We start from the raw sequence: 144,179 nt of genomic DNA, 5'->3' as shown, positions 1-144,179 counted from the left end.
ATTTCCAAAATATAGCCATAAAAGAAATAATTTAACAACAAATATTTTGTTCTAAATAAAATCATATTAACCAATGTAATCATACTTTGACTAACTGAAGAAAAAAATTCAATTTCATAAATACTAACGTTTCAAATAATTATAGAACATATCTGATAGAGAATATACAGTTAATTTATTGTTACTTTAGAAAAGAGTGTAAAGAAGAAAAAATAATGGTTATATTCTCAAACTTAAAAATTAGAACTACTTCTCCAGAAGGCATATAGTAGTAATTAATCTCAAAATTAAAAGGAATTGTTCTAACGTAAGTTGTTATAAAGAATTTTGAAATTATATTTTAAAATATGTATTTGATTATTGAAAAGGTAAAATTTGCAATTGGAGAAAAAGTCAGTGTTATAAGTGGCATACAATGAAAAAATCAGCTTTTGCTCCTTTCCTTCCTAGATGCAACCATGATAAAAACCATATGTATACCAAAATCTTTACATAAATAGAGTGTTCTTTGACATATTTTCCCACATATTATGATGTAAAGTAATTTTAAAAAACTAATATAGTCCTGGCTTCCTATTTTTTAAGATTGCAAAGCACTCCATTGATGGGCATATTACAGTTTATTTTTGGTTTTATAGTTTCTAACATTAGTTCTTACACCAATGTTGACACTAGTCGTATTTGTGTGTATCTGGATAAATATATGTATAGATTTTTTATCACATTTTGCCAAATCGTTCCTTTGATTGTAAGATACGGCATTATTTTGGTGTCATTAAGAAAGAGAAAACAACGTGAGATAAATAGTATGTATCATCAATTATTTAATATATCCAATTTTGGCCGAGCGCGTTGGCTCACGCCTGTAATCCTAGCACTTTGGGAGGCCAAGGCAGGTGGATCACAAGCTCAGGAGGTTGAAACGATCCTGGCTAACACAGTGAAACCCCGTCTCTACTAAAAATACAAAAAATTAGCCAGGCATGGTGGCGGGCGCCTGTAGTCCCAGGTACTTAGGAGGCTAAGGCAGGAGAATGGTGTGAACCCAAGAGGTGGAACTTACAGTGAGCTGAGATCCTGCCACTGCACTCCAGCCTGAGCAACAGAGTGAGACTCCATCTCAAAAAGAAAATCCAATTTTATAGATGTTAAAATATGTCTCATAATCAATATAATATAGTACGGTTATGAGTATCTTATAATCAATGAAATTTGGAGCTAAAAAATAATATAGCTGTGTCAGATTGCCATATTATTGCCACCTACAGCACCTCAATAATTTACCACACCATTGACAATGCAAGACAATGCCTGTTTCCCCTTTCCAAAAAAAGCATGTAAATTTCGGATCTTGGCCAATCTCATATATTAAAAAATAGTATATTTTAAGATGTAAAAATGACATTGCTATTTCCTGATCCATAAACTGCTCCAGATTTCCTAAATAAAAGTTGCAAACAAAAATATGAACACTTTGACAAACAATAAAGCTTATTGCACATCTTTTCTGAAGTTGGACAACAAGAGTTTAATATGCTGCGCGATCTGGGCCCATTCATTTAACTATTCTAAGTCTCAGTTTTTCTTTCTGTAAACTGAAGATAGTAATAGATTTTCATGAATTGTCATAACATTGAGTAAAACTAATGTATGTAGGATATTTCTGGAACATAGTGGTACTCTTTGTATATTAGACATTACTATTATTATGACTGTGTCCAGAATTGGTTCCTTCCGGTGGGTTCTTGGTCTCACTGACCTCAAGAATGAAGCTGCAGACCCTCATGGTGAGTGTTACAGTTCTTAAAGATGGTGTGTCCAGAGTTTGTTCCTTCAGATGTTCAGATGTGTCCAGAGTTTCTTCCTTCTGGTGGGTTTGTCATCTTGCTGACTTCAGGAGTGAAGCTGTGGACCCTTCCAGTGAGTGGTGCAGCTCTTAAAAGGTGGCCCCTCCAGAGTTGTTTGTTCCTCCCAGTGGGTTCGTGGTGTTGCTGACTTCAGGAGTGAAGCTGCAGACCCTTGCAGTGAGTGTTATAGCTAATAAAGGTAGTGCAGACCCAAATAGTGAGCAGCAGCAAGCTTTATTGTGAAGAGCAAAAGAATAAAGCTTCCACAGCATGGAAATGGGACCCGAGTGGGTTGCCACTGCTGGCTCGGGTGGCCAGCTTTATTCCCTTATTTGGCCCTGCCCACATCCTGCTGATTGGTCCATTTTACATAGAGCTGATTGGTCTATTTTACAGAGTGCTGATTGGTCCGTTTTACAGAGTGCTGATTGGTGCATTTACAATCCTTGAGCTAGACACAGAACGCTGATTGGTTTGTTTTTATAGAGTGCTGATTGGTGCATTTACAATCCTCTAGCTAGACAGAAAAATTCTCTGAGTCCCCACTCAACCCAGGAAGTCCAGCTGGCTTCACCTCTCACTACTGCTACTACTGCTACTGCTATGATACTGTACTTAAGGATGGAGAAAAATGTTAATTCACTTATAACACTTTTTATTCAGAGTGAGCTTTTAAGTAAGTGAGTGCATATACAGTCAACCCTTGAACTGTGGAAGAGTTAGGGGTTACATAAACAGTTGATTAACACATATTTTATACCTTATATGTATTAAATACTGTATCCTTATAATAAAATAAGCAACAGAAAATGTTACTGAGAAAATCATTAGGAAGAGAAAAGAAAATATATTTCCTATTAGGTGGGGGTGGATCATCATAAAAATCTTCATTCTTGTCTTCACTTTCAGTAGGCTGAGGAGGAGGAGATAAAGGAGTTCATCTTGATGTCTCAGGGGTGGCAAAGGCTGAATAAACTCTGTATGTAAGCCTACCGACCCAGTTCAAACCTGTTTTGTTCAAGGGTCTACTGTATAATGGGTAAGGAAAAAAGATAAAATCTTTTTGGGATGCCATTTTCACAACAATAAGTATTGTGTTCAATTTACAGGGTGATGTCAGAAGAGGTTATCTTAAAAAAAACATAATCACAATGAAGTTTTAAAACTGAGAAATATTTATTTCATTAAATTCTAAACTAACATAGTTTTGCAGATGTGTTGAAATTTTCAGGAAATAATGTGTATTTCATTGGATAAAACAAAAGGTCGTATTTATGCTGACGTGTATTACATAAACCAGAATAGAAATTATATGCTTATCTGATTAGAATATTTTTTTAATTAATTTTATTTTTGACAAATAATAATTGTATATGTTCATGGGGCATTATGTGATGTTTTGATGTTTCCTTAGAGTGTGTAATGATTAAATCAGACTAATTAATAAGTCCTTCACCTCACATACTTATTTTTTATGATGCCAATTTTTAAAAATCTATTCTTCTAACAATTTTAAAATAGATAATACACTTATTTATTACAGTCACCATTCTGTACAATAGATCACTAAAACGTATTTCTTCTATCTAATTGAAACTTTGTACCCTTTGATCAACATGTCCCTTTTCCCCACTGACCACCCTCCCCTATCCCCTGGCAATCCCCATTCTACTCTCTGCTTCTATGAGTACAACTTTTAAAGATTCCACATATAAGTGAGATCATGTGGTATTTGTCTTTCTGTGCCTGGCTTATCTCATTTTGCACAACATCCTCCAGGTTCATCCATATTGTTGCAAATGACGATATTTTCTCCTTTTTTACGGATGAAAAATGTTTCATTATTTACACAAACATATCTTAGATATATTGTGGTTTGGTTATAAACAGCCGTAATAAAGTAATATTGCAATAAGGCAAGCCACGTAAATTTTTTCTGGTTTCCCAGCGCATACAAAAGTTATGTTTACCCTATACTGTAGTTAAGTGCAATAGCATTATGTCTAAAAAGTATATACTTTACTTAGAAAGTACTTTATTGCTAAAATGTTAACACTCATCTGAGCCCTCAGTCATAAGTTTTTTCTTGTAGAATATCTTGCCTCAAGGTTGATGGCTGCTGATTGATGAGAGTGGTGGTTACTGAATGTTGGGGTAGCTGTGGCAATTTCTTAAAATAAGAATGCAATAAAATTTGCCACACTGATTGACTCTTCCTTTCATGAAAGATTTATCTGTAGCAGATAATGATATTTGATACTATTTTACTCACAGTAGAACTTCTTTCAAAATAGAAATCAATGCTCTCAAACCCTGCTGCTGCTTTATCAACTAAGATTACATAATATTCCAAATGCTTTGTTGTCATTTTAACAGTGTTCACAGCATCTTCACCAGGAGTAGATTCTGTCTCAGGAAACCACCTTCTTCGCTCATTCATAAAAAGCAACTCCTCATTCATTAGTTTTATCATGAGATTGCAGCAATTCAGTCACATTTTCAGGCTCCGTTTCAATTCTAGTTCTCTTGCTATTTCCACAACATCTTCAGTTACTTCCTCCACTGAAATCTTAAACCTTTCCTTTCCCTTGGACACTTAGAAGCCATTTTGGGGTTATTAATTGGCCCAATTTCAATATTGTTGTGTCTCAGGGAATAGAGAGGCCAGAAGAGAGGGAGAGAGGTGGAGAACAGCCAGTCAAAGGAACAGTCAGAATACAAGCAGCATTTATTGATAAGTTTGCCATCTTATATGGGTGCAGTTCATGGCATCCCCCAAACAATTACAATGTAACATCAATGATCACTGATCACCATAACAGATATAATAATAATGATAAAGTTTGAAATGTTATGAGAATTATTAGCATATGACATAGAGACACAAAATGAGCACATGCTGTTGAAAAATGGCACTTAGACTTGCTCACTGTAGGCTTGACACAAACATTCCATTTATAAAATAAAAATCTGTGAAGCAAAATAAAGCAAAATTCAATAAATGAGGAATGCTTGTAAATACAACATGCTTTTTATTCATTATTTTGATGGTGGGTACCTAGTTTTCCATATTTTAGCAATTGTGAATAATGCTGCAATGAATGTGGGAGTGCAGGTGTCTCTTTGGCATGCTGAATTCAATTATTTGTATGTATACCCACATATGGGATTGCTGGATTATATCATAACTCTATTATTATTTTTATGAGAAACCTTTATACTATTCAAAAATGGCTGTATTAAATTTATTTTTCCACCAACTGTGCGCTAGGATTCTTTTTTTCTCCACACCCTAGGCAATACTTGCTGTCTTTTGTCTTTTTGTTAGTATCCACTCAAACATGTGTGAGGTGGCAACTCATTGTGGTTTTCATTTGCATTTCCCTAATACTTAGTGGACATTTATATGTCTCCTTTTGAGAAGTGCCTGTTTAAGTCCTTTGCACATTTTCTGATTGATTGTTTTCTTGCTATTCAGTTGTTCAAGTTGCTTATATGTTTTGGTTATAAAATCTTTATCAGAATTATGGCTTGCAAATTTTCTACCAATATGTGGGTTGGTCCATTGCTTTATTGATTGTTTTGTGTGCTGTACAGAAACTTTTTAGTTTGATGTAATTCCATTTGCTTATATTTGCTTTTGTTGCCTGTGTTTTTGGGGTCATATTCAATAAATCTTTATCAATGTTGTGGAGCATTTTTTCTATGTGTTTTTCTAATAGCTTTATAGTTTCAGGTCTTATGTTTAAGACTTTATTACATTTTGAATTAATTTTTTGTGTATGGTGTTAAATAAGGTTCTAATTTCATTCTTTTGCATGTGGTTATCCAAAATTTTTAGCACAATTTATTAAATAGACTATTTTTCCCTATTATGTATTCTTGGCTTCTTTGTTGAATATCAACTGACCATAATTGTGTATATTAATTTCTAGACTCTCTATTTTATCCCTTTGTTCTATGTGTCTGTTTTTATGTCAGTTTCAAAACAAAGCCATGCTATTTTGATTGGCTTTGGAACAGATTTTGAAGTCAGGTAGTGTTATGCTTCCACTTTTCTCATTTTTGCACAAAGTTGCTTTGGCTATTTTTGTGGTTTCATATAAATTTTAGTATTTTTCTATTTGCTTGAAAAAATTATCTAAGAGTTTTGATAGGATTGCATTGGATCTGTAAATCACTTTGGGTAGTATGGAGTTTTTAACGATATTAATTCTTTCAATCCATGAACATGAGGTACCTTTCCATTCATTTGTGTCTTATATAATTTTTAAATCAATGTTTTATAGTTTTCAATATACAGATATTTCATCTAGTGGGTTAAATTTACTGCTACATATTTTACTGTCTTACACCATTGTTAATGGGATTGATTGCTTAATTTCCTTTACTAAGAGTTTATAGTCAGTGCGAACACATACTAGCAATTTTTGCTTGTTGATTTTGTAACCTGCAATTAAGCTGAATTCCTATATCTGTTCTAATAGTTTTTTGGTGAAGTCTAGGATTTTCTATATTTAAGATCATGTCATAAACAAACAGAGAAATTTCATTTATCTCTTTTTATTTATTTGGATGTATTTTGTTTTTCTTGTCTAATTGCTCTGGCTAGAACTTTCATTACTATGCTGACTAGAAGTGGTCTTTCTACTTCTAGTCAAGTTGCCCTTGTCTCTGATTTTGGAGGAAAAGCTTTTGACTTTTGCTTATTGAGTATAAAATTAGCTGTGGCCTTTTCATAAATGAACTTTAAGGACTTTATTGTGTTAGAGTACGTTTCTTTTATACTTAATTTGTTGAGAGTATTTTTTTTTTGTTATGAAAGGGTGTTTAATTATGTCAAATGCTTTTTTTGCACTTATTGAAATAATGATATGGCTTTGATCTTTTATGTTAGTGCAGTATAACACATTTATTAATTTGTGTATGTTGAAACAGTCTTACATCCCAGGAATAAATCCCACTTAATCATGGTGAATCATTGTTTTATTGTGCTGTTAAATTTGGTTTGCTAATATTTTGTTAAGGATTTTTACATCCAAGTTCACTGAGGATATTGACATAATTTTTTTTTCTTGTAGTGTCCTTAAGTAGCTTTTTATCAGGATAATGCTTGTCTTGTAAAATGCATTTAAAAGAATTCCTTCTTCAACTTCTGGGAAGAGTATGAGAAGATTAATATTAGCTCTTTTTAAATGTTTAATAAAATTTTGTTACAAAGCCATCTGGTCCTCGGCTTTACTTTGATGGGCGATCTTTTTTTATTATTGCTTCAGTCTCTTGCCGTGTTATTTGTCTGTTCAGACCTGCTGTTTCTTGATTCAGTCTATTTAGGTTTTATGTTTCTAGGCATTTATCCATTTCTTCTAGGTTATCAAATTTGTTGGCATAATATTATTCATATTAGTCTCTTATTATCCTTTATTTTTCTGTGATATTAGGTATCACATCTCCTCTTTTGTTTCTGATTTTATTCTGGTTAGAATTTTGAAATACAAATTTAGAAAGGTTATGTTCATGGCATACTATATATTGCTACAGAATTACAATGGTAAATTTAAAAATGGCTTAAGAATTAAACTACATTGATAAAATGAAGTCATCTTTATTCATGAGAAATGAGTATAATGTGAATTATTAAACTAATTTTTATTACAGTCTTACAATAGTTTATAAATATTTTAAGTTTTGTCTTAAATGTATCATTTGTATAAAAAGTGACATTATATATGTTCGTGTGATTTGTAATCTTTTAAATTTGATTGGACATTTTAATATAAAAATAGCAACAGCAGTTACAATAGTAACAGAAGTCATAATTTCTATAATTTGTATATTTAGTTAATATAACCTTGTTCTGTGCTTCTGTAACCTGTTAACACCCACCAAAAATTCTAATATCTTGAAGGCTGCAGATCATAGTAATATGTGACATTTATATTGTGCTATATATGACAGACATGCTGATGAATAATTTAAAGACATTATTTTATTTAATTCTTACAGTAAACCTGTGAGGTAAATATCATTACACCTACTTTATAAATAAATAAAACTGAGAAAGATTAAGCAATTTCCTCTCAGTCATAGAACTTATTTATCTAAAATTACATTGTCTTTAGCTGCTTTGTATAGTATGACTAGTCACTTATTCATTTGTCATTTATCCATTTACTCACTCGTTTATTTGTGCCACTAAATGAGAAATTTGTACCAAAATTGTGCAAAGAATTAGAGGCACACTTGTGAGTAAGGGAGAGTATATAGTTTATTGAAGGAGTAATTGAAGATAATTACATTTTAAGAATTATGAATTATAATGTATAAAGTAGAAAGAAAATAGATTTTTAGGAACCTATCTTTATAGGTCAGGATTTTAGTAACTAATCATAAAGGACACTTTAAAGGAGATCTATCAGATATTTACATTTGTACAGTATTGCGGGAAAAAAAACAATCTTGGATCCTATACAGAGACAAAACTCCACTGTTGTTAATACACATTGCCTCAAACCTATTAATCTAATATCTAGGAAATCAACTAGTGGAATTTAACACAGCTATTTTAGAGGAATCGAATACTTCCACCACATGATCTATTCTCCCTAACTCTATTTTCCTTTGCTTCATCATTTTTCATATGTGGTCACACGGGAACTCCAGACAAAAGGGGAATCTAGGAAACTTAGTTTTGACCTTCTGGTTTCTATGGAACACATACTAGAAGATTGAAGTGAACTCTGAGTCAGAATATCCACCTTATCTGACACATCTTGGCTTTTAATAATTCTAACTTTTACTGGAGTAAAATGCATTAAATAAAGATAAAATAAATAAAGACCCCACCTAGGCTTTTTAATGTTTATAAATATGTGCCATAAGAATAGACTACAAATACCTACATTATGCAGTAGTATTAACTTACATTTACATATTCTATGCTCTTGTTATGTGCATATAGTATAACATATATAAGGTAATTAGTACAAAGAAAACATAATGAGTATGTGTGGGATATCCAGAATACATCAAGAACTCTCACAACTCAACACCAAAGAAAAAACAACCCAATTAAAAAATGGGCAAAGGACTAGAATAGACATTTCTTCAAAGAAGATATACAAATAATCAAAAAGTACACTTAAAAAATGCTTACCAAGGCTAATCACTAGGGAAATGCAAATTAAAACTGTAGTGAGATACCACTTCACAAACATTAGGGTAGCTATTATAAAAAACAACAAGAAAAACAAACACAAAACCTCATAAAACAGAAACAGTGTTGGTGAGGATGTGGAGAAATTTGAACCCTTGTGTATTGCTGGTAGTAATATAAAATGGTGCAGCCACTATAGAAATAGTATGGATGTTTCTCAAATTATTCAACATAGAATTTACATGTGATTCAACAATTCCACTTCTGGGTACATAGTTAAAAGACCTGAAAGCAGGGACTTGAAGAGATATCTCTACACCAATGTTCATTACTCACAGCAGCCAAAAGTTGGAAACAGCTCAAATGTCCACTGACTGAATGTGGTGTATACAATGGAATATTATTTATCCTTATAAAGGAATACAATTCGGATACATGCTACAACAGGAATAAATGTTAAAGACATTTTGCTAAGTGAAATAAGCCAGACACAAAGGACCAAATATTGTATAATTCCACTTGTATGAGGTACCTAGAGTGCTCAAACTCATGCAAGCAGAAAGCAGAATGGTAGTTACCAGGGTCTAGGATGGATGGCAAGTTGTTTGCTAATGAGTTCAGAGTTACAACTTGGAATGAAGAAGAAGTTCTGAAGGTTAATAGGGGTGACAGTTGCACAACAATGTGAATGTGAATTATACACTTACATATAGTTAAAATGGTATATTTTATGTTAGCTATATTTTATTATAACAAAAAGTTTGTGGCATTTAGTACCGTGGTTGAGAGATTATTTTCCATTTTAAAAATTTAGAATAGTCTTTTAACTGTACATAAAATTTGCAAATATATACTTCTTTAACTTACAGGTAGTTTACTGTATTGATAATATCTTCTATTGATATGATACATTTGTAAAAATAATGAAGCAATGATGATATATACTAAAGTTCAAACTTTGTTAGAATTTCCTTGTTTTTGCCTAATGTCCTTTTTCTGTTCTAGGTCACCAACTAGGATACCATGTTACATTTAGTTATTATATCTCTTAACCTCCTCTAAATTGTGACTGTTTTTCAGGTTTTCCTCTTTTTTAATGACCTTGATAGTGGTGATCAGTACTGTAGAATATCCCTCAATTTGGGTTTGCCTTGTGTTTTACTCAAAAACTAAGGATATGGGTTTTTGAGACGATCACAAATGTAAAATGCCATTGTCATCACATCACATCAAGGCTATATTCTATCAACATGCCTTATGAAAGTTGACTGTATTCTAACAACATGTTGATGAAAGTCTTTTACCTGGCTGAAGTACTCTTTGTCAGGTTTTTCCTTTGTAAACAATGTTCTTCTCTCTTCCCATACTGTGCTCTTTGGAAGAAAGTCATTATATGCAGCTCATACTCAAGCACTTGTACTCTACCTCCTTAAGGAAGCAGTATCTACATCAACTATTTCGAATTCTCCTTCACAGAAGATCTGTTTAGTCCCCTTCACTTAAAAAGTATATTCAATCATCCATTTATATCAGGATGGAGTCATGGATATTTATTTTATACTTTGGATTATAATCCAATACTCATTTTCTTATACAAACCACTCCAGATTTGACCACTGGGAAATCATTTGCTTTTCTCCTGTGTCTCTTTGATATGTCCTCATCATTTTTAAAAATCACTTCCTTACTTTCTGGCATTATAAGATGCTCCAGGCTCATCTTGTATATTCCGTGTCCCAGCTCTTGAATCAGTCGGTTCTCTAAGGATCCCTGATACCTTTTATTGGGGAAGGTAAAGATAATGCAAACCAAGATCTGAGTACTGGGTGAGTTTGCTGCTACTGCAGTGTCACAGTGTCTAGACTCTTCCAGCCGAGAGAGTTTGGAAATCTATGTGTGTATACTAACCTAATACATGTGTGTATGTACAGGTTACTACACACATATATCTATAACTTTCACTACATATGTCCACCTGTATGTATATTATGATAAACATATGTTTATATTTAATTTGATGACTCCAATTCTAATCCAGTGTTGTGTGAGTCATTCTAGATTTCTTCCCTTGCTTATCTATAATCTCTTTCTTCATCGGTGAGAAGCATGGTTCCCACCATCTGCTATTCATTTACTTGTTTGTTCCGTTCAAGTATACATGTATAGTAGTTTCAAAATTGTTAACATGTACTCCTTTGGAAAATGAACTTTACCAAATAATGTACAGTGTTTATGTATAGTTCCTTTTGCTTTTAGTCATACAGATTCTACTCTATTCCAAATTTAATTAGGTCAGCACTTTTTCCCTCCACGCTTGAGGAGTTATTTTGTAAATTGGTCTAGGAAGTTCTCTGCTGAGGTGACTTTTGATGAGCAGATCTGAACTGAGGGAGGTAATAAGCCACATGGAAATTTGGTGATATAGCATTGCAGTCAGAGAGAACAAGTTCAAATGAGGAAGAAAGGGAATTGTAACAGCATCACAAAGGAATTTAGTTTGGATGTAACTATGAAACTTATGGAAATTAATAGGTAATATTTATTATCCTAAACCATTAGTGGGATATTGGAATAACACACTGGTTTTCAAAAATCATGAGCTTAAGAATTATCTAGGTGCTTGTTAAGAACTTAGAACATTCTGAAACAAAATGCTTTGCTTAAAAAGCTAGTGTCTTTAGACTAGCAAGTTCTAGTGTCTCTAGAGCCTTATTCTCATTGTTTAGCTCCACGAAGAGGAATAACAACTATTACAGTTTCTTATGTATGCATTCAGAAATATGAGTATAACATGTGCTGTTTGTGTAAATAAACTCACACACGTTAAAGATTTTGTGACAAAACAGAGATTAATGGATGCCACACCTCAAAGTATCTGATAGAATACATTTAGTCTGGGGATAAGAATCTGCATTTTAAACAAGCACCCTAGGTAATAGTGTCTCAGGCTGTCTAGGAATCAGACTTGGAGAAACACCAGCTAAAGCAGTAGGAAGCCATCAGCTGTGTGAAGTAGAAATAAGCATAGAGCCTAGGGTTGACTTTAATGGTGAACAATGAGCAATTGTGCTGAGAAACAAAGGAGAGTGGATTAAGAACACAGCAGCCTGCCTCCACAGCTTTGGGTAAGCAGAGATCAGGAAAACTCATCAGTGGAGAGCATCTTTTCGAACTCAAATTTTGTAAAGAAATTATGTGTCTGAAGATAGGATAAAGTTATGATTATAATTTACATTGTGACTATTAGAGACAGTATAGCATAGTGCTTTTGGAGCAAGACCACTTCGTGGGAATCCTGGCTCTGACAATTACTAATGATATAATCTGGGAAATTGCCTTAACATGTCTATGCCTTTTCCTGTCCATAAAATGGGTATAAAAATAGTACTGACCTCACAGGAGCATTAATTCAGTAGCACTGGGTTCATAATAAGGTATCAAAGAATAGCAACTCTTATGTATTTGGTTGCTTGTAAACATGACAGTGTTTATATGTATAGAGTATTTTACTTGAAAATGGGTATATGTCTAGGCCTATATCGTTGAAGAACTCAACATTAAGTATTCTATTTAGCCTTGTCAGGCAATACTAAAATATATCATGAAAATATATTTTGCTTTAATGGAAATACTAGCTTATTCTTATTCTATGAGATTGTGCATGAATAGAGATGCTAGATATAATATGAAATAATCTACTCATTGTTATCCAATAAAATACACATTTCTATTGCACAATCTTGATTTTGTATGTATATAGCTAGTAAAATTATAGATTAACTCATTCGTCAAAATTGCCCACTGAAATTATATTATTGGTTATTCATTTAACCTAATTGCTTAGTATGAAAATAATTCAGAATCTCAAAGAAGTCTAATAGCAAATATTTTTTATGAAAAGTATCCGTATGATCTGGCATTTTTATAAAGAGACTAACCATAATTTTACTTTTTGCTTATTTTTCTAGGTTTCTCAATTTTAAAAATAATATTATTTTCCATAATCAAGCACCACACTGTTCATATAATTCTTCTGTTTATGTTTTTTCTTCTTGTTTCAAGGACTCTTTCCATTTTTCCCATTTATCTATCGAAATCCTAACTATTCTCCCAGATACTTACAAAACACCATACGTTTTCCACTTTTATAACCAGTCAATATATCTCCTTGCTTTAAAACACCAAGACAAGTTTTCAGTTCATCGACTCTATTAAAATCTCACTGACAATACCCTAGTCCATGTCTGCATTGTCTATTTCTTGAACTATGGTAGGATATTTATGTATGTGTGTGTGTTTATTTATTTATTTTTTTGCCACTGATCTTTCCCTTTTAAGGCATTCCCTGTTCTTCTATAAGAACTATTCTCCACATAACTTTTAAAAATCATTTCCTTTCCAAACAATGTCTTTTGTTTTGCTCACAATTACAGAATAATAGCAAGCACTACAACATGGATACTCTTCCAGTTTTGCCCTTCTGGCTTCTTCCACTCCTCCGTGTCTTCATTCCTAGATCATGAGAATATCTTTGACTCTAGGAAATGCTTGTATTTCATGTACAAATAGGTAAAAATTTACTAATAGAAAATTAATATTTCTTCTGACAATACTAAATGAATATTGCACTAATGTTTAAATTAAAAGATCACCAGAATATTCTACTGATAGACTAAGTAGGATTAGTTTATCATTTATTAAATGATGACAAGGAGAAGAAAAAGTCAAAGGTGACTGATGCTTGAGGCTGGGCAATTGGTAACACAGTGTTGCCAGTCGCAGAATTCAGGGACTATGCGAGGAGGGAGGTTTAAGCAGAGGTAATATGTTCAGTTTGGAAATAGGTTGCTTATGAGGACACAGTAATAGAGACAACATAGCAGAGTTGGAAATGTTACCGTAAAGATTTAAGGAGGGTCAGGCTGATATATGTGCATTGAAAGTAACTTACATTAGGGTAAATGACTTGAAACAATTTAAATTACTGAATATTATACTAATTAAAATATTTAATTTAAGCTGTCTTTTATACAAGGCAAATATATTTTACTGTGACATCTTTATGTAAATAATAAATATTAGAAAAATCATGGAATTTCTTATAAATGATTCACTTGTTACACATTTATTTTTTTCTTAAATCAACCTCCCTTGCTAAAATTATAACAAATGCACCTACTTAAAAACAAAATACAAGATTATTATCATTTAAATCGAGAAAAATAATAATACAAAATGAAGTAGATTCTTTCTGATATTCAAATACCATTTCAACAGTGGTATGCAGTATTGTGCCTCATGGTTGTCATGGCAACTGCATCTCAATTCTAGAGTATCAAATCCTCATTTTCTATGAATTTCCAAAAGAAAAAAAGATATAAATTAACAAATTATATAATGGTCCTCTTTATCTTTTATTTTGATGCACCACATTTCATATGATATAAAATACACTTTAAATAAAGGGATAACTAATATCGATGTTGAAAATTTGAAAATTTAAATTAGACTAGTAGGTTATTTATCGTTCACTCGTTTTAAAATTTAAGTTGCACTAATAGGTTATTTTATTGTTCATTTTATTTATTGTTCACTCACTTTCTGAAAACTAATACCCTAATTTTCTTCAAAAAAAGTATTATTTTCCAGAAAATTATTTCCATCTTCTACTTAATATTAGTTATCTAGTCAATAACTGGTTGAGGTTTTTTGAAGGAGTAGTAATGATTATGACTGGTTCTATTTTAGCTATACCTAGTTCACACAGGAAATAACAATTTAATATTCCCTTATTTTCTAGCTTTCTCTTTGACACCCAGATGTCTAATGTACTGAATAACTATCCTTTATATGTTAAAATATTACTCTGTATAACAGTCTCCATATAGGATCAATAAAAATGTCTCATGTCAGTATTTTGTTTATTATGTAAAAATAATTTCCCAGGCCCAACAAGTACTTTTATTTTAACTCGTAGCAAACCAAGTGTATATTTGCATGTAAATGAGGTTATAGAACTTTTAAATAATAACTATAGGCCCAAAAAATTAAAGTATTAGAAGAAGAATTGAAAGATTTTAATGGTCAATCACAGGCTGTGTTTGCTATGAAGGTAGAAATACACCTTACTTAGAATAGCCAAAGTTGAATGAATATATAAAAGAAATACTTCCAAGAGAATTTATTGTTTAATACATTAATGTAGACTATTGACCCTATTAAAATATAATGCTCCCCCATACTTGAATGTTTTGATAATTTTATGTAGTAATTTGCCTTATTACAGACTAATAAAAAGAAAACCATAGGATAGGAGTTGGTATACTTTTAAAATCAATAGTTTTAATATAATAAACTTATATTTTTATTACTAAGGATTATTTTATCTAGAAATACTGTAATTTTTATATAAGCAATTAGAATATAAAAATTTATACATCAAATTAGGCTTCCTCTAGAATACATTTCTATGAATATTTCAAGCAATTCTGGGCAAAAAGTGGCAGCATTGATTTCTTCCTCAGCGAGGAAATAGGTAATGCACATAGCCGGTGACAACGCGCAGCCTTATGTTGATGGAGATAGCCTTCTCATCTATTTGTGACTGCGTGCAGCCAGGAAATAAACGATTTTGGCTGAAATGATTGGTTTTTGTCGCCCTTCTGATTTTGCTGAACTCACTATTAAAAAAAATTTGAATCAATAAGCTATTCAGGCAACCGTGCAGATATGACTTTTAATTCTTAAGTCGATTTAACATGCGGTGAATTTTAGCATGAATCTAATCAGAGGAGAGGCCATTTCCAAGCAGTGAGCTCCAGGCTAAGATTTCCTTGCAAATAGCTCTAGAAGTCCTTGTATTAAAATATGACTCTGCCTTAACAAGAGAAAAACATCATGTTGTTGAAAGGTACCCCCCAAAATTAAGACTTTTGGAATAACATTTACTTATATCATCCAAGTACTGGCCAGCCTGTTTTTATCTGGGACTGAGAACTTTTAAATTTCTGGTTTTATAAAACATTTTATTTTAAAGCCATCTTTGCTTTAATGATGACTTCAAATGTTTAGATTGCTTTCTTATATATTCAAAAGAACAGGAGGTTTGGGTGAAAGAGGCCACTCAAATGTAATTCCAATACTATATAGTTGGGTAACATTAAACAATAAATCATGATATTATGGTAATTTTGTCTGAAAGCAAGAATAATTATTATAATTCAGAAAGCTATTGTGAGAAGTAGAAGAAAATAAAATGGTAAAACACCCGGTACAGTGCCTAGGACAAAATAGGCATCTGGTAATTAGCAGTTTCCTTCTTTCTTATCACTCTCCACTCTGGTCTCAAGTGGGCAATTACCTTGAACTTTGCTTGTCATTTAATGTATAGATTCTTCTGGACAACAAGAAAGGAATCAGGCTTAAGGATATGTTGAATAGAGAAGTAAAAGTTCTTAAAGCAAGCATATCAAGTAGGTTATAAATATCACAAATAAATGCATGTAATGATAGTTTTTGGAACATCTGCACAAACAAAATAACCATCTAAGTAAACAGAAGAGTAAGGACTGTTATTTTTTTTCTGCAGATATTTGGCTTCAGCAGCTACTCTTTGATTTATGTAATTTTATCATTATGCTGCAACTGCTTTCATTCTGAATTATTCATTCAACATAAGCTGGCAATAAAGGCAATGCCTTTCTTCAGCTAAAAATTCTCTGACATTAAGAAGGTGGTTTAAATGAACCATGGAGTTTTTTCTCTCCATTTTATGGTCTGAATAGATGTTGCTCTTGGACAAACCACGTTTTGAAAAAATTATCACAGCTTTAAGAAAAGCTACACACACACACACCAATAGAATAGTCTTTGAGCCATGTCCTTGAATAGCCACTAGTTTCTTTTCTTGACTGCCTGCTTGTATGGAGAGAGTTTCATTGAAAGGCCTATAATGAAAATAACAGCACAAGTATTGGCTTCTGCTGCTAAAGTTACTCCAGATGGTTACATTTTTTTTTCTAGAAAATGCATGTGTGCACATGCAATTAGTTTTCATAGCCTATGCTTTTACACATGAAACCAGGGAATAATGAATCATTAGTGTAATATTTTGGTCTTTATCAATAAAGTCCATATTAATATAAATAGCACATGGAAACTCAAGCAAGCTTTTTTGTTTGGGTTTAATATTTTAAACCTACATATTTACAGGTTATGTGATGCTTTTTGTTCTTGTTTTTGTGTATAAGGCAGGCACTGGCTATACCACATTGAAATTATGTAAATTCTATTATTTAGTAATAATTACCCTTGAATGTTACAAAAGAAACTAAAAATTACTCTTCAAACTAGAATTCCTCGCCTGTTTAAAAAGATAAACACAGCAATTAGAGATTTCCTATTAGTATTCTATATTTTGATCTTTCACTTGTATTTAAGGAGTATTCTCACAATTTTTATTTTTATTAACAATAGCTGACACATTATTTGGAAGAAAGACATGTCTTTATATTAAATTGATTGATTGTATGAGTCTTTTGCACACTGAAACCTAAAAGAAATTGATGAAAGGTATTAAAGAAGATACAAATAAATGGAAAGTCATCCAGTGTTCATGGCTTGGAAGACTTAATGTTAAAATGTCCTTACTAATCAAAGTCATTTGTAGATTCAATGCTATTCACATGAAAATCTCAGTGGCATTTTTACAGAAATAGAAATAAGCAATCCTGAAATTCACACGGAACCACAAAAGATCCTAGATAAACAAAGCGATATTGAGAAAAAAGTACAAAGCTGGAGGCCTCACTCTGATTTCAAAACATATTACAAAACTATAGTAGTTAAAACAGTATATTACTGGCAAAATAAAGAACACCAGACACATAGACAAATGGAAACAATAAAATGCCCAAAAACAAACTTACACTTGTAGTGTCGATTGATCTTCAGTGAGTTCCAGGAATAAACAATGAGAAAAGCATAGACTCTTTCTTCAACAAGTGACATTGAGAAATTTAAATATCCACATGCAAAATAACTATATTGGTGCTTTGTGTTTTGCCATACACAAAAAATAAGCTCAAAATAGATTAAAGACTTAAATATGAGACATGAAACTATAAAGGTTTTGGAGAGAAATAGAAAAAAATTGTGATACTGGTTTAGAACATGTTTTTTTTTGATATGACACCAAAAGCATGGGCAATAAAAGCAAAATTAGACAAATGAGACTACACCAAAATAAAAAGCTTCTGCATAGCAAAGAAAACAATCAACAGAGTGAAAGGAAACCTATTGAGTGGGAGAAAATATTTATAAATAGTACCTGATAATGAGTTAATATCCAAAATATAAAAGAACTCCTACAACCCAGTAGTAAGTAAAAACAAATAACCTTTTTAAAAAATGAGCAAAGTATGTGAATATTTCTATAGAGAATACATACAAATGACCAACAGGTATAATAAAAGATGTGTAACATCACTAATCAGGGAAATGCAAATCAAAACTGTAATGTAATATTACCTCGCACCTCTTAGGATTACTATTATAAAAAATGGCAAAATATAAAAAGTGTTGATAAACGTGGAGAAATTGGAATACTTTTATAGTGTTGATGGGAGTATAAAATGGTGCATCCCCTATGGACAAAAAGTATGGAGGTTCCTCAGAAAATTAAAAATATAACACCACATGACCCAGCAATCCCCACCACTGGGTATATAGCCAAAATAATTGAAATCAGGTTTTTAAAGAGACGTCTGCACTCCCGTGTCCACTGTGGTATTATGCACAATAGCTAAGATATAAAAACAACGTAAATATCTATTAACAGGTGAATGGATTAAAAATGTGATATATAAATAAAATGAGATATTATTCAGCCTTAAAAAAAGGGAATTCTGTCATATGCAACAATATGGATGAACCTGGAGGGCATCAGTCAAATTAGCCAGGCACACAAGGACAAATACTGCCTGATCTCACTTATATAACAGGTGTGAAATGGTTAAACTCAGAGAAGCAGAGACAATAGTGGTTTGTTCAATGGGTATAAAGTTTCAGTTATGCAAGATGAATAAGTTCTAGAGACCTCCTGTGAAACATAGTTCTTATAGTTATCAATCTTGTATTCCACACTTTATAAAGAATGTGTTAAGAGGGTAAATCTTAAGTCAAGTGTTCTTACCACAAAAAGGAGGGAGAGAGATAGGAGGAAATTTTAGAGGTGAAAGACAGGATTATGGTGAGGGTTTCAAAGGTGTATATGTTCCAACCAAAAAATTACATATATTAAATATGTACAGTTTTGGTAATAAAAAAGATGAGTTTCTGCAACGTGATTTAAGTGTGTATAAAATGATTTAATGAATTAAATAAATTAGTTACTACTTGAGACAACACATACATCAAACTTAGTACATGATACATAAGCACTCAAGTAAATGTTCATAATTACTATTATTCCTATAATTTTTCTGGTCATCCAAAACATTATAGTAACAAACACACCAATTATTAATTATTGACTATGTGCCAGGTACTAGGTTAGATGTTTTATATTTAACAGTAATCTCATCACAACTTTGAAAGAGAAATATTTATCTTTTTTTATTTGGCCAGGAATCACAGAATCCAGAATTCAAATCTGATTTTGTCTGACTTTAAGCCCAGCTTTTCTCTATTGACCAGCCAATTTACTATTATCCAAATGTTAGATAAACACAAGCATAGAATACAATTTCATTTTAAGGTTTAAGTACATTTAATTAATTTATGGAATCACAAAATGTAGTGGAATAAAACATCTATCCACCAGAGGACATGAATGCTGAGGACTGGAATCAGCTGACGTCTCACTCACTTTTCTGGCTGGCTGTTGACTGAAACCTACATGTGGCCACTGCACGTATGCTGTGCTTCTTACAGTAAGTGGCTGGTTTCCAGGGCAAACATACCAAAAAGGAGAGGGTCAAACCGAAGGCATGTCCTCCTCATGACCTGGCCTCCTGTATCACAGAGCATCACTTCTTTTGTAGTCTATTGATTTGAATAGTCACAAGCACACTGAGGTTCCAAGGATCCTAGACAACAAACTGTATCTCTTGAAGAGAAGTGGCAAAGTTCTAAAACAGCATTTGTGGCCAGAAATAATCCTGTGGCAAATTTTGGAAATTACCATCTGCCACACTTTTATAATAGTAAGTATTTAAAACAAAGAAATCATTTGTATGTAAACACTGAAGTAAAAATGTGACAGCCTAGTGTGCTAAACATTTATTAAGCTTTCTCCAATAAAAGTACTGCCTTAAAGGCCTTGTACAATATGTTAGATCAATACAGTTCACATGAATTTCTGTGACTGAAATTATTTTATATCTGTTGTGTCCAAAGGTAGCTGCTATCCATCTGTGGCTATTGAACTCTTGAATGTGGCTAATGCAACTAAGGAACTATGTTTTAAACTTTATTTTAGTTAATTTAAATTTAAATGTCCACAGAATTATATGCTTGATAGGATCTGGCTGTGTGTCCTCACCCGAATCTCATCTTGAATTATAATTCTCATGTTTTATGGGAGAGACACCATGGGAGGTGATTAGATCATGGGGACAGTGCCCCTGTGCTGTTGTGATGGTGGGTGAGTTCTCATGAGAGCTGATGGTTTGATAAGGGATATTTCTCCACTTTACTCTGCACTTCTCTCTCCTGCCACCGTGTGAAGAAGGATGTGTTTGCTTTCCCTTCCACCATGATTATAAGTTTCCTGAGGCCTCCCTAGCCATGCAGAACTGTGAGTCAATTAAACCTCTTTCCTTTACAAATTACCCAGTCTCAGGTATGTCCTTATAGCAGTATGAGAATGGACAAATACAATGGTATTTATCTATTTTTATTTCTTTATTTTATTTTATTTTATTATTATACTTTAGGTTTTAGAGTACATGTGCACAATGTGCAGGTTTGTTACATATGTATCCATGTGCCATGCTGGTTTGCTGCACCCATTAACTCGTCATTTAGCATTAGGTATATCTCCTAATGCTGTCCCTCCCCCCTCCCCCCATCCCACAACAGTCCCTGGAGTGTGATGTTCCCCTTCCTGTGTCCATGAGTTCTCATTGTTCAATTCCCACCTATGAGTGAGAACATGCGGCATTTGGTTTTTTGTCCTTGCGATAGTTTACTGAGAATGATGGTTTCCAGTTTCGTCCATGTCCCTACAAAGGACATGAACTCATCATTTTTTATGGCTGCATAGTATTCCATGGTGTATATGTGCCACATTTTCTTAATCCAGTCTATCGTTGTTGGACATTTGGGTTGGTTCCAACTCTTTGCTATTGTGAATAGTGCCACAATAAACATATGTGTGCATGTGTCTTTATAGCAGCATAATCTATAGTCCTTTGGGTATATACCCAGTAATGGGATGGCTGGGTCAAATGATATTTCTAGTTCTAGATCCCTGAAGAATCGCCACACTGACTTCAACAATGGTTGAACTAGTTTACAGTCCCACCAACAGTGTAAAAGTGTTCCTATTTCTCCACATCCTCTCCAGCACCTGTTGTTTCCTGACTTTTTAATGATGGCCATTCTAACTGGTGTGAGATGGTATCTCGTTGTGGTTTTGATTTACATTTCTCTGATGGCCAGTGATAATGAGCATTTTTTCGTGTGTCTGTTGGCTGCATAAATGTCTTCTTTTGAGAAGTGTGTGTTCATGTCCTTTGCCCACTTTTTGATGGGGTTGTTTGTTTTTTTCTTGTAAATTTGTTGGAGTTCATTGTAGATTCTGGATATTAGCCCTTTGTCAGATGAGTAGGTTGCAAAAATTTTCTCCCATTCTGTAGGTTGCCTGTTCACTCTGATGGTAGTTTCTTTTGCTGTGCAGAAGCTCTTTAGTTTAATTAGATCCCATTTGTCAATTTTGGCTTTTGTTGCCATTGCTTTTGGTGTTTTAGACATGAAGTCCTTGCCCATGCCTATGTCCTGAATGTGAGATGTTAGCATTAATATGATGGTCAATTATAGAGGCAATTCAAGTAGCATAGACTCCCAAATAAAATTTGAGATGTTTATAAAAATTAAGTATCAATATACTGTAACTGAATTTTTTACTAAATTGAATTTGTTCACAATAATACAGTAAACATTAATAATGTGGAGTCAGTTTCTAATTTAATTTGAAATCACTAGTTTTAAATCAAAATTTAATAACTTTTATTTTAAAAACATGCATTTTATGGTAATAGGACACTAATAATTGAGAGATCAATAACTTGTTTTAATCTCTAATGTTAATGATCTTAATGCTACTTTATATAATCTTTAAAATGCATTACAAAAATATATTTTTATGAATAAAAACAGTCTCAGATTGTGTCTATAAAAAATCAAGCCACTGATATGCTGGGTGCAGGGAAAAGCAAATAACTGGCTAATAATGAACTAAGTCAGTCAGATCTATTTTATTGCATCCTTTAGATCTGTTATCCTAAAATATATTTTAGAATGCTTCTAAAATGGTTGCCCATTTAAATGGAACAGAGACTTTTGGAAAATACCAATGCCCAGGTCCATTCCCCAGAGATTCTAATTTAATTGGCTTGGGAAGAACATTAGTACTTTGTAAAATAACCTAAGTAATTCGAATATGTAACCTGGATAGAGAATCATTGCTATAGACAAGATTGTAAGCTAAAATAATTTTAGGAGAAATATGTGTTTAATATATACATACATATATGGCTATTATAACATCAATTCATAATAAATATATTACTGAAAACACATCTAACACACTGGGGCCAGAAAGAATCCTGTGGCAAACTCTGGAAAAATACCATCTGTCATACTTTTTTATTTTTTTATATTGGAGACGGAGTTTCACTCTTGTTGCCCAGGCTAGAGTGCAATGGTGCCATCTTAGCTCACCGCAACCTCTGCCTTCTGGGTTCAAATGATTTTCCTGCCTCAGCCTCCTGAGTAGCTGGGATTACAGGCATGTACCACCACCCCTGGGTAATTTTTGTATTTTTAGTTGAGACAGGGTTTCTCCGTGTTGGTCAGGCTGGTCTCGAACTATCGACCTCAGGTGATCCGCCAACCTCAGCTTCCCAAAGTGCTGGCATTACAGGTGTGAGCCACCGTGCCCAGACCATACTTTTATAAATAATAATTATTTTAACCAAACAATTAAGATGCACATATAAACTCTAATGTGAAAATGCAATGACCTTAGTAAGCTAAAAATTCATGAATATTTTCCAAATAATTTATCTCCTAAATGCCTTGTACAATATATTAGATCAATACTGTCCAGTAAAATTTAAATTCTATATATCTAACGATCATACAGCTAATGAAAACGTATATGTAATTAAAATATATATCAATGAAAACACATATCTAATGAAAAAGCTTATTTAGCAATGCACAGTATAAGTAGAATGTAAGCATTAATTTTGCTCTTAAATTGAGCTCCCCAGAATGATTTTTATAAGTCAAATGCAACAATTATTGTTATAAGCTATTTAAGGAAGTCACTAAAACCTGTAAACATGTATTCAATTAAAACTAATATCCAAATTTGGTTACTGTTTTATTGTTTCTTCCAAACTGACATAATAGAATATAGAAAACCAATACATTTAATCTTTAAATAGCATGAAAATCCACATAGGGAAATTTGAGTATACCTTTATTTCAATCATAGTCCAACAATTAAATTTGCTGTACAGGCTGCCATTCTTTTGAGAATATCTCATCATCCATCTGTAGCTCACTAACACAAATCTATACAAATTATCCCATCTGTGGATTAAGAAGGTGGTGATTTAAAGGCAAATAAAGTGGCTAGTCTAGCTATTTGATCCCAGTGATAATTATAAATTGATATCTGTGTTAGGATAAGTAACAGAGAGGCAACTGAAAGAGATCAACAAGAAAGGGCTCATTATATCGTTAACAAGAACGCTTGCAGCAGAGGGACTCGTGGAACAAATAAAAGAACTCTAGCTCAACCTTAAAGACTCTAGATTAGCTTCTCTGCTTTCCGCTTGCCTTCTCTTCATAGTTCAAAGAAGGCTGTGCCATGTTAGATATCACTTGCAAAAGAAAAATATCCAGAGCAAAAGAGGATCCATGCTCTTGTTTGTTTGGTGTACCTTTTTCAGAGTAACAACATGTTATTCTGTCCTCAAAATATTCCCTATGGTGTTTTATTTAGGGTTGCGACACATGCCCCTGCTTAAACAGTCACAGGAAAGGGAAATTAAATTATCATGCTTGGGTTAGTCTTATCAACCTTTGTCCCCTGGGGCTGGGAAGGGATCATAATTAACATGACCACCCAAAATGTGAACAAAGTACGGGTTTGCTAGCAAGGAAAAAGCAGAAAAAAAGTTGTTGCATACACCAGACGGGGGCTTCTCAAATGTTAATGGTCATACAATCACCTGGGGATCTTGTTAAATGCACCTTCTGATTTAATATGCTCCCAGGTGATACTGATGCTGCCAATTTGTGGGCCACACCTTAAATAGAAAGGGAACAAACTACCAACTAAATTGCCACAGGTATTCCTTTCATAAGATTTTCTTTTTTTTTTAATAGTAATGTTTTCAAGTAATAAAGAATGCTGATGTTGATGGGGAAAATAGAAACTAAAATGTAAATTTTGAAGTTCTTTTTAAAATGGACCAAGAAATCAAACAAATGGGCATTTTTCAATATCTATGAATATCATTATATAACCTAATTTGTGTTTATTGTCCACATAGGCGCATAAACTTATAGTTTACCAGTAAGCAATACAATGTATAAGCAATAGCATAATATATGAATAAAAAGATTTATAAGCTTTTAACTCATAAAACATTTCAATTACATTTATTAATTATAAGCCAATACCCAGTTAGAATTTTTATACTTAATTCTCAAATTTTTAGAAATTATATTTCATAAATTATTTTATTTAGAAAGAAAATATATTTTTACTGAAAAATTTGTATTTCTCAATCAACCAGTCTTCCAATTACTAAAAATATACTGAGGCCCTTATTTTAGCAACTTTAAAAACGGACTTTCTCAAATTTGCTTTTGTTAAAAAAATTATTTTCAAATTTCCTAATAATTGTGAATTATGACCAAGATATATGTGACTCAGACAGTCAAATTTACTTTGTAGAAATGTAAACACATGTCTTCAAATTCTCCATCAGAAACCTGGCACCAAACTCTATTAACTTCTCAATACCTTACTTGCAATATATCAGAAGGTAGTATCTTCAAAGACAAATTATTTTAAAATTCTATATTCTGCAACTGGTAAATCCTCATAGCCAAAAGTCTTATGATATTCTGCAGTTTTTTAAAAGTCCCCAATAAGTATTTCTCCAAGTCATAATTTAGAGTATGTAGTTAGGCAGACATGAGCCAGGCAGGAGAGCCTCTCCCAACCCCAGAGAACTTCAGGGGACCATCAGGTGATGGTCAGGTGGTTGTTAAACTGTGTTTCTGAAATTATAATTGGTCACAGCTGGTGCTACGGACCGACAGTCTCCCAATAAATAGGAAACTCCTGGAGCTGTGGAGGAGCAGCAGCTTCCCGATAAGTTCTCAGGGATCGGACTAGTGGGCTCAAGCATGCATTAAGAGGCAAAATGGCAAAGTTTAACCGGTATATGACCTTCCTCTGGGAATTTTTGTCTAACGAGAGGAAAAGACATCTCAAGTGAGCATGCGCACAGCTTCAGTAAACACACTGTGTATGCAACCCTTCCCAAGTGCTGGCAGGCCACTGTGCATGTGGACAGCCTGCTGCAAGGGAGAAATCAAGGGAGGAGAAACTCAAATCCCAGAACCAAGCCAATGTATTAAAATCCGAAGCCAAAGGTTGGACAGGGCACTTGGATCTCTCAAGGAACCCACTTGACCCTCTTCCAAGTGTGCTTTGCTTCCTTTCACTACGGCTCTAAAACTTTTTAATAAACTCTCACTTTTGCTCTAAAACTTGCCTCAGTCTCTCCCTCTGCCTTAAACATACTTCTGCCCCTCAGCCAAATTCTTTCCTCCAAGGAGGCAAGGATCACTTTTGCTGCAGATTCGCGTTGGTAACAATAGTACTTGGAAGCCTGGTTCTGCATGTCCAAGCAAATTTTCTGAGAGCCTGTCTTGTAAATCTGCTTCATCACCCTTTTCTGGCTCCGTCTCTGTTCTGGCAGGGTGAGTCTTTAAATCTCTTTTGGAATCCTCTGGTGGAATTGCTGGTTATTTTAATTAATGTTGTACATCTGTATTTTTGCTTCATACCTCATCAAACTATGAAGCTCAAAGCAGGCAATCCAAGCAAATTCACTCTTCAAAGATAGCTGCCTAATTTTGTGTGGTGTTTTCAGTTTATTGTTTAAAGAGTTCCAGGTTTGTAAAGTAAGGGAAAAATAAGCAAGTGGGAAACTCATGTGTTTTATTCCCTGCTGGATCCCTATTGTCCAGAACAGTGTCTGGCACGTAATAGGTGTTCAGTGGGTGGGTGAATGAACACATATTTCTGTTAACACAATACAATTTTCCTTCTTCACTTATTCAACCAGTATTTGAAAACAATTTCAACTTAGTTAAGAACACCATATAGTGATGAGATACTAATAATTGATACATCTGCATGAAGTGTTTTTCTATATTATAGTATCTTCTTTAAATATCTTTGTAGTGTCTTCTTTGAATAGCTTAGAAGTATTTTATACAAAGTAGAGCATAATTTTCCTACTACTTCAATAATTGAGTTTAGGTGCAAAGGCCTTCCAGTGTATACTTAGAAAAATATTTGTGCTGATTAATGAGGAAGTTTGGAACAAGTTTTGCAAATACTGCTTTCAAAATTTTTATCATCCTCCACTTAGATCATATTCTGCACATTTATACTGTGGCTCATACTGCACAGACAGTTCCTCTTTTTCTTCTTTTTTTTTTTTCTGCAGGCAGCATAAAACAGAATAATGCTTTTTGATTATCATGATGTATGTAACCAGGGTGCTAAACTCCTAAATAAGGACCAGGCACCAAAATCATAGATCTTCTTAATAATGCCATATTTTATGTTAATTCTTTGATACTACATACTTATTTTAAACAGGAAAATGAAAGTCTATGTCCTATAATTGTGCAAATATATTGGCAACATTATTTGCCTAGTATAATAATAATCTAACATTTCCTCCTTTCGAATGGTCCACATTTTAGTCTTACCCATTGTGTTTCAAAATACCATTAGATCAAGAAAACATAATAAAAAACAGTATCTGTTAGATCAGCAATTGCCGAGTCTTAAGTTTCCTCATTTGTGAAGGTGAGTACTGGACTAATATGGCTAAAACTGCCAGCTATTGACCAAAATTTGTCTACCTCCAGAGTGCAGAGTTGTCATCAGAAGGCAACTACGTTGCCAGGGCTATGTTTTCTTGCTCTTCTCACATCTATTTGTAGCCCTATAAAATATGAACAGAAATGATGAGTATCCCTTTCTGACTAGGGCATTTAAGACGCAGAGGCTGAATCTTCTCCACACTTCTGTTTCACTGCCCAGATGCAGAGGACTTCAAAGTCCTGGAGGACTGGGGAGTCAAAAGATGTTAGAAAACTAAGTTTCAGAGTCACTGCATGGGAGAGATCTACCCAATAACTGAGAACACCTGCATTAGGCAATGTAATAAGTGACAAACTATTATGTGATGCCACTGTTATTTTGGGGTTTCCTTGTTTCAGCAGCTAGATTATCCTAAAGAAACTACTGATCACTGTAATTCTACTTCATAGAACTCAAACATTAAATTAGTAAGTATGCAAAACAATAATAAAATCTAAATACAGTTATAGTGCATATATAATTAAGAGACAGTAACATTGATGACTGTAGGCTTTTGTTATTAAGTTGTGAATAATTACTAAATAATTATAAAATGCCATAAAAATAAGTATTATGGGCCAGGAACTAAAGGTTCATTTAAACGTTACAAGGATCCTGTGAATTAGTTATTTTCCTTCGTTATACAAATATAGTAACTGAAGAGAATTTTCCCAAAGTTGGGAAAGAGAACTTTCCCAAAAATTTATTTTGTTCCACTATAGTTTGCTATCTTCTAAAATAGCTCGTTATGCAAATATTTCATTTTGCCTTTTCCTTTCACTGCCAGTATTTGACAGTAGTCTATACATCATGCTTCCAGTTTCTGGCCAACAATGCATTCTACTGATTCTTGTAATCAGACTGTAATCTATAATTTTGCTGAAACTGGTCAATTCAACTTTCATTTTCACAGATTTAAGAAGAATACAAATAATGAGGACAATCTCAGAGAGGTATTGTGTTAAAATAAAAATAGAGAATAATATGTCTTTTGCTACTATTTGTGTAAACATTAAAAGAGGCCGGGCGTGATGGCTCATGCCTGTAATCCCAGCACTTTGGGAGGCCGAGATGGATGGATCATGAGGTCAGGAGTTCGAGACCATCCTGGCTAACAAGGTGAAACCTCGTCTCTACTAAAAAAATACAAAAAAAAAAAAAAAAAAAAAAAAAAAAACTAGCAAGGATGGTGGCGGGCGCCTGTAGTCCCAGCTACTCGGGAGGCTGAGGCAGGAGAATGGCATGAACCCAGGAGGCAGAGCTTGCAGTGAGCTGGGATTGCACCACTGCACTCCAGCCTGGGCTACAGAGTGAGACTCTGTCTCAAAAAAAAAAAAAAAAAGAAGAATGTATATACCGTATATACTTGTGTATACATAGAACAATGTGAAAAGCAATATAAAAGCCTTGTGATTTGTTCTCTGACTGGGAGTACAAGAGAAAGAAGTTTGCATTTCATGGCAAGCTTTTTGTAACTTTTGAATTTTTGTGTTTAATTCAGAAAAAACATAAACCACACATTTGATTTTATAATGAATGAATAGCCACATTCATTATTCAGGGTACTACTATATTAACACTTATGACCAAATTTTTTTCTAGATAATTTCTTTTGTTCATGCTCATGATTCTTCTACCTGAAGTGTCTCCTTTGTTCCAAAAACCTATTCATTATTCAAGATCATTTAAAGTTTATCTGAAGTGTGTGATTTCCTCTACATCACAGAAAAATAAAATCATACTCAAGTGTGTAATTCTCTGCATCTCTTATAATACTGGACTACTTATTCTTTTGTAAGACTTGGATATATGAGTTTCAGATCATAAATCTCTGAAATTAGGAATTATCTTTTTTTCATCTTTGTTCCACAAAGTCTAGTCCTATTTGGGATAGAGTAACCCAATAAATTACTGAGCTCTGGTTGAGTCATTCCTCACGTGACATATGAAGTGGTGTTTTCCAGTTTACCATCAGTGATTCAGATCTAGAAAACCTTATACTTATCTTTCCCTCTCTAATCATGCATCAAAAAAAGTGACAAAAGAGTTTTTTGCAATGATACTTAGCACATTTTTCTTGAAGCATTTATAGAAAGTGAAATCATAAGGCATGGTAAAGTACCATTTTATCAGGAGCATCAATTTTTACAATTTATTTGTCAATTCTGACACCACTAAAACACTAAGAATAATATTTAAACAAGCTAATTGAGTAGACTATTGAAAGACTGTAAGTGAAATACTTAGGGCTTAAAGTCATTGTATAGATTTTTATTACCATAGATTTCAAAGTAATAAAAAACTGTCCACAATGAGTGAATAATGTAATAAATGGCTAATTTAGATGGCTTAAGTCATAGCTTAGACATTTGTTAATGATAAAGTATGAGAAACTATGGCTAAGACAACATTCCAGACAAATCTACTGAGATGTGAAAAAGACAGAGAACTACATACAACAACAGCACTTGGGCAATAAATCTTTGTATCCTCCCAGATGGTTGTGTTGTCCAGTATAAAATATGTATGATAGATTTATATGCCTCCCTTCTATGCAATGTTTACATAACTTGTTTAGCTGGGTACCTAGGTCACATCATTAATCTTCAGAATAGTCCTTTTTGTTAATTATTCTTCACAACACTTAAAGAGAAAAGTCTTTATTGTTAATCAACTCACATTAAAGGTATACAAAATAGCATATATATATATATATATACACATATATATGAATTCAGTACATTCACAAAGAACTGTAATACTGAAGTTTTGTAAAGTCTCACTTTTTCATCATATTAATAAAATAATTGTCTCTTTTTAAACTTTTTTTACTCTAAAAGTTTATAACGATAAAGTATAGATCTAGAAATATTCTCTGGACTATTTTATTTGAATGACCTTTAAGATTTTGTTCTCTTCTATAATTCTTGAATTTAAAACAGGAAAAACAGAAATATAACCAACATGGTAGGATCCTGATACTTTGCATTGTTTATGAAGTAGAGAATCATAAAAAATGGTTTGCTTTCATTTAAACTATATTTTCTGAAATCAATTACATATTGCAGTTCTCTACTAGAGATGTTAAGAATAGTTATTTAATTCTTTTTTAAAATTATAATTTGATAGTTTTTCTCTGTCGTTGTTTAATTACAGAACTTGGTATCATATCTTTGCAAAAAATTTGTTTTAGCAAAGGTGGTGTAAATTTGATAGGCAGAATATGTTACCTGTTTCACTCAGAGTTTCATTGCGCACAGCAGAAATCATAATTGCGGTTTTTAGCTTGAAGGTATTTATTGTCATCCATGGAGTTTCTTATAAAATTGTTGGAAGGCCAAAATAGTAGGCAGCCCATGTCTCCAAGAGTAGCTTTCAAACTCCAGTATCAGTCTGCCCCTGTAACATGGTTAAAGCTTTCATAACCGCTGCAGAAAAGTCTAAAATCTTCTGACATGCTGACAGCAGAATGACACCAGTTATATTTCTATGCATGCCAGCAAATAAATGTTTTATATCCTGCTTTTCTTCACACTTAATTCTTTTCTACAGCCAAATGGCACTATGAGAGTATCTGTGGAATCTAAATCCTATCCAGGACCCAGGCTATGTGGGAATCATGGAGAGACAAAGATTAGCATTCTAGAATCCACAACACTGAAGGCATACTTAAAGGGAACTGGGATGTTTTCAGGAGGAACCTTTTGATGATATCTTTCCTAATTCTCCCGCTAGGAAACTCCACAAACAAACCTAATAAAGCAGCAGGAATTGCAACAGTAATATGTTCCTGATATAATGCAACCCTCTTACCCATAAACAGGGATGGGTTCTCTTTCTCCCCTACGAAAGAGTTCTTTCATCTTTTGGTGATGATCACTATTCCTGTGGCTCAGGGACAAATCTAAATTGACATCCTGTTGGGATGCTGATAAATTTGATTTTCATGACCGCCATCATGGCATATACAGACTATAGAACAAAGAAAATTTGTATCATTTTCACAGTCCTTGTTAGTTATGAAATCATGGCTCAGGAGACTGCACTGAACAACTTTTGTGGTTACATTTCATATTTGTTCTAGCACTAGTTTTGTGCTGTGAGTGTGTGCCTTTACATAGAATCCAATATGAATGACTCTTGAATAGTGCCTCAGATTTGGACATTTCAGTAGTTCTTCTAATCTTATCATTGTTGTTACTTATGACTTCCCGCAACCACCAGCTGTAATATTTTCCATTGTTCTCAGTCAAAACACCTACTGAAGGATCTGTGCTTGCCAGGGTGACTCGAAACCCTTATTTTGACCCATGATGAGCTTTAGTACTCCTGTTTGTATTGAGTTGACATAGTCTTCCACTAACTTTATCACTGGACATAAAGTACCAAATGGTAATCTAAACAATTTTCTGGACTCCATCCACTCTCCTCCTTTGCCCGTTATATGTAACAGGAACCCCCTCATTCTTTTTCTTTTCTTTTCTTTTTTCCTTTTATTTTCTTTCTTTTCTTTTCTCTCTTCTCTTCTCCTCTTTTCTCTTTTCTTTTCCTTTTCTTTTCTTTTCTTTCTGCCTTGCTCTGTCACCCAAGCTGGAGTGTAGGGGAGCAATCATAGTTCACTACAGCCTTGACATCTAGGACTCAAGTGATTCTTCCACCTCAGCCTTCCAAGTGTGCATCATCATGCCTAATTAATTTTTTTTTTTTTTTTTTTTTTTTTTTTTTTTTTTGGAGAAATGAGGTCTCACTATGTCATCCAGGATAGTCTCGAACTCCTGGCCGGTCTCGAGCTCCTGGCCTCCAGTGATCTTTTGCTGGGATTTTAGGCTTGAGCTACTGCTCCTGCCCCCTCCCCACCTCACATTCTTCTTGATAATAAAAGCTGATCACTCAAGCCAGAACAGTAACTTCTCTATTGGCTCAGAGACTCAGAAAGTACAAAAAACTAGGATGAAAATCCTGACTTACAACTAAATGCAACCACTGTGTACCTGGGTGGAACCATTATTCTGTTGGGAAGTAGATCTCTAAACTAACAGAGCTGACATTATTAAACAGGAGAAAAATGAATCTGAAGGGCCATTTGAAGTATAGTTGAGAGGAAGTACTTTTAAATCCATCTCTTGGTTTCCAGGCATCTATATCCTAAATATAAGATAAATTATATATACATATATGGTTTTCAGATTCACAGCAAAAATATATCACATCAGATAGAATAGGTCTCAGCCACCTCCAGACCTCCAGGTGTTAGTATTTAATTGGTGCTGTTATTAAATGATATGATTGAGTCTTTACTAATTAATAATGTTTGAAGCAATAATTCATCATATAGAAAAGAGAAAATTGTGTATAATCCTTACCAGATCTGTCAAGATAAATTCCAAGTGGGTCAGAGTTTTGAAATTAAATATATAAGTATTAAAATAATAATTAAATTGAAATTTTTCACAACCTAGGGGTAGAGAGTATTTCCTAACCATAACTTTTAATTTATTTGAAGCAATTAAAGATGGTGATATGGTTTGGCTCTGTGTCCCCATTCAAATCTCATCTCCAGTTTTAACCCCCATGTGTTGAGGAAGGGTATAGGTGGGAGGTGATTGGATCATGGGGATGGTTTCCCCCATGTTGTACTTATGATAGTGAGTGCGTTCTCATGGATCTGATGGTTGTATAAGGCAGTTTTACTTGCTCTTGCTCTCTCTTGCCTGCCACCATGTAGTACATGACTTCTTCCCCTCTCCTCATGATTTTAAGTTTCCTTTGGCCTCCCCTGTGAGTGGACAGGGAGTAGGTAAATAGGTTGTTGTTGGTTTGGCTAAAGAATAATAGCGGGATGGGGCTAATAATTAGACTGTGGGTGGTTGTATTAATTCAAATTATGTGTTTTTTAGATAGTCATGTTAGGGGTAGTAGTATGATGGTAGGAATAATTAGCTTTAGCATTGGAGTAGGAAGTGTGAGTTAATTAAACCTCTTTTCTTTATAAATTACCCAGTCTCAAGTATGTCTTCATAGCAGTGTGAAAATGGACTAATACAGATGGATACATTTGACAATATCGAATATAAAGAGACATTTGCATAGAAAATGAAAATAAAAATATTTGGCAAACCAGAATATACATTTTTATATTATCTATAGATAAAACTGTAATATTTCTTATTGGTAGTCTATAAGTTAAGAAGTAAAATATAAATACCGTATGTAAAAATGTGCAAAGAAAAGTCAAGTTACAAAGAAAAGAAATGCTACATTTTACTTTATGCCTGCTAGCCTAAAATGAAATAACTATGACAATATAAAGATTAATAATTACTATAATAAATTTTAACCCACCATATATACATAAAAAAATCATTTCTTTTATTGACACAAAAATGATGAACTACTGGTTATTAATGAGTGTTTCTAGGTAATGTTATTATTTTGAAAGTGATTAAAAGGATAAAAGAAAACATTTATTCTGCCTTTTCCATAGATTTTGGATTGCTTTGTATTTCTCTAAGGTTTATGTTGAATTTTTAACCCTCAGTAACTCAGAATGTAACTGTTATATTGATATAGGGCCTTTAAAGAGATAATTAAGAAAAAAGAGGTCATAAAGATGGGATCTTATCCAATATAACTGATGTCCTGATAAGAAAAGAGAGACATCAGAGGAACAGCCATGTAAAGACACAGTGAGAAGATGTCCATCTACAGCCAAGGCAAGAGGCCTTTGAATAACCCAATCCTTCTGACATCTTGTCTTGGACTTGAGCCTCCAGAACTTAAAAAAAAAAAAAAAAATGTTGTTAAAGTCACTAAGTGTGTGGTAATTTGTTATGGCAGCCATAGCAAACTAACTCATTGTACATGTTATATTTTAGTCTCACAGAATACTTGATGTAGAATAATGCTTCCTTATTAAAAATAATATGGCTAATAAATGTAAAAGAATGACAGGAATGATATTCTATTTTGCAATTCTTAGTTACATAATAAATTATCATCAATGGATACTAAAACCATTAATTGAAAGAATGTGGGGAAGACTTGTAAAGGATAGATCAGTCTGACAGCCCCTGAACTCACTGGTTATAACTGGCATCTCTAAAAGTGGGATAAGTAGACATTAAATGCTCCATAATGTAATAAAATAAAAAGTATCCATAAAATGTCCTTGCTTACACAGATTGAACATAAATCTGAACTAATACCACTTTACAAGAAACATAGGGGTACAAGTACACAAACCCACGAGGAATCAGTCATTCAAATATCAGAATATGGAACATTTTATGGAACAGATAACATAAATTTTGAAAAACCAAACCAAACAAAAAAACAATGGCATGGAAGGGAATAAAAGCAAAGAGAAGGAAGGAAGGTTATAGAATAAAAAAGACTTAAACCTAATTACACATGCAATGTGTGGATATTTGCTGAATGTTATTTTGAAAAAAAAAAAAAAAAACAAAGTATATTTTTGTCACAACTGGTGAAATTTCAATATTGATGAGAAATTTAGTTAGCTATATGAAGTGCAATAATATTGTGGTGGTTATGTTAAACGTTCTTATGGGGTTTAAATGCTCAGTAATGTTTGTGGGTAATATAGCATAATTTTTATTATTTGCTTTAAAACAGCATACACACACAAAGGAAACCTGGAATGGTTATTAAACAATGACACAAGTCTGGCAAAATGTCAGTAATTGTTGAGACTGGGTGATGAGTACATGGAATGTTTTACAACCATCTCTCTGCTTTTGGTTATCTTTGAAAGTTTTTATTTAATATGTACTAAAAGTATTTCCACAAGGTAGAAATGTGCCATTTATGGTGTTGTTTCATGTTTTTAACTGTTTCAGTGTTACTATTTTGAAGAGGAAGAAGAGAATAAAAAATAACTTCCTCTCATATTTCCAAGTTTATCTTATAAGGCTAGCAGTACCCTGATTAAAAAAAAAAAAAAAAAAAAAGCCAGGGAGCCACTGTGAGAAAATTGCCATTATCCCTAATAACCATACATGCGAAAATACTCAATAAAATAATAGCAAACAGAATTCAAGACTACATTAAGAGATTCATTCACCATGATCAAGTGGGGTTTATCCCTGAAATGCAAGAATATTTTAACATACACAAATTAATGAGTGTGAATACATCACATTAACAAAATGAAGCACAAAATTATTTGATCATTTCAATACATGCGGAAAAAGTATTTGACAAAATTTAACGCCCCCTGCTTTTACCATTTCTTTTCAACATACCACTTGAATTACTAGCCAGAGAATTTGGCAACAGTAAGAAACAAAAAGCATCCTAATAAGAAGAAGGAAGAAGTGAAAAAGTCTCTGTTTGTGAACAACATAATCTTGTCTATAAAAAAAACCCTAAAGACTCCACCAAAAAATAGTAGGAGTTGGTAAGTGAATCCTATAAAGTTGCATGAAACAAAATCAACATATAGAAATCAATAGTGTTTTTTAAACTTTTTTTTAGCTTATCATTTCTGTTTTATTCCTAGAGACCTTTTTGTGGAGCCTTTTCTCCAACACAGAACTGGTTGTCTGTCCTCCTGGAGCATTCAGAACCATTGTACAAATTTCCTTTGCCTTTTGTTTTGTTTTGAATCCCCTATTTCTTGGATGCTATTTATTACTTTTTACTTTTTTAAGGTGACCCTTGAATAACATGGGTTTGAATTGTGAGGGGACACTTACATGTGAATTTTTTTCAATGAAAGTATGGATTACCTACTTGGATTGTTGACTGCATGGAGGGTTGGCACTCCTAATCCCTGAGTAGCTTAAAGGTCAGTTGAATTGTACTAATAGCAAACTGTCTAAACAGGAAATTAAGAAAACAATCCCATTTATGATAATAACCAAAAAATTTAAATACTTAGGCACAAATTTAAGCCAAAAGGTAGAAGACCTGTATATTGAAGACATTAAAATACTGATAAACTAAATGGAAAACACAAACAAATGGAAAGATACCCTGTGTTCATGGATTGAAATAATTAACATTGTGAAAATGTCTGTCCTACCTAAAGCAATCTACAGATTCAGTGCAATCAATCCCAATCAAAATTTCAATGTCATTTATCACAGAAATAGAAAACAAATACTTAAATTTGTATGGAATCACAAAGATTCCAAGTAGCAAAATCAATCTTGAGCAAGTAAAACAAAGCTGGGCCAGGAGTGGTGGTTCACATCTGTAATGTTCGTGCTTTGAAAGAACAAGATCTGAGAATTGCTTGAGGCCAAGAGTTTGAGACCAGCCTGGACAAACATAGTAAGGCTGCATCTCTAAAAAATACAAAATAAAACTAGTCAGGTGTGGTGGTGTACACCTGTAGTCCCAGCTATTTGGGAGGCTGGGGTAGAAGGATCACTTGGACCCAGGAGTTTGAGGCTGCAGTGAGTGAGTGTCATGCCACTGCACTCCAGCCTGTGCAATAGAGACAGATCCTGTCTCTAAAATAATAAAAAATGAAAAAGAAAAAAAGAAAAAACAAACCTGAAGGCATTGCACTCCAGGTTTTCAAAGCATATTGTGAAATGATTGTAATCAAAATAACATGGTACTGGATAAAGAATAGACATATTGACTAATGGAACAGGCTAGAAAACCCCAAAATAAATCCATACATTTGTACTCAATGGATTTTTGAAGAAGAGATCAAGAATACACAATAAAGAAAGGACAGCTTTTCACTAAATGGTGTTGGTAATACTGTAGATTCATATGCAGAATAATTAAAGTAGGCCTATATTTTACACCATACACAAAAGTCAATTTAAAGTAGATTAAACACAGGTTCAGTGTATACTGCTCAGGTGACAGGTGCACCAAATTTCACAAATCACCACTAAAGAACTTACTCATGTAACCAAATACCACCAGTTCTCCAAAAACCTATTGAAATAAAAAAATTAAAAACATTTAAAAAATAAAAAAATCAGCAAAAAACCCCTAAGTATATTAAACATTAAAATATGAAACTTGAAACAGTAAAAATACTAGAAAAAATTATAGGGGAAAATCTCCATGACACTGATTTGGAAAATCGCTTTTTGGATATGACCCCAAAAGCACAGGCAACTACAGCAAAAATAAACAAATGACATTGCACTAAACTGAAAAACTTTTTCATAGTAAAGAAAATAATTAACAAAGTGAAAAGACAACCCACAGAATGAGAGCAAATATTTGTAAACCATACATCTGATAAGATGTTAATATCCAAAATATATAGGGAACTTAACCCAATAGCAAGAAAATAAACCCAATGAAAAAATGGGCAAAGGACCTGAACACATGTTTCTCAAAAGAAGAGTAAAAATAGCAAATAGGTTGATTAAAAAATGCTCAGTATCACTAATCATCAAGGAAATGCAAAAAAAAAAAAAAACCCACAATGAGATATCACCTCGTATCTGCTAGCTAGAATGGCTTTTATCAAAAAGAAAAAAAAAATAACAAGTTTTGGACAGGGTTCAGATAAAAGAACTTTTACACATTGGTGGTAGGAAAATAATATAGCAATTATGGAAAACAGTATAGTTTCCTCAAAAAGCTAAAAATAGAACTATCATGTGATCAAATAATCCCATTTCTAGGTATACATACAATGGAACTGAAATCATTATTTTGAAGGAATATCTGGACTTCTGTATTTATTGCAGCATTAGTCACAATAGCCAAGATATGGAATCCATGTAAAGGTTTATCAGTGGATAAACGGAAAAAGAAAATGTGTTATACACATTCAGCCTTAAAAAGTGGGAAATCCCATCATTTTCACAACGTGGATGAATATGGGAGACATTATACTAAGTGAATTAATCCAGACACAGAAAGACAAATACATTAACTCACTTATATCTAAAAAGGTTGATCTCATAGAAGTAGAGAGTAGAATGATGGTTACCAAAGGCTGAGGGGGTGGGAATGGGAGGAAGGGAATGGCGAGTTGTTGATTAAAGGGTACAAAGTTCAGACTGGGAGGAGAAATATTAATACGTTTTGAGACTAATTCACAATAAGGTACTATAATTAATAATAATGTATTATAACTAAGAGAGTAAATTTCGAATGTCTCACTGTAAAAAATGATAGATAAGTAAGGTGATGGATAGGTTCACTTGATTTAATTATTCTACATTGCATACATATATCAAAATAGCATATTGTAACCCATAAATGTATATAATTATGATTTGTCAATCAAAATAATATTACAAATAAATTTTTAAAAAGATAATTTTCTTCTTTGCCAGAGTACAGCTAATGCCAAGAAGCAAAGCTCAAGAAGAGCATCAGAAACAGAAAAAATGCTTTTTAAGAGATATATTGCTAATATCCTCCCAAATGAAACAGAGTTTTAAGTCAGTTTTATGACATAAGTAAGTGCTGCTATGTTACACTATACACATAACAAAAAAAATTATTTATAAAATCATTGTGAAATGATTCATCTTAAACTCCAAAATGACAAATCTTCCCCATCATTTTATCTGTAGTCTCTTGTCTTCTAGTCTTGGCTTTTCTAGTCTTTATTGTCTTTTATCACAACAAAAAAAATAAACGGTTTTATCCCTAATTAAATATTAATTTTGTGTACTGGGAATTTTGAACAAACAAGAGTGGCAAGTACATATCACCAATGTTCCCACTTCTGATCTAAAAAAGTATATAGTAATAGTTGGTAATAGTTGGTACATTATGTTCCTCATAAAGAATGCCAGGTGAAGGAAGAAGTTAACATATTTCCATGGTCGAAATAGTGATATGTTAACTTCCTTCTTCATTAGGCATTCTTCCTAACTCCTAAAATGACCTGAGGAGGAAAAGCCAAAATGACCAACTGAGGACTTAGTTTTTTATCTGAACAGATAAGTAAGCTACATTCAACAGGCTTATGTTTTGCTTAGCCACACACCTGCAGTGTGCATCAAATATGCCACATTCTCCCTCAGCCATGTCCCATAAAACGAGGATATCTAAGGTGGATATGTAGATATCTCACTTTGGTTCATCTGCACCGAAGACAAAACCCAAGAAGTTTGGTGCAACTATCATTAAGTATCTTCCCAAAAGAAGTAAAAGCATACACTGACAGGTCTCACTGAATAGTACAGCCTTGTATATAATGTTTTGTGTTTTCTAAATAAAGTATATCCAATTTCTAGTATATAGTTAGGATGGATAGCTTTTTTCTTTAAAAAAAAATGAGACTGATGATGTGTTTTCCTTTTCTTTAATTGTTGGAATAATCTCCAAGATTCCTTTAAGAAATTCCCTAAGGAAAAAACAACTCAAGGGCCAACCTTGGTTTGAGAAAAACAATTAGGTATAAGGTACTCTTTGGAAATTTCAGGTAGATATTCCAAAAGACAATGGAAAATATAAGACTGAATTTCTCATAAGTGGAACTTCCATAAACAAAGCAACCACGGAGGAATTTTTTTTTAATTTACTATTGAGAAAAGCTTTATTTTATCTAAGGAACTGGTGTGTTTCTAATTTTCAGATAATAGAATAATATAAAGAAGTATGGTAATACCTTATAAAGTTTACATTGTAGTAGGCAGGAACAGTTCATACGCATTTAATATTCACAAGTTTGTTAACAATATACTCTTCATCCTCATGTTAAAGAGAAGAAGAATGAGATTCAGAGTGCTAAGTAAAGTATCTAAAACCACACAGCTGTTAAGTGTTGAAGCCATCATTTCAGCTCACTAACTCTGGAGTCTACACTTAGCCACTATGCTATACAGACACTAACTAATATTCATTTTTATATTGGCTTCTATGAATTCAGAAACAAACCTGCAACTTAACTTTAGCAACCCGTCCTTCCTTTCATCCAACTTACTACTCACATTTATGTATTTTTGTGCTTTGTGAGATGTGTGTCTTTCTGTAAGCCATTTCCATTCCTTTGTGGAAGAAAATGACACCCTATAATGAATATTTCCTCAATATATATGAGCTATGCATTCACTAATATAAGGAGAATAATGGAATAATGAAATGTCAAATAGATAGAGATTTTGAAGAGAAATGGGGATAAGATTTTTCCTATAAGTAGGGTATGGTTATTTGTGGTGCAGAATAATGGAGAGGGGTGAAGGCTGAGGAAAGACAAATGGCTGAAGAGGTTTGGGAATTGAAGACCTGTTTCATGTTAGCAACCAATAAAAATTTGGGTTAGTGAGAGTGGCTGCTATAAGCCACTCTTCCAAGAAGGATAAAGTTGGAGAAGGAATGAAATGGTATCATGAGAGATTATAATTTTGCCTGAATGTTATTAGATATAAGCAAAGTAGACCATAGGGAATATATTAATTACTATCACAGTAGAGAGATAACTTATAGCTTCATTATCTGTATAGGACCAAATTGATTAATTAGATTTATTTATCAATTTCTCTTTCTCCCTCTCTCTCTGTGACACACACACACACACACACACACACACACACACACCCCTTACATACAAACTTTTAGTACTATGACAGATTATCTACAATTTCCAAAATTATTTGTAATGTCATATAAATCAGAAAAGGGTGATTAAAACCAGTCGTTAACTTCAGAAAAGTACTATATAAGCCATTGAGTATTGAAGAAGTTAATGTCCATAGAAGCTGATATAAATAATTTAATCAGGACATAAAACCTATGAAAATTGTAGGGAGTAAAAGATAGATGAATAAAAAAGAGTTATCTATAGCTTTCATAAAGGACATTGAAACTCCCTTTCAATTCAGGGAAAGGAGGTGTAATTTGAATACAGAAGTTTGAAGGAGGCAGTTAATATGTACCCTGGAACTTTAGAATAAACAAAAAATATAAGGATATTAATCCAAGGGGCTCAACTGATGATTTCATAAAATTATTGTAGATCTGGAGTTGTAAAGGGAGTTCTAAGAAAGATTGAAGAGATGTGAATAAGCAAGATCAATAGGAGAAGAGAAAGTAAATGTATTCTATCATGGGACTTAATCAACTGTTTAATCTCAATCCCATATGCCCCATTTGATTATGTTGACAAGTCAAAAGCACATTCATCTAAATTTGTAAAGTATTTAGACATTAACCAATATAATATGAATTATCTAAATTTCACATTGCAAATAAAAAGATCAACCATTTACATTGCGGCAATAAGAGATGACATTAAATTATTCAATGACAAATAACTCTATCCAGTTAAATGTCATACACATTTGAAAGGAATTTACTTGTCAGAAAGATAGCTAACTGCTGAAATGACAAATAGTATGGTAAATGCAGAAAAAAGGTCAATTAGTAAGCTGATGTTTTTGAAAGCAATGTCTTTTGGCATTTATTATATCATCGCTGTATTATTCCCTTTTATTTATAGAATAAAGATGGGTAACATTCATACCATATGCATCTCTCATTCAGACTAAGTAGTAATTATATTTAAAATGTACATTGAAAGAAATGGTAATGTGCTAATCATATTCTTTTCTTTGAAATGGTTGTATAGAAAAAAAGCAACCTCAAACACTTGGATAAAAAGAAAAATAACAACTGCAACATTTGTGACCCAGGATTTAAACTGGCAAATAAAAGTGTTCATTGAAAGAATATACAGACAAGTCTGTTTTGACCATTTTAGAAAATGTCAAACTAGTTTTGGATTCACTTAAATGAGTTCAGGTGATAATTAGAACAACTAATTCAAAAGGATAGTCAAGATATTATCATAGTTGTGATATTACACAGAGAGAGTTGGAGTAATTCCTAGTGATGGTAATTTTTTTTTCAGTGTGAGAAAAATCTCATGCTTCCCATTTTGTGGTTTTTAAGTTGTCAATAGAATTGTTTGTAGTAGACTACTATATCTCCTGCAAAAATGTTCACACATTAATCTCTACAACCTGTTAATATATGTCAAAAGGGACTTTATAGATGTGATTAAGATTGTGGAAATTGAGATGGATTGATTATTTTGGATTATCTGGATGTCTCCAATCTGATTATGGGACCACTTAAAAGAGAACCTGTCTCTTCTGAAGTTATGGAAAGATGTGGCAGAAGAGACACAGCACTGTGAGAAGTATTCCTGGTGCTGCTGGTTCTGAAAGGCAGCGTCCTACAAAGAAGCACCAGAAGAGAGGCTGCTGGGAGCAAAGAGTGGAATCCAGCAAGAAAATATGACCCCTACTACCTGGTACTGAATTTCGCCAACAACCTGAATGAGTCTGAAAACAGATTCCCCTCTAGGGCATTCAGAGAGGAACACAGCTCTGCCGAAACCTTGGTTTTGGCCTTGTGAGATATGAGCAGGGAAACTAGCCAAGTACACTGGATTCTGACTTACAGAACTGTGAGAAAGAAGTTTGTGTTGTTTTAACCAATGAAATGTGGGATTAAGAAAAGAAATACTGGGTTAACTTTCTATATGTACTTTGTCACTGTATGTATAGAAAGCTAACCCAGTATTTTTTCAGCTTTTCTGACATAAATTCATGTTTTTCTACTGGCTAAAGTTTTTGGAGGGTGTTAGTGCATATGATGTTCTAGAGTTGTTTGCTGTAAAATGCCCTCCATTTAACTGCCAGTATAACATGGTTTCATAAGGGCTGAAAAATAGCATGCTGGAATACAAATAAAAGTTTAAAAATCACAGAAGCCCAGATTTGAATACCTGTTCTACAGTTTCATCCCGTTGCGCAAATCCTAATCTTCAATTTACCACTTTGCCACTTAATGACAATACTGTCTACACAAACTTGAGATAATCTATTGTAAAAGTAGCTTTACACACTACTTGAAACTTATGTTTAATAAAGCAAATTTCTTTATCATCTGTCTTTCTTGGACAAAATTATCTACCCAACTATCCTATACATGACTCCTAGGGCCTGCTTTAGGTTAAAATAGCCTATTTTTAAAATTTATTTTATGTTTATGACATTTTCTTCTGATAATAGAGATGGTCATTGTTTAACACATAAACAACTCATCATGAATCATATTTCTATTGAGTTGCATTCTTGTTGATTTATGTGATAAGCTTGGAATTGACATTTTTCTAGGCAAGTTTTCATGTGGAAATAAAAGATGTTTACAGTGGATCACTGCAGGGAGGCAATGCCTAACATGACTCCACGATAACTTCCTGGGACAACCAGCTATGATTCTGGAGAATCTAGGTTGAAGAAGTAGAAAACAAGAAAAGTCTTCAGTTGGGGAAAATGAAAAAAGAGTGTCAAAATCAATAAAATATGGATCCATCTCTAAATTTAAAACATTTTTGTTTGGGAGGCAAGAACTGCAATTTGGGGCATAAACACAGACCAGGTGGTCTTTGGTATGTCCAAAGAACAAAGAGAAGGCTGGAAGTTTTAGTAAAACATGGAAATATTACCTATTGTTTTGCAAGAAAGTTCATTGGCACTAGTAAGTTTTGGGGGAACTGGCAAGTGGGCAGTTTTAGAGTCTCAGTAGGTTCTTTCAGGAGCCATTAGATAAAACTGGTTTCAGGGTACAGCAGCCAGTTTCAGCAGCCAGGTTTGCAAAGAATTACATTTTTGGAGCAATGTTATGTGTGCTTAGTGCTTTTTTCCCCCTGGCTTTTCTACTCTGTTTTAGTTGGGTATGGCTAGAATGGCCTAATTTGTATGACAAACTTCCACAAGATGATGTCAGAATAAACTTTATTCACGTAATCATTTTTTTTCCCCACTAAGGTTAACGTTTCCTGAAATCACGGATTAGATGTATACTTTCTATACTTACTCTATTTTCTAAATAAACAAAAAAGAACTATATAATGTTATAAGATGTTTTAAATTTTCAGAATATTATATATATGTTATATTTATTCTCTTATAAAGTGAATACTTCTGTTTCTATTTCCTTCACGTATTTATAGTGCCTATAATACATGAAACATTATGAATGCTGCATACATGGTCCTATTATTTATTCATAATAAATGCAAAAAAATATTTAGGTTGAATAGAGCAGAGAAATCTAACTGGATTTGGGAAAATGTAGAAAATTATTTTCAGCTAACACTATAATAGCAACTCAAGAGTATAGATTTCTTATTTGTGGAAATTTAATTTTTTGTTTTGTTTTGATTTTTATTTTCTTATTTCTCAATCAAGAAGTAATTATATACGATATTTACTCTGCAAAACGAAGCAGAAGAGAAACGCAGAATGTAATTTGTCTGCAATAGAATAAACTATACACTTCAAAAACTACACTGAATTGCCCTACTATTCCAAATGTTTCAGCAGCTACAGGATGGCAGAGCCTCCATCATCCTTAGAGTGTCTAAAGCAGAGACCGTTACTTCACCATTACTTGACATTAGCATGTACAAGAAATAAACATTTTTTTTTAGACATGGTTTAGCTTTCATGCCCATACTGGAGTGCAGTGGCATGATCAGAGTTCACTCAGCGTTGACTTCCTGGGATTAAGTGATCCTCCCACTTTAGCCTCCCAAGTAGCTGGGAGCACAGATATCACCACTATACCCTGCTAATTTCTTTTTCTTTTGTAGAGATGGGAGTCTTCCTGTATTGCCCAGGCTGGCGTTGAACTGCTGGGCTCGAGAAATCCTCTCACCTCATCTTCCCAAAATGCTGGGATTACAAGGATTACAAAGGTAAGCCACCATGCCCAGCAGAAATGAACATTTTTATTGTTATTGCTAAGCACTGAGTTTTGGGAGTTGTTTATTATCATAACGTAATTTAGCCTATCCTAGCTGAGATGGACATTATTGTATAGAATTATGGTCCTGACCTAACAAATACCTTAAATATATGACATCATCTTAGTGGCTGAGTAGTGGCGACTAGAAAAATGGTATGTTATACAGTAGCAAAACATTGGGTAAAACTGTTCAGCGATAACTTGTCAAGTAGATCATGAACATTAGTGATGATGTTGGGTGCTTTTGTCAAAGTTTTATATAAAAAAAAGTTGAGCTCAGGGAAGAACTGCCTGGAATAAAGAATAGAGAGAGTGAGAAAGAAGTCTTTGCCAATTGGAAAAGGGCAACTGCTTCAGGACTTCAAATATAAGAGTATAAAATACATTTAAAGAGGTAGTTGAGGATGAAAGTCATTTAATCCTAGCCTGGGAGCAAGGATCAAATCAAGTTTATAACTGTCATACATTATTAATTATTAATATCTCTTCGGCGATTAATGTGGTGCCCAGTAAATCCCTTCAGTTTATAAATGATCACTTAGTCTCCCAACATTTCATAAACTCTCATTACACTCATTTGTGCCTGTTGGACCTACTATGAACTTAGTGTGTCCCACCAAATTTATATATTATAGCCCTAACTTGCAGTGTTGATGGGATTTGGAGAACCATCAAGAGATAATTAGGTTTAGATAAGGTCATGGTGAATGTGGGGCCCTCAGGAGGGTATTAATGCACTTACAAGAAGAGATGCCAGAAAGCCTGCCCTCTCTCTCTCTCTGTTTGCCCTGTGAGGACTCAGTGTGAGGGCCTTTTGTCAGCCAGGAAGAGACCCCATGCCAGAACCCCACCATACTGGTACCCTGACCCTGGACTCCAACTTTAGAACTGTTGAGTAAATAAATGACTGTAGTTTAGGCCACACAGTTGATGGTATTTTGTTATGGTAGCACCAGCAAACTAATAAAGGCCATTACACAGATTTTCTGAGTAAGTATCATGGAAAAATGAACCTCTGGTATTGTGCTGCGTGAACAGTATATACTCTGGAAATCTAACTGCCTGTTAAAGAGTCTATATTAGTTTGCTAGGGCTGCCTAGCACAAACTGAGGAGGTTAAAGAGACAAATTTATTGTCTCGCAGTTCTAGAAGCTAGAAGTCCAATATCAATGTGTCAGCTGGGTTGATTCCTTCTTAGGGCTGCGAGAGATAATGTGTTACATGTCTCTCCCCTCATTTTTGGTGGTTTGCTAGGACTCTGACTTTCTTTGGCTTTACGCATTCTATGCCATCATCTTCAAAGAGTGTCCTCTTTGTGTGTGAGTCTCTGTGCCCAGACATATAGTGGTGTGTGTGTGTGTGTGTGTGTGTTTTGAAACCTTTTTATATTAAAAAGTGACAAAAAAATTCCAGAGAGCTCCCATGTGATTTTCATTCAACTTCCCCCAATGATAAAATCTTATATTACCATAGGATAATTATCAAAACCAGGATTGACATTGGATCAATGCTGTTAACTAAATTGAGGACTTTATTCAGATTTCAATGACTTTTATATGCACATTTTCAGAAGAGTTTTATGAAATTTTATCACATATTTAGATTTGTATAACTACACAGTTAGGAAGCAGAACTGTTTCAACGTGCCAAAGGCACTCTCAAACATCTCCTTTATAATCAAACCCTAACCCTAGCAATCCCTGATCTGTTTGCCATAATTATGATTTTGTGATTTCAGGAATGATGTATAAAAAGATCTTACATAGGCCACATATTGTTACTGGCTTTTTCATTCCAATGAGAGGTCCTTGAGATTTATTCTTATTGCTCCATTTATTAATAGTTGTGTATAATTCATTACATGGATGAACCAAAATTTGTCTTTCACCAAGTTTACATTTAGATCTATGATCCATTTCAGTTGATTAAATTTCACTATTGTTTTTCTGTTTTCAATTTTATCAACTGCTTCTACTATCTTGATTATTTCCTTTCTTCTCCTTTGTTTGGTTTTACTTTGCCCTTCTTTTTTTAGTTTCTAGGAGTAAGAGCTTAGATTCTTGATTTTTATGTCATTCTTACTTTCTAATGTGAACATTTAGTACTATAAATTTCTCAGTGCTGCATAAGCTGCAGCCCACAAATTTTGATATGTGTGTTTTCATTTTCATTTATTTCGATATTTATGTTTCATTTTCTTTGAGACTTCCCCTTTGACACATAAATTATTTAGAAGCCCATGGTTTAATTTCCAGGTGTTTGAAGATTTTCACATGACTTTACTTGTATTGATTGTTCATTTTATTCCATTATATTCAGATAAAATAATCCGTATACTTTTCTTTCTTTATTTTTGTAGCTTATTTTGAGACCCACGGTGTAGGCTATATTGCTGACTGTTGCAATGGCTCTTATAAAGAATGTATATTCTGCTTTTGTTAGGTGTTGTGTTGTGTTCTATAAATGTCAGTTGGATTCTGTTGGTTGGTGGCATTTTCGAATTCTTCTATGTCCTTGCTGATATTCTGATAAGTAATTCTTGAATAGGGTTTATGTTTTCAACTATGATTGTGTTTATTTTTTTCCTTTCAGTTCTATTAATTTTTGTCCCAAGTATTTTGAAGCCTTCTTGTTGCCTACATATGTAGAATTGTTTATGTTTTCTTGCTGTGTGGACTTATTTTTATCAGTATGTAATGTGCCTTTCTGCTCCTGGTACGGTTTCTTTGTTGTGAAGCCTATTTTATCTGTTAATAATATTGCCATTAATGCTTTCTATTGACTAGCGCCTGTGTTGTATCTCTCTTTCCATCTATATATTTTCAACTTGCCTGCATTGTTGTATTTAATTTTTTTTTTTGACAGCATAGAGGTGGTTATTAGTTGTTCTGGTAGCTTTAAAAAAACCTACTCTGCCAATTCCTTTTTGTAATTGATGTATTTAGGCTGTTTGATTTTTATGTAATTAGTAATATATTAGAACTGAGGTGTACCATTTTATTTTTTGTTTTCTGTTTTTTGTTTCTCTCTCTTTTTTTCTCTCTATTGCTGTCTACTTTGCCCTGGACTCTTATAGGTTACTCAAACATTTTTTAGAATTCCATTTTGGCTTATCTGTAGTGTTTTTAAGCATATTGTGTTCTATGGGTCCGTCAGCAGTTGTTCTAGATACTCGATTATATATACATAATTTACAATATTTTAGGAAGGGTATAGGCTTTTTCATGGCTGAAAAGGGGAGCATAAGAGACCCTTAGAGAGATGGAACAATTCTGCGTCTTGATTTAAGTAATGGTCACGAGTGATTTTGTGTTGTGAGGAGATAATGAGTCTTATAAAAACTTCAAGTAATATAAACTGCACTAATTCTAGCCAAAAAATGCTATCAACCAAGTAGTGGTCTTAGTTGGACTTATTAGTAAACACAATTTTATCTTGCGATTTTACATTATGTTTTCAAATTACATAAACATCCTACATATAATTGGCATTACACCTTTGCTGTTTACTCATGAATGTAACAAGCCATTCTTATTCATAAGACGTTATTAATATCTTTGAATTATTCAGTTTAACATGATTTTCATGGATAATCAATCATGCATTTTAGACCAATGAACATGGGCTGTATGACAACAAAACAAACTTTTAGAAACTAAGTGACTTTCAACTCTCATGTAAGCAATTACATTTCTGTTGAAATATATAAAAGAAAAAAAACAGTTTTTTAATGGGATTTTTTTTCCTTTTCAGCATCATGGTGCCAAAAATAACCATCTTACATTGCTTAAACATTATTATATTCTTGTGTATTCATGGTATTCTTTCAAAATATTTTTCCTAATTCCTAGAACCTGTGACTGTTATGTTATTTGGAAAAGTTTTTGTTGGTGTAATTAAATAAAAAATCTGTTTTTTTAATTGTTTTTTATTTTACCTTAAGTTCTGGGATACAAGTGCAGAACATGTAGGTTTGTTATATAGCTATACGTGTGTCATGGTGGTTTGCTGCACCTATCAATCCATTATATAGGTTTTAAGCCCTGGATGAATTAGCTATTTTTCCTAATGTTCTCCCCTTCTTTGCACCCCACCCCCACCCCTGATTGGCCCCAGTGTGTGTTGTTCCCCTCCCTGTGTCCCTGTATTCTCATTATTCAACTGGCACTTATGAGTGAGAACATGTGGTGTTTGGTTTTCTATTCCTGTGTTAGTTTGCTGAGGATGATGTCTTCCAGCTTCATCCATGTCCCTGCAAAGGACATGATCTCATTCCTTTATATGGCTGCATAGTATTCCATGCTGTAGGTGTACCACATTTTCTTTATCGAGTCTATCATTGATGGGCATTTGGGTTGATTCCATGTCTTTGCTATTATAAATAGAGCTGCAATAAATATATGTGTGCATGTGTCTTTATAGTAGAATGATTTATATTCCTTTGGGTACATACCCAGTAATTTGACTGCTAGGTCAAATCGTATTTCTGGTTCTACAGCTTTGAGGAATCACCACACTGTCTTCCACAATGGTTGAACTAATTTACATTCTCACCAACAGTGTAAAAGCATTCCTGTTTCTCCATAGCCTCACTAGCACATATTGTTTCTTGACTTTTTAATAATCGCCATTCTGACAGACGTGAGATGGTATTTCATTGTGGTTTTGATGTGCATTTCTCTAATGATCAGTGATATTGAGCTTTTTTTCATGTTTGTTGACCACATAAGTGTCTGTTTTTTTTCTTTTTCTTTTTTTTGAGACAGAGACTCGCTCTGCCACCCAGGTGGGAATGCAGTGGCATGATCTCTGCTCACTGCAACCTCCCCCTCCCAGATTCAAGCAATTCTCCTGCCTCAGCCTCCTGAGTAGCTGGGATTACAGGTGTGTGCCACCATGCCCAGCTTGTTTTTGAATTTTTAGTAGAGATGAGGTTTTACCATGTTGGCCAGGCTGGTCTTGAACTCCTGACCTCGTGATCTTCCTGCCTCCACCTCCCAAAGTGCTGAGATTACAGGCATGAGCCACAATGTCCAGCCAAATGTCTTCTTTTGAGAAGTGTCTGTTCATATCCTTTGACCACTTTTTGATGGAGTTGTTTTTTTCTCATGAATTTGATTAAGTTCCTTATAGACGCTGGATATTAGACCTTTGTCAGATGGGTAGATTACAAAAATTTTCTCCCACTCTGTAGATGGCCTGCTCACAACAATGATAGTTTATTTTGCTGTGTAGAAGCTCTTTAGTTTAATTATATCCCATTTGTCAATTTTGACTTTTGTTCCAATTGCTTTTGGTGTTTTTGTCATGAAGTGAAGTATTTGCCCATGCCTATTATTCTAAATGGTATTGCCTAGGTTTTCTTCTAGGGTTTTTATGGTTTTGAGTCTTACAGTTAAGTCTTTAATCCATCTTCAGTTAATTTTTATATAAGGTGTAAGAAAGAGGTCTGTTTCAGTTTTCTGCATAAGGCTAGCCAATTTTCCCAGCATCATTTATTAAATAGAGAATCCTTTCCTCCATGGCTTGTTTTTGTCAGGTTTGCCGAAGATCAGGTGGTTGTAGGTGTTTGGCGTTTTTTCTGAGGCCTCTGTTCTGTTCCATTGGTCATATATCTGTTTTGGTACCAGTAGCATGCTGCTTGGGTTACTGTAGCCTTGTACTATGGTTTGAAGTCAAGTAGTGTGATGTCTCCAGCTTTGTTCTTTTTGTTTAGGATTGTCTTGGCTCTATGAGCTCTTTTTTGGTTCCATATGAAATTTAAAGTTGTTTTTTATAATTCTATGAAGAATATCAATAGTAGTTTGATGGGAATAGCATTTAATCTATAAATTACTTTGGGCAGTATGGCCATTTTCATGATATTGATTCTTCCTATCCATGAGGATGGAATGTTTTTCCACTTGTTTGTTTCCTCTATTACTTTCTTGAGCAGTGGTCTGTAGTTCTCCTTGAAGAGGTCCTTCACTTCCTTTATTAGCTGTATTCCTAGGTATTTTATTCTCTTTGTAGCAATTGTGAATGAGAGTTCATTCATGATTAAATAAAAAAATCTTAGGGATTATTCAGGTGAATTTGTTGGCTTGTTTTATAAGTTTATTAAATAAATGTGTTAAAATATGCCACCATGATATGAAATCATTTATTACTTATGTTTTTGTCCAAATTTGTTTTCTATATTTTGTGGCTATTTCATTATGTAGGGTCCAGGTTGTTATTGCATCTGGACACTCTTACACTGTGAGAGCACTTAAAACTCAGTATTAAATGTCATTCTTTTTTGTCAACTCATGTTATGTGATTTTAACCCATGTATCCCAACAGTTTGTTGTTACAGCCTCTAAGGAGTATTTATTTATGTTTTATTTTCAAACCATGTGGGTCAGGTCAAGCAATTTTAGGTGTAACACAATGTTTTGTGGGTTGGAGATTTATTTCTAGCTTACATTATTCAAATAATATAGTTTTTAAAGGATCCAAATGTAAGGGAAAGAGAGTGTTTCTGATTGACTCTTCATGTTAGCTAGCAGTGCATTTTCACACTTCACATAGTCTGCAAACAATTTGAAAATTTAAGCACAGTTTTACTCCCTTTATTTAAGTCATTGATACAAAAACTGATTGCAATGCTTTACTTCCCAACTGTCTTCTTTTTTGTCATATGTTTACTTTGAGTTATATATTACTTTAATGATTACATGTTGATTATTTCAAGACATTTGGTTCTGATGTCTCACCTGCCATACTGCCAAAAGTAAAATATTCATGCCTTATTTCATTTGTCATTTCAACTATCATGAATTGATTATAAAACATATTATAGTCTCATTATTTACAGTGGTTATGTTCTAGAAAGTCAAGGAAAAAACAGAATTATTGAATAATAAACCATTTATTTGGCCAAGTGCAGTGGCTCATGCCTGTAACCCCAGCACTTTGGGAAATCAAGCCAGGATGATCACTTGAGCCCAGGAGTTTAAGACCATCCTACGCAATATAGTGAGACCCTCATCTCTACATAAAATAAGAAAGTTAGCCGGGCATGGTGGTGCATGCCTGCAGTCCCAGCTACTTGGAAGGCTGAGGCAGGAAGATTGATTGAGCCAGAGAAGTTGTGGCAGCAGTGAGTGGTGACCATGCCACTGTACTCCAGCCTGAGTGACAGAGTGAGACACTTTATCAAAAAAAAAAAAAAAAAATTCCAGGAGATATAAAGAATCAGGTTTCTATGAGCTTTTAGTCACAGCATTTTCACTGACCAATCAATATGTAAAATTGTGTTTGTTTTGTTTTGTTTTGAGACGGAGTCTCGCTCTCCTTGAGGCTATAGTAAGTGCTTAGAAAAGTCGTGCAACGATGTTTATGGCATCTTCATGGCATTTGCACAGCTCTCAGTTTGGATTTGCCCACCATCCTAAACAGAATTAACAGGAGCCACTGAGATTATGTGTTTAAATCTCTAGTACCATGAGATAATATAATTTATGGGAAACACTCTACCTAATCCTCAATTTTGGTATTCCACTGACCCGCAGCCCAGTAATTCATGAGGAATTACAGCCTATTTGTCAAATAGATTATTGAAATGAAAGTTAATCAATATTAATATTCATTTTAAAAAGAAAAGCAATAAATCAAACAGTTCCATGCCAGTCATGTACATTTATAATATCACTTAATCTCACAACTGCTCTGTGACAAATTATATTTTTATGTCATCAATCATAAACTCAAGGCTCAAAATGGTTAGTCACCTTGCCCATGATTTTATACCTAAATACAACTGAAAATGGGGAGTGAAGCCATATGTGTCAAACTGTAAAGTTCATGATTTTTCCTTGACTCACTTTCTGTCCTTTGCCACTGACTTGTGTCCATTTCTTTACTTCGAAAACAAAATTATTTTTGCTGTCTATAATTCCAAGGCATTGAACTACTTCCTGATATTCCTGGTTTCAAACCAGCTTTGAAAAATATTAGACAAGGCAGCCATTTATCCTCTAAAGCTCTGTTTTCTGAACACACTTCTATTGGGAGATACTATAAGAGAATGTCTTTTTCTGCTAGTGTGAGTTATTAAATCTCATGTGCATCATAAGACAATAAAACAGTTTTGAAATAATTAAGTATAGCTATTTCTTCTTTATCTCTGCACTGAGATCCACCAGGCACCATTTTTCAATTAGTTAAAATATAAAGAATTACTTTGAACATGTCTTTCGCTTTCTTCTCTTTTTCTTCACTTTATAAATAAAAAAGAGAATATATATTGTATATATATAATCTTGAAGAAGAAAGAGAAAGAACAAAGTTAATGGTCATGCTTCATGCTTCTGTGTTTTCTAGTGTTAAATCAGTAATTGTTTCAAATATAAATGATTTCTTTCTATAAACATTAACTTTATGTACTTTAAATCTAGAAATTATTACTCTTCACTTGCAGTAAGTATACTGTTTTAAAATTATTTGAAATAGTTCCAAACTTACAGAAAATTTGCAAGTAGAACACAGAGAATTTGTTTTCTGTACCATTTGAGAATAAGTTGCCAAACCAGAATATTATTGTATATAACCACAAATCAACTATCAAAATCAGAAGTTATCATTGATGCATTACTTTTATTTTATTGTCAAACCTTCTTCAAATTTTACCAATTGTACCAATAGTGTCCTTTATGGCAAATAATGCAATTTAAAATCATCTGTTGAATTGAGTTTCTGTATCTATTGTTTTATGCGTGAAGTAGTTTCTCAGGGTTTCTTGGCTTTCATGATGTGAACACTTTTGAGGATTATACACTGGTAATTTTATAAGAAGTTCTTTTACTTAGTTTCGTCAATGTTTTATCTTGATTATATTTCAAAAGAATATCACAGAATTGCTACAGCCTGTTAGGTAATATTCAAAATCAGTTTGGACCATTATTGTGACCTTAATTTTGATCCTACTTTCACAGTTGTATCAACAACTTTTCTCCAATGTAATCTTTCCCTTGTATTCAGTAAGTATTTTGTGGAAGTGGAACCTAAATATCTTGCCAATATGCTGTTTCCTCTTGAAATTTAGATAGTAAATTTCGAAATTGATATTCACTATGGATTAGAACTTCTTTATTTTGTTCAATGGGTTATAATCTATTACTACCATTATTTATTTAGGTGCTCAAATTGTCCTGTATTTAATCAGTGATGCCCTTTCAATCTGGCTTCTGTGTCTTATGTGTATCATATCTCATTTATTCTTCGAACACTTCCTTCTTCTCTGAACAAGTCATTCAGGTTTCAAATGGAAAATATTCTCACTGTAGCCTGGGAATCAGCTCTTTCTCCCAAGAATCCTAGCCCCTTTCTAATGGAAGATGGTGTTTAGAAATTAAAATATGGGCAGTAGATATTATCATATTATCATTGCCTTTAGGGTGCTACTGTTTCTATGCTTTTTCAGTGGCAAGAGCTAGGAAATGTTCCTTATACAGCTATAGTAAAGACTAATATAATAGTGTCTACCTTAGAATCTGGCACATTTTCTTTATCTTAGTATTTCTCTTCTCCCTGAATATGCTAGCTTATACCTTTTACTTGGCTCATTTTTTCCAAGTATTTTATTCAAAGTTTTTTGTTTCTTCGTTATCGGCACAGCTGTCAGGTTCTTTCTACCCCTGCTCAGCTGGCTGCCATAGCTGGTAGACTTGTATGTTGAAACCCTGATTCCCAATGCAAGTCCTGGAATCTTATTTTACACAAGTACAAAGATCAAGTATATAAAAGAAGAGGTCACACTGACCAAGACCTTCCGCCACAAAAGAGCTAAATAAGTTGAATAAGCTATTTGAAATTCAGGCAAACTAGAACACAGTAGCCTTGGCTAAACTGGTTAGTTGATACTTACTGCCAGCAAATTTTGGCTCTAGGAGAATATTTTCCCAATATTGCCAAATCTGCTTCTAACTTTTGAAAAGACTGTTGAAATTAAGTGAAGTCTGCCAGTTGTAAATGTTGGCAACTAATTAGATTTTTTTTTTGCCTTGTTTAATATTTTACTGTCCAAGGAATACATGTCTGTATGTTACCACTTTAAAACCTTTTACTTAAACAAAGCCCAGGGAATATTTTTAGTTGAGGGGGTAAACATCAGAAAAATAGCTGCTGTTTTATTCCTTTGTGCTTATGAACTACTATATATCAAACCTAGGGCCAAGCATCCTCATTTATCTACTTGAGAGACATTCATTCAGTCCTTACTGTGTACAAGGCATAAGCTAGACAGTGCAGTGGGCAGACAGATAAAACTGCTGAATAGATCCCTCTCCTCAAGACATCATAACATTGCAAGGAGAAGGGTAAATATATATAAATATCCATATATAATCTCCTACAGCAGAAAGAGAAACATTATATATATATGTATATATATATGTGTATATATATATATATAGAGAGAGAGAGAGAGAGAGAGAGAAATAAACAGCCCTTAAACTATAAAACATATTGCAGTAATGATACAACAGAGAAATATGACATTTCAAATTAGAGAACATATTTTATTTTGAAGACATTGGGCTGAAAAGCAAAAACAATGTTGTATGAGCATAGTAATGAAACAGATTTCTTAACCACTTAGTAAAATGGAGATTGGGAGAAAGTGGTCAGTTAGCATATGCAAAAACATTGAGGAAGAGAGGTAGGAAATACAGGCAGGATCTGTGAGGTAAAACTATTTGTAATGGATCTGAAAGTATATAAATTAGCATGAAGACCATTGATAGTCCAATCTACCTTAACCTGAGAAGTAGGGATCAAGCAAGACAGTTCTAAAAAAAGTGGCAATAAGTGTATGAAAAATAGGATAATGAGAGAGATTATTTGGAAGTAAAATAAATTGTCATTTAGATTAAACAGGGGTTGGAAGAAGTAGAGGAGATAGAGATCAATTGAACATAAATTCCAAATGTTGGTTTGAGATGATAAAGAAAATATCCTTAACGTATCCAGAGTGATGAAAAGAAGACACTATTCTGTGAGGGGCAAGATGGTTCATTCATATTTTAACCTCACTTAAAATGTAGGTGTAAATAATTAATTTATTCATCTGTTTTTCAGAAAGTAATTGAGTAACTAGTATGTGCAAAGTGCTGGATCTTGGCCATGGGTGATACAAAAGCCAAATAAGAATAGGTCTTGTCTAAGGAAATTACTGTGTCTACATGCTATTAATGGAGCTATGCTTAGGGCACAGTTGAAGCCCTGGAAATTGGCAAGGATATCATAGGAAAAGGGGAGATCTGACTTAAAGGTATTATGTGCTAATCCCAAGGTTTTGCCTTTATTCTGAAGATTTTTTGAAATCACTGAAGTAATTCGTTCCGACAGTGTAATAATCAGATTCATGTTTTCATAAAACATATCTAGCTATGCTACACATTACCTGCTTATGAATATATTTGTTAATCCAAGATGGAATGGTGAATGTAATAAAATATTTACCTCTTACTATATACATATTATTATCATGCATTCATTCAATAAACAATAAATGTATATTTTCAATAAAATATTCAATAAACAGGTACATAAATGGTTATCAGTTGTGCAACTACTATACATTGAACATACATGTGGTAGAAAATAAAAAAGGAGTTCAAGTAATGGGTTAGGGCCCCACTTGGTCTATAAGAGGCCAAAATCATATCTTAGAAGGTAAGATATATCAGATTTGAAAGATAAAAAGAGTCGTGTAAAAAGAAGAGTGTATTCTAGGAAGTAGAAATAGCTTATGCACAAATTGTAAGGTTTATGGTACTTATGCTGCATTTTGAAAACATTGTTATTCTGCAGATAAGGTCACTTTCCAGAAATAAGCCTTATCTATGAGGGTTTTGAAAGCTGACATACCTCACCTGTAGATCCTGAAGGGTTGCCGGTTTTAGAGCAGCAATCATCCTCTCTTTCCCTTTTTCTTTTCCCTATGTAACCCCAAATTTAACTGCAAAAAGATATTTTTCAAATGTTCAAGCTTCCTTTCAATCTCAAAATGAAAGAAAACAAGTCATTTTCAAGACGAAAACCTTAAATGTAGGAACCTTTAATCTTATTTATCACGAATCTTAAAGCTAATAAAATAAATTTTAGAGACTTATCAAAAAAATTAAAATCTGCATATATATGACAACGAATTTTGGGAATAGTTCCTAGAGATTGACTAAGACCTATACATGGGAACCTCAAGTGACATGCAAAACCGTAACATTAAAAGTTCTACTACTAATTACTATAAGGAAAAAATAGCAAAATAACATGTTTGCATTATTCCGAAACCTGAGATATTTCAACATATCATATATTTAATTTTAATGAGATTATAATTTTAAGTCAAAGGCTTAAATGTAAAAGAGAAAGTGTATATTATTACATACACATGTTGCACAGAACAAGTATTCCATCAAAATTCTTCTGGTTAACTTTATGGTGATGGCAAAACCAATTCAGAGAATTCTAGACATATGAAGTTACATTAGATTTCTAATAGGGTATATTTGTTAAATAAAGTACTGTTCACATTCTTAATATTTAGTTTCTTATATAAAAATTAATTTATATCAAAAGTATAACACATATAAAACACTTTTGAAATGCCGTTAATTTTTTTTAGGTATGTTCAAATAACATGGCATAAAGTGAAAAACAGTGTAATACAATCAGATAGGTTCACATAAGAATATATACAAGATCTGGCCGGGTGCGGTGGCTCACGCCTGTAATCCCAGCACTTTGGGAGGCCGAGGCGGGCGGATCACGAGGTCAGGAGATCGAGACCATCCTGGCTAACACAGTGAAACCCCGTCTCTACTAAAAATACAAAAAATTGGCTGGGCGAGGTGGCGGGCGCCTGTAGTCCCAGCTATTTGGGAGGCTGAGGCAGGAGAATGGCGTGAATCCCAGGGGGGCGGAGGCTGCAGTGAGCCAAGATCACACCACTGCACTCCAGCCTGGGCGACAGCGAGACTCTGTCTCAAAAAAAAAAAAAAAAGAATATATAAAGATCTGTCACTCTACAATTAATATCAAGTTATTCCCGATTTAAAATAGATATTAAAAATTATGTAATTAAGCATTAAGTGTTATGGACTGAATTTTATCCCCCTGAAATTCATATGTTCAAGTCCTAACCTCCAGTGCCTTTAAAGACCCTATCTCAGTATTTGGGGATAGGGTCTTTAAAGAGGTAATTAATTTAAAATGAGTCCACTATTGTAGGCCCTAATCCATTCCAACTGGTGTCTTTATCCACAAAAGAGAACGGGACACAGAGATGCACACACACAGGTGTGTACAGAGAAAAGACTATGAAGACATGGAGAAAATGGGGCTACCTGCAAACCAAAAAGAGAGGCTTCAGAAGAAATCAAACGTGCTGACACCTTCATCTTGGGCTTGTACCCTTCAGAACTATGAAAAAATTAATTTATGTTGTTTAAGCCACCCAGTCTGTGGTATTTACTTAAAGCAGTCCTAGAAAAATGGATACTCTATGTTTCCAAAATGATTTTTTTCCTACAAATAACACATAGCAAATAAAAGATATACATTTTCTACAAAACGCATACTCTTACTACATAATTCAAAATAATTTGAGATACCATATACTGTCATTATAGTTTCATGTTTTAGCTTATTTCTGGAAAAACAGCTTCTCTTTATCTTGACACTGTTACACTTAAATAGTTTTTAAAAAGTCATCTTTCAAGCAAAATAATATTAACATACTGTGAAATATAAAATAAAGCATGAAAAATATTCATTGACATGAATCATGTCAATGAACTTTATGAATAACATGTATTTGTAAAATATATTATTTTGCAAATGTCAGACTTTGATTATATAGGTCATTAAGCAAATTATACAAATGAGCAAAGTCTAATAGATAAATTGACCCTCATAACTAGTAATGTGTGTATCAATAATCTAGACTATGCATGGGATAAGTCTGTGAAATATGTAATGTGAGCAATAAAATATGCAAAATCAAGAGCTACAGTATATAGCTTACTCAGTAAAACTTGGCAAGCATAATAATTAAACAATTTACTGAAAGAGCAAAATATGCAAAAAAGGGAAAGCAATTTTATTTATTAAACTGTAGTAATGGATCATCAATAGATAGTTTCAGATGATTTGATTTAAAAAATAAGCTGTTTGAATGATCTATGCTGCTCCATCAGCAAATTATGTACCTCAATCATTGAGCTACATGAAAAATTAATTGGCTACCTATGGGATTTTATTATTGCAACAAAGGAAATTCATTGAGACACTAAAATGTTTATGTGTATAATTTTAAAATCTTTTATGGCATCTTAGAGGTTTTTGCAGCTTGCTTCTATTGAATTCCCTTCCTCCCTTTTTCTTGTTTTACCTTTTTTTGGTAAAAGTTGACTGACAGATTATGATGGGATGTAAAAATAAAAGCTTAAAGATAAATAATAATAAAGAGCTGTTTTAAGATTTCACATATGATTATGACTTACTAATTAGTACCAAACTATCCCTTCTACCCCATACACTAGACAGAACATATGAATCAACTGTTTTCAGAAACTAGGTAATAGAGAATACAAGACTGCTATTCCTAAAACCATGGACATTCATCTGGTGTGCCCCATCATATCGCTAGGTCTAAGAATAGGAAAACTTCCCAAGCACAGAAGAGCAGACAAGGTACTAAAAAGACCGCTGAGCTGAGGAGGCAGAGATCAAAGTTCAAGTCAGCTGGAGCAGAGCACGAGAGAAAAGGTGGTCCTGCAAGAGGAGATCCCAAATTCTGTACATTATTCCCCAAAAGAAACTGGGTGAGGGCTGTGCTTCATCTATTCAGCATGAGACTATAGGAAACTGACAACAGCGTCAATGTCATGAGGCAAAAAAGTGAGCAGAGATGCTAATACTCAAGTTGTCCTTGCGATATTGCATCCTGACAAGAGTGAAGAGTCCGTATTAATGCCCTATTAACATCCCTTCAGATATCTGATATATTAGAAAAGTAGGTCCTAGAAGTAAAAACTATGCTCTGGAATAAGACCTACTCTACACCCCTCCACACACACACAAAGCCTCAAACTAATCCCAACAAGACATGTAGATATTTGAAGTTGAGTACTGACAACTTGTAGGACTTTGGGAAACAACTTGGACTTTCCATACGTCTATCCAATAAAGCATAAACCAAGTTTACCTAAGTTTGTTCAACAAAACTCAGCACTTTTCCAGAAGAGACAATATAATATAGATTTCTTATAGATATTAACAATGAACATTAGTAGACATGGAAAGAAACTAGAATATGGGAACCTTATTTTTTGTTTTTATTTTTTGCATAGTTAATGGAAAAGAACTATCAAATGGTCTAGGTTTGAGACTTATCATAAACATATAATAAATCAGATATTATAAATATATACATAAAATTAAAGGAAGATAATTTTGTAAAATTAAAACAATGGCAAAAGAATATCAACAGAAATGAAAATCATAAGGAAATAGGGAAATAGAAGAATTAAAATTTTTAAAATTCCTAATTGGGCTTAATAGTAGTTTGGATATGGCAGAAGAAAAAGTTCAGTCAACTTGAAGATAGGATGGATAGTCAATTCCCTATGAGAAAGTGGATATGTAATTCATACTCTGTATGGGGTAAGGTAGCTGATAATAAGACTTGAATGGAAAATTGTAGCCATTTTGAGATCAGGTTAGAAGTTTTATCCTGGTATAACGGTGAGTATACTGTTGCAAGTAAAGGCTAAAGAAACATGTTTACAAAAAATATTTAGTAGACTTAAAAAATAAAGTAGAGATGATGAAATCAGCGTGAAGGAGAAAATCAGTTGCTTGAAGAAGCAGCAACAAAATTTCCCAATTTATTAAACATGGGATAGAAGAGAGTTTGAGAGGGAGGAATGTAGGAAGTGGTGACCCAAATTTCTCAGCTTGATTAAATGGGTGTATGAACAAATTACTATGCTCAAAAATATGTTTTGAATATCTACTACATAACAGCAACTGCTTATGGTGTTGAAGGTACAACACCATAAGCAACGACACAGTCTACAACACAGTCTACAACACAGTCAGGAATTTCTGCCTTTATGAAGATTTTACAAGGTGGTAAGACAGACAATAAATAAAAAATTATATAAATCTTCTTGAAATACTCACTTTTTGTGTGTGTGAACTGAAAGGATGATCAGATTGAGAAAAATGTAAAAATATGATGTTATGGCATTCATACAAATTCTCTTGAAATATCATTCAGGAGTAGTTAACATACATTTACCTACTTATTTTGGTGACTGGGAGTGTGTTTGGTGGAAATTACATAATAGGAAAAAAGAAGCAGCATTCCTTACCAACACCTAATAATCATTGTAATAGTTCTATATGGAGAAATTAACTCTGTAACACAGCCAATAAATTGTAAAAACGATTACATTATACAGTTTTGAATGTGCATAGAGCCTAAATGTCTGAAAATAAATGACTGATTTAAAATATATCAGTATGCAAAACAGGATCTACAAAACTCTGATGAAAGAAATCAATGAACTGAATAGGTGAAGAAATATTCCATGTTCTTGGGTAGTAAGAGTCAATAATGTCAAGATTTAGTTCTTCCCAAATTGACCTATAGAGTCAATGAAATCCAATTAAAAATCCCAGCAGGTTATTTTGTGAATATTGACAAATTGATTCTAAAATTTATATAGAGAAGGCAAAGACTCAGAATAAGCAGCACAATACAGTCAGTCCTCTGTATATACATGTTCCACATTTGCAAATTCAATCAATGGCAGCTCAAAATTTTTTGAAAGATAAACAATAAAAAATAACAAACAGAATGGGTGTAGTGGCTCAACATCCATTATCCTAACATTTTTGGGAGGCTGAACCAGGTAGATTGTTTGAGTCTAGGAGTTTCAGACCAGCCTGGGCAACATACTATACTATATGTCTAAATATATTCATATTATATTATGTGTGTGTGTTGATTATATAATTTTGTGAGTGTGTGTATATATACACACACACACACATATATATACACACACACACACACACAACCCAGCCAGGTGTGGTTGTGTGTGTCTGTAGTCCCAGCTACTTAGGAGGCTGAGGCGGGTGCAACTGCAGTCTAGATGGTGCAACTGCAGTCTAGCCTGGGTGACAGAACGAGACCTTGTCTCAAAAAAAAAAAAAAATACAAATAAGAAACTATACAGTATAAAAACTTTTACTTTTCATTGTATTGGTTACTATAAGTAATCCAGGAATGATTTAAAGTAACTGGAGAATATGCATAAATTATATGCAAATACTGTGCCGTTTTATGTAAGAGACCTGACCATTCACAAATTCTGATATCCAACAAGAGCCCTGGAACAAATCCTCCACGGATACTGAGAGAGGAGTGTATTGAAGGGAAAAGGGAAAGAACAGAGCTGTTCGACTAGACCTCAAGACTTAATATAGTTCACTATACGCTATAGCTCAAGAATTAATAGAAACATGGCAGTGTGATATTAGCAGAACAGACAAATCAATGGAGAGCCAGAGAGCCCAGAAATAGAGATCAACAGAGAGCCCAGAAATAGAGCCAGATAAATATAGTCAACTATCTTTGACAAAGGAGAAAAGGCAATATAATTGAACACATATAGTCTTTTCAACCAATGGTGCTAGGGTATGCAAAAAATGAATCTAAACACAGCCTTACACCATTCACAAAAGTTAACTCAAAATGAATCATAGACCTAAATGTAAAATGCAAAACTATAAAACAAATAAAAGATAACATAGGAGAAAACCTGCATGTCTTTGTGTATGGTAATGGATTTTTAGATACACACCAAGGCAGGATCCATGAAAGAAATAATTGACAAGCTGCATTTTATTAAAATAAAAAACGTCTTGTCTGTGAAAAGCAATGTTGAGGGAGTAAGAATATAAGCCACAGACAGGGAAAAAATATTTGTTTAAGACGCATCTGAAAAAGGACAGTCATCCAAAATATACAAGAACTCTTAGAACTTAATAATGAAAAACTAAAAAGCAAATTAAAAAATTAGCAAAAGACGTAAACAAATTTGTCATCGAAGAAGATATACAGATGTCAGATAAGAAGTCCATGAAAAGATGCTCCACATCATATGTCATCAGGAAATGCAAAATAAAGCAACAATGAGATATTACTGTACCTATTACAATGGCCCAAATCCAAGCCACTGACAATATCAAATGGTGGAAAAAATGTCGGACAACAGGAACTCTCATTCATTACTAGTGGGAATGGAAAATGGTGCAGCCACTTGGGAGGACAGTTTGGCAGTTTCTTACAAAACTAGAGAGTCTTAACAATACAACCCAGCAATCATCTCCTTGATATTTATCTAAATCAAGTGAAAACTTATGTTCACAAAAAAACTTGCACATGGATATTTATAGCAGCTTCATTCGTAACTGCCAAACTTGGAAACAACCAAGATGTTCCCCAGAAGGTGAATTGATAAAGTGTGGTATATCCAGACAATGGGATATTTTTCAGTGCTAAAGAGAAATGAGCCATTAAGCAATAAAAAAGGAGGAATGTTAAATGCATATTATTAAGTGAAAGAAGCCAGTCTGAAAAGGCTACATACTGTACGATCTCAACTGTATGACATTCTGGAAAAGGAAAACTATGAGGTTAACAAATACACCAGTAGTTGCCAGGGTTTGAGGGGGGAAGGGAGGGATGTCTAGGTGGAGCTCAGAGGATTTTTAGAGTAGGGAATCTACATCGTATACTGTTACGATGATCATTATACATTTGTCCAAACCCATAAAATGTACAACAACAAGCATGAACCCTAATGCAAACTACAGATTTCAGGGTAATTGTGAGGTGTCAATGTAGATTCCCCAATTTTAACAAATATACCACTCTCCTGGGGGATGTTGATAATGAGAGGGGCTGTGTGTTTGTGAGGGTAGGGGACATTTGGGAAATCTCTGCACCTTTCTCTCAACTTTACTGTGCATCCAAAACTGCTCTTTAAAAAAGTTTAAAAAGCACGTATTGGTACACTTAAACTAGTATTTCCCAAGACTCTGTTCATCAAAATCACCTCAGGAGCTTGAGAAAGCTACAAATTTTCCTACTTTGCTCAAATGAGTCAACATTTCTGGTGGTGGATACGGAGAAACTATATTTTGAAAGCAACCTTTCAAATGATTTTCATGTAGGAGCAGTCACTTACGCATACAATGGAATGCTATCAAATAGTTTGTGGCAGAATTATTGATGACACATAAAATGCCTAAAATATACTCCACTGGTAAGCAAAAGAGTACTGAGAAGTGTGTTCATCATGATATGATGTTGTTACACATAAGGAAAACACACACACACAAACACACACTCAGTTTCACATAGTAGTTTTTGCAACACTAAATAGAGGGACACATTTAAACAATAATTATGATTGCTAATTAAGATATAACAAATAACATTTAACAATTTATATTTAGATGCCTGTGTCATGATATGCAGATGCTTCCCCTCCCTTGTCTTAACAGTAAAAACTTAATTGAGAGGTTCTTTGTAATTGTTTCCCAAAGAAGTCTATATTTTTGGAATTGTGGACAGCTGTAGGAACACACATTCTAAAAACAGAAGTCAGAACCATAATTTTGTTGACTTGAAAGATCAGACTTAGAGTGCAATGTTGGTAATGCTTGCTGTTTAGTGCATTTTAGTAGCAACGCTAAAGGACTGACACTAGAGATGAAAACTCAAATCCCACTCTTAGTAAATTATCAGAATGATTACACATTTCTTAAACTCCATTGTTTCTCTCACCCTTAGGCCTATCTACCTTTGCAGAAAGTCCTCAGATATACAAACTCATTCAGACTCAAAATAAAGGCAACTTAATAGGAGCTAGAAGACAGAATTCAGACGAAAGATGTCAGAGATGTAGAAAATAATCCTCCTAACTCCTGATCAGCAATTTGCTAACTGAAAATCATTAACATTTATGTTTTGAAATGTGGCTATGACAGTATGGAGGCAATTTATTATAAACTATATAAATTGATTTATAAAAATGGTAAATACTGTCTTTCTGCTTAATATTTTGAATAACATAGTTTGGTCTAGAGAAAATGTATGGAATATAATTTCAAAAATTAGCATTTAACAAAATAATTATATTTGGGGTGAGGAAAACTTACTTTCAGATCTAAGGTGCCTCTAGATGACTCTTATGAGCCTCCTCTGTTCTTGTAGAAGTCCTGCAACCAGAGAGGATAATAAGAACAATTAAGAACCAATTCATTTTCTCTGCAACCTTGCCAGTATATGTTTTTATTTTTTAGTAATAGGCATTCTGACTGGTGTGAGATGGTATCTCATTGTGGTTTTGAATTGTATTTCTGTAATGATCAGTGATGTCGAGCTTTTTTTCATATGATTGTTGACTGCATGTATATCTTCTTTTGAGAGGTGTCTGTTCATGTCCTTTGCACACTGTTTAATTTTTTTTATTGAAAATTTAAGTTCCTTATAGGTGCTGGATATTAGATATTTGCCCAATGCATAATTTACAAAAATGTTCCCTTATTCTGTAGGTGGTCTCTTTACTCTGTTGATAGCTGTTCAGAAGCTCTTTAATTAGATTCCATTTGTCAATTTTTGCTTTTGTTACAATTGCATACATTGTTGGTGGAAGTGTAAATTAGTTGAATCATTGTGGAAGACAGTGTGGTGATTACTCAAAGACCTAAAGACAGAAATACCATTTAACCCAGCACTGCCATTACTGAGTATATACTCAAAGGAATACAAATCATTCTATTATAAAGACACATGCAGACATATGATCTCTGCAGCACTATTCACAATAGCAAAGACATTGAATCAACCTAAATGCCCATCAATGATTGACTGCAGAAAGAAAATATGGTACATATACACCAGGGAATAATATGCTACCATGAAAGAGAACAAGATCATGGCCTTTGCAGGAACATGGATGGAACTGGATGCCATTGTCCTTGGCAAATTAATGCAGGGACAGAAAACCAAATATGGCATGTTCTCACTTCTAAGTGGGAGCTAAATGATGAGAACACATGGACACAAAGAGGGAAACAACACACATTAGGGCCTGTTGGAGGTTGGAAGGTGGGAGGAGAAGAGGATCAGGGAAAATAACCAATGGATACTCAGCTTAATACTTGGGTGATGAAATAGTCTGTGCAACAATCCCCCATGACATATGTTTACCTATGTAACAAACCTGAACATCCTGCACAGGTACCCCTGAACTTAAAATAAAATTTAAAATAAATAAGTAAATAAAACAGTGACCAGCATTCAAAAAAGAGCGAATTCTATTATTTATTCATTGAAGCAATTACATAATAGGTTTAACTGTTTTGTTTTCTTTATTTTGTTTATATATTTATATTTATTGGGTTCCTCTCTAAATGTAGTTTTCTTACATAGAGAAAAGCGTGTTATTGTCTACCCAAGGATTAATTAATGATGGTCTCACATAAGTAGAAAAAATATTTAAAAATTTAGATTATGGAGTAAGAAAGTAACACAAAACATTTAGTGGACGCTTTTGCTCTGAAACATCACTAGGGCTGTGATGAGAACATTTACCAACCCACTTCCATATGCACTTCTGTATAGAATCAACAAGGATGGATCACTGATATGTGTTTTGTGAGTCTTTAAAATTTTTTTTTTTTTTTTTTTTTTTGAGATGGAGTCTTGCTCTGTCGCCCAGGCTGGAGTGCAGTGGCACAGTCTCGGTTCACTGCAAGCTCCGCCTCCCGGGTTCACGCCATTCTCCTGCCTCAGCCTCTCCGAGTAGCTGGGACTACAGGCGCCCGCCACCACACCTGGCTTATTTTTTTTTTTTGTATTTTTAGTAGAGACGGGGTTTCACCGTGGTCTCGATCTCCTGACCTCGTGATCCGCCCGCCTCGGCCTCCCAAAGTGCTGGGATTACAAGCGTGAGCCACTGCGCCCGGCCGAGTCTTTAAAATTTTAAGACAGAAATTTTTGTTACAGGATATTTGGGAATAATACTAATGCCTATTCAACAGTGATTGCTAAATAAATGAGGCTGGCACTAATGCTGACGAAGGCTTCAAGTGAGTTTAGAAGCGGGTAGAACCAGAGATTGAATCTAAATCTGAAATTTTAACTGTTTGACCTTAGGTAAAGTTATTATAAGTTTTCTACATCTTTGAAAAGATCAAAAACAGTGAAAGAAAAAACAGGGTAAAGCACTGTGTTGCAGAACTCTTTGTGATTATGAGTGGTAATGTAAGAGTTCCCCCAAATTGTTTTACTCAGAATTGGCTTTCAATAAATAAAAGTTATATCTTCTTGGAAGCAGAATGCTGTGGTAGAATGAGGGTTTCTAATTTCAGTTCTAACATTTATGTGACCTTGTATCAAAGTCACTTACTTCTCTGAGCCTTCATTCTCTTGCGTTAAAAGAGAGAAATAATACTTACACAGGCGTTGTGACCTTAGCTGCATATCTTTGCCATTCTCAATGGCAATTTCTCTAAGCCTAAAATGAAAATGATTTTACTAAGTTCAGTATATAATTGTGGCAATCAAATTCGTAATTATTGGTCTATAATTGTAATTTAAGTCATGTTTCTATACATTTATGATGTATTCGAACATACAATAATGTATATATGCAATATTTAACTCAACATTAAAAATGTATAAGTTCTTAGATTTCTGTCTCTTTACCTTTTCTTGTTAGTTGTAATTTTCACAAATGGCACTAATACCTTCTAGCATGAAAAACTAGAGAGTGTGATGACATATACATTTTTTTGAGTCAAATTTTAGGAAAGAAAGTTATGTTGAATTCCAAGAAATCTCCCAAAGTTGTTTCAATTTCCTAGAATTTCAATAATAACGTGTCATGAAAAATACATAAACTTGTCTGCAATTGTTTGTATGCCTGCACACAGATCTCTAGATAATATTTAGATAGATGGATTTTGATGTGGAGAGTGATAGGAGAGGAGAATTTGAGGAATAAAGCTTGTATAAAGTAATATTTCTACACTTTCAGATTGGAGGTCTGTCTGCCAATGGCTGGGATGCTTGTTTCTTTTTAGAACTTTGCTTTATATAGGACTGTAAAATTCAAAGTGAGATTTTCTTCTTCAAACCCTTCTTAGTAATTAAATGAGAAATAATCTTATAAAACAATTAGAACCACCAAACTTGATATCCTACCCAACCCAAAAGAAATAATTTCACATTGGCTTTCAAAGTAAGCATAGCTAAAGATCACTCTGTTTAAAGTATCTTCATTACTGTTAATTTTCTTAATCCAAACTCAGGGCAATACAGTTGCAATGATGTCATATTTTTACATTACAGTAAATTGATCAGTTGCTGAATCTTATGAGGGGAATAAAACTGAGTTATTTGTTCTATATTATACCATAACATGAGGTTTGTTATAGAATTTTATAATACAACACCAATAAAGTGCCCTAGGTCTTACTTTTAAGTGTTCAGTGAAGAGAATAATTTGTTCTGCATATGCTATTTTAATTCATAATTGTCCATTATTATTTATGACTGCTTAATACATCCTCCTAACATCTTCAACAAAGAAGCAAAATGAAACAGTGAAAATGTTTTTAAAAGTAGTCTGTTTCAGAAGTTAAATGAGGTTGGTGGACTCAAGTCACAAAGGTCTAATAGTGGTGCTTAATGATGGTGATAAAGCCGTCATAAATACTGTAGAAAGGCCTATATAAATGCAAAGTAGTAGTTGGAGTGGGGACAGAAAAACTGAATATACCTTTTACTTTAACATTTTATGTTTGACTTCTTTGTTCTTGCCTGACTTGGCAATGTTACAACATCACAATATCTGGTTCTCTTTAGTCCTATTGACATCAACACCCCTGTGTATTTATGCTTATATGGCACATGGTTAATAGAAGGTCTGCCACAACTACTCTGCTATTAACATTGAGATTTTCGGAGACTGTATGGCCACCTTTTAACCCTGAGTTGTTTTTTGTTTCTTCAAAATAATGAAAGTTTTTGGAAGAAAAAATAGGATTGATGTCACTGCTGTTCCAGCCTCTAGTCCACTGTTATGACTTGAATGTTGCAAAATGCTGAGGATTCAGTTGAGACAGAGAAGGTGTAGACTTTCCATTGATTGGTGGAAAAAGACAGCTTCTAGAAGAATGACCTTAAAAAGCCCAAGATTATTTAAAAAATACTTAACCTCCTAGATCTCAGATATGAAAAGTGTTTTTTTTTTGTTTTTCTAAAAGATGAAAGATAGTAGTAGCTAATTTTATGAGTGTATTTATAACCAACTTCAGTGAAATTCATTTTCTTTACACTTATTAAAATATGACACTGACTCAGTAGGGTGAGGCAGGAGGTTTGCTTGAGGCCAGGAGTTTGGGACCAGCCTGGGCAATGTAGGCAGATGCCAAATCAAAAAGAGAAAAATAAAAATTAGGTGGGCATGGTGGTATACACAAGTAGCCCTAGCTACTCAGGAGGTTAAGGTGGGATAATAACTTGAGCTTAGGAGTTCGAGGCTTCAGTGAGCTATGATCGTGCTACTGCATTCCAGCCTGGTAATCTCAAAAATTAAAAAAGACATTTAAATAAAATTATTTGAATTTTATCAGTATTTATGTTCTCAAACTGGGTTAATCACATCTAGGGAATATAGCATGATACAGCCATCCCTTTAATTATATAGTTTATTACAATGATTGGCATCCTTTTTATCTGGCCCCTTCATACTCTTGTTTAAAACAATTATGGTTCTAATAAAGAAATAACCTCTGATTCTTGTTGCAATAACTGAGAAGGTCATAAAAAGGTGTCGAGAATGTGGCTAATATATAAAATATTGGCAATTTATAATACTTGATATAGAAGACTAAATTGTTTTTGTCTATGAATGTATTGCCATGTTCTCCAAATTTAAAAACTGCAGATCACAGAGCAATTGACATCCATGTTACTTCCTGAAATAAATCTGATTTTGCATATAAGGTAGAAATTAAAAAGAAACCAAAGTGGGGAATATACTTCTCAAATGATTATTACTGCTTCTTTGGTTCCATCTGGGATGATTTTGCTTATTATTGGCTTCAATAAGCACAAGAGATGTGGTAGATACTGAGCAAATCTGAGAGCCCAGATATGTCAAAATGAGACTATTATATACGGTCATTTGTTACCTTGCAAAAATAAGGTCAGCAGACATTTCCACATGCCAGTCAGTCACAATTATGTGTTTTATAACCTCTGACTTTAGCACATTGTGTAGTGAGTAAGGTCACCAAGGATGCTCTACAACTAAATGTGTGTCCCGGATTACACATGTGGTTTTCAAATTAGTTCTTACTTTCTCAACTGATAAGGTACTTTTCAGCATACTCTGAGATTCTCAATTTTTAACTTTGAATTTTTGACAACTGCTCACCCAAAACTCATTGAGGGAAAATAATGCCATCCTCTTTCAGTATATTCTTTTTTTTTCTCTTCAGTGTGACTAAAAATGGTTTAGATGATAACAATATATGTCAATAAATCTCTGAGAAGCATCCCTTCTCCAAAGCCATTGTTTGAAGCTACTTATTTTGATACTGTCATGAAAAAGGCTCTAAGTAGCCCATAGGAAAAAGCAGGCAAAACATGGTGAATCAGAGGCTAAGGCATCCAATGACAAAGAAAAGTATAAAAATACAATATGAGGGAAAGAAGCTGTTGAAGAAACTCATCTATAGCAATGTATTATTTACTGTCATCCCTATTTCTGTGTCTTGTAACTATCTGTCCCAGATGCTGAAATTCACCTTCCAATGGTTCTACTATAGATGGATTTGTCATGGCACTGTACTCCTGCAGCTTTCCTCATATTCATAGAATTGTCACATTTGAACTTTTTTCTTTTTTGTTAACAAAAAATAAAACTTGACCACGGTGAGAATCTTTCTTAAAACTAGGCCTAATTTTATAGAACAAAGTGCTCCGGTTAGAAAACCTGAAATTACCCGAAGCAAATGTGTTCTTTCCTTTCTCTAGCCACCAGAGATTTTCTGTTATTTTTTTTTTAAACAATTTGTGGATTTGCCAGGGATTCTTCATATTTTCAACAGAGAAAGATTCTCAATCATGCATTTATATGGTTTGACTGTGTTCCCACCCAAATCTCATCTTGAATTATAGCTCCCATAATTCCCTCCTGTTGTGGGAGGGACTCAGTGGGAGATCATTGAATCATGGGGGCGGCTCCCCCATACTGTCCTTGTGGTAGTGAATAAGTCTCACGAGAGCTGATGGTTTTATAAGGGGAATCCCCTTTTGCTTGGCTCTCATTCTCTTGCCACCACCATGTGAGACGTGCCTTTCACCTTCTGCCATGATTGTGAGGCCACCCTAGCCAAGTGTAACTGTGAGTCCATTAAACCTCTTCATTTGTAAATTGCCCAGTCTTGAGTACATCTTTATCAGAAGTGTGAAAATGAACTAATACATCTATTCTATGTATTTTGTTATAGGAGTCTGAAAAGACAAAATATGAGAAATTAGTTCTGGGAATAAGATGTGGCTATAACAAATACCCAAAAATGTGGGGATGGCATTGTAACTGAGTGATGGATAGAGGCCGAAAGAATTTGAGGTACATACTACAAAAAGTCTACGTTGCTGTGAACAGTTTTTAAAGGCAATTCTCATGAGAGCTTAGGGGAAAAAGTGGAAATCTGTAGAAAAAGCCTCAGTCTTTGAGAATACCTTAGTAATTTTGAACAGAGTGTTGGTAGAAATATGAATTGAAAAGTTCAGCCATAGGAGGTCTCAGACAGAAATGAGGAAGTTGTCATTGGAAGCTGGATCTTTACAATAAAAGTGGCAAATAAACTAGTTCAACTGTGTCTGTGTCCTAGTGTTTGTGAAAGGTCATTGAGAGCAATGAAACTGGATAGTTAGCTGAGAAAATATCTAAACAAAATGTTAAAGGTGAAGCTTGGCTTCTGCTGTGGTCTGAAGATTTGTGTCCCTCCAAAATTCTTGTTCACATCTAATTCACATTGTGGTGATATTAAAACATGGTGCCTTTAGGAGGTGATTTGGGGTCATTGGCCCCATCCTCATAAATAGAATCAGTGCCCTTATAAAAAAAGATTTGAGAGAGACTTCCTCTACTTCTGCCATGTGAGAATGCAACAAGAAAGAGCTATCTTGAAACAGAGAACAAACCCTCACTAGACACCAAATCTGTGGTTGCTTTGGTCTTCGCAGCCTCCAGAACTGTGAACAATAAATTTCTGTTGTTTATAAATTACCCAGTCTATGGTATTTTGTTGTAGCATCCCAAACGAACTAAGGCAACTTATCCCTACTGATTATAGTAAAATATTAGAAGAGGTACATGATTTTAAGATGGAATTTTCAATTAAAAGAGCATCAAAACTTCAAGGCTTGGCAAAATTATTAGCCTATCCATAATGTAAAGAGTAACACCTGTTCAAGAGAAAACACTAAATCTATGGCTGAAGGAGTATTTGGTAAGGAGCTTAGTCAGCCTTCTCAACAGAAGACAAGAGCTGTTGTTCAATGGAAGAATGCAAAGGAAGGGCTCGTGCCCGTTGAGTCTTGGCATAAACTGCCTGGTATAACTTCACATCAAGGGTTTAGCTCCCCACACTCTCTGGCTGTTTCAGGTGCAGCTGTGGCAGGGTGCAGTGGCTGCTTTTCTGGAGGGCATAAGCAGCAACTTTGGTAGAGTTTGTACAGCACCATCTCCACTTGTCATACATACCTAGAGAAGTCTAGGTGCATGGCTGCCTCAACTTATATTTCAAAGGAAAGGAACAATTTCCTGTGGATCAGTGAGGATGTGTCCCCAACAAAGAGCTGCCATGGCACCAAGGCAGCCTGGGGCCTTGGGGACTCAACTTTTGCCTGACAAAGCTGCAGTAGGAGGACTACTCCCCAATTAAGTTCTCAAGGCAGGACCCCTTCCCCAATGTGTTCGGGCAGGGACCTCCGCCTCAGTGGTCCTGGAAGACAGAGCATGGAGCCAAAGATTATTCTTAGCCTTAAGGACTAATGGGGTTTGCTCCATTGGGTTTTGGACTTGTTCAAAACCTATTAATCCTTTGTTGTTGTTTTTTTCTTAGTTCTCTCTTTCAAAATGGAAATATCTATCCTATGCTGATTCCACCATTGAATTCTGTTTGATTTCACATGTTCAGAGCTGGAGAGCAATTTGCCTCTGAATGAATCATACCCTGAGTCTCACTCATAGCTAATTTAGAGATATTTCGATGAGACATTAGACTTTTTAGTTGATGCTGGAATGAGTTAAGACTTTCTGGGCTTTAGGGATGTAGTAAATGTATTTTACATGTTAGAAGAACATGAGTTTTGGAGGATGATTATTTCATAAACGTGAAGCTCTTATAATGGGATTAGTGCTGCTATAAAAGAGGCCCTCACCCCTTTTGCCATGTGAAGACCCAGCATAAAGACAGCCATCTATGAACCAGGAAACACTGTCACCAAACACCAAATCTGTGGGCCTAGTAATCTCAGACATCCTAGCCTCGAGAACTGTGAGAAATAAATTTCTGTTGTTTATAAGCCACCCAATCTGTAGTATTTTTGTTGTAACAGTCTGAATAGACTCAGACAAATAGCTACTGACACTTCGATGCATTTTTTAATTTATGGAATTAGATATTGATGTTATTAGCTAGGGATTATGCACATTTTCAACATGGAGAAAGGATCTTAATTTCACAATTATGTGTTCCACTTCTTTACAGCCATTGACCTTTCAGTGTTCATTTGGGGAAAAATGATAAATCTAATAGGAATCCAGCAATAATTCTGAATACATTTGCATTTCATTGTATTCATTTGAAAAATATGAGACCCAAAACATATTATTTGTTCTACAGGTAGTCCATGCACATATACATATGGATTCATAGACCCTTGCAGTAGCTTTCACCTTACTCTATGATTCTATGCTTTAGCAATATGAAAATAGCTCACTCTTTTTAACTAGTAGATGAAACCACCTCTTTCTGTCTCCGTTTTTCCTCTCTCTTTGTCTCTCTCTCATTCTCTTTATCTCTCTCTTTTTTTCCATCTCTTACATGCACGCGCGCGCGCGCGCGCACACACACACACACACACACACACACACACACACACACACAGAGCCTCCCGTATCTTTGGTTGGCTATTCCTACTAATATTTCAGGTCACAACTTCAGATAAGTTTCTGCAGGAATTCTTTTCTTCATGACTGAACTTTGTACCTCCTCTAAGCAATGTTTGGGGCAAACTGTGTTTGTATCTGCTTTTTAGCAAAAGATAAGCAACCCAATGTTAAAACTTTATCTACACAATTGTATTAAATGCTCATAATGTGTATTAAGTGAAGTAATGAATGAACCAACTTTTCTCGTCAACTGCCAAAATCAATAGGCTCTGAGCTATTGCTATAACTTAATAAATGTACTTCTAACTTGAATTTGACAAAAGGGACCTCTCCTTTTCCCATATTCCTAATTTTCAAGCTATCCATAAAAATAATTTTAAATATCTGTCATCTTGCACATCTACGTGTTTCCAATATCTTCCTTCAAAATATTATTTTCTTTTTTGTAACATATTTCTTAGTAAAAATTGACAGTATAGCACACTTTCTTCCTTTTTTCAGCAATAATAATAAATGTTTGCTAAGTTATTCATGCATCAGAATGTATTACGCAGTCATGGAAATATTAAGTTAACTGTTTCGCCAAGCACCACACTTTAACCCACTGAGCTTACCTAAAATCCAGAAATTACCATTTGAGGTTACTTTATGTGTTATATTTAAATTGATTATAGAGGAAAGTGTATTCACTTATTCATCTAAATGTAAATAACATCCAATCACAAAAACTTTTATCTAGAGAAGCCAGAGAAATCTGACAAAATATTGTTTTCATTTTTTTTGCTTATTTTATTTTGTACATATTTCCCAGACTAAAGTTAATGTTGCAATGGTCCATTAGTTTTCTTCACCTTCTTTAATATTTTCTTGGAAGAAATAATAAAACACAAGCACCCTACAAAGTTTATTATATATGGCTCATTTCCTTATATATTATATTAGCTCTAATATATCGTCAAAGCAACTGCTTTGTTGAATTTATATTTTTGAAGTTGTTGTTCAAAGGCTAACGATTGGGCTAGGGAAATATCCATATTTTCCCCATGCAAAGTAATGATTTTCTAATAAGCTGGGCATGGTGCATGGGCCTGTAGTCCCAGCTACTCCCAAGGCTGAGACAGGAGGATGGCTTGGGCCCAGGATTTGAGTCCAGTGTTGGGTAACATAGTGAGATCCTGTTTCAAAAATAATAACAATGATGATTTTCTAGATGAAAACTTCACAAAAACCTTCATATATGTATTATAGAATATATTCCATATGTTGAAATCTTCCATCAAAACAATTTCAAATTTAATTTTCATTAAGGTCCAAATCTTGATATTGAACATATTAATTATGGTGTAATTAAATGTCTATGAAGAAAATTAAAAATACCTTATTAAATTTACCTGTGCTCTGATTGAACTACTGCAAAGGACATAATCGAGTTTAAAAATAAACTTAAGCTTGCTACATATATTTTTACCCTAATGTTCAGAAGGACATTTGGAAACTAATGGAACTAAATTTTATTTCAATTACTTATTACTTTATCCATGCTATGATTATAAATGAGTTCAAAATATGTAGATTTGAAAAAGATTATCCAAGTGGTAAAGAAAGTCAACATTTTTTTTCCTCAAGGATCCAAGCCCAACTCCTACTAATAAGACCCAAAATTGTATCAAATATTCAACATGTATGCTAAAGTGATTGGTATGAAGTGTAGTCTTATTGTGTTTTTTTATATTGAAAAAATATACAGTTTTCTGTGTACGAAGTTAATTATTTTCACAGAGTGCTCCTTTTCTCAAAAGACTCTGTCCACCTAAAAATCCTCAAATGTTTTAAAATTGATAAATAAAATCTATTTGAATTCTAACTAGCTAATGTTACAACTTGTTGCATGCTTTATAACATTATACCATTCTTTGATTTTATTTTGTAGATCCATTTGAGTATCTCTTAAACAATGTTAATTTTTAAGATGATTTTTATACACTGAAATGTCCTAAGCTGGGTGTAGTGGCTCATGCCTGCAATCTTAGCACATTGGGAGGCCAAAGCAGGCAGATCACTTAAAATCAGGAGTTCGAGGCCAGCCTGGCCAACATGATGAAACCCCATCTCTACTAAAAATACAAAAATTAGCTGGGCGTGGTGGCATGCACCTGTAGTTCCAGCTACTGGGGAGGCTGAGGCACGAGAATTGCTTCAACCTGGGAGATGGAGGTTGCAGTGGGCCAAGATCACTCCACTGCACTCCAGCCTGGGCAACAGAGCAAGACTCTGTCTCAAAGAAAAAAAAAGTCTTAGAAAGGCAGATTTAGTGATGTTAGAAATGCTCAAGTATTTCATTCCAACTTTATTATAGCATGCTAACTAACTTCAAACATTTTAATTCCAAGGACATTTTCTTTTCCATGCTTTGACCCAACCCGGCCATCCGGTTGGCAAGTAAATGAAACCGATGGCAGAAATCTTATATGTGATGCTTAGGCAAAAAAAGTCAAGGTAAGTATTTATAGTAGGAAGGACTGATCGAATATTTGAGCTTAGAACTCCTCGATTTTAATATGCTCCCTGCTGTAAATAAGAAAATTAATAAATCTTTGAATATTTCTAACCTCACCTTCTTAAGGCTTCATCTGCCAATTCAACTTAAACTTCTTGGATCAATAATTGTAGATATTGCAACAAAACTGATTTTTTATTTTCTGTTTATACACTCCTGTAGGTATCTCTTTTTCATGACTTTTAATGTAGAAGAAAACAAATTAGCAAGGAGAGTTGAATTACTACAAATCTATACATTTACATTTTAGCTGAGATGTGAAATATATTGTGATTTTTTAAGAAGACACTTCCGAAGAAAAATATTTGCTGACTGTATCAGTCACTGAATAAGAAAATTCATATTTTATACAAAAAATGATAAATTTATTATCAACATTTACAATACTATATTTCAAATATGTGTACAAATATATGCATAATAAGACACAAAATCACATACTCCTAAATTTTTTCTTACATCATAATTTTTTTTGGTCACATTTACTTCACAACTTTTTTTTTTTTTTTTTTTTTTTTTTTGAGATGGAGTTTCACTCTTGTTGCCCAGGCTGGAGCGCAATGGCATGATCTCAGCTCACTGCAACCTCTGCCTCCTGGGTTCAAGTGATTCTCCTGCCTCAGCCTCCCTAGTAGCTGGGATTACAGACATGCGCCACCACGCCCGACTAATTTTGTATTTTAGTAGAGACCAGGTTTCTCCATGTTGGTCATGCTGGTCTGGAACTTCCGACCTCAGGTGATCTGCCCTCCTCTGCTTCCCAAAGTGCTGGGATTACAGGTGTGAGCCACCACGCCCAGCGGAACATTTTGTTAAAGACATAAAACAATACAGATCAACTTGAGCCTATTCCCTGTTTATTTTTCTCCAATTTCATTTGCCTCTGTTCTTTCCTCCATCTCCCCTAATAGGTACTAATAATTATGAATTTGGTAGTCTTCCCCCCAATGATAATTCATTTGCATGTGTAAGTAATATTTAATATTGTCTTACATGTTTTTGAACTTTTACAAATGATCTCCATTTGATTATATTATTGAGCTACTTTCCTGTTTGTGCAACTTTAACTTCTGAGATCTGGTTTATTCCTGTTGATACGTGTATCATTTTAATTGTCATAAAATATTAAAATTGCAAATAATTAAAATTAATTTCAATTGTCATAAAATATTCTATTTTATGAGTGTACCATAGTTTTGGATCTCTTGTGTGGTAAGATATTTATGTTGTTTACAAATATTACAAAAAACGTTTCAATAAATATTGTGTACATGTCTTCTCATGCACACATGAGAGAATTATTGGGTGTAGACTAAGAGCACACTCAAAACTTCTGAGTATGTCCAAATTGCTCCATAAAGTGATTTTACCAGTTGCAATCCCACTAGGGTGCATAAAAGCAAGCGATTTGCTGAGTGTGTAATGATGTCTTCTTGTAGTTTTAATTTTTATTTTCCTCATTACAAATGTGCTTGAGTATATTTTTACATACTTATTGAATATTTAGTTTTTTCTCTTTGTGAACTGCTCATTTTTCCTAATTATTTGTTTTTCTTCTTTGTAGGTTTTTTTCTCTCTGTCTTTCAAAAATCAAAAATACATAGTATGAAAAAAAAAGATTTTTGTTTTTTTGTGAATTTACATAGAGAAAAAAATCTTACATAATAGTTTTTCAACCTGATTCTTTTTTAGAGAATCAATCGTGATAAAAAAAAAAAAAAAAAAAAAAAACAAAAAAAAAAAAACACAATCTAAAGAAAAAAATTCAAAGCGTGCTGCAGTTTTTCCACTAAAGATGCTGATGAAATTTAGAGCTGTTCCAGACACATATAAAAGTTAAACAATCATATTCTATGTAATTATTTGAACACTCAATGTTTCAAGGTACAAGCATCAACAATATTCTTAAAAAGTTATATATAAATAATTTAATAGGAAAAAAATAAGTTGGGCACAGAGAAAGCTGAGAAAGTGACATTTAAGGTATGTCACTGACATAGGTTTGAAAATAATTAAAGGACTTGGTTTGAAAGAAAGTAATGGGATGGGCATTTCAGGCAAGCAAACTGCTGAAATAAAGGCTCAGATGTAAGTGCCCCCATGTGTAGGGGCGGTGAGGAGCATAGCAATTAACGAGACTAAGCGTTTAGATTTAAGAAGGTGGTTATTGAAGTCAAATCAATCTATGCATTTAATAATGTAGAATCTCTGTATAAAATCATGATACCGTCCATTTCTATAAGATAGAAACTGAGAGTCCTTTATGTGGTACGCAAGGTCCTTCAACTTCTCACTTCCACCCACATTTATTTTCAGATTCATCTTCCACAATTTCTTCATCCATAGTCTACTTGCTAGCCACTGAAGCCTTGTGAATTTTCTTGAATTCATTATTTATGAGATAACTTTCATCACGCCACCCACAGGCCCTCATCCCTATCCATACCTCAGTTCTTCTAAGTATTATCACCTCTGTGAGTCCTTCTTGGACAGTTCCTCCCCATCTTGCTGTCTATGTAATTTTCACAAGTTTATTACCTTTTTTTTTTTAACCTTATACATGTATGTTTATCAGCATTTCCCCTCTCCCCAGTGTATTTCTTATCTTTCCTCTAAGTATCTTTTCCTCTGTCCTCAGGAGTTCTTTGAAAAGAAGATATATGCCTTTGTTTCTGAAAGTATTCCATTCTTGCAGCATAGGAACTGCAGCAGATTATTTGCTCAGTGACTGTTTCTAACTGGAAGACCATAGATGTTTAAGACCAGAATAAGACACATTGACAGCAAATCAGCTGTGGACGATTCCTCGTATATTGGTTACTCTGCTTTCTCTGAATTCCACATCTCAGGCTTATAGATTATTGGAGAAGACATCAGGACAAATGAACCACAGGCAATTATCTAAAAATGAGCCAGCTGCGAGGTCTGAAAATAATATCCAACAAATATGCATGAAATTGGGAAATTACTAAGGGAAACAATCAGATCTTCACAGTGGAGGTTTGTGTTTTGTGTTTGGAATATGTGAAAGTAATCTTTAATAGGAAGAGACCAGGGAGAAAGGAATCAAAATAGATGTGCTGAGTAACAGCAATGGAAAAGTTACTCTTGTACCCTGAAAGATGTTTGAATTTTTCATGAGACCTGTTGAAATTCTCTCCTGGTCTCTTATTCCTTTTCATTTGGCAATAAATAATATTTCACTTAGAATACCATTTTATCACGTGTGCTAACCAGAATGACTTGGCCACTTTCACCTTCATTTTAAAAGAACCCAGATAATACGAATAAACAAACCAAATGATGTAGAAAAGAAAAAATAATCCTATCTTCTGAGAACAGAAACCAGATCTAAAGTTTTTATAAGATTTAATAATCAAAATGAGCCCATTGTAATACCCTCCCGCCTTGTTAAAATAGTTACAACAAAGATTGTCTGGCTATTTTATTAATTTTGAAAACTATAAAATAATTTTGTAGAATGTTATTTATTAATTTCCTCTTCTCTCAACTAGAAACTGGATATTATAAATTAGGTTTAAAATATTTGCACATGTCCTCTTCAAGGATTTGATCATTTAAGATCAAAGCCAAGAGTAAGTCTGAAACTTTGAAAGGAATGCAATTATTTTTTCACAGCTGTTTGCTATTTCACACCTGCAAAAACAATAATATTTCAGCAACAATATTTTTAAAGTAAAGAAAGAGTTTAACTTGTGATTGAGGGCATGTGTGGGTAAGGCTAAGCTACTTTTGTTAGCTGGTGAAACTAATCCCTCCCTTTCTTGGATCATGAAGGTTCTCTACAGATGGTTAGGAATTTCTATATCATGATGTTTTGTTTGCTTGCTTTAATCAAGGTTGCCATAAGAAGGAAATAATTCCTTGGATAGAATTACCGATAATACTTTGGTAAAATGACACAATTTTAGCAAATGATTAAGACATACATTCAGTTAGACAATTCAATAATGTGGTGCTTCTGTCTACTTTGTTTTCTTAGTAAAGATTAATATCACTCTTGGTTGGGTGTGATGGCTCATGCCTGTAATCTCAGCACTTTGGGAGGCCGAGGCGGGTGGATCACCTGAGGTCAGGAGTTCAAGATCAGCCTAGCCAACAGGGTGAAATCCTGTCTCTACTAAAAATACAAAAATTAGCCAGGCATGGTGGTGGGCGCCTGTAATACCAGCTATTCAGGAGGTTGAGGCAGGAGAATAGTTCAAACTATTCCGCCTCGGGAGGCGGAGGTTGCAGTGAGCTGGGATTGTGTCACTGTACTCCAGCCTGGGTGACAAGAGTGAAACTCTGTCTCAAAAAACAAACAAACAAAGAAACAAACACATGCACACACACAAAGATTAATATCACTCTCTAGCTGCATGTATCTTTGGAGTCAGATTTCACGTCTGGTTCCTGATGTTCTTTATTTGTTTTGTCCTGGTTTACTCCATCTTCTGTTGCCTTGTTCTACATGATTGCACCTTAATTCTTGTTTTAGTCTTTGTGTTGGTTGCATGAATATCTCCTTTCATTTGTATCTTGCTTGTTATTAAGAAACAGTTACGTTACCCTTTATTTCAGAAACAAGCAAATATACAACAAACAGGCAAATAATCAAACAAATAAAAATCCCAAACAAATGTGTGTTAGTTATTGTTTCTGCTGGGCTTTCATGCTCTCTTGCTTTCTGTATCGATTGATTGATGTTTTGCTGGCATCAAAAGGAGGCCGTCTTGAAGAGTGGTTGAAGTCCCTCACTTTATGAAGACTGCATTGATTGCTTTTGTATTGGCTAATTCAAAGCGGGAAATAAATTTTAAATGGCATATGGATATTTTATTAAGAAAAAGAGAGCTTCTAGGAGTAGTTCCCATTGCAAGATTGATCCCTAATATTCATTCCTCGTTTGCCATATTTATTTTTAATCTCCCACTTGGTCAGGGAATGACTATTGGATTAAGCAGTTAAAAGTAAAAGTGAAAGCCCAGGGACTGGTGTGGCACTTGGGACATAAAATCTAGTCCCAGAGGAGACAGTTGAGATTGTCTTTGAGAAAACTCTGGCAAAATTTAGGAGTGTGTTTTGTTGCTTTCTGTGTGTGATGGATCCAGCAGAGAGTGCAATGACAGTCAATACAGGTACATATGTAGATACAGGATCGGTCTAATGGTTTGCACACAGACAACCTTCTGTTACACAAATTTGGCTTATGTATAAAATATGTAATGTATCCTCTGCCTTCCACTCAGTAAACCTCTACTGAATTTTTTCCTTTTGGAACCTTATTTCATCTATGAGGAAATTACTTCTTCTGTCAATCTCCTCTCCTTAGCTGATTTGCTGTGATACCATATCATGCTTTCCACGGGAGAAATTCTTTATTAGAAACCTGGGCTGAACTATGCTTATGGCATATGCTTTCATATTGAAGAGACACTTCAGCACCTGCAAGCTTCTCTATGTGTGTGGCAAGCAGGATTATCCACAGGTAATAGGATGTTAGAATGGCTCTTTCCTGTCTCAAGTTCAGCTGTACAACAGCAGATATTAGAACGGAGTGTAAGAAAAACGTTCCCATGTAGATTTAAGAGGAAATGGTTTAAGAAACTTTAGTTAGCTTAGGGTTCTGTAAGAGGAGTGGCTAGAATATGAAGGAGATTTATTGGCAGAGAGGAGTCTCAGAGTGACATGGAAGAATGGTGCTACCTTCTCGCCGATAGGCAATGGAACTACTTGGAAACTTTGACCTGCCAGCTGCAATTGGAAGAGCCGAAAAATTTGGGCTTGATAAAAGTAAGATGGCTGAAGCAGAATGTAAACCAGAAAATGATTTGATTCACAAAATTTATAGGACTGGCTTTAGTAGCAGAAGTAAGGAGTGTGGTCACATCTTAGAGTCCATCTCTATTAGCTTATCTAGGTAACAGATCAGTAAATGTTTTGCATGGGCCAGATTTGAAACCAGAAAGAGAGAGAGAGGAGAGAGGTAACTGGTGAGGTTACCTCTTGGCTTGGGGTTGTCTTGGCTTTTATTTCCTAGGACTCCAGAGGGACAAGGAATCCTCTCTTGAAGGAGTCTGCGTATAAATTGCTGAATACACAGAAGGTACAGAAGGATTTGTAAATGACCACCAGGATGGGAATGCAACCTTCCTGGTCAAGAGAGTTTGGGAAAGAATTGTCCAGTAGGCTCCGCCCAGGACAAAGTGTAGCTTTATTCATCTGCCAAGCACAGAAACGGCCAAACTATTCAGATAAGCAATAACTGTGCTAAACTTATAGCACCTTCTTCTTCCACTGACTTGGAGTTGAGAGTCAACAAAATGATAACAAAAAACCACTGAGGAAAGAGTGAAAGAGGAAAGATATAAAGAATGACCATTTCCCCATTCTAGGTGGAGCAAACTTGAAAAGGTCTCCTTTTCAAAGGGGACAAATTTTAACTGGAAGTCAGATTCCATGTTTTAACTTATATTTGTCATTGTTCATTCTAATTTCACAATTGAAATTGTGTGAAATGTAAAGTATCATAGGACCTCTTATTCCTAAGGATAAAGGAAAAGACATAGGTATGCCAAAATTTTTATCCAGAGGCAGATAAAAATTATTCACATTGAAAAAATGTTAATAAGTGGAATGAGGGTGCTGGGAGCACACAAGTGAAATTGTCTTTTGTTTACTTTGCAAGTTGTATGTGTTCTTGGCTTAATTTTGTTTTACTGGCAATTTTTTAACCTTTTCCTTTTAGTTTTAGGGTTAATGAAATATAGATTCAGTTAGAAAAGCTGGGAAAGATTTTATGAAGTTTGTTGGTTCCTAAAACTTACTCTTCCATTATTATTTTAGGTGATTTGGAAATTCTCTATTGCTTCTATGACTCTCCAGTTTTCCAAGTTTATGTTTTACATTTTGTATCTTACAGAACTATAGAGGTTACATATGCTGTTATCATCCTGGACTCATTTGACATTCAAAATAACTCTGTATAGTTGCAAGACAAACATCATTGTGTCTATTTTAGAATAAAGCAGACGAACATTTACAGAAGTAAAATAATTGCTGAAATTTATGCTGTTAAATCAGGGCCAAGATTACAAGTCAGTAATTACAGTTTCACAATTTCAGAATCTGTATTTCAGTATTCGTATAAGTCTTCTGTTTTTACAGGTGATGACAATCCATAAAAGGTAGCAATTTCTGAGCATTTCTCTTTTTTGTGGGAGGGAGTCTCGCTCTGTCACCCAGACTGGAGTGCAATGGCAAGATCTTGGCTCACTGCAACTTCTACCTCCCTATTTCAAGCGATTCTCCTGCCTCAGCTTCCTTAGTAGCTGGGATTACAGGTACATGCCGCCACACCCAGCTAATTTTTGTATTTTTGGTAGAGACAGGTTTCACCATGTTGGCCAGGCTGGTCTTGAACTCCTGACCTCAGGTGATCCACCCGCCTTGGTCTCCCAAAGTGCTGGGATTACAGGCATGAGCCACCGCGCCCGGCCTGAGCATTTCTTATGTAACAGACACTTTAGTAAGTGCTATTTATTATCTCTCTTGCTTTTAGTAACAGTTCTATGAGGTAGGGATAACTGTACCATTTTGTAGATGAGAAAACTGAGACATTGATAGATGTAGGGATTTAACCAAGGTCATATACTAGATAATGATTAGCACTGAGAAAACTTAAACCAAGGCAATCTAACTTTAGACCTGAATAATTAACTACTGCATTCCCTTATTTTTTGAAATGAATACACTTAGTAAGTATATGTATATTAGTTTGTTCTCACGCTGCTAATAAAGACATACATGAGACCGGGTAACTTATAAATAAAAGAGGATTAGTTGACTCACAGTTCCACATGGCTGGGGAGGCCTCAGGAAACTTACAATCATGACCGAAGGCAACTCTTCAGCAGGTGGCAGGAGAGAGAATGTGCGGAGCAAAGGGGGTTTCGTCTCATAAAACCATCAGATTTCCTGAGAATGAACTCAATATCATGAGAACAGCATGGGGGAAACCGCCCCCGTGATTCAGCTATTTCCACCTGACCCTGCCCTTAACAAGTGGGGAGTATAATAGTTCAAGATGAGATTTGGGTGGGAACACAAAGCCAAACCATATCAATATGGTTTTTCACATATTGCTGAATTTTATATTATAGAAATCTAAAGTGTGTATAATTCTAAGCAAACTGCTGCTACTAAACTACTGCTTTTTTTTAGAGAGGTGAAAAGTACACTCGACCTGAATTTAAAGCATTAAGTTGCAATGTCTGCCTTGTTTTTAGACAATTAGGACATAAGGCATGTTGCAAAATTCCTCAGTATTTGTTTTCCTCTTTATCATTATACAGAAACTATACTTAAACTCACTACACAACTTTAAAATATTATGCATAAATTCACATAGTAAGCATGGATTAATTACTGAGGAAAAGAAGTGTGTCTGTGTGTGTGTGTGTGTGTGTGTGTGTATATACACAGTCCTGTACATTTATATATATATGTATATATTTGATGCCATTAGTTCCCGTAGTAATAATGAGGCAGCCATTTATTTCTCATTATCAAGATTGATGATTAGCTGGCACAGTAGCTGGCATCCATACGGTGCCCCTGCTGTACCATCTATGTGTACTTGCCTCTAATAATCTCCAATCACAGAGTTCCATGTATGTCAAAAACAGTAACATATTAGCACATGGCACTTAAAAAAGAGCTAAATGTTAAATTGCAATACTATCTTATGTATTGACATTCATTTCAATATGCTAAATGTTATAGAGCCAACACTTCCATAGACTAAGCATCGGCACTCTTAATCTATTATTTTTACACCAAATTCTGACTGGATATTCCAGCCAATGAATGATCATTTTGAGTCATCAAATGGTACTGCTGCCTGCTAGCTATCTTTGTACAGCAGCATTTGTGAAATTATTTGAATATTCTATTGCATTTTATGTTATTACTTATAAAATGAGTGGAAATGGGAAACTGATATAAAACTTACATCTCATAAACTTAATTCCTTTGAGGCAGAGTTACAAATTATTATCATGCTTCAGGTGATAAATCTTAAAATTCCTTGTATTCGCTATTCTTAAACTAGTTAGTGTTTCATTGTGAGAGAAAATAATAAAAGAAGTGCATGCATAAAATAATAGAAACCTTTGATGAATACATTGTTTAAAAGTCAAGATATATTTAGGAAATTTATTATTTTGTATTTTATAAATTTTAAGATACCGCTCATTGTAAGATGAACTATCAATTAAAAAGTATCTAACAAAGAATGTACAGTCCTGTATTCAGTGTAGAAAAATCTATTCAAAATGTACACTGATTTTAGAAATGCTGAAATGCGGTTTTAGAATTGGGTAAGTATATAATTATTTTTAATGTTGAAAAATGTTTTTTCTAGCTTTCTTATATTTGACTCTGATATGCACTTAGAATTACATTATTTATAAAAGTTATGGTAAGATTTAGATCTATTTTCTTAATACATAAAAGCTCATTCAATAGTGTGTAATGCTTGTTAATAACAGAAAACACTGGTATAATGGATATACTCTAATTTGTTTCTTTGTTTGTTTACAGCTCATAATAACAAAGATGTGATGTTTTTGTAATATATTTTGACTGTCAGACTGCATTTCTGTGTTTAGCTTGAGTGAAGCAGAGACTAACAGGGAAGAATAATTTTCTATATGCTGTCTTAGAGACTTTTGTAGAGGGCCTCTCCAAATGAAACCTGTATTCTTTATAATATTTAACATCATTTTAAAATTAAATTAATATATGTGTGCTCCTAAAACAAGAATCAATAGTGGCAGATGTGCTGTGGGCTCTTCTCTTGTATACTAATAATTATTCCTTTGCATCTTTACTTTCGTCTTTTTTCTCTTTCTTATCATGATTGCTTCACTACCTATTAGTGGCTAGAAATTCTAGCAGCGTATTTTGCAAAAAAACACCTCAGTTATAAAAAAAGAGGTGTAAAATATTTTGGATCAGACTATTTAGTCAAAATTATGATTGTTTACATTTGCTAAGGAGTTGACTTGAAGATGAGTCTTATTTTTTTCCTCTGTGAATCTTTCCTAAATATTAACACTAATGATTGTTTTTAAAGATGCAAAGATGAAAAAGTAGTCATTTGTGGTATTAAGTTTCTGATTGGTTAATAGATAACTTTTCCACACCTAATTTAATTACTGCTTTAAGTAGGTGATTATACAGAGAAAAGTTACTTGTATTTCAGTACGAAGAATAGAAATGCAAATGTGAGGAGCAATAAGATTCGGCAAGAAACGTAAATTTTTGCCACCTAGAGTGTTTTCTTAGGTATAACTCCCCAACATACAGTTGGGTCTGGAATTGAAATGAGGCTTATAATAGATATATCATTTTCAGGGTCATCAACATTCATGGAAGAAAGTGCCTCAGTGGTATTTGTGAAATGATCAAGTTGCATATACAGAAGAAGAATAAAGGAATATGGCTAGATCCATGGGAAACTTCTATTATTTTCCTATTTTTCTACACCTAATTCAATTGCTTCAGTTTTGGCCCAACCATCTCCTGAATTAACTGTATATTTTCTACTTTGTCTTTCTGCATCTTATCATTATCTTCTCTAGTTCATTTTCCACATGACCTCTGTATTGACATATTAAAAGTAGATCACTTTTCATATCACTAACTTAAATAAATCTTTGTTTCCTTTTTGTTCACAGAAGAAAGCTCACTCATCCTAGTACTTGGTATGATCTTTCATTGTTTGGCTGAAAGTTGTATTGGCCAGGATTCCAGATATAACCATAGAATCCGAATTAAAATTAATTTCTCTCTTATTCTCTCATAATTGTTTATTACCGTTCTCTTATAGCTCTTTTAAAATCTTAATTGTATGGCTATGCAGATGTCTGTTGGGGAATAAATCATGAAGGGAAGAAATTCATTCTAAGTAATCAACTAATACAGGCTTTTCATATAATAGATACTCAATTATTTACTTTTTGGTTTGATTTGATAAAAATTATATAACTTTGGATGTTTGCTACTTGGTGGTCCTCATACAACAAAATTTCAATTTTAAAAAGGTAGTCTGATTGTCTGGGAATATCTTATTTGCCTTCTCTATCTGTCCCACAGTTGTAGATTTCCACTATTCTTCATTATTCTATCATAATTCAAAGCTAGGTCTTTAGCTTTTTATTTTCTGTACCTTATTAGGTCTCTGTATAAATTTGGAACATAGAAACAGAATATTTATATCTTGTGCTTGCAATTATGTATTACTATAAGCAATTAAATGTTTATTTTCATGTTTCATAATTATTGCTCTTGACTTGCTTAGGAAGCACTGTATATGAATAGGCCAAACCTAAAAAAGCAAAACCTTCTTCAACCCTGAGTACATGAGTAGCTTTCTGCCTTCATAAAATAAATTTGTGAATTTTAGTTTCTAAAACTATATCCATGGTAAACGAATAATTAGATTGAACGTAAGCAAAATACAGTTACTTATAGTTTACTTTCATTTTTATTTTGGATTTTGGTTTCTTAAGAATAATGGAGTATGACTGATCATTATTTTTTCCCTAGAATATATTTGACATCACATATTTGCTCAAATAGATCACACTTCCATCTTAATTCATTTATTTGTAACAAAAACATGCCAGGGAATAGGCTGACAAAGTATGCATTATTATTATATTTTTATACTAACAAGCACTAGAGAGCCATAAGCTATGACTTTTCTTATTTCTGCTGTCAGTTATCCTATACCTGACAGTATCTGAAAACATACATATTTGTGATTCAAATTATAAAAATATAGTTTAAGATAAAAGAAAAATGGGTGGGAGAAAGCAAGGATTAAAAAGCCATTTGATAGTTAATAAGATTAAAATATTTATTTCTGTTGCATGTAGGTATTTATTTATTGAAGAATAAAACATGTATCTACTTGAATAAGCAGCACACAAGGAGAGAGAATAAAATATAGGATTTGCCACTTCACTGCTCTTTCCATTCTTAAAAATATAGGATTTTATAAATTTCATATGCAGTTGCATTTTTAGACTTTTATAATACATGCGAATTTTTTTTAAGTTTTGTTAAAGGGAATTAAGAGTTCTATACATAATAGTCTAGGTAATTTAATCACAAACCATATTTTGTTTTGATTATGTAATGCCAGAATTATTCCATTTTTAGGGAAATTAGAGCTATTCGTACACATCTTATTACTGTATGTTTGCATACTATCAGCACCACCCATCACCACATTCAATAAGCAACATGGGGATAGTGAATCAGAAATAATTATGATCTGTTTTCTTCTGAAATTCTACCCATGAATCAGTTAATTTATATGGAGATCTGGTAAGCTCACCATGCCATTTGTACTTCTTAATCCTTCTTTTATTAGCTATACTTATGAGAATATTATACCATTATTTTCCTACAAGCCTCAAGGCTCAACTAATTTGTATAGTCAAAAATATTTTCAAGTGGCCTTCCTTTCTGACTGAAGAATTATTCATACTCTGTGTCTCAGTTTGACTGAATCTGTCTCATTATTTATATGTGTACCCTTTATTCTGTGGGTAAGAATAAGCACTAAGGAAAGCAAGGTCTTAACAGGTCTTGAAATTTGTTGTATGTATCAGTGGTTCTTGGTCTTTATCCATCAATGCTATGGCTACCCCCTCTCAAAGGCTGGAGTAATTTTTTATACTCATTTATTAATGTTATTTTTATAAAGACAAGGTTGATTTATGAGGGAGGGGAGAAAGAGATTGTGCCTTCTAAACTCTGAAATTCTGGCAATTAATCTAACAGTTGTGGAAGATTTCTAGCCTTACATGGCAACAATAAAAAGAGTATTTGGAAGGCAAAACTATGCCCATTGATTATTAATTTATGTCTCCCGCCTCCCCCTGGCACACAGTAAGCCTCTAACATTGAAATTCCATTTTGATCGATATTTCTGAGATGTTAAATTTACAGAGTTTAGTTATTCCAGCTCTTCTCTTTGTGTTCCAATTTTATAAAAACTTCAAAGTTTAAATGAGCACTTAAAACATCATTTTATTCTTTTGCTGAATTCTTTATTATGTAGATTGAAAGAAATTTAAATTCTGAATCTCAGTAAAATAACAGAGGCATATACATTAAGGAAATGTAAATCAAAAAGTTGGATATTCAGCAAGGGTAAATGTCCCTAGGCCAAGTGAGTCCTGCAGATTTCAGGGGAACAGTCCAGACTGGGACATGGCTAGCTAGTGAGCTCAAGAAGGGAGTTACTGTGACTGGAGGAATAGTGCCAAAGACAGAATAAATAGTACAAGAGGTCAAAAAGCTAACTGAAACCCAGCTTTTGTTAGCATTTAGAACATCATAAGATCATTTGGCTTAATAAATCAAACAAAGATGTTGAACAGTTTTGTGCAGATATATGATGTGCTAAATTAGATTCTATCACCATCACTATAGATTCTGAGCACCGTGATGAGTCTAGACTGTAAACTGATTAGCATACTGCTTTAAGGCCTGACAATAATCCAAGTAAGAGATGATGGTGGCTTTTAAGTAGCAGAGATGAGAAAAAATGATTTGATTCTGGTTATTTCTGAAAAATTTTCTGAAAGATTTGATGGGGGTATGAAAGAAAGAGAGGTTATTAGAGATGATTCAAGGATATTGACTTAGTCAAATAGAAGAATGACATTGCCATTTGTGTCATGGAAAGACTTTGACAGCAATTGCATCTGGTAAAGGTGAGAAGTTCAGTTTTAAAGATGTCAAGTGTAATTTGCTTATTAGTTATCTAGGAGTGTGTGTGTGTGTGTGTGTGTGTGTGTGTGTGTGTGTGTTTGCATCTGTTTCCTGGCATTTAAATATATATGGACAGAATTCAGAAAAGTCTATACTGGAGTTTTAAATTTGAAAGTCGTCTACATAGAAATGGTATTCAAAGCCCTAACACTGAATCAGATTACCCAATGAGTTAGTATATATAGAAAAGAGGCAAAGAAAAGGAGGAAGAAAGAGGGAGAGAAGCTTGAAGTGGCTGGTGATGTCAGAAGAAACAAGGACAGGAGTATGGTCAGCAGAAATCAAGGTCAGTCAAGTCTAAGAAGTGGTTAAAGAAGGAGGGAGTAATCTACTGGGTGAAATAATGTTTATACATCAAGTAGATTGCTGACAGAAAACAGATGGTTAGAATTAGCAATATTGATAGTCCCTGATGATTTGTAAAAGAGTCATACATAGCAATATACAAACGAATTCTGGTGGAAGTGTGGTTGATGGAAGCTGTTACAATAGTCTCAAAAGAGAATGGGAAAATAATAATCCAATAGGAGATGGAGAGTATAACACTTAAGAAGTTACTATAAATGGGAAGGGGAATGTGAGGTCAAGAGAAGCCTCTCTTTTTCTTTTTCATTTATAAAGAGAATAATGACATTTTTAATTCATAAGAATTACTAGTACGGAGGGGAGATATTAAAACAGACCAAAGACACATGAATCTTTGGAGCAATGTTCTTAAGTAGGTAAGGTAGAATGGGATCTAGAGGAAAGGAAAATCTTAAGAACACAGGGTTCATCCATATCAATAGGATGATGAGAATTATGTGGGCACCACTTCTGGAAGTAGGTATATAAGGTGGCGGGATTTCATGGGAAGTTTTGTTATTGGCTTCAATTTAATCAGCATTTGAGAAGTGTGCATTTATGTGTCCCTATACATTAAAAGTGCTCATCTGCTCAACATACTTACATTGCTTATGTAATAAATATCTGGAAAGAGTTAAAACACATGTAAAATTAAAGTCAATTTAAAATATACTCCACAAATCTGATTGTAATCTACTTAACTACTTATCTACTATTATCTACTTACCCAAACCAGCCTGCTGCCTACCTCACTCTTGTCTTCTGTGTTTAAAAAATTTAAAATCTGTGAGAAAATTTAACCAAGATAATTTGTGCATATGTGTGGGTAAAGTGAAGGGTGGAGATAACTGCTCTTTTCAAGTCATACATTTTCTATGGTAAATTTAAGAAATCATATTTAAATTTCTTTGTGGGTGTGCATGTGTAAAGATTGCAAGGTTATAGGTAATTGCTATTCACATTTGCTTTGCAAAGCTCACAATTTATAATAGAAAATCTATCTGTTTTAGTATGTCAAGGACATAGAAAAAATACGAGTGTTTATAAATTAAAGAAATCAGAGCCAGAAGACTGGGAAATTGTAGAAAGATTAATAATATCATTGAAAATCCAATTTGCCTGCACAGAAAATCATATTTTATGAGAGAAATATTAATATCAGAGATGTCTAAATAGGTTATTTAAAGATTAAATTGCAGGGGATGGAGGAGTGAGAACAAAAACAAAATCAAATAAATAAAAACTAACATTGAAGAAACTTGAGATCTTACAGATGACTAATTGTTATCTTAAATATCTTTTGATTATAGTAAACGTAAAAGATTATTCAGAGTTCTATATTTTGAAAGAATTTGTAGAGATCATTAAGCACATTTTCTTTAAATTAGGCCAGAGTTATTTAAGACACCCTGCGGTGCCAAATAATGGGCAAGTGCCAGAATAGAAAAGTATGTAAATTTAATATGTGTAAGCAGGATCTTACATCCTGGCTCTACAGAGAGGGCAATGATGGAGTTTATTTTCACACATAAGATTAATGAACATGACTATCTTTTCATTTCATTTTATTCCATTTAAAATGTTAGCATATTATCAGGAAAATTTATGCAACTATTGGATGAAACCTGTCTCAATATTTCAATATATTAGAAATACACAAATATGGCAATCACATTCATTTAGATTATGTTAGGAACTCTGCAGCAATTTACAGACACTGGACAGGTTATGTTTTTCTTTTTGTAATTTTAAAATTCCTAAAGAGACTTCCATCTTTCTCCCAAATGTCTTTTTGGGGAACTGTGTTCATGAGTGGAGGAGTTTTATTTTGTAAGTACTAGACAGTGTGATCTTTCATTTTTCTACTTGCTTCATGAGATAATAGCAAAACAAATGAACGAAAGCATGTTTACCTATCTTAAAATTATCTAGTTTTTTGGCTTTCAAATTTGCTTCAAAATAGAATAGTAAAGATATTTTTCATAGCTAAACAGCGTGCAGCCATGGTTTTTCTACCAAACTTTAGTTTATATGGCATTCTTCATGGAGAAATCTGATCTTCAGTTATACTTGTCCAACTTTTATCTATATTGTAAGCTCAAAATAAAAACTTTTGCTTACTGCCTGAGATTTAAAGTAAAACTTCCATTCAATAGTAATGATGAATTTTTCCCTTAGTCTACTTTCTTTTAGAACTTACATTATTTCGTAGCTTACTGTATTTGTAGTTTTTGTCTCTGAACATAAATTTTAAACTTCTTGAAGACAAGAACTAAACTTTTATATTAGATTTGTCTTTATAGCAGCCAGTACCCAGAAAGTGTTAATTGACCAAATATCAGGTCTTTAATTAATACTTCTTATCTAAGTAAGGCATCATTTCAATTTGTGTATTTGAGGTAGTAATAAACTGCATGTGAACAGTTTCTGCTAGTGTGGAGAAAATGAGAAAGTAAAATATTTCAATTAAAAATGCATCAAAATTTTATGATAATTGAAAGTAATTAAGGGGTCTCCACAGTCAAATGATTTAGATGATTTTTAGATTTAAAGCCTGGAGCATAGTAATATTGCTAACTTAAGTAAAGTTCATTTGTGGAGTAAAATTGTTTTATGTATTTTTGTCCATTGAGATTTTGGTGTATCACATGGGCCAGAATTAATTTTAAGATCAGTAATTATCAGCAAGGATGTGGGAAATTTCACATTAACTCGAACCAGAATGTGAGAGAAACAAGAGCAAAGGCTGTGGCAGAACATTGTGGAACTTGCTGAATATGAGGCCATATTCGAAATTCCTTGGTGGGACCTGAGCCTTTTCATTAAAATAAGTTGTAAAGTCATCTACTGAGAATCAGCAAGAACATCTCGGGAACAGGAACAAGTAGAAGATTGTGACAGTTGTTCACATGACAAATACCAAGTTTAATTATAAATACTAAATGTAAGATATTACCATTATCAACACAGTGGTATCAAAATTAATATTGATTACTTGGCATTCTGCTACAATTTTATTTCATCTTCACAGTGCTATCAGGGAGGCACTATTATTAATATTTTTTCCCATTTTATAGAAGAGAGGTCTAGGAATTAAACTAACTAAGGAAGTCACCAAAGGTCACACAAAAAGCAAAGGTGAAAGTTTTTATTTGAACTTTGGCTAACTCATGCCTTTGCTTTTTCTATCACAAAATATTGATACACCACACTTATAAATATTATCAATTTTGTAGTTGTTTTAATTATTTTTTTGCTCCATACTCTAAATTGTGAATGTTGAATATTTCCTGTTATAAAGAAACAGACCAATGAAACAGGTGTAGATGTGGCATCAGTCTCTCTGCATCTCTCTTTCTCTTTCTCCATCTCTTTTATCTTCTATAGAAAGGAAAAAAGTAGATGACATCTCTTCTGCAGTAAGATGTTAGAAGGAGGCCGGGCGTGGTGGCTCACACTTGTAATCCCAGCACAGATCACGAGATCAGGAGATCGAGACCATCCTGGCTTAACACGGTGAAACCCTGTCTCTACTAAAAATACAAAAAATTGGCCGGGCGTGGAGGTGGGCACCTGTAGTCCCAGCCACTCGGGAGGCTAAGGCAGGAGAATGGCATGAACCCAGGAGGCAGAGCTTGCAGTGAGCCGAGATAGCGCCACTGCACTCCAGCCTGGGGGACAGAGCGAGACTCTGTCTCAAAATAAAAAATAAAAATAAAAAAAAGATGTTAGAAGGAATACTACTTTAATATTTTGCTCCAAGCAGAGAAAAGTCTATAGTTAATGGCACAATACCTGTATAAAATAGCCATTTTTTCAGAGATGCTATTGATTAGAAAGTCTCTGAAGTTTTTGCACTGTTTTTTACTCTCTTTTTTGGCTCTGGTCTCAACTGTAAACTTGGAAAGGCAATTCCTTCAGCTGATTCAACTGGTTGATTCCATGTCTCTCCTCATTTGTGGAAGGATGTATCTACCTGAGAGGTAGTTGAATCTAGGTGTTAAGGGTCCATGTTCTGAAAACAGACTGAGTTTAAATTCCAGCTCCATCACTTACACAGCCCTAAGAGAAAATTTATGAAGCTTTATCTGCCTCAGTTTTTTCACCTTTAAAATGGAGTTATTAATAATACCACCTACAAGATGAATTGTTATGAGGATTAGATGAGTTTATATATGTATTATTCTTAGTGTCCAGTATATCCTAAACTTTCACTTTTGCAATCAAAGAGATACTCGATCGTAAATATTTAGTGTTACCAAAAATTAGAAAATAACTCTACATATGTACAAAATAGCATTTTTCAATAGCATAGAACTCTGGTCAAAACTTTGCCCCAGCACTGTTAGATCTCCCATGGACTCATGTTTTTTGCTTACTATAACAAAATATGCTGCTTGCCTTCTGCTGGTCCCCAACAATGACAGATATGACCTGCTTTGCAAGTCACACAACGTGATGCAGCTTTCCCCATAAACCAGAATCCTAGGGGGAGGGGTTTGTCCAATCTTATTAAAGAAACTAAGCAAAATGAAACTTAAGGCTTGAAGACAAGGTTCTACTTTATTTGCCGTTTTCAGGATTTGAGTCACAGTGGCAAATGCTAATTTATATGCAAGTTTTATTCCCTGATGGTGTGCCAAAGTTTTCGTAAAAAATGAGAATGTTAATGAAAGAGCCAATCATCTTCAAGTGTTGAATTCAATATTCATGCTGCATTCGAGGTAATTTCATGAAGAACAGTGGCATTTATTTGTCTTTCTCATCCTAAAGCACTTATAAATGAAAATAATATTTGTCAAATTAAACCCTGTGTACTATATATAATACTATATAGAATCATAAGTACTATGTACACTTGGAAACAAGGGAGCCGAAACAGTTTCAGAATAGGGACACCTGAGATAATCACAAAAAGGAAACATTCTCCGTGTAAAAATTTTAAAAATAAATAGAAAATGTGTTTCTCTTTTAATTGTTTTGGCTGTACCTAAAGCCTTATAATTTAATTTATGTTAGAATATATGAGGATGGGGAAAAACACAATAGTGAAACATTTAAGTTCCTTGGAGAGCTGCAGTCTGTCCAGACAAAGCTGAAGTGTCTGTTTTCCTGCAAGGATGGCAGTGAGTGAAATAGTGATGTACAGAGACCTCTAGAGACTGGAAAGCTTAACTACAGTTAATACTATGCAGATAGGCTTCAATGCTGTACTGTAATTGAAATACTCAGGGAGCTATAACACAGCTATAAAGAGAACAAGGTACTATTCTATTCCTAGTGATGTGGTTAAAATCAGTGTTCTCAAAAGCCTTATGCTTTTGGCTATTTTCTCTTTAATGATTTAATTAAGGTAAAATATGCTTTACATTTGCTCTACTGCAAAAACAATGATTAAACCACAGATGTTCATACCAAAAACATATAAATTATCAATGTGTGCAGAACATTTATTCTTAGAAAAACGTAGTAAGCATTTACTTGCTGCCATGACATAGGATATTCTATTTACTTTGGCTTTTACGTACTTGTTTTGGAAAGAAAAGCTGTCGTTATCATGTTTATTTTCCTTTTTTGATATATTGGATTCCTCCTTTTGATACCTTTGATTATGGCTGGTAGATTTCTTTAAATACTCACTAATAATCCTATAGGAACTTATTGGAATGGAAATAACACAATTTACAATCAGTTCTGTCTTCATTTCAACTAATTTTTTTTGCTCTGTGCATGAAGTTATGAATGTTGAATATTTCCTGCTACAAAGAAACAGATCAATTAAACAAGTGTAGCTGCTCTACTTCTGTCTCTGTCTCCATCTCTCTCCCTCCTTCTCCCCTCTCTCCATCTGGCAGACACATATGTATTAGTGTATTAGCCATTAGTATTAGTCAAGGTTCTCCCAAATACCAATACCAATATCCAATATGGGGTGTGGGGTGTGTGTGTGTGTGTGTGTGTGTGTGTCAAGGAAGAGAAAGAGGGAGATAGATAGATGATAGAGAGACAGACAGACAGAGAGAGAGAGAGATTGATTTATCTTATTTTATTATTGGGACTAGAAAGTTCAAAATCTCCTGGTCAGGTTGACAGGCTTGAGATCCCATGGAAGAGTTGATGTTTTAGTCTCTAGCTCAAAGGCAGTCTAAAGGCAAATTTCCTTTCAAGGCCTTCAGTCAACTGGATGAAACCCACTCACATTTGGGAGAGTAATCTGTCTTCCTCAAAGTCTATTGATTTAAATGTTAATCACATCGGAAAGATAACTTTATTGCAACATCTAGACTACTATTTGACTGAAAACTAATTACCATGGCATAGCCAGGTTGACGCATAAAACTGACAATTGCACTGAGTAATTCTGACAACTTTATAAAATTTGACTATTCCAAGTGAACCAAAGCGAATCAAAGCAAGCAAAATATGAACATAAATATACACACAAATAATACAATTATACAATAACTAGTGATGATATATCCTAAGAATTCTACCTAATCACAGTAAAATATTTCTCAGAAAGACAAACACTGCAAAGTGCCTACCTTGCAAATAAAGTTCACTGCTATCTGATGTTCAGTCTACCATATTCTTTTATTATTTATTTCATCTTGAAGAATAAAGCTAAATTTATAATTAACCTGTTTTTATAATCACACCCAAGTTCTAGTTATTGAATCGAGACAGATATGTTTTCATTGATTACAGATTTTTTTCTTATAGACATGTGGAGATCCCAGCGAATAGTTGATTGAGACATATTTCCTCAATATTTCAAATAAAACTGGAAAGATACTCTAAGCCAAATATGTCATTTATTGTTGAGCATATAAATAAGGATAATATGCTTGCTAATAATTTTATGATCTTTTATTTTTTAAAATCCTAAGTAATGTAATTAGTTTTGAGCTATATTGACACAAAATGGTGTCCTCTTGGTTTGAAATTGAATTTTAATTAATATTACCTATGCAAAAATACTTGGAATATATTAGTGATACTGTCTTCAGCCACCATTATATATTTAAATATGAATTTGATATAAAATACTCACTGACTTTGCCTTTTAAAACCTGTGAATACTATTTGTATATTACACGATAGCATACTTCTGAGGGTACTCTCCTCATCATTCTTTTTTGGATAGGCATCTGCATTCTCTTAATATGCAATGAATAGAACATGACTATGGACTCATTTGACTAATTAAAAAAATTGCTCATGCACATAAAGTAGCTTGTATAAGATCATATTGCAATTTAATATTCATGCCAGAAGTAAAACCTACATTTACTAGTTTTGAATACAGTGTATAATCATTTGAGATTTACCAAGTGGGGATCGAGTAACTGGAGAAAAGTCTGTATACGTTTTTTAAAACATATTTGGATCATTATATTTATTATTTAGCCTTATTAAGGTATAACTGACAAAATTTCAATATATTACAAATATACAATATGATTATTGAGTCTGTGTCTAAATTGTGAAATGATTGCCACAATCAATTTACACATCCATCATCACACATAGTTGCCATTTTAGGTGTTGAGGGAGGGGTGCTGAAGACAGTTAAGATCTACTCTAGCAAATTTTAAGTAAACAATTCAGTATTATTAACTATAGTTGCCATGCTGTACAGCTTCAGAATTTATTCATCTAGCAATTGAAAGTTTGCACCCTTTTACCTGCATCTCTCTACGTCCCCCACCTTCCCACTTCCTGAAATCACCTTTCTACTCTACTTTTATGAGTTGAGCTTTCTTAGATTGCACATATAAGTGAGATTATAAAGTATTTATCTTTCTGTGCCTGGCCTAGTTTATTTAGCATGATGTCTTCCAGGTTTATCCATACTGTTGCAGGTGTTCCTTATTGTTTGTGGCTGAATAATATTTCATTGTGTATATGTATCATGTTTTCTTTAGTCATTCATTAGTCTATATACTTCTTAATTCCTTAAAGACCTGAGGAAATGGCAATATAATCCCTCATCTATATATTTTCGATAGTAATACATCAGAATCTGTATAAGTCTCTAATAGAGATATTTTTAATATAGCTAGTAAAATGCATAGTAAGATAAATTTCTGAACAACAGTTCTGTGTTTTGTTTTGTTTTGTTTTAAAGCTAAGTAGGTTATTAATTTAGTTTATATTGCAATATAAGGCTAAATTACAATCATGATCTGTAGTTAATGGACTGATTTTCTTTCATCCTGAATCCAAATGTAGTATAAAATTGAATGAGAAGTATTTAAATACAAAATAAGCAGAGTTGCAGCATTAGACGGGCCAGATGACATCTGAATGCAGAAAATATTGAGGGAGAAATCAGACAAAAAAATAAAAACATAAATGAGTACAGTGCTGATAAAAGTAGCTATAAAAAGTACCAGGGCACAGAAATTTGCCAAAATGGAAAGGGCTATTTAGGAAATAGAAAGACTGTAAAGGATCAGGATCACAAATAATGATAAGAACAGCTTTATCTCTGAGCCTTCCTTCATCTGAAAGTAGGGATCATGTATCAAATTACCCTATGCAGTAATATGGCCGGAATAGCTGCTAATTGGAATTAACAGTTATCAATGTTGATGGAAATTTGTTTGGTACTGCCCATGCAAGGCATACTGAATATGAGAGAGACCATCTTAATATAACTTCAGGTTAACTGTAACTGACTGATAAAGAGATGTATTTCTGAAATCAGATATGTCAGAGAATGCAAGAGGCACCGTGGGAATAGCCTTCTCTTAAATGAGGGCAGAAACATGTGGTTACTGAGTTTGAAGTTGGTGCAAATAAGACATAAACTTTCCTTATTTCACCACCGTTTTTCAGGGAAGATCCTCAATTATCTTATTTGCATTAATAACATTTGTTTGATTTTTATATATCTGGTTGGGACAAAGAAAAAGACGAGAAGAAGTTTTTTCAAAATGTTAGCCAAATCCCTTTTTCAAAAAAATACATTTTGTTAGGAGTTGTTTTTATGGCTCAATCTCTGGTCATAATTTAATTTTAATCTTAAGCTTTTAATTTTTTAAAAAAAACTTTTAGTTTTTGTGGGTACATAGTAGGTGAATATACTTATGGGGTACATGAGATACCTTAATACAGGCATGCAATCATAATAATATCTTGGTAAATGGAGTATCCATCCCCTCAATCATGTATCCTTTGTGTTACAAACAATTTGATTATACTCTTCTGGTTATTTTTAAATGCACAATTAAATTATAATTGACTACAGTCATCCATTAGTGATACTAAATACAATGCCTTATTCATTCTTCCTATAACTACTTATATACCCATAAACCCTCACTTCTGCCTCCCCCACTACTGCCTTTCCCAGCCTCTAGTAACCATCCTTCTACTCTCCATCTTCATGAGTTCAATTGTTTCATTTGTTAGCTCCCACAAATAAATGAGAACATGAAAAGTTTGTATTTCTGTGACTGGCTTATTTTAGTTAACATAATGATAATTCAGTTCCATTCATGTTGTTGCAAGTTACAGAATCTCATTCTTTTTTAGGGCTGGATAATACTCCATTGTATTTATGTGCCACATTTTCTTTATCCATTCATCTGTTGCTTCAAAATTTTGGCTATTGAGAACAGTGCTGCAACAAACATGGGAGTGCAGACATCCCTTTGATATACTGACTTCCTTTCTTTTGGGTATATACGTAGCAGTGGGATTGCTGGATCCTATGGTAGTTCTATTTTTTGTTTTATGAAGAACCTTCAGACTGTTCTCCACAGTCATTTTACTAATTTACATTTCCACCAACAGTGTATGGGGGTTCCCTTTTCTCCACATCTTTGTCGGCACTTGTTATTGCCTGTCTTTTGGATAAAAGCCATTTTAACTGGGGTGAGATGAGATCTCATTGTAGCTTTGATTTACATTTCTCTGATGATCAGTGACATTGAACACCTTTTCATATGCCTGTTTGCCATTTGTATGTATTTTGAAAAAATTCTATTCAAAATTTTTACCCATGTTTTAATTTGATTATTAGATTTTTAGCTATAGAGTTGTTTGAGCCCCTTATGTAGTCTGGTTATTAATCCCTTCTCAGTGGATAGATTGCAAATATTTTCTCCTGTTCTGTGGGTTGTCTCTTCACTTTGTCGATTGTTTCCTTTGCTATGCAGAATCTTTTTAACTTGATGTGATCCCATTTGTTTATTTCTTTGCTTTGGTTGACTGTGTATTACTCAATAAATTTTTGCCCAAACCAATGTTCTAGAGTTTCTTCAACGTTTTCTTCTAGTAGTTTTATAGCTTGAGGTCTTAGATTTCCATCTTTAATCCATTTTGATTTTATTTTTGTATATGGTGAGAGGTATGGGTCTAGTGTTATTCTGCTGCATATGGACATCCAGTTTTTCCAGCATCACTCATTGAGGGGATTGTCCTTTCCCCAATGTATGACCTTAGCACCTTTGATGAAAATTAGTTCCCTGTAGGTGTATAGATTTGTTTCTGGGTTCTCTATTCTGTTCCGTTGGGCTATGTGTCTGTTTTGATGCCAGTACAATGATCTTTTGGTTACTATAACCCTGTAGCATAATTTGAAATAATGTAATATGATTCTTCCAGTTTTGTTCTTTTTGTTTAGGATAGCTTTGGCTATTCTGGCTCTTTTGTAGTTCCATATAAATTTTAGGATTATTTTTTCTATTTCTATAAAGAATATCATTGGTATTTCGATAGGGATTGCATTGAATCTGTAGAGTTCTTTGCATAGTATAAATATTTTAACAATATTGATTCTTCCAATCCATGAAAATTGAATAGCTCTCCATATTTTTGTGTGCTCTTCAATTTATTTTTCAATATTTCATAGTTTTAGTTGTAGAGATCTTTCACTTTTTAAGTATTTAATTTCATGAGTGGCTATTGTAAATGTGATTACTTTTTATTTCTCTTACAGATTGTTCACTGTTGGAATATAAAAATGCTAGTGATTTTTGTATGTTGATTTTGTATCCTGCAACTTTGCTGAATTTTTTTTATCAGCCTAAAAGTTTTTGGGGTGGAATCTTTAGGTTTTTCCAAAGATAAGTTATATCACCTGCAAACAAAGATAATTTGTTTTATTCTTTTTCATTTTGGAGGGTCTTTATTTCTTTCTCTTTTCTAGTTGCGCTATCTAGGACTTCTAATACTGTATTAAATAACAGTGATGAAATTGGGCATCCTTGTCATGGTTCAGATCTAAGAGGAAAGGCTTTCAGTTTTTAGTGATTCAGTATGATACTTGTTATGAGTCTGTTGTATATGGGTTTTATTATGTTGAGATATGTTTGTACTATACCCAGCTTTTTGAGGATTTTTATCATGAAAGGTTGTTGAATTTTATTGCATTCTTTTTCAGCATCAGTTGAGATAATCATATGGTTTTTGTCCTTCATTCTGTTGTTAACATGTATACATTGATTGATTTGTGTATGTTGAACATCCTTGCATCCCTGATAAATCACACATAGTCATGATGAATGATCTTTTTAATGTATTATTGAATTATTTTGTTGGAGATTTTTGTGTCAAAATTTATCAGAGATATTGGGCTGTAGTTACCCTTTATTTATGTGTCTTCGTCTGGTTTTGGTATCAGGATAATACTGGCCTCATAGAATGAGTTTGGAAGTATTTCCTCCTTCTGTATTTTTCAGATTAGTCTGAGCAGGATGGATATGTATTTTTTAAATGTTTAGTAGAATTCAGCAGTAAAGCCACAGGTTCTCGGGCCTTTCTTTACCATCTGATATTTTGTTACAGCTTTGATCACATTACTTCTTATTGGTCTGTTCCTGTTTTGGATATCTTCATAGGTCAATATTGTTAGGTTGTATATATCTTGGAATTTATCCTTTTCCTCTAGATTTTCAAATTATTGGCATATAATTACTCATACTAGCCACAAATGATCCTTTGAATTTCTGTGGTGTCAGTTGTAATGTCTCCTTAAACTCTGATTTTATTTGGTTCTTCTCTCTTCTTTTCTTAGTCTGGCTAAAGGTTTGTCAATTTTGGTTAACTTTTCAAAACAACAAGTTTTCATTTCATTAATATATTGTATTGTAGTCTTAATTTCAGTTTCCTTTATCTCCTCTCTGATTTTTATTACTTATTTTCTTCCACTAATTTTGAGTTTGATTTGCTCTTGCTTTTCTAACTCTTTAAGATGCATCATTAGGTTATTTGCTAGAAAGTTTTCTTCTTTTTTGAAGTATGCATTCATAACTATAAATTTCCTCTTAGTACTGTTTTTGCTGTATCCCATAGGTATTGGTATGTTGTGTTTCCATGATCGTTTTTTTAAGTGATTTTTTTCAATTTTCTTCTAAATTTCTTTATTGATCCATTGGTTATTTAGGAGCATATTGTTTCATTTTCGTGCGTTTGTATGTTTTCCAAAATTCCCCATTATTGATTTTGTGTTTTATTTGATTGTAGTCAGAAAAAATTCTTGATATTATTTTAAATTTTTAGAATGTTTTAAGACTTGTTTTGTGACCTAACATATGGGTCTATCCTTGAGAATGATTCATGTGTTGAGGAGGATAATGTATATTCTACTGCCATTGGATGAAATATTTTATAAATATCTATTGGGTGTATTGAACAGGTTAATTCTGATTTTTCTTTGTTGATTTTCTATCTGGATGGTCTGTCCAATGCTGAAAGTGGGGTATTTCAGTGTCCAACTATTATTTTATTGAGGTCCATCTCTCTCTAGCTCCAATAATATTTGCTTTATATATCTGGGTGCTCCAGCATTGGGTGCATATATATTTACAATTGTTATGTCCTCTTGGTAAGTTGACCCTTTTATCATTAAATAATGACGTTCTTTGTCTCATCTTACAGGCTTTGCCTTTTAATCTATTTTGGCTGATATAAGTATAGCTACTTTTGCTCTTCTTTCGTTTCAATTGGCATGAAATGTCCTTTTCCATCTCTTTATTTTCAGTCTTTGTGTATGTTTATAGGTGAAGTGTGTTTCTTGAAAGCAACAGATCATTGGATCTTGTTTATCTTTTGATTGGAGAGTTTAGTCCATTTCGATTCAATGTTATAATTGATAAGTAATGACTTACTCCTGAAATTTTGTTATTTGTTTTCTGGTTGTTTTGTGATCTTCTCTTTCTTCATTTCTTCCTTCTTGTATTCCTTTTCGTGAAGGCGATTTTCTCTGGTGGTGTGATTTAATTTCTTGCTTTTTATACTACCAGGATGTCACTGTTGGTTATTCAAGTCCTAAGGCTCTTTAGTCAGTAGGTGATGAATCCTGCTTAAATTGAGTCCTTTCATTTGAGGTAATGGGTTCTCTTCTGGCTCATAGTGTGTCTAGAAATGCTGTCTGGGAGCTAGGCCTCATGACCCTGCCCATTACTTTATCGTATTGTGGCTGAGCTGGTATCCAAGATGCAAGACAAAATCCTCTTTACTCTTCACTCTTCTCGCTTAAGTAGAAATAAGGAGTCATTTTGGTTGCTGCAAGCTGCACTGCCTGAGGTTGGGAAAGGGTTGGTGAAAGCACTCCTGTAAACATGCTAGATAGTGTCCCTCTAAGACCCATGTCATCCTAGTCCATTAGCTATAAGTGCAGCCCAGCACTAGGAATTGCCTAGGACTTGAAATGCTTCTGTCCTAGACTGTCTTTCAATTTTACTTACGGCCTCAGTGCATTTTGACCTTTCATTGTGAAGCTTGCTGATAAACTCAAGTTTCAACCACTGGGATGGGTGATTCCTCTCTAGCAAGAGCTTGGTCAAATGCCGCCTCTGGGGGTGGGCACCAGCTGACCCCAGCAAACCTTTGCTGTCTGCTGTGATAGGGCAGCACTGAGTTCATTGCCAATTTCCATAGTCATTGTGCTCTCCCTCCCCCAAGAACACAGATTCTCCCTCCACACCACAAAACCACTGCTGGGGAATGGAGGAGAGGTGGCATCAGTAATTCAAGACTGTCTTTCCGACCTTCTTCAGTGCCTCTTTCAGCAATATGAAGTTAAAACAAGGTACTATGATTGCTAACCAGATTTTTGGTTCTTATATTGGTGCGTTTGTGTCTGTAGTTTATTGTTAAAATTTGGTATTTCTGCAGGGGGGATGATTGGTGGAAGCTTCTATTTAGCCGTCATGCTCTGCCCTCTTATGGCTCCAGCCAAATTTTATTATGCACATATATAAACACTGGAGAAGTCTATAACCCAATTTCTCATATAATCATACCTCTGGGAAACTAACATCCTGCTCAAGAAAATAAATAAAGAAAAAGTCTGCCTCTTAAAAGTAATATTATTCTCACATGTGTTACCATTGATTAGTTTTGCCTGTCCTTTGATTTTATATAAATGGAATCATGAAATATGTACACTTTTGTGTCTGATATTTTATTCAATCTGGTTTTCAAATTATTCAATATTCTTTTTTATGAGAAATATATTCCTTGCATTGTTATGTTGAATCCCCGTTTGTCAACAAAACAAAAAATAAATAAAAACCATAATCCTCATATCCATTCTTTTATTGATTGAAATGTGGGTTGTTTCCAATTCAGAGTTTTTTAAAAACTTTGATTAACATTATTGTATGTGTCATTATCTTTGGATTTCTTATGTATACACCAAAGAGTGTAGTTCTTGGATGATAGCTTTGGCATGCATTTAACTTTATTAAAAATGCAAAATAATTTTTCAAAGAGGTTGTAAAAATTTACCCTCTTATGAGAAATGAAGGGGAGTTCTATTTGCTCACAACCTTTCTAACACTTAAAATCTCCTAAAAGAGATTCACTTCAACTGTGCAGATGTGCATAGACTGAGAGTAAACATGGAAAAATGTTTCTTCATGCAAATGGAAACCAAAAAAATAGCAGAAATAGCCGTACCTACACAAAATATACTTTAAGCCAAATATTTTGAAAAGATAAAAAGAAGGCTATTATATAGTAATAAATGAATGGAAACATCAAGATAATGTAACAATTATAAATATATATACATCTAACATTGAAACATCCAAATATATAAAGCAAATATTAATATAGCTAAAAGGCATGATAGACTGCAATACAATAATAATAGGGAACCTCAATACCTTACTTTCAGCAATGGAGAGATTATTCAGTCAGAAAATCACCAAAGAAACACTGAAGTTAAACCACACTCTAGACTAAGTTGACCTAACAGAAATTTACAGAACATTCCATCCCACAGCTGCAGAATATACATTCATCACAAAAGCATATGAAACATTCTCCAGGATATATCATGTATCTGTCTACAAAAAAGTCTTAACACATTTTAAAAAATTTAAATCATACCAAGTTTTTTTTTGACTACAATGGAATAAAATTAGATATCTATAATAAGGGGAACTTTGGAAACTATATAAATACATGAAAATTAAGCTACATGCTTCTGAACAACCAATGGGTTAAAAAATAATTTTAAAAATTTTTTGAGGTAAATGAGAATTGAGAACAGAAATAAACAAAATAGAGACTACATGAAATAGAATAGATCAATAAAGCAAAGACTTGGTTTTTTGAAAATATAAACAAAATAATCAAACCTTTAACTAGACTGTCAATAAAAAGAAGTAACTCAAAAAATAAAATCAGAGATGTAAAGGAGGCATTGCAACTGATGCTTCAGAAATATAAAGGATCTTACAAGACAGTTATGTAAAACTACATGCCAATAAATTGAAAAATCTTGAAGAAATGGATACATTTCTGGGCACACATACAATCTACTAAGATTGAATCACACAGAAATAAGAGAAGGTAAACAAGTTAATAGTAAGTAATGAGATTGAATCAGTAACAAAGTCTCCCATCAAAGAAAAGCCCAAAACCTGATGGCAAATACTAATTTTTTTCAAACTATCCTGAAAAACTGAAGTGAAGGGAATTCTTCCCAACTAACTGCTTGAGGCCATCATTAATTACTCTAATACAAGAAACAGAGAAAAACACAACAAAATGAAAACTACAGGCCAATACTCCTGACGAACATAGATGCAAAAATCCTCAACAAAATGCTAACAAACCAAATTCAACAATACATTCAAAAGATCTTTCACCATAATCAAGTGGAATTAATCTCAGGGATGCAAGAATAATTCAGCATACCCAAATCAATAAACATGATAAATCACATTAATAGAATCAAGGACAAAACTTACATAATCATTTCAAACATGGGAAAAAATCATTTAACAAAATTCAGCACCCTTTTATGGTAAAACTCTGAACAAATTAGGTATAGAAAGAACAAACCTCAACACAACAAAGGCCACATGTGACATACTCCAGCTAACATCCTACTGAATGGGGAAAAGTAAAAAGCTTTTCCACTAAGATCTGGAAATAGACAAGCATTCTCACTTTCACTACTTCTATTCTATATAGTAGTGTAAGTCCTAGCCAGAGCAATTAGGCAAGATAAAGAAATAAAGAACACTTAAACTGAAAGAGAAAGTCAAATGTTTCCTACTTGCAGACAACATGATGTTATATACAGAAAACCCTAAAAATTCCACCAAAACTATTAAAACTAATACATTTCCTAAAGTTGCAGGACACAAAATCAACATATAAAAAAGTAGCATTTTTATATGCCAAGTAAATTATCTGAAAAAAATCAATAAAAGCAATTCCATTTAAAATAGCTACAAAAATAAAAAAGTACCTAGGAATAAATTTAACCAAGGAGACAAAATATATCTTCAATGAAAAATGTAAAACATTGATGAAAGAAATAGAAAAGGACAGAACCAAATAAAAAGAAATCCTGTGTTCATCGATTGGCAGAATTAATGTTAAAATATCCATACTATCCAAAGGGATCTACAGATTCAATGAAATCCCTATTAAAATACTAATGACAGTCTTCACAGAAATAGAAAAAAAATCTTAATATTTGTATGGGACCACAAAAGACCTGGAATACTCAAAGCAATCTTTAGCAAAAAGACCAAAGCTAGGCAGGGTGTGGTGGCTCACACCAGTAATCCCAGCACTTTGGGAAGCCGAGACCAGCCTGGCCAACAAGGCAAAACCCCATCTCCATCTCTACTAAAAATACAAAAGTTAGCTGGGTGTGGTTTTGCATGCCTGTAATCCCAGCTGCTGGAGAGGCAGAGCCAGGAGAATCACTTGAACCTGGGAGGCGGAGGCTGCAGTTAGCTGAGATTGTGCCTCTGCACTCCAGCCTGGGCAAGAGTGAGACCTCGTCTCAAAATAAAAAAAAAAGAAAAGAAAAAAAGAAAAGAAAAGAAAAGAAAGAACAAAGCTAGAGGCATCGTATTACATTACTTCAAAATATTCTACAAAGCTATAGTAACCAAAACAGCCTGGTGCTGGCATAAAGACAGATACAAAGACCAATGGAACAGACTAGAGAACCTAGAAATAACTTCATACATTAACAATCAATTGATTTTCAAAAAAGCTGCCAAAAACACACATTGGAGAAAGGATAGTCTCTTCATTAAATGGTGCTGGGAAAACCTGATATCCACATGCAGAATGAAGCTAGACCCCTGTCTGTCACCATATACAAAAATCCACTCAAAATTGATTAAACACTTAAATATAAAACCCAAATTTATGAAACTACTGGAAGAAAACATAAGAGAAACACTTCATGACATTGGTGTGAGCAAATTTTTTTTTGGATAAGACCTCAAAAGCTTAGGTAGCAAAAGCAAAAATAGAACAATGGGATTACATTGAACGAAAAAACCTCTGCACAGCAAAGGAATCATTCAACAGGGTGAAAAAGCAACCTAGAGAAGGAGAGAAAATATTTGCAAACAATGTACCTGATAAGGGGTTAATATCCAGAATATATAAGAAACTCTAGCAACTCAATAGCAAAAAAAAAAAAAGTAGTCTAATTTTAAAATGGGCTAAATATCTGAAAAGATACTTCTCAACCAAAGACATACAAATGGCCAATAGGTGTGTTAAACATACTCAAAATCCCTAATCATCAGGAAAATACAAATCAAAACTATAGGGAGATATTACCTCATCCCAGTTAGAATGGCTATTATCAAAAAGACAAAATATAACAAATCTTGGCAAGGTTGTGGATAAAGGGGAATTCTTATACACTGTTGGTGGGAATGTACAGCCATTATGGACAACAGTATTGAGGTTTCTCAACAAATTAAAAGCAGAACTGTAACATGAGCCAATAATCCCACTACTGGGTATATGCCCAATGAGAAGGGAATCAGTATGTTGAGGAGATATGTATACTCCCACGTTTATTGCAGCACTGTTCACAAAACCAAGATAAGGAATCTACCTAACTGTCCATTAATGGATAAATGGATTTCTATATATATGCACAGTGAGATAGTATTCAGCCATAAAAAAGAATGAAATCCTGTCCTTTGACGCAACGTGGATGAAGCTAGAGGACATTGTTCAGTGAAATAAACCAACACAGGGCAAATACCACTTGATCTCACTCATGTGAAATATAAAAAAGTTGATCATGTAGAGAGTAGAATAGTGGTTACCAGAGGCTGGTCAACAGGAACGAAGATACAGTTATATACAAAGAGTAAGTTCTGGTGTTTTATGGCTCTGTGAGGTAACTATAGGTAAAAAATAATGTATTGCATATTTCAAATAACCCAAAGAGAAGATTTTGAATGTTCTCAAAACAAAGAAATAACAAATGTTTGACATTATGTATATGCTAATTACTCTGATTTGATTATTACACAATGCATTCATATATGGAAACATCACACCATCCCCCAAAAATGTTTACTTTTCTGCCAATTAAAAACCAAATAGAACTTTAAAAAAGTTTGCAATTCATGGGCTGTAATGGTGTCTCATGGTTTTAATTGACGTTTCACTGGTGACATTTGGATGAAGGGTCAGCTCAAGCATTTGACCAGTTTTTTATGTGCTTGCAGATTAATTTGCTAAAGTCCTTTATACAGTATAGACATGAGTTCTTAGTCAGTCTCAGCCTGACTTAACCTGCCTTTTCATTTACTTAGCAATGTCTTTTGCTAAGCCACAATTTTGAGTATTGATGAAGTCTGATGAATTTTTTCACATGTTTAGTGCTTTTTGAACCTAGTTTAAGAACTACTTATAAAATAATCTCCAATGTTTTCTTCCATAGACTCTGTGGTCTTATCTTTCACATATTAGTATAAAATCCATCTTGAGTTAATTTCAGGATATGGTATGTGGGAGAGCTAAAAATTCATTTTTTTAAAATGCATATCCAGTGTCTCCCAGATTTTCTTTCCACATTGAATTGCATAGGGATCTTTGTTATAAATTAGTGGTTCTATACATGAAGATCTATTCTGGATGCTATTCTTTTCTTTTTTTCTATCTTTGTATGTGTCTTTGCATTTTTATATAATTTTTATTATCCTTATTTATTTCTACACAAATACCAGTTGGAACTTTGATTGGGATTATTTTAAGTGTGTAGTTCAATTTAGGATAATTGATATTTTAAAATCTTATGTTCTGCAATTCCTAAACATAGTTCTTGTTCTCCATGTCTGTAGATATCACTTGGATTCTCTCAGAAAAATTCTGTAGTTTTCAGTGTAGTGGATCTTTAGCACACTTTAAAGAATTAATTTGATAACAAGAATTTAATATGATAATTACAGTAAATAATAATTTTAATCTACCAAGAAATTATTATTGCCTTTTGGTTTCCTTTTATTTCTTTTGGTTTAATCCCCTTGTTGCTAAATTGCCTGTCTTCCTGGTATTTCAATTCTTCAAAGGGTTAAGTGAACTGAAGAATTATTAACCTGCTTCTTTCTTTCTTTTTTCTTTTCTTTTTTTTTTTAGAGACAGTCTCACTCTGACGCCCAGGCTGGAGTGCATTGGCATGATCTCAGCTCAATGCAGCCTCCTGGGTTCAAGCGATTCTCCTGCCTCAGCCTCCCAAGTTGCTGAGATTACAGGCGCTCACCACCACAACCTGCTAATTTTTGTATTTTTAGTAGAGACAGAATTTCGCCATGTTGGCCTTTGTGGTCTCAGAACTCCTGACCTCAGATGATCTGCCCACCTTGACCTCCCAAAGTGCTGGGATTACAGGCATGAGCCACTGTGCCTCGCAACCTGCTTCTTCTTTCTAAATGCTGTTCTCATCATCCCAACTGCGAGTAAAAATTTGATATCTTTCTATGGGTGAAGATACGTTAATTGAACTACTGTTCAGAAGACAACAACCCTGCCACAAAGCATAAATCACAACTCCAGGAGATGGGCAATTGTGACTTTATCCACTGAGGCCTCTCTTTATGGTTTTCTAGCAAGGCCCAGTCTTTCTATGTGGTGTCTATTGCCGCAGACTTAAAAGTCACTGGTTCGCCATCCTTGGCTTTTAGGGTCCCATGAACACTTTCCTGGAGAAGGGTATTAATCACATATCTCAGGAGGGAGCTCATCCCCAAGGGTGAGGGGTATGTTTGTGAGTACCAATGTCTGCAGCCCCACTGCCTGTTCATCTTGTAGGCCAGAGAAGCTGACCAGAGGCATGGGGTCATGTAGTCTGCAGGTATGGGAAGCCAAGATTGTGTTTCTGTAATAACAGGTATTTAACAACACTTAGAGAAGCCATTGCATTATGTATAAAGGGTAAACTTTCCAGTACTTTTCTCGTTTGAAATATTTAGCAACGATGTTTGGTGTTTGCATTTATTTTGTTTCTCCAAAATATATACCTCCATATTGACTGGGCAAAAAAAAGATGGCACTAAATTTCCGAATATCTTTTCCTTAATTCAAACACTACTCAATTGTGATGTATTCAAATTAACCCTATTTCTTTTACTTTGCATTCTACACTTCAGTAAATGTTAGCTAAGTAATAAATCTAGTGAACATTTGAAAAAATACACATCTTTGGGGATATTTAAGGAATTATATAGGCATACACTATTCAGTGGACACCAATTTGCTTCAGTATGTATTGAAACTTTGCACTCCACATCTAGAGAATATAAAGTTCAAAATTCTCTCAACGGTGTGAAAATGTAATTTATCTATATAAATATATCATAACTGAAGGTATTATTGGCATTATTCAATTCTGAGAAAATAGTTGAAGAAAACATGAAACTATGTAGATAAAATACGTGCAAAATAAAATGATTTATTGAATAAACCATGGTCTGGGTGTCAGTCGTCCTTTACACGTGCTGTGATTTTACCCAGTATGGCTTGTTCCCTCAGATGCAGGGAGTGCTGTTGGCAAAAAGGCTTTAGCCTTTTTGGACCAGTAACTGGTCCAAGTGGTGATATAAAATCTAACTCAAGATAGACAACTCTGAGATGCCATTCCAGCTGTACAAATTCCTGTAATGTTGACTGAAGTTTTGAGGCCTGAATCTAACTTGACTTTTTTGCTCAATCCTCACTCTCCTCCCTCCCCTCTGAGGACCCTCAATAAGTATTCTGAACATTAAATTATTTCAGAATCTGCTCCCCACTGGGGAAAAAAAAACTTGCAACAAATCTTATTACTTAATTCAAACATTGCTCCATGTATTTGGAGATTATATTATTTGACCTGTATAATTTTATGAATAACATGTACTATTCAGTGTTGTAAATTTTGCCATTATTAAATAACCAGCTTTACTTACTCTCTTGGGTGATTTTATCTTTTATCTTTTTTTTTTTCTCTGAGACAGAGTCTCACTCTGTCACCCAGGCTGGAATGCAGTGGCCTGATCTCGGCTCACTGCGACCTCCACCTCCCAGGTTCAAGCAATTCTTGTGCTTCAGCCTCCCCAGTAGCTGGGACTACAGGCACACACCACCACATCTGGCAAATTTTTGTATTTTTTTGCAGAGACAGGGTCTTTCCATGTTGACCAGACTGCTCTCAAACTCCTGGACTCAAGTGTTTTACCTGCCTCGGCCTCCCAAAGTGCTGGGATTACAGGTGTGAGCCACCGCGCCTAATTTTATCTTAAATTGTACTTTGCCTGAGATATATTTTGCTACTTCTACTTTATTTTTCTTTCGCTGTTTATTCTTTTATTTCTATACATCTCTATTCTTTTCTCTTAGGTGTTTATTTTGTGCATAGTGTATATTTAGACCTTTACAACATTCAATTTAATAGTGCTCTTTTAATAGGGGAGCTGAAATCCTTTATGCTTACAGCTGTAATTTACATGTTTGGTATTACTACCTACTTGTATTTTTCTTATTTGTATTTCCCTTTTTTTCTATTTCTTCCCATGTGGTTTGTATTTCACTTTTATTCATATTATTCTGTGCTTTGAGAGACATATGCCACTCTTATATTTGGCAGTGGTTAACATAAAGTTTAAAGTAGGAACCTCTGCTTTTCAAAGCCTGGCAGACAGTATGTGGGGAAACTAACTTCACAACCAAAAGAGCGTAAGCAGTATATCTCTTGTGCATTTTAATTTACAGTTGATCCTAAGAAACTCATTATAAGAAATGAGTTTTTCAACAGTTCTTCGTTAGTAACATAAGGCAATGAGCAATTTAGATACACAAGAACATTTTACATTTTTAGATCCAAATTTAGTAATTTTAGAATTGTTTTGTTTACATTTTTTATATGACTAACACTAAACTAACTCAAATATAGTTTGATGTTGAAAGGAATGGAGCTCAGTTTGTGAGTATTTATGTAGAATCCCTCTTGTAAACCAAAATAATTTCACTGAAATCAACCGTAGTTTACTTAACAACACATTTAGAAAATACTGTGTATGTTTTCCCAGCAAACCAACCGTTCAGAACCCGCAAAATTGATGTTTCTGCTAACCTTTTCATCAAAAGCTGTTTCAAAGAAGATGTGAGAAGATTAGCAAATGATTAGTTTAAACTTTCTATTTTAGTGTAATCAAATAGTTCACATTTCTAGATTGCATTTTTTTAATCGACCAGTATTATTTTCTTACTCAGCCCAGCTGTTTGTGACAGACGAAATAGTGCAATTTTGGAAGTGGCAAGAGAAGCTTATAAACTAACTACAGAGAAGGAAAATTACCTCCACTGCTAAATACCAAGGGAATCTACAAGATAAGAGTAAAATGGAATGTCACAATTCATAGCAATGGCATAAAACAACTGGACTTGGGGGAGTACTTGACTATTTGCTTTGGCTGCATTCTATAATACACTCCAACTAGTATTTTTCTTTTCTTTTTTTTTTTTTTTTTGTATTTAGAAACTTAAAGTTTCCAGTGTATTAAAGGAATGAAATGTATTTCTGGCATTATCAACATAGTTATTTCTCACGCAGAACATCTGATGTGTTCTAGTCTGTCATTAATTACAAAAAAGATTAGACATAAACATAAGTGGTGCAAAACTATTATCAGTTTTCATTTTAATAGTGTTTTTAAACATTAACTTAATCATATGGTTTTTTTACTGAATTTTTACTGTTTTGATGTGAAAATTGTGTATAAATTAATGCTTTCTCAAAAGACCAAATTAACCATCAGTCTTAATGTTACTACCATATATTCTATGTTCATGTAAGATAACATTGTAGTTCTACAAAAGGATAAGAAATAATCGATATGGGTCAGTAATATTGTAAGTATGATAGCATATAACAAAGTGGAATTATTCTCAATTTCAGATAAAGTTGAAGGATAGAAAGTTTAAATCATTAAGATCGCAAATTGTTCATTGGCCTATGAAATTACCCAAATTCATCAGTGACATTTTGCAGTGTTCTTGATGGTCATGAAGTGGGAGGAGGAAGTCAAGAACAGCTATAAGGCTTAGATTTATTTAGCTAAACAGATAAAGGATTTATTGGCAGAAAGAGGATGCGTAGAAGAAGGGCTGAAAAACAGAAAATGGTTAGGGGTCTTTTCCTTTGCCCCCAGATTTCTTGTGAGAATGCTCAACTAATGGCGAGATTTTATGCAGAGTTAAGATTAATTCTTGTGATGCCATTGTCCTTTATATTTAGTCTACACTATCTTTCTGCAGGAATGTATACTAATACAAAGTGTGTTCCCATGGAAGATATAGCTTACAAACTTTATGTTCTCCTGGTTCTTGAACCAAACTCAATGTTAGAAAGTATACTTCCTCAATGTAGTTGAAAAGCAGAGTTATTTTCCAGAGAAATGTTATTGTCTCAGGCTTGCAAAGATCCCACAAAACACATCCTTCTATCTAACTCTTCAACTCAAACTTTAACTCTTCATTTGTCTCCACTGAATAAGATAAGACCATAGTTTTCAAAGGTACATCATGATCACCTAGAAAACCTGGTTAAAAAGCACATTGCTGACCCCTCTTTTCTGGCTTCTCAATCATGTTTCCTGGTGATGCTCGTGCCACCAGTCCAGGGACCATATTTTGAGAACACTGGATTGAAGAAGCATAAATCACTTTTTATGCCATGTATATTTAAACTTTGCCAATACAATTTCAGAAGAACCTGTTCAGACCTCAAAAAAGGAAACTAATATACAAATGCTTTTAATTCTGTTTAATTGAAAATGTAATTCACATTGTTAGGGTACTTACACTGATCACTCCTATACACACACATATAATCTTTGCTATAGTTTTTATACAGTGCCCTTTTACATAATAGCCATACAGCATAGTGATTTTTCTCTCTTAAACACTGCACATTGCAAGAAGTTATCAAGTATTTTGTTTGTCTGTAACAGTTTTACACATTTATTCCTTTTTATTTATATATAGGTGAATGCATCTTTCAGTCATGGCAGTCATGGTGACTACCACTATTGAAGAATATTATTCATAACTTGTCTAATAGCCTATAAAATTAAGGTTAGAAAATAATCAAATATCTCAGGCAATCTAAGACATGGAGTGAGTAGAATTATACTTTTATTAAAGTCCTTTTCTCTATTCAAACAATAAGTAGAAATCTAAAGAATAACTATTAATAATAGCGGTTAGATACATCATTGACTACTAGATACCCCAAAGTCCTTATCTCCATAATTTTTCAGAAGATATATATGTAAATTTCTATATTTATATATAAATCTATATACGTAATTTTAAAAATCATTTTTATTGTGGAAAAATACACATAAAATTTACCATCTTAACCTTTTTAAGGGTACTGTTCAGTAACATTAAATACATTCATATTGTTATGCAGCCATCACTACTATCCAACTGCAGAATGCTTTCGCATTTTGCATAACTGGAACTCTGTACCTATTAAATAATAATTGCCCATTCTTCTCTTTCTCCAGTCCCTGGCAAGCACCATTCTACCTTATGTCTCTATGATTTGTCTACTGTACGTCCCTCATATAAGTACAATTATACAGTATATTTTTGTGACTGGCTCATTTCACTTAGCATAATGTTCTCAAGGTTATGTAAAATTGCCTTTTTTAAGGTGGAATAATTTTTTGTGTGCGTATATACCACATTTTGCTTACTCATTCATCTGTGGCTTCCACGTTTTAGCTATTGTGGGTAATGCTGCTACAAACATAGTTATACAAATATCTCTTTGAGACTTCACTTTTAATTATTTGGGTATATATCCATAAGTAGAATCGCTGGATCACATTGTAATTGTATTTTTAAGTTTTTGAGGAAACTATTATTTTCCACAGTGCTGGTCAGTTTTCAGTTCTCACTAACAGTACTCAAGTGTTCTAATTTCTCCACATCCTTGCCAAAACGTTCCTGTTGTTTAAATAGCAGTATTTTAATGTGTATGAGGTGGTATCTCATTGTGGTTTTGATTTGCATGTCCCTGGTGATTAATAATGTTTAGTATCTTTTTGCCTGTGCTTATTGGCTATTCATATTCATATATCTTCTTTGAGAACTGTCTACTCCAGTAATTTTCCCTCATTTGAATCAGATTGTATTTTGTTGTTGAGCTTTGGGATTTGTCTACCTATTCGGATATTAATACCTTATCAGATACGTGATTTTGAGTATTTTTCCCATTCTGTAGGTTGGATTTTACTCTGTTGTTAGTGTTCATTGAGGCACAAAAGTTTTAATTTTCATAAAGCCCAATTTGTCTGTTTTACCCTCTGTTGCTTTCGCCTTTGGTGTCATATCCAAGATATTGTCAAATCCAGCACGTGAAGCTTTTCCCCTATATTTTCTTCTAAGAGCTTTAGAGGTTTAGAACTTATATTTAAATCACTGACCCATTCTGAGTTAATTTTGTACATGGCATTAGGAAAGGACCCAACTTAATTCCTTTGCATGTGGGTATCTAGTTTCATGGCACCATTTGTTGAAAATACTGTCCTTTCTTTATTCAATAGTTTGGGCATCCTTGTCAACATTATTTCATCAAATATGTGAGAGTTTATTTCTGGAATTTCTCCAATTCCATTGATCTATATGTCTGTCATTATGTTGGTACCACACTATTTTGATTATTGTGGCTTTGTGGTGAAGTTTGAAATCTGGAAGTGTGAGTCCTCCAACTTTGTATTTACTTTTTAAGATTGTTTTCGCCACTGGGGGTCCCTTGAGAGTTTATATGAACTTTAGGAAAAGTTTTTGTATTCCTACAAAAATGTCACTGAGTTTTTGATAGCAGGTATGTTGAATCTTTAGATGGGTTTTCGTAGTATTGACATCTTAATAATATTAAGCCTTCCAATACATAAATATGGAATGTCTTCCCATCCATTTATTTATATCTTTAATTTCTTTCAGCAACGTGTTATAGTTTTAATTGTACAAGTCTTTTATTTCCTTGATTAACTTAATTCCTTATTATTTCATTCTTTTTGATGCTATTGTAAGTGGAATTGTTTTCTTAATTTCATATTTTGATTGTTCATTTTTATTATATAGAAACAAATTTTTGTATAGTCACCTGTGTCCTGCTGCTTTATTTAATTCATTTATTAGTTCTAACAAGTTGTTTTGTAGAGTCTTTAGGGTTTTCTACATATAAGAACATGTCATCTGCAAACAGATATTTTACTTCTTTCCCCATTTAGATGCATTTTATTTTATTAAATTCTGGCTAGAATTTCCAGTATGATGTTGAATAGGAGTGGCCAAATGGGTACACTTGCCTTGTTCCTGATTTTAGAGAAAAAGGTTTCTATCTTTCATCATTGAATATCATGTTCACTGCAGGTTGTTTGTTTATTTGTTTGTTTTGAAATGGAGTCTCGCTCTGTCACCCAGGTTGGAGTGCAGTGACACTGTCTCGGCTCACTGCAACCTCTGCCTCCCGAACTCAAGCAATTCTCCTGCCTCAGCCTCCTGAGTAGCTGGAATAACAGGCATGCACCACCACACCCAGCTAATTTTTGTATTTTTAGTAGAGACGGGGTTTCACCCACGTTGGTTAGGCTGGTCTCCAACTCCTGACCTCAGGTGATCCACCCACCTCAAAATATAACTTTTTAAATGTTGATGTAGTTTTCTTCTATTCCTAGTTTGCTAAGTGTTTTTATTATGAAAAGATGTTGAATTTTGACAAATGTATTTTCTCAATTGCAATTATTCTATTTTTTCCTTTATTCTATTAATGTGATATATTATATTAATCCATTTTTATATCTGAAACCATTCTTAAATTCTAGAAATAAATCCCACTTTGTGGTGTATAATTATTTTAATATGCTGCTAAATTTGGTTTACTAATATTTTTTGAAGAGTTTAGTATTAATGTTGAGAAACGATATTGATTTAGATTTTTCTTTTCTTGTACTGTCTTTGTCCATCTTTGGTATTAGGGCAATGCTGGCCTCAAAGAATAATTTAGAAAATATTTCCTCCTTTAATTTTTTCAGAAAGTTCTAGAATGATTGGTGTTAGGTTTTTTTTTTTATGTTTGGTAGAATATATTGGTGAAATCATCAGATGGTGTTTTTTTTTCTGTTTCAGGAGATTTCTTATTTATAGGTCTATTTAGAGTTTTGATTTTTTAAATATTTAGTCTTGGTAGATTTTATATTTCTTGGAGTTTATCCAGTCGATCTAGGTTAACAAACTTGTTGGCACATAATTTTTATAGTACCCTCTTGTAATAATAACACTGGAAGTATTGTCCTCACTTTCATTTGTGATTTTAGTAATTTGAATCTTTATTTTGTTTCTTAGTCTATCTAAAGGTTTGTAATTTTATACTTCTTTTCAAAGAGCTAAGTTTTGGTTTAATTGATTTTCTCTATTTTTTCCTGTTTTTATATTTCATTATATATGCTCTAATCTTTATTACTTAATTCCTTCTGTAATTTTGCATTTAGTTTGTCCTTTTTTTTAGTTCTTGAAGTTGTAAATATAGGTTGTTCACTTGAGATCTTTCTGCTTTTTAAATGTTTTAATGTTTTTAACTGTTATTTTAGGTTCAGGAGTACATGTGCAGGTTTGTTCCATAGGTAAATTTGTGTCACGGGGATTTGTTGCACAGATTATTTCATTATCCAAGTATTAAGCCTAGTACCCATTAGTTATTTTTTCTGATTCTCTCCTTCCTCTCACTCTCCACCCATCAATAGGCCCAAGCAAGTGTTGTTCCTCTCTATGTGTCCATGTGTTCTCATCATTTAGCGCCCACTTATACGTGAGAACATGTAGTACTGGGTTTTCTATTCCTGAATTAGCTTGCTAAGGATAATGGCCCCCAGCTCCATCCACCCTCCTGCAAAGAACACGATCTTGTCCTTTTTTATGGTTTCATGGTATTCCTTGATGTATATGTACATTTTCTTTATCCATTCATCCATTGATGGATAACTAGACTTATTCTATGTCTTTGTTCTTGTTAATAATGCTGTTCACGTGCATGTGTCTTTATGATAGAATGATTTGTATTTCTTTGGGTATATACCCAGTAATGGGATTTCTGGGATGAATGACAGTTCTGTTTTTAGGTCTTTGAGGAATGGTCACACTGTTTTCCACAATGGTTGAACTAATTTACACTTCCACCAACAGTTGCAGGTTTTTTTTTTCATATGCTTGTTGGTCGCGTGTATGTCTTTTTTTAAAAAGTGTCTGTTCATATATTTTGCCCACTTTTTAATGGGGTTGTTTGTTTATAGATGTATATTTCTCTGCTAGAACTGGTTTTGACAAACACCATAAGTTTTCGTATGTTGAGTTTTCATTTTCATTTGTCTAAAGGTATTTTCTAAATCCCCTTGTGATTTTTTATTTTATCTACTTGTTGTTTAAGAATGTGCTGCTTAACGGCCGGGCGCGGTGGCTTATGCCTGTAATCCCAGCACTTTGGGAGGTCGAGGTGGGCGGATCACGAGGTTAGGAGATCGAGAACATCCTGGCCAACACGGTGAAACCCCGTCTCTACTAAAATTACAAAAATTAGCTGAGTGTAGTGGCATGCGCCTGTAATCCCAGCTACTTGTGAGGCTGAGGCAGGAGAATTGCTTGAACCCAGGAGTCAGAGGTTGCAGTGAGCCAAGATCGCCACTGCACTACAGCCTGGCGACAGAACGAGACTCCTTCTCAAAAACAAAAAACAAACAAACAAACAAAATGTGCTGCTTAACTTAAACAAATTTGTTTGTGCATTTTCCAGTTTTCCTTCTGTTACTGGTTTCTAACTTCGTTTAGTTATATAGTCAGAGCAGATACTTTGTACCGTATCTATTTTTGAAGGCTATTGAGACTTAATTTGTGGCTCATATCATAATATGGTCTATCCTGGAATATGTCCCATATTCACTTGAGAAGAATGTGTGTATTGTGTTATTGTTGGGCAAAGTGTTCTGTATATATCTGTGGGATCTAGTGGGTTTACTGCATTATTTTTTCTTTATTTATCTCCCGTCTGGTCTATCATTATTGAAAGTAGAATTTTGAAGTCTCCAAGCACTGTTGTAGAACTTCCTATTTCTTCCTTCAATTCTATCCATTTTTGTTTTATATATTTTGGTCTGTGATTAGGTGTGTACATGTTTATAATTCTCATATCTTCTTATTGTATTGAAACTCTTTTAATATATAGAATTCTCTAGCTCTTGTAAGCTGCTTCTATTTAAAGTTTATTTTGTCTGATAGTAATATAGCCACCTATATTCTCTTTTGATTACTATTGATATGCAACATTCTTTTCCACCCATTCACTTTCAACCTGCACATGTCTTTAGATCTAAAATATCTTGTAGATGGCAAATAGATGGATCACGGTTGTTTTTAAATTCATTCTGAAGTTTTTGTCTTTTGATTGGAGAGTTCAGTCTATTTATGCTTAAAGTAGTATGTGATAAGAAGGCACTCTGTCACTCTGTTATTTGTTTTCATATGTTTTATAACATTTTTGTCTTTCATTTCCTGCATTAATATCTTCTTTTGTGTTGCTGGTTTGTAGTAAAAGATTTAAATTATTTTCTTATTTTCTTTTGTGTATATTCTTTAGCTATTTCTTGGTGGTTACCATGGGAGTACTTTTAACACAATAAAGTTAAAATGCTCTAATTTAAATTTATACCAGTTTAACTTCAGTAAGATATAAAAACTTTGCTTCTTTATATCTTTATCCCCAGCCCTTTCAGTTGTTGTTTTGAAATATTACCTCTTAACACATTATGTGTTCATAAACCTAAACTAATATCTTTAGATGTTATTAGCTTCTTAAATTGTGTAGAAAACAAACGTGAAGTTACAGAGCATTGTTATAATAATACTAGTTTTCATAATTGCCTATGTATTTACTTGTATTGAAATCTTTAGTTATTTCAGCTTCAAGTTACTGTCTAGTGACCTTTCATTTCATCTGCAAGACTCCCTTTAGCATATTGCAGAACAGGTTTATTGGGAATGAACTCCCTCAGGTTTTGTTTATCTGGGAATGTCTTAATTTCTTCCTCATTTTTGATTGACAGTTTGCTAGATATAGGATGCTTAAAATTGCCTTAACTTTCTCTAATAAACTTTTCATTTCCATAATTGTGCTTTTCAGCTCCAGATTTTCTTTTTGGTTGATTTTTAGGTGTTTTATCCCTTTATTTATATTGTTATTTTGTTCAGGCTGATTTTTAGCTTTCTCTATGTCTTCCTTGAATTCTTTAAGCATCTTCAAAAGGGTTGCCCAAAATCTTTGGCTAGTAGATACTCCATCAGGTATTTTGCAGGAGCAGTTCTTGTTGCTATATTTTCCTTTGGATGGACCATACATTTCTGTTTCTTTGTATGATCTGTGATTTGTTTTGTTGTTATTGAAAACACTATTTGATTTTAGTAATATGATGACTCTGGAAATCAGAGACCTCCCTTTCTCTAGGGTTTGCTCCTTTTGTTTGTATTACTATAGGCTGCCTCCGTGTTGAGGATCAGCTTGAATTATAACCTTAAACTCTATACAGGTCTTTTCTGAGGTGGCTTCTTTCCTTGGGCATGCACAGTGACTTTCTATTTTCCTCCATGTATGTGTTTGTTTTTGAAAGTATTGTTCCTTAATGTTTGGTGACTAAATGAGAAAAAGGTATGAAAGTTTTAAAAAGGCCCTGGCCTATGAAATCTACTGAAAATCACTTCAATGGGAGGGCTAGGGTCTCACAACAATGGCAAGAGGTGCAAAAACAACAGTCACTTGCTTTTGTGTTTGCATCTTAATGATCAGAAGCATCAATCAAAGATCAGAAAACAGATCCCTTGTATTTGGAAGACAGAGTCCTTTTTCCAACCTGGACTCTCAAAAACTTTGTGTAAGCCATTCCTGCAATGTGCACTGCTGCTTGGCATTGGGGTGGGAGAGGATTGATAGTTGATACTGTGATAAGAGTTGAAATTGACTGAAATTAATGGCTATTTACCATTCAGGTCTTCCCTTAGATGTTGCAAGCCTTCAATGGACTCTAGAGTTCCAAAACAGTTATATCAGATGGTTCTCCCAGTGCAGTTGTTATCTGGGTATGAAGAAAGATTCCTGGTACTTCCTACTCTGCCATTTTCTCAGAATCATTCTCTGTATATAATTTTTCTATAAAAAACAGAGTTTGCAATTAATATGATTTGTAATTATATATAAATGAATAAATTAAGAGAGATGTTTACACTTTCATTAGGCGTAGTATATTACCCATTTTTATACTGCTATAAAGAACTGCCTGAGACTGGGTAATTTATAAAAGAAAGAGGATTAATTGACACAATTTAGCATGGCTGGGGAGATATCAAGAACCTTACAGTCATGGCAGAAGGTGAAGAGGAAGCAAGTCACCTTCTTCACAAGGTGGCAGGAAGAAGTGCTGAGAGAAGGGGGAAAAGCCCCTTGTAAAACCATCAGATCTCATGAGAAATCATTCACTATCATGAGAACAGCATGGGGGAAACTGCCCCCGTGATTCAATTACCTCCACCTGGTCTCTCCTTTGACACATGGGGATTATGGGTATTAAAATTCAAGATGAGATTTGGGTAGGGACACAAAACTTAACCATATCACTCAGTATACTTACCAGCTGGCCAGAAGAACTTTCGTCAGCTATTAAATTCCAGGAAGACATAATTAATAGAGACAGTATTGAATATATGATGTGAGAAAATGATTCATTTTTTGGGGGAAGTAAGAATGAAAACAAAAGAAAAATATAATTTTATGAGCCTTACAATTTTCAATAAGATTGACCCTGCTGAACTTCATTTGACTGGGGAATAATACATGCTTTTTTCAAAGACAACTTTGTGAAATAATGTATGTAGAAAGTTCCAAATCACAAACCTTATCAATGTATTTATGTTGAGTTTGTTTGTTTTTATTGATTTTTCTGGGGAGGAGGGTTATTCATTTGATTGTTTTCGGCAAGGCTACCATTCTCTTAATGGGTTTGTTTGCTTAGTGAATCACAATACTCATATCGCATTGAAGCACAATAAAATCAGAGGACATTGGCAGAATCAATAAGGAAATTTTAAATTATCTTTCTTCACTTCGTTTTCAGGACACATGCACTCACCTTACCTTTATTGACACATCTAAGGTACTTTCGTTTTGAATTACCCTCATCCCAGGATCTAAATACTGGAATTTCCCAGGGCTCAGTTGCTGACTGTTTTATTCAATTATTCTCATTTCATAGACAATCTCATCTAGACCTATGTTACTGATTATTCACTATATTTTTATTACTGATGGCTTTAAAATTTATATCTTCAGTGTAACCACATACTTTAGCATTTACATAGGCACAAAAAGAAGATTCTAGGAGAAGCACTACTGTCTTAGGTGATCCCATCAAGTCTCATGATTTAAAATAATATCTTAACCAGGAATAAGCAAACTTTATTGTCAAATGGTAAATAATGAGGCTATGTGGGTCACACAGTCTCAATCACAACTGTGCAACTTTGTCAATGTAGTGTGAAAGCAGCCATAGGCAATATGGAAACTAATAGACATAACTGTGTTTCAATAAAACTTTATTCATAAAAAAAGATGGTGGCATAGATTTGATCCATGTTTCATACTTTATCCTAATCTATACCATCTAAATTCTAATAATTCTCAATTATATATCTTTATCTATGATATTACCTCATAGCACTGGATACATATATTTAAGTGTCTACTAAATATCCCTGCACAAATATCCAGTACTTAGCTCAAACTTAAACTCTTCCAAAGTAGTATACCTGATATCTTCCTCACGTCTTGGTCATTCTCTCAGTGTTCATATCTTAGTAATTAGCAGCCCCAGATACCTACTTGTTCAAGCCAAAAATCTTGGAGTACCTGTTTGATCTCTCTCTATCTCTACCCTCATCCCATCCATCAGTGAGGTTTGCCATCTGTAATCTCAAAATATGTAATGAATCTGACAACTTTTCACAATCTTAACCCTCCCACTCCCCTACCACCACCAAGTACACAAGACCATCATTTTACTCACACTTTAATGCGACAGCCTCTAACTGGTCTCCTTACTTCTAATATTTCTCCCATTTTGTGAATTGTCTACAGAGCAGCTGAGACTTGTGCTTTAAAGAATAAATACAGATTATGTCTTTTTCTTGATCAAAACTCTCAAATGGCTTCACTTCACATTCACAACAACTTCCAAATACCTTATCATGGACCTATGTAAGTCTGTTGGTGTCATCACTTTCTAGCTTTCTCCTTCCTACTCCTAATTTTGCTGTAGTCATAGTTTTCATTTTACTTTCTTGAAGGTGCCAAATTAATTTTTACCCCAGGTTCTTTGTACTTACTGTTTCTCTTTTAATAGTGAACTTTATTGAGACTTTCATCTGGCTTGTACACACTTCAGGAAGTTCCTGAGACTACTTCTGGTTTTCATAATTCATTAGAAAGACTCATAGAGCTGAGAATAGCCATTGTACTCACAAATGCATACTGTTTCACTGAAAGGATATTGATTAAAACTAGCAACAGAAAAACAGGGCAGAATTTAGGATAACCAAAGGTAGAATTTTCATTTGTCCTCATAGTGGTATCATGTGGACAGTGTTCATTTCTCCCTAAAACAGCGCTTGATGATATGCATAAAATGTTGTCAACATAAGAATGCTATACTAAGCATTAATATCCAAAGATTTTATTGGGGATGCATCAGATACACAAGGCTGAACACTCACACTACTGACCTTAGACTCCAGCCCCTTTAGAAGTTGAGCTGTTACTCTGTGGCCCAAGACCCCGTATAATAAATCACATCGTTAATATAGAATATTTAGCATGGTCCCAGGCCCTCAGGAAAACAAAGTCTTTCATAAGATGGAATTTTTCAAGGACTTAGAGGTTACCTCCTTGGGTGGGGGCAAAGAGCCACACTTTTCTTTGGGCACCATTAATCTTTTACTACACAGCTTGCTTCCTTATTTTATCCAAGTCTCTCTAATGAACACTTACTGAAACACCTTCTCTAACTTCTTTTTTTTTTTTTTTTCTTTTTTTATTATACTTTAGGGTTTTAGGGTACATGTGCACAATGTGACAATGTGCAGGTTTGTTACATATGTATCCATGTGCCATGTTGATTTCCTGCACCCATTAACTCGTCCTTTAGCATTAGGTGTATCTCCTAATGCTGTCCCTCCCCACTCCCCCCACCCCACAACAGTCCCCGGAGTGTGATGTTCCCCTTCCTGTGTCCATGAGTTCTCATTGTTCAATTCCCACCTATGAGTGAGAACATGCGGTGTTTGGTTTTTTGTCCTTGCGATAGTTTACTGAGAATGATGTTTTCCAGTTTCATCCATGTCCCTACAAAGGACACGAACTCATCATTTTTTATGGCTGCATAGTATTCCATGGTGTATATGTAGTGTTCCTATTTCTCCACATCCTCTCCAGCACCTGTTGTTTCCTGACTTTTTAATGATCGCCATTCTAACTCGTGTGAGATGGTATCTCATTGTGGTTTTGATTTGCATTTCTCTGACGGCCAGTGATGATGAGCATTTTTTCATGTGTTTTTTGGCTGCATAAATGTCTTCTTTTTAAAAGTGTCTGTTCATGTCCTTTGCCCACTTTTTGATGGGGTTGTTTGTTTTTTTCTTGTAAATTTGTTTGAGTTCATTGTAGATTCTGGATATTAGCCCTTTGTCAGATGAGTAGGTTGCAAAAATTTTCTCCCATTTTGTAGGTTGCCTGTTCACTCTGATGGTAGTTTCTTTTGCTGTGCAGGAGCTCTTTAGTTTAATTAGATCCCATTTGTCAATTTTGGCTTTTGTTGCCATTGCTTTTGGTGTTTTAGACATGAAGTCCTTGCCCATGCCTATGTCCTGAATGGTAATGCCTAGGTTTTCTTCTAGGGTTTTTATGGTTTTAGGTCTAACATGTAAGTCTTTAATCCATCTGGAATTAATTTTTTATAAGGTGTCAGGAAGGGATCCAGTTTCAGCTTTCTACATATGGCTAGCCAGTTTTCCCAGCACCATTTATTCAATAGGGAATCCTTTTCCCATTGCTTGTTTTTTTCAGGTTTGTCAAAGATCAGATAGTTGTAGATATATTCACTGGAAGTGTATTCTACATCTTATTTTGATGTAATAGAGAATAGTTAACTTTTATTGGGAGCTCAACTGTACCATTTTTCCATTTATTAACTCTTTTATTCTTCACAGTCCTATGACAGAGGTCCATTATTATCTCAATTTTAAAAACTAGGACATTGAGGCAGAGACGTTAAGCAATTTGTTAAGGAAGGCCACACATATAGGAATCAAACACCAGAGGCCATGTTTGTACTGCCTTTCACTATGTAAGTCTTATTTAATAATATTTACATATTTTATTTACTTTTCATATAGTACTACCAGTTAGACATCTTCCCCAATTGTCAGATGAGGAAACTGCAGCCCAGAGAGGTTAATAAATTTCTCCCAAGACACTCAGCTATCAAGTGGTAGAGGTGGAATAGCATTTTCAGAGAAAATTCCATCACTCCACTAGAATGCAAGATCAATGAGGGCAGTGATTTTACATGGAAACTACTAAGAGTGTTAGTCCTTAAAATTGTAATTATAGCACAAATGTGTATTTATGACAGCCAAAATATTATTTTTAATTGGAAGTGGTATCATGGATAAATATTCCATAGTATCTTATATTCGGCGGGAGCATATACAAATCATACAATCATATCTTAAATACAATACATATCATTGTATAGAGATAATCATTACATACCATTGTGTAGAGAACTCTAAGAAAACCTGGAAAGATAACCAAGAGACTTTTTCATAATTGCATTAATTTGGGAAGTAGAGTTGCCAGATATTCAAGGTGACTAACCCCCTTCCCATGCCTTAAATTAACTAAAATATTTGAAGAGATAAAGTGAAGAGACAACCCACAGACTAAGAGAAATTATTTTCAAAATCCCAGCTGACATGGGATTAATAATCAGAATGTATACGAAGTTCAAAGAACTCAATAGTAAAAAAGTTAAAAATGAGCAAAAGATCTAAGTAAACATTTCTCAAAAGAAGACATACAAATGGCCCACAGGTACATTAAAAACAATCAACATCTCTAATCACCTGAGAAATGTAAATCAAATCACAGTGAGATATCAACTCGCCACAGTTAAAATAACTTTTATTAAAAAGATAGGCAATAATGGATGCTGGTGAGGATGTGGAGAAAGGGGAACCCTTGTACACTGTTGGTGAAAGGTAACTTAGTAGAGCCACTATTGAGAACAGTAAGGAGGTTTTTCAAAAAACTAAAAATAAAAATTAGTTGGATGTGGTGGTGCATGCCTGTAGTCCTAGCTACTTGGGAGGCTGAGGTGAAAGGAATGCTTGAGCCCAGGAGGTTGAGGCCACAGTAGGCCATGATAGCACCATTGCACTCCAGCCTGGGTTACAGAGTGAAGCTCAGTCTCAAAAAAAGGAGAAGAAGAAAACTAAAAATACAACTACCATGTGACTCAGCACACACACAAATATTAAATGCATTTCTATATACTGACAATAAACAATTGAAAAACAAAATAGAAAATGCAATGCCATTCCCAATAGCACCAAATAAAGTAAAATTATTACATGTAAATCTGACAAAACATCTGTAGGAGTTGAGGGCTTAAAGCTACAAAAGTGCTAATGAGAGAAATGAAAGAAGACTATTTTGGTGTGATGGTTAATATTGAGTGTCAATTTGATTGGATTAAAGGATGCAAAGTATTGATCCTGGGTGTGTCTGTAAGGGTGTTGCCAAAGGAGATTAACATTTGAGTCAGTGGGCTGGGAAAGGCAGACCCACCAGCGATTGTGGGCACAATCTAATCAGCTGCCCATGAATATAAAGTAGGCAGAAAAGCATGAGAAGGATAGACTGGCCTAGCTTCCCATCCTACATCTTTCACTCGTGCTGGATGCTTCCTGTCCTCAAACATCAGACTCCAAGTTCTTCAGTTTTGAGGCTTTGAGTGGCTTTCCTGGCTCCTCAAGCTTGCAGACAGCCTATTGTGGGACCTTGTGATTGCATAAGTTAATATATATCTCTCTCCTATTAGTTCTGTCCCTCTAGGGAATCCTGACTAATACCTTTGGAAAGATCTACTTCATTCATCCTACAGTGATCAAGAACGTGTAGTATTCCCAGAAGAAGATACCCATAGATAAATGGAACCAAATAGAGAATCCAAAAATATATCTACACAAATATGTCTAAATAATCTTTGACAAACAAATGAAAGTCATTCAGTGGAGGAGTGGTTTCCTGCCAAAAAAAGGCACTAGAGCAATTTAACATCCATCATCAAGAAAAAAAAAGATTCTTAGTGTAAATTCACACCTTATACAAAAATTAACTCATAATAGATCATGGGCTTAGAGTAAAATTATATAACATAAAAATACGTGGTATACATTATAAACTATAAATCATATAGTTTATAAACATTTGATTTATAGTTTATAACATATACCACATACTTATATGTACATATACAAATATGATGTATACCACATATTTATATGTATATATAAAAATACATTTATAATATATGTATGAAAAACATCCATGGCCTAGCCCAGAGTTTTTAGATATGACTCCAGAAGGACAATCCACAAAAGAAAAAATTGCTAATTGACCTCATTAAAATTATAATTTTTTGCCTTGTGAAAATCTTTTTTAAGGCAGAAAGCCAAGATGCAGACATGGAGAGTATATTTATTAATCTTAGTCAACAAAGAACGTGTATTTCTACTATATAAAGAACTCTCAAAAATCAACATTAAAAAAATACAATTAGAAAATAAGCAAAACACATGAATAGATGTTTCCCCAAAGAAGAGGAAAGATGTACAAATTTATTAAACATTAGGAAAGTAAAATTTAAATCACAATAACATATCGCTATACATGTATCAGAATGGCTGAAATTAAAGATAGTGATAATACTAAATGTTGGCAAGAATGTGGAGAAACTGGATCACTAACACACGGGAATGCAAAATGGTTTAGCTACACTAGAAAGTATTTTATCAGTTATTTTTAAAACTAGTCTTACTATATGACCCAGCATTTTCACTCTGGGGAATTTATGCCAGAGAAATGAAAATTTATTTTCACATAGAAGTTTGCACATACATAGTCATAGCAGGTTTATTTTTAATAATGTAAAACTTTAAACTTCCCAAATGTCTTTCAGTAGATGAATGGTCAAGCAAACTGTCATACATCAACATCATGAAATACTGTTCAGCAATAGAAAGAAACAAACTATTATGATATATTGATATACAAATTTAATAAACCTCAAGAAAATTATGTGATGTGAAAAAAGCTGATGTCAAAGGCATACATGTTATATGATTCCAGTTCTTATGAAATAACATAACTACAGTGATGGAGAATTAGTGATTGCCAGAGGTCAGGGAAAGGTTAAGGGCTAGGTGTGGCTCTAGGGATAAGTATCTTCATTGGTGGAAAATAAAGCTACCCTGTGATAAAATTACATCAAGCTATACACACACAAACACACAAACATGAATGCATGTGCCACTGGTGAAAAGTACATACGCTGTATGGATTGTACCAACATCAGTTTCCTTGATGTGATACCTCATTCTACTTACACAGATGTTCGAAGAGGAAGAGGCTGGGAAAAGGGTACATGGGGACTCCCTGTACTTTTTTTTTTTTTTTGCAACTTCCCATGAATCTATATTTATTTTAAATAAAAAATTTAAACATTAAGTGAGGCGTTTGGATTCTATTTTTATAGGAGGTGTTAGATAGGGATCTGTTTTAGTTTCCTGGGAGAGTGCTATAAATAACCACAGACTGGCTGACTTAAAACAACAGAAGTTTGTTCTCTTACAGTTCTGAAGGTTAGAAGTCCAAAATCAGAAGGGAGTCTCTCTTCTGGAATCTCTGAGGCAGAATTTCTTCTCCTAGCTTCTGGTGTCTGCTGCAGTCCTTGTACTTTCTTGACAGCTGCATCACTTCAATTTCTGCCCAGTGTTGTCAAGTAGCATTCTCTCTCTCTCTCTCTCTCTCTCTGTGTGTGTGTGTGTGTTTATAAATTTCATTTCACTTATTACATTAGTCATCAGAGTAGGGCCTACTTTAATCCAGTATAACCTCATCTTCACATGATTATCTGCAAAGAGTATTTCCAAATAAGTTTACATTCACTGCTACTGGGGGTTAGCTATGTTCTAAGAATTTATAATCCAGCAGAAATGACATCAAACTAGTTTACCAACTTTTAAAGTCTTTTACTGTTTGGCTCATACAGTCAATTTCCCACATCTATCAAATAACTATTTTGGACTCTAATTAAGTATATATTTTAACACTCTATACCATATTAATTCCAGCTTCCCTCTTAATTTATGTTCCTGTTCAGAGTAATGTCCCACCAGACTTCAACATTTTCTAATTTGATAGATTCTTTAAGATCCAGATCATGAAACATCTTTAAATATTTAGAACCAAACTTTGCTACATTTTTTCCAAAACTCTTTTGTAATTATAATTAGTACTGTGGTTTAGCATTCTGTTTTTTCCAAAAGTGCCTCACCAAGTTTTGGCTTCGTGTTTAGAATGTAGGCTCAATGAAGTCTGTGCATATGTTGATTAGATCTAGAGTCGTATCTTGTGTATGTCCCTTCAAGGGTAATACTGAATATACAAAAGACATTATTAAATGACTGATTGAATATGAGAATGTATCTTTAAAATAGAGAGGTGAGATAACTTACACGTAGATTCTGAATAAATGTTTATCCTCTTATAAAGTAAGAGAGAATAAAGACACCTGAATTAAAATTGCACAAAATTGCAGGTTTAAAGAGAATAAAACGTATAAACAATGTAAAAAACTGTTATGTAATGGAAAATGTTTTATTTCTTCTACTGTGATTTCAAAGTTGCAGTTGTTTGCAGCAATACAGGAATAAAAATAGATTTCATATAGCAAAATGGAGCTAGTCAACAAAAATAAAAGAGATTTTGGTGCTTACATGTCTATTCCCTCTCTCTCTTTCCTCTGGAGTCTTTGTAGTCTTATCCCTATGATAATAAAATACAGCCTTTCCCCCTTAGTTTCCTATTTATTTTTCTTGGGATCTTGAATTACCTCAATTTCCGGAAACTTTACCCAGTGGAATCTGCAGAAATGATCTGTAAGATCTTATTTTTAGAATGTTGATTATATAAAATTTAATAAATTGTAGTTTTAGTTTACCATTTTTGATTCTTATGACTTAGATACTCCCTTTAATGTCATTTTAATTTCATTATGTTTGTTATATTTTGACTGTCATTATGGCTTGTTTTATATCCTATATTAATTACTTTGTTTCTCTTTAAAACTAATTTTCTCCTTCACTACTCAAGGGGATTCTTTCTTTCACACAGTAAAAGAAAAACCAACAACTTCTCTAAAATATAAACAAACACTAGTTTCAAGGAGGAAAAATTCAATTCACTACCAAAATATCTGAGAAATTGATAGTACCACTAGACAGAAATCATCAAGGGTATGAAAAAACAACACCATCAACCAACAGACTGTAATTGTCATTCATATAACACTCCACCAAACAGCAGCAAAATACACATTCTTTACAAGTGCTTATGAAATATTCAACAAGAAAGATCACATCATTTGCCATTAAAAAATCTAAACAAAGTTAAAATAACTGAAAATATACAAAGTATATTATCTGGCCAAAATGGAAACAAAAGAGAAATCCTTAAGAGAAAAGTAAGAGAAAAATCTATAAACACCTGGAAATAAATAACACATTTCTAAATAGTCAAAAGGAATTCTAAAGACTATTAAAAATTACATTGAATGGAATGAAAATGATAATATAACATATAAACTTATGAAATATGGCTGATTGCAGTCCTGAGAGATAAATTTGTGGCACCTAATATTTACATTAAAAAAGGATATTATTAAGTAAAAAATCTAGGATCCCACCTCAAGAAAGTATAAAAAGAAGAGCAAAGTAAAATCAAAGCAAGCTGAAGAATAAAAAAGAAAAAGATAAGAGCATGGCAATGAAATTTAAAATTAAAGTTCCAAGAGCAGTGTCACATCTGTAATTCCAGCACACTGAGAGGCAGAGACAGGTAGATACCTTGAGCTCAGAAGTTTGAGACCAGCCTGAGCAACATGGTGAAATGCTATCTTTACCAAAAAAAATTGTTTTTAATAACCAGGTGTGGTGGCATGCACCTGGAGTAACAGCTACTTGGTAGGCTGAGATGGGAAGATGGCTTGAGCCTGGGAGGCGGAGGGTTGCAGTGAGCCGAGGTCATGCCACTGCACTCCAGCCTGGGCAACAAAGCCAAAAAAAAAAAAATTAAAAATAGCTTAAAAATTAATGAAGTAAAAGCTGGTTTGTTAAAAATATCAATAAAATTGATGAATATCTAGCAAAAATGACAGAGAAAAAATATGACCGATATTAAGGAATGAAAGTGTGGATATACTACAGACCCCACATATATCAAAAGGATCATAAAGAGGCACTATGAACAAATCTATGCAAATTTGATATGTTGAATGGACAAAGTCAATGAAAAGTTTGAACTACCAAATTATACCCAAGTTGAATTAAATAATAAGAATAGTCCTATAACTATTTTTTAAATTCAATTTTTAGTTTAATACATTCTATAAAAGAAATATCTAGGCCTACTTATTTTTACTGGAAAATTTTACCTGATATTTAAGAAAGCATTAATATCACTCCTATACAATATCCTCCAGAAAATAGCAAGAAAAGGACACTTTTCAATTCATTTTATGAGAACAATATTTTAGGAATCCCAAAACTACATAAAAACAAAAGCACCAATTTCAGATCAATATCCTGCATTAACAGAGATACAAAAATTCTCAACAAAGTATTAGCAAATAAAAAACAGCACTATATACAAAAAATAACCCATGACCTATGTTATTCCAAGAAAGCAAAACTGATTCAGTATTCAAGAGTAAATCAATGTAACTCACCTTATTAACTTGTTGAAGTAGAAAAAATTCATCATCTTATCAAACGATGCAGGAAGAAAATGTATTTGACAATATTTAACACCCAACAAATCTTTGGAAATAGGAAATATATGTATACTAGTACTTCTTGGTAATATGTGTTGGGTTGAGGAGTGGGAGAGGAGGATTATTGAGAAGCATGAGGAAGCTTTCTGGGATAGTGGGTACGTTTGCCATGATGATAGTGATAATAGTGTCTAAGACATACACATATGGCAACACTTTTAAAATGTGCTCTTTATATATGTGCAGTTTATTGTATTTCAGTTATACCTCAATAAAGTTGTTAACTTGTGGAATATCACCACACCTTTCTGACCTTGGCCTGTTTCTTAATGTATCTATCAAGATTTTGATAAAGACATATTATTACCTTTGCTTAGGAAAACATAATATAAAAATAGAGGTAAAGCTTACATACAAGATTTATCAGAATTGAAAAAATGACATGAAGTGGTATTGTCAATCCTAATTAGAATGTTATTCTAATTTCAGTGAAGAACATGGATACCTTTGATGTGTATACACTAAATCTTCTACATTTTTCTTCTATCCTCAATCTTGACAGATGATTTTCTCTTTTCCTTCCTTGAAAAACTAGAAATCATCAAAATGAACTTCTCTTCTGCCTACCTGCAATTGGCCTATCAGACAATCAATCAAATTCCCTAAGCTTATAACCATCTACTTCTTTTATTTTTCTTTTCTCTTACTTTATCTTATTTTGTTTCAATGGATAAATCATATTATGTTCAATGACTTTATGTACGCTATAGATTCTACTGTTCTACCATCTTGATAATTATATTACACCAATAATCTCACTTCTATTCTTCGGCAATATTGTATTTTCTAATGCAGGACCACACTTAGCATGAAAATTTCCACTACCCACTCCTGTTAAAAAGATATAAAAACAAATCCTCAACCTCATATCTAAATACTGTGACATTTCTCCTTTTCCCTTCAAAACCAAGAGATACTTACACTTGTGTGAAATGACTCAATACCCAATTAATCTTCCTCTAACTAGTGTCTGACTTTTACAACCCTCTCTACAACTTATTTATTGGTATCAAACTACCATCTTTAATGTTGACAAATGCAATAAGCACATTTCTATTTTTATTTCAGATATTTCACCTTCTTTCAATTCTCTTTTGGAAATACAAGTGTTGCCTTTTATATCATCAATCTTAGTTTTGCTCCCACTTCACTGTTCACTAATTTTCAGTTTACTTTGCTACATTCTCCTCCTCTATCTATACTCTTAATTTCAAAATACCTTGGAGTTTGTTTCTTGGCCCTTTCTCTTTTTTCTGTATATTCATTTCCTAGGACATGTAAATTATTTGTGGACATTGTCTTCCAGTTGATTTTTGATTACTTCTTAATACAAATTTCTTGCCTAGATCTTACCAAATATAAATCCTTTGTCTAGATTAATCAAAGAACACCACTCTTTTATAGCCATGTCACTGTATGACATTCTACTTGAATGCAACAATCACAGTAAAATCCAAAATAGATCTCTTGAGTTCACTCTTTTTTGAACATGTTTTCTACTTCTAATTTTGCCAGCTAATAAGTGGCATCATTCTGCTCAGTATAATCACTGATCCCTTTTCTGTCATCTCTCATGTCCAATTTATGTGTGAATACAAGTCTTCTTTATTAAACTCAAAAATATATCTCAAATACAAACATTGCCCTTCATTTCTGTTGCTATCATCATACTCATAATTTTTACTGGACTACTACAAAAGTCTCCTTACTGTTTGCATATAGTCACTCTTAATTTCCTCTATCTCAAACTGTATCTACAGTTAGAAAGCTCTTCTGTATGCACAGTTATTCCCCATAGCACTTGGAATGCATTCCATTCAACTTACCCTGCCCTTAATGACCTAAATGAGCTAACTCTTTCCTATCTCATCTGCCTTCTCTAGCAGCTCTTTCCCCTAGGTAAGCTATAGCATGGGTGGTCATGTGCTTCTCAAAATGCCAAGCTCTTTCCTAGTATTAAACTTCGGTACATAACATTTCCTTTTGAATGAAAGCTCCATCCTCCATTTTTGCTCTGGGTATCTATTACTGAATTGCAAATGTCCTAACTTTTACGGACTTAAAACAATAACTATTTTTAAAAACTTCATGATTATGTGGATTGGAAATTCAGGCAGTCCTTGGCTGGCCTATCATTTTCTGCCACATGCATGGATTGGAGTTGCTCAATGACATAGAGTTCTGGCTGACCTAGTCTAGAGGCTGGAGTCTCAGTGGGGGAAGGACTGCCTTAGCCAGCCCATTTTTTCTTTTGGCATGATTTTTGGATTTCCCCACTAGCAAGGTACTTGAATATAGCCATTTAAGACTACAAGAGTGTTCAAGAAGATCTGTAGTGCAAGGTGGTCTATTAAAGCTAATGTCTGGAAATTTGCATTCACTTTTGCCACATTTTATTGATCAAAACAGACAGTCTCCCTCAGATTCAAGAAAAGGAAATATAAACTTCTCTTCTTTATATGAAAATTGTCAATAAATATATAAATGTTTTTAATTCTGACACAATCACAAAAGTAGATCTCGTTTGGTAAATGTTTTACAGTAAATATTATATCATTGCAGCTAAATTTATGAAGTAAAGAGCTTGATAATTTGAGAACCCGGTGGACTATCAGTAGGACTATAGCTTAGATAGGCAAAAGGGCTGTTAGATAAGGTAGAGGAGACAGACAAGAGTTAGATCATTTAGGACATTAAAGTCAGGATGAGTAAATTAGTAAGTAAATATTGCAAAAATGTGATTCCCTAAGTATCACATTTAAATTGGGTGTCTCCAGCAAAAGAAATAATCATCAGGGTAAACAGACAATTCACAGAATGTGAGAAAGTATTTGCAAACCACACATTTGCAAAGGATCCAGAATCTACAGGGAGCTCAAAAAAATCAGCAGGAAAAAAAAACATAATCCCATTAAAAAGTGGACAAATGATGTGAATAGATAGTTCTTAAGAGAGTATTCACAAATGGCCAACAAACGTATGAAACAATGCTAAACATTGCTAATCTTCTGAGAAATGCCAATAAAAACCACAATAAAATACCCCCTTACCCCTGCAAGAATGGCCATTATTAAATGTCAGAAAACAACAGATGTTGTGTGGATGTGGTGAAAAGGGAATCCTTACACATTACTGGCAGGAATGTAAATTAGTACAACTTCTATGGAAAACAGTATGGAGATATCTCAAAGAACTAAAATTAGATCTACTATTCTATTAAGCAATACCACTACTGGCTATCTATCCAAAGAAAAAGAAGTCATTATATGAGAAAGACACCTGTGTATGTTTATCATAGCACAATTCATGTTAGCAAAGATATGAAATAAACTAAGTGCCCATCAACTGATGAGTGGATTAAAAATGTGGAATATTACTCAGCCATAAAAAATGAAATAATATCTTCTCTAACAACTTGGATGGAGTTGGAGGTCATTATTCTAAGTGAAGTAACTAAAAATGGAAAACCAAATACCATATGTTCTCACTTAGAAGTGGAAGCTAAGCTATGGGTATGCATGGACATACAAAGTGGTGTAATGGACATTGGAAATTCAGAATGGGGGAGGGTGGAAAGGGGTGATGGATTAAAAAAACTACATGTTGAGTCACAATGTATACTACTTGTGTGATGGGTGCTCTAAAATCTCATACTTCACCACTATAAAATTCCCCAAAAGCTATTGAAATAAGAACTATATATAAAGTAAACAAATAAACAAATTGGGTGTCTCACCATTTACATTGCTTTCAGAGCATTGTTTGCTTATCAACATTTGCAATATACTAGTAAAATGTATTTTTGTGGGTTTTTTAAATTTTTGTATTTTTCTGTGCTTTAACTATTTGAAAGCAATTAATAAAGTCAGAGGGGGTGCTGATGTGTTTACCTCTGCCTCTCCAGTGCCTGACATAGTACTGGTAATATAGTGTGTATTCAATAGATATTTATGGAATAAATTCTTGTTTGGAATAAATAAAAATTGCTGTTTTATTAAAATGTACATAAATGCAGAGCAGGGCATCTAAGAACAACTGTGAAAAATTTTAAAGAATTCAGTTGGTCACACATTCAGTGAAGTCACTATGGCTATTAAGGGATTAGGTGACAAAAAAACTGAACAGGATGCATTAAAAAATGACAAGGTTAAATAGAGGAGCGATGTTCCAAACATGCCAGTCAGATCACATTGGCAACGTGAGTCCAGCTCTAGTCATATTTTTAGAGGGCTAGAGAATGACATGAGAATATGAAAGTGTGACATATGAAACACTTGAAGGAACTTGGAATGTTTAGCTTGTAAAAGCCTGAGGGACAAATATAACTGGTATCTTCAAATGTTGAGCAGCTGTCATATGTAAGATTTTTCCTCTATTTTTCTCAAGAACTTTGATTAATAATATGTCAAAAATATATTTTACAGTTAAAATAATACTTAAGCAATCAGAATGATTACTCTATGGGAAAAAAAGAATTTAAAATGCTTCTGCCGGTTTTTCTTTAGGTTTTTATAGTTGCTTCTTCCTCTTACACCTGGGATTAGATTTGAAGCTTTCTTGGCATCTTTGGAGTAGTAATTACATTTGCTTTCAGTCATAAAATGCAAGTCAACTAAATACTCTATTGTCTTATTAATTATTTAATACTAAATAAATTAATATTTATCAATATTAATAAAGCAACTATACTGTTTAAAATCGGTAGTGAGGAAAATCATAGTAGACTGTATAGAAGTCACTTCTTCTCAGAGAATACACTCAAGTGAATGAAAAGAAAGCTCTGCAAATTAATTAAAAACAAGAATAATAAATCACAACATCTAAATAGCATAGTTCCCATACTTGTACTTATATGCCTAGTAAAAACTCATCTCTACATACTTTTTTCAAATTTGTTATGATACATATTCTTGTTGAAGAGTGTTGACATATTTTGAAGATTGTTGCAAAGTTTTGCCTGGGCAATTTATTAATTACTATTTTAAGCATCAGATATTTAGAATAGTGTTTATGCATTTTTAGTAGTTCCTAAGCTGATTTCTTTCAGTTATATTTCCGGTTTGTCATTCTTTAGATATTTTTCAATTTATGCCAACAAATTATCAGGAAGAAAATTAATATCAATAACCAAATTGAATGTTTCAGGTAGTTAATCCTATTGAATTTAAACTCATTTCTTGGTTTATTCATTATATCTACTTTTGTAAAAGCAAAATTTAGCACAAAATAATAAAACTCTCCCAATTTATTCTGCAGAATAATTGAACTTTTTCCAGAACCTATAGCTAAACTTAGCTAGGAGAATCTCTTTTTAACTTTGAAATTACATCTTGTGAGGATCTTAGTGTCTGTAAGTGTCAGGGGACAGAGCAAAGAAAGTGAAGAGTTTGTTCTTATAGTCACTGCTATATTTCTAAGGTATGAAAATCCTTAGGAATTAACTGAACTTTCAAGAATGAAGCCTGCTTCAATGTTAACCTCTAATAGTGTTAGATTTAGTTCAAAATATAAACCCAACCCTTTAAAATTTTTAAGAAGCTTTTTAAGTATGATCTTTTGAAAGAATCTTAGTACTTTGTGGTTAACTTATAGCAAATTTGGCTAGCACTATACTGTGAAATGTCTTGTCACTGTACCTACATGTAACAATACTTAAGACATCCAGCTTCTTGTGTCTCTGCTTCTCTCACCACAAAGCAGAGAGGACATTTACACAGATGCAGTTTTTTTTCTAAACTACTTTGTTGTTCTTTTTAGAAATTATTACTAAAATAATGACGCAATTTGTTCACAGTGGTATAATTCATAGTTTGTAGTGAAAATAGTAAGTGTAGTTACACAAAATGTGCAACGGTTTAACTGTTCCTTCCAGAACTCATTTTGAAACTTAATCTCCAATGTGGCAATATGGAGAAGGGGACCTGTAAAAGGTGATTAGGTCATGAGGGCTCTTCCCTCATGAACAGATTAATCCATTCATGGATTGATGGATTATAGGGTTAATGGATTATCATGGGAGGGAAACTTGTGGCTTTGTAAGAAGATAAAGAGACCTGAGCTAGATGTTAGCACACTCAGCCTCCTCACTATGTGATCTTCTGCATCATATTGGGATGCCACAGAAAGCCCTCACCAGCAACAAGGCCTTCACCAGAGGCACTCCCTTCACCTTGGACTTCCCAGTCTATATAACTCTAAAAAATTAATTTATTTTCTTTATAAATTACAAAGTTTTAGGTATGCTGTAATGAATGACAGAAAATCAGCTAAGACAGCATGTGTAACACAATGTGAAGAAGTGTATGAAATATAAAGGATAGACTGAAAGGCAAAATGATTTGTTAGTTTTACTAACTAAAAGGAACCTATACTATAATTAAGACAGCGTTCTCTCTTCTGTTCCTATTTTATTTTATTTGAGTTCATAAATTTCCCATATCATCTCGCTCCATGCTGTGTGACATCTATTTATTTTTTACTTCTTGATCTTATTACTAGTTTTAATATTTGCTTGTGTCCTTACTCAAAATCTGCCTTATTATTAAGAGTCAAACACCAATTGATTTCTTGAATAACTTTTGCTTCTCCGCCATGATCATAGGGTATTTATATATCAGAAAAATAATTTAGAAATACACAGTGAATGACTGTAATGCTAAATAATTCTGGCCTTTCCAATTTGAGCACTTTATCCATGAGTTTTCTGAAGTGCCTGAATCTTTCTGACTCCTTCCTTCACATTCGGTGGAGTATGGTGATGGACGTGCCTAGTATTACATCCAAGTTTCCTTCTCCAACCAGCTCCATTATTGGAAAGCAAAAGTAGATGGCATAAAATTTTAACCTTAAATGAGTATACATCTCAAAAAATGCCTTTTTTAAAAAAAGGAAAATTTATTGATAGTACCTAATATATCTTCATGTTGGCAAGTCTCCATTGTCTCATAAAGGTTTTTAAATGCTTTGTTCTTTTATAGCAGTTCAAAAAAAGCACATTTTATATGTTTTGAATATCTCTTTGCCTCTTTTAATCTATAAAATCTCCTCATTTTAAAGTCTTTCTTTTAGGCTGAGTGTGGTTGTGGCTCATGCCTGTAATCCCACCACTTTGGGAGGCTGAGGCGTGTGGATCACCTGAGGTCAAGAGTTTGAGACCAGCCTGCCCAACATGGCAAAACCTTGTCTCTACTAAAAATACTAAAAATTAACTGGGCATGGTGGCAGACACCTGTAATCCCAACTACTTGAGAGGCTGAGGCAGGAGAATTGCTTGAACCTGGGAGGGAGAGGTTGCAGTGAGCCGAGATTGCGCCAATCTGGGTGACAAGAGTGAAATTCTGTCTCAGAAAAAAAAAAAAAAAAGTATGTCTTTTAAACAAGAAATAAATATTATGTCATTTATCTTATAGAGTTTTTGAGCTAAATTGCGTCCCTATGATATCATTTAACATATTCCTCTATTTCCTTTATTTTATATTAATGCATTAAATTGAAGGGCTTGATCAAATTCAACTTTGACTTTTTAGAAATACCTTATGATGCACAATGATGTCTGGTCATCTCTCCTTTTTGCAGTCCTCAGATATGAAGTTCTATATCCGCTTTTCACTTAATGTTTCAGCAGCCATTGTAGGTCATTAGCAATAGCCCATTATCTTATTAAGGGACAAAAAATGGTGATGGTCCATTATTAGTTTTGCTGTGGATATCAGCTGTTATTATTCCATACAAAAGCTTTCTTCCTTAACTATTTGATTACCATTAAATACATTCGCAGCCAGGCACTGTGGATCATGCCTGTAATCCCAGCATTTTGGGAGGCCGAGGCCGGCAGATCATGAGGTCAGGAGATCGAGACCATCCTGGCTAACACAGTGAAACCCTGTCTCTACTAAAAATACAAAAAATTAGCCTGGCGTGGTGTCAGGCGCCTGTAGTTTCAGCTACTCAGGAGGCTGAGGCAGGAGAATCACTTGAACCAGGGAGGCAGAGGTTGCAGTGAGCCAAGATTGCACCACTGCACTCCAGCCTGGGCGACAGAGAGAGACTCTGTCTCAAATAAATAAATAAATAAATATACATTCACACACTAAATGAATGATGAATTCTTCAGTGTCTACCTTTACTCATCAGTTTCCAGAATTATGCATTTTTTCCCAAGCAAGCTTCAGTGGTGATCAATGAGATTTTTCAGATGATTATGAACTCATGGATTTTTAACATTTTTGCAATGTTCATTGCAGTTATATTATTTGATGTTTAAATCATGCTGTTTTAAACTAGTAAAGCCCCTTTACTTTCTTACTGTGACCTTCCAATAGGATTTTTATAGCCTTTGATAGTTTCTTTGTTTTGCAATTTGGTATAAAAATATTTCCAGGCTTACATTGTACAGTTCTTATCACAGGGAAAACCTGTCATTTCTCCAAGGAGATTTGGTTTATTTGACTATGAAGTGGTATTTAGAGACCACAATCTGAATTCTCTTTTTCTGGATTTACCATTACGTTTAGATCTTTCCTGTGTACCAGTTAGAAAATATGTATTTTATTGCATAACAGAAAATAATCACGTATAGAGTTTGTACACTAATTGAAATTAAAAATTAACAGTAAAAGATTTCTTCGTCTTTTGTTTTTTCGCTCTTAGTTCTTACTCTGAAAAATCGTCTTTCCTAAGAACACTAATATAATTGCTTATTTTCTACCTATTTGTCTATCTACATATAAATCTTCAAAATAATGGTACTAATATTATTAGTATTAACATGATCAACAAATGCTGTTTAATATTTTATTTCAGCTCTTTTTTAACCTTGATATATCCCAGGAAAGATGTACAGTCAAGTCATACATAACAACATCTGAGAAAAATCCCCAACATATCTGCCAGACCAGTTGATGTCACACAGCCTGAGTGGCCGTCTGCACTTTTTTGTCCTTTCTTTCTTTTAACTTTTATTTTAGATTTTGGGGGTATATGTGAAGGTTTGCTATATAGGTAAACTTTTGTCATGAGCATCTGTTGTACAGATTATTTCATCACCCGGATATTAGGCCTATTGTCCAATAGTGATTTTTTCTGCCTCTTAACCCTCCTCCCACCCTCTACTCGCAAGTAGAGTCCAGTGTTTGTTGTTCTCTTCTTTTCTTTTTCTTTTTTTTTTGAGACGGAGTCTCCCTTTGTCACCCAGGCTGGAGGGCAGTGGTGCAATCTCGGCTCACTGCAACCTCCACCTCCCGGGTTCACGCCATTCTCCTGCCTCAGCCTCCCAAGTAGCTGAGACTACAGGCGCCCGCCACCACGCCCGGCTAATTTTTTGTATTTCTTTTTGGAAGAGACGGGGTTTCACCGTGTTAGCCAGGATGGTCTCAATCTCTTGACCTCGTGATCCACCCGCCTCGGCCTCCCAAAGTGCTGGGATTACAGGCGTGAGCCACCGCGCCCGGCCTATTCTCTTCTTTGAGCTCATGAGTTCTCATCATTTATCTCCCACTTATAAGTGAGAACATGAAATATTTGGCTTTATGTTCCTGCGTTAGTTTGCTAAGGGTAATAATCTCCAGCTCCATACACTTTTCTGCAAAAGACATGATCTCATTCTTTTTTATGGCTGCATAGGATTCCATGGTGTATATGTAGCACATTTTCCTTATCCAATTTGTCATCGATGGGCATTTAGGTTGACTCTGTATCTTTGCTTTTGAGAATAGTGCTGCAGTGGACATTTGTGACTGCACTTTCTTTCAAGATTCTCTTGTGCCTTAGGGAAATCATCAGTGTATCATTAGCTTCAATTTCACTGTTGCTGCTACTTCCAAATGGTTTATTTTTTCCCTAGGTTATTGTCAATGCCTTGTAATTCTTGTGTAGGTCATAAATGTGCAGTGTTTTTAAAGTTATAATTTACATA

Source organism: Hylobates moloch, unplaced genomic scaffold (genome assembly GCF_009828535.3).
Source record: "Hylobates moloch isolate HMO894 unplaced genomic scaffold, HMol_V3 SCAFFOLD_3, whole genome shotgun sequence".
Lineage (NCBI taxonomy): Eukaryota > Metazoa > Chordata > Mammalia > Primates > Hylobatidae > Hylobates > Hylobates moloch.
This window is presented reverse-complemented; position numbering follows the sequence as displayed.